Genomic DNA, 112,656 nt, shown 5'->3' on the forward strand with positions numbered 1-112,656 from the left:
ATTTGTATTGAGAAAAACTCGCTGTTTTCTATTCTGAATAAAAGCAAAAGAGAAGACAGAAGACATAGTTATGTATATACATATGTACATACATGTTCTCCGGACATATTTATGTTCTCCGGAGAAGAACTTAATCATTATTTGAATCATGATGTGAAGTAAAAAAAAATAAGCATTAGTGTACATTTACATCTGTACATACATACATACATATGTATGTAGATAAGTATATATTAACATGAGGGTGTTTGTCATATTTGTTGACATAAGTTCGTATAACGCCCGGAACACATAGAGCGCGACAGACTGCAGGCGACATCTGTCAAATATAAAAATACATAGGTTCTTAAGGACACAGTTATTGAGGCAGCTGTACAGCTACATAACTGTGTCCATAAGAACGTGTGTATTTTAATATTTGACACATGTCGCTTGCAGTCTGTCGCCCTCTATGTGTTCAGCACTTGAATGTTCTTTCGATTTTTCTGAATTGTTTTAACTATCCCAGTAAGGAAAATATGCTATAAAAATAACTTAAAGTTCTAATTAATAAAATAAAAAAAATTGAGTTTCATGAATTTCAGGGATCGAACGTAAGCGTTTGGGATCACAATGAATTTAACTTCCGCGTGCTTACGACCTACGCTATATTGAAAACAAAAATTTTATCGTCATCGGTATTGTTTTATTGCTATTTGTCTATTAGATATTATTCACGCAACACACATTAAAGTGTTGATAAATTTGTTTATTAAATGGTTTTTATCAAAATTATTATTTTTTGATTCAAAATAATATTTGTAAATATAAATTTTGTAATTTTAAAATTGTAGACGCAAATCTTGAAGGTGTGCGCATAGATAATTGATGTGAAACCATTCTTTGTGTATATTTATAGCTTTGTTCCGTGTTACGCTCACGCCCGGAACACATAGAGCGCGACAGATTGCAAGCGACATCTGTCAAATATTAAAATACGCAAATTGGTATTATATTCTTTGTTTTTTATGTGTCAAATAGGAAGTATGTATGTATGCAAATATGCATAACATTATGCCGAACATTCTGACAACTATGAATTTCGCTGTCTAGTTAATTCTGACAATACATCGTCGATTCTATTTTGTACTGGCATTCATGTTCGTCACATAATAATAGAAAAATAATTTTAGAAAAGGGTGCATAAGAATAGTAATTAACTAATAAATAATATATTTGTGCATCGCGTTCATAAAATGTATAAGAATTGGAAAATTTTAAATGAAGGAAATGTAGAAAATTGTCGGACTCGTGTCGCTTGCTTTAACGCCATAAGAATATGCCGAAATAGGGATGGTAAACTCGATTCCGATTCTACTCGAGAATCGAGTTTTGTCGTAAAATAATCGATTTTTCGGAACCGATCTTCAGTAGTCGAAGTCGATTAAGAATCGATTCTTGACATTCGACTTTACTATTAATTAAGTGACTAGTTTCAAGTTATACATACTACATACGAGCACAAGAAAACTCGTGATTCTTAATTCTTGACGATAAATTTATTAAAATGGCGACTAGCGCTGTATGGGTTTACTTTAAAAAAATAAACAACGGGTCGAATGTCCAGTGTCACCAATGTGGAAAGCAATTAAAATATAACAACAGTACGTCTAGCTTAATCAAAGATTTTAAATTTATTTAAAAACTTATTTTATTAAACTTTTTTAAACAACTTGAATTATTTAAAAAAAAATTTATATGAAATGTAATGTTCTTGCTACATTATTTATAGACAAAAAAATATAATTGTTTTTAACTATTTTTGTGTTTTATTTAATTGATTTGAATTATTCATTCAATTTATGCCTTGTGGTTTTATAAATAAATTTTTGTCCTTTTAATTTAAAATCGATTAAAATTGAAAGAATCGATTATGGGCACGATTAATCGGTTCTTAGAATCGAAAAATATAAAAAATATTCAGAATCGAGAATCGATTCTGTAAACCATCTTTCCATCCCTATGCCGAAAATGTGCGACAATGGAGGCCTTGTGTGAACGCTGTTTTCGAACATAAGAGGGTACCCTTGTTTGTTCAGACAGTGGAACCTATTGGCGAAACAAAATATAAGTTTTCTAATAATTATTAAATTTAGTTTTCTTTCGAAGTTTGGTCATATGTCACACGCTCATATAAAATCTATAAAAAGAAAATGCATTAGATTAAATGTTTACGCAATTGTAAGTTCAAGGCAATTTTGCAGTGCATTACTTTGATTAGATGTAAATGAAATTGAAATAAATCATTACAGCAACAATTATAATAAATTAAAAATTACAATTGGCTGTGGCAACGCTGTTTATATGCAGCCTTTGCTTCGATATAGAGGTATCGTAATTATCTACAGTTCTTTGCAGATAATTTAAATAAGAAATACAGCAACAAATATTCAAGGTATCCCAGCAAGTTGATTTCGCTTAGTTTGTTCCTGCGGACAATTTGGCTTTTTTTGATAAAAAATAGTTGAGATTGTAAATCGTGATTTAAATATACTAAATGAAAAAGGTTTTACATTAGTCCCTCAATAATACCCATACTAATGAGAAATCTTTTCTTCAAGGGTGCAATTGTAAACCATTCTTAAGTTAAGTAAGTGTGACAGCACGTCTAGGCCGGCGAATTTTGAAGTGAAGCAAGCTCTTGTTATTGACCTTTATTTGACATTTATAAATAAGAGCGGTAGCAGAATATTTTGCAGAAAAGCTAGTTTGTCAGCCGTTTTCGACCGACCATAAATTCGTAGAGGTGCATACGGAAAGTTGGACGCAGTCGACTTCCAACTATCTGCAAGGTAAGATACTATTTTTGGAAATATATTAACCATAATATTAGGAAGTGATATAAAAGAAGAGAATTGTGTACATATATTCCTAATTAGAATAACTCATATAATATAAAAATGTTATAATGTACGGTGTCTTGTGGTTTATACAATTGTACACTAAATACATACATATGTATGTATGTATGTATTTTCTTTTGTACATGTGATATATTTTCTGACTGAAATATTATTTTGTAACAAATGCAAATTTTTGTTCTATATTCCAAGTAAAATGTCAGATATTTTAATGAAAATAAGTATGGAGATTTGCTACCAAAAGTGCATAAGAAAAAATATATATCGTCCAGCCTAATTAAAGATTGTATTCATTTAGTACACCTGCCATGTTAAATTTATTAAAGTAGTTTTAATAAATTTTAAGACAACTGAAATTTTTAGAGCTTTTTTTTACTATATTTTGACCTAATATACAAAATTCTGGAAATATTGAGACTTGTAATCGAATCTAACAATGTAGTCGAAACGAAAAAAAGGATTCAATATTCAGTGCAGGACCAACCATCATAATTTCTTTCCGAATTTTCGAAAAAAAAAATAGTTTTATTATTAACATTTTTGTTTCATAGATTATTATTATTATTTTTTTTTTAATACAAATATCTCCAAAACTAGTTTTTATGTTTCTCCATTTGTATCACAATTTATAATTATATAGATATGTACATATATATTATTACCATATCTTGGCGCGATTAGATTATTTTGGCGCCGCAATCTGAGGGTATGTGGGGATAGAGGAGGTACTAAGGATTAAAAAGTTATACACATATACCCGCCTCAGGCTTATATTTTATTAAATATTTGCATTTAAAGGTCAACAATTGTATAAAAGAAACTCACACTCACCGTTTGTATGTTTACATACATGGCAAATACAAATGTTGCTACATGTTGTGTTGTGAAATAATGATATATAAAGGGACAATGGATCAAAAGTAATTTTGATTCATTCGTATAGATTATATATCATATATTATTTAATAAATAGAGATAAGATATACATATATTATTTTGCGTATAATTCTTTTCTGCCATGAAGGCTTTTAGGCGGCGCTACAAAAAATAACCCTGATTGGTCCAGCATCGGTGTGTTGTTGTGCACTGGCGGCCTTCGGCCGCACCTCAAAAAAGTAACAAAAGAATTAACAAAATTATTTGATTATCATAAATGTAAACACACAAATATTTTCAAAATTGTTTTGAAAGTATATTTATTTTCTTAAAAAACACACAATAAATGTAAAATTTAGATATATTTAAATGTGTAATTGAAAATGTGTGCGATTTCAGTTAAACATAATCAAATATTATTACCTTTACAAAGTTTTTAACTTTAAATACAAATATTATATCTCGAAAGCTATAAGTCAGAGGGGGGTATAAACAGTTTTTAATCCTGAGGTTTTCCTCTCTCCATCCGTACCATCAAATCGCGCTGCCAGAAGAATCATAATTTTGCCATTTAAATAATCAGCCATACCAAAATCATTGGATTAAAACATTTAAAGGGAAAACTTTAGTAGAACGTATATCCAGAATTTCGGGAATAAAATGGGTATAGTCGGATAGAGGATGTCCTCCAGATCAAGAATATATATGTATAGTTAAAGCGACAGGAAACCATTACCTATTTTTTCGATCTAAAATTAATTTTACACTTATATTTTTCATTTTTGTGTTCACTAACACTTCACTAATTCGTTTGTTCACATTTTTTTTTACATTATATAGTATAGAGCCAGACGGCGCCAGTTTAAGAAAACTGAAACAATAAATTGTACACAATTTCTTGAAAAATTAAATCTTGCCCGTTTATCAAATATAATTTGAACGAAATATTACCAATTAAGTGTCCGTTTCCGGTTATTGGAACGCTGTCATGTCCGGTTAAGCGAATGGGAAAATATGAATTAAAGCGTTGTGCTCATGAAATTTGTCCGGTTACGGGAGCTGTCCGGTTATTAGGACTGTTCGTATTGGGGAATTTCGCTGTATATACTATACTTACATATCTCCGGTATAATCTCTAAACTATTGAACCGCTTTATTAAAAGTTTGCACACTATGTTCAATTTGATCAAACTTAAAAGATAATACAGTTTTTATCCAAAAGAAAAAACTAAAAATAATTATAATATTCAGCAAAATACCAAATGAAAAACTCATTATTTTCCCGTTTGACAAATCTGCAAGAATAATTTTCAATTAAATGTCAATTAGAATCCCATGGGTTCTTTTTTGACTTTATTCGTAAATCACATTTCAACTGTATTTAATAGTTCTTTATAATGGTATTTTTTTATATGTAATTGGGTATATTTTTAAAATGCATAAGTGAGGAAAAGTTTTTGCGCGAATCAAATTTATTGATCATTAGTTAATCCACACATGAGCTCTTTTCTTATTAAGTAAGTGAAACATGATGTAGTGAAGCGTGTTATCTATAATTTAAATTTCATCGATAACATAGTGACCTGTGCACCTAGCACAGTATTACAGTGTTATTGTGATTTTTATACCGAAGGAACGTCTTCACTTTTATTCAACTCTTTGAATGCTGCATTTTCCACTATTATATCTTGTATGAGTCTTTCAATTTAATGAATATACAGACATACATGTACCATATATATTTGAACATGCGTATCTGCAATCCAGAAATAAAATCTAAAATACTACAATTGGACGAACAACATTAAGAAGCACACTACGAATTACTTGGTAAAGTATGCACAAAATCTTTTGGTACAAATCAAGAAACAATAGCCAACAAAAGTATATTAATATGACAAATTTGAAAGAAATAGGGTAATATACTTTCAAAATCTAAGATATAAAATGTGTAAATATTGAATGCTAAATTTTCACGAAGAAATGGAGGAATTCCTCAACATTTATTAGGGGTTTAGATGTTTTCGTCAGCGCAATTGTAGTTACTATCTGTATACATGTACATTTGTATATAGGAAAAAGTATTGCATAATTTATGTTGATTACAATTCATTATTTAAAACAAACACATCTTATTGGGAGATAAGAAACTGGTATACGTCGATTGACATTATAATACAAGTAGTTCGCGACGATTTTACATTTAAAGTCCAATCCATTCAGTAGCCAGTAGTATTGTAGATCGGAGCAAAATGTTGCGAAGACAACTTTCCTTTCGAATGGAGGACCAGGAAAGTTTAGAGAGTTCTCAAAATATTTATATTACATTAAATCATTTGGAATTCATTACAGATGAATCGGCGATTTTCTCGAGTAGAGTCCGGTGGTGACTTAAAAGATTTCTTTGATCGCGGGGACATTGCTTCTCGAGAAAATCGATGGAATTTTGAAATAGCATGGGAGGTGGCTAACAAGGTTGGAGGCATCTACACAGTCATTCGTTCTAAAGCATATGTTTCAACAGAAGAGATGGGTGAGCAGCTGTGTCTCATGGGCCCTTATAAAGAGCATTGTGCACGCACAGAAATGGAGGAGATAGAATTTCCACGCGGTAATCCACTTCTAGAGGCGGTGAATACAATGAGAACGCGCGGTTATAAAATACATACAGGACGTTGGTTAGTCGATGGTAACCCTCAACTCATACTGTTTGATATCGGCTCAGGTGCATGGAAATTGGATCAATTCAAATCAGAGTTATGGGAAAAATGCCATGTTGGTAAGTATAGGAGTTAATATATACATAGTATGTATGTACATTTGTCGTTATTATAACTTGTATAATAAATTTTAGGTGTGCCACATTTAGATGTTGAAACAAACGATGCGATTATATTAGGCTTTATGATTGCTGAATTTCTTGAGGAGGTTTGTATATCCATAATTATTTGTTACCTTAGTATTACGAGAACCTCACATATGTGTATATTAACGCTTCAAGTAGTTGAAAATACGTATATCTTCCTATAATGATTTTTGTCTAAACCATTTACTTAATTAATTGAGTTATAAGCTGAACCAGATTAATGTGGTTTCCAAACGAATATGAGATTAGGATATTATTTCTAAGGCAACGGTAAATAAGTATACGTATAAAGTAAATAATCAAGGATTTGATTACTATAATTTTAGTTTCGAAATCGTGCTTTAGATTATTCTAGTAACCATGAACTGCAAACCCCTAGAATAGTCGCTCATTTTCACGAATGGCAAGCTGGTGTAGGCTTGATCGCGCTACGGACACGACATGTAGAAATTGCTACAGTTTTCACAACGCATGCTACACTTTTGGGCCGTTATCTGTGTGCTGGTAACACAGATTTCTATAATAATTTGGACAAGTTTGCTGTAGATGAAGAAGCGGGAAAACGACAAATTTACCACCGATATTGTATTGAAAGAGCTGCCACTCATTTATCTCATGTGTTCACAACAGTATCTGAAATTACCGGATATGAAGCAGAACATTTACTCAAGCGAAAACCTGATATCATAACGCCAAATGGTCTCAATGTGAAAAAATTTTCCGCCATACACGAATTCCAAAACTTGCATGCAGTTGCTAAAGAAAAAATCAACGAATTCGTTCGAGGACATTTTTATGGGTAAGTTCTATAATCAATTGCTTATGTGAAAACAGAAGTTTTAATCATTTCTAAATTTATAGACATATGGATTTTGATTTAGATAAGACGCTTTATTTTTTTATTGCCGGACGATATGAATTTGGAAATAAAGGTGCTGATATATTTATAGAATCGTTAGCTCGACTCAATGCAATGTTAAAACATGAAAAGCCTGATACAACTGTTGTCGCGTTCCTTATATTTCCCACCAAAGTAAATAATTTTAATGTAGACTCCCTACGGGGACACGCAGTTATTAAACAATTGCGCGACACCATTAACAACGTACAAAATTCTATTGGGAAACGTATGTTTGATTCTTGCGTAAAAGGACATATACCAAGCTCAGATGAACTTCTTACAAAAGATGATTTGGTTAAAATTAAGCGATGCATGTTTGCTATGCAGAGAGATTCAATGCCTCCAGTTACTACACATAATATAGTAAGATACATAGATATATCGCAAAGATATCATAATCATAAATGGACTTTATTACTCTTTGTTACTTAGATTGATGACTGGAATGACCCTGTTTTGAGTTCTATTCGTCGGTGCAATTTATTCAACTCGGTGCATGATAGAGTGAAAATGGTGTTCCATCCAGAGTTTTTAACGTCTACAAATCCGCTTTTTGGTATTGATTATGAAGAATTTGTACGTGGCTGCCATTTAGGAGTATTTCCGTCGTACTATGAACCTTGGGGATACACTCCAGCGGAGTGCACAGTTATGGGGATACCAAGCATAACTACAAATTTGTCTGGCTTTGGTTGTTTTATGAATGAGCATATTTGCGACCCAAAGTCTTATGGTATATATATTGTTGACCGTCGATACATTGGTTTAGAAAACAGTGTTCAACAACTTTCCGGATTTATGATGGAGTTTGCAAGATTAAATCGACGACAACGCATAATTCAGAGAAATCGTACGGAACGTCTCAGCGATCTTTTAGATTGGAGAACCTTAGGAATTGTAAGTAATGCGCGTATTTAAGTAAACTGATTCTATAAAACATAATTATTATTTCTTTTTAAGTATTACCGCCAAGCTAGAGTTAAGGCACTACAAGCAGTTTACCCTGATTATGTTGATGATGGATCTCTCTACAGTTCACGGAGTACATTGAACTTTTCTAGGCCCTTCAGTGAACCACCAAGCCCTACATCCTCCAGTAATTCGATTATATAATACCAAAAACAAAATATTTTATTGTTTTTTTTTTTACAGGACACACAACCCCTGCTCCATCAGTGCATGGCTCTGACGATGAAGATTCCGTAGATGATGAAAAAGAATTAAAGGAATTGGGAATTAAGTAAAAACATTTTCAATTGTAGATTCTATTCTACATATGTGGCTAATTCATATTAACAAATTTAAAATTTTTTTAAATGCAGTTGATATTAATTGTTGTGTATAAAATAGAGATTTTAAATTATATTATAGTTTTAAGTTATTTCATTGAAATAATACTTAACAATTCGTGAAACCTCATTAGCCACAAGAGCATATGCCCATGTTTGAAGAGTAATTATGTTCAAACTGTATTTGTTGCCCTGATGTGGCTTTATAAATTCTGACAACTTAGGGCAAGAAATACAAATATTATCGTTCTTAAATGCATATTTCTTTCAATAGTTGATTTTCAAGAAGTAATAATTTTTTCGCGTTTTTTGAAAGTTTATTTTTTTACATTTATATTTTGGTAGGACGTACAGACAAATCTTAAACTGATTTAAATAACGTTATGTTAAATAGGACGAATACGAATCACGAATATTGGGAAACATATGTCGCTTTTAGTAGGTCTGTTATTAAACAGTTATATATTCTGACAACATCTTGTTTATGTCGAATACGTGATGCATAAAATTGTGTTAAAAAGAGTTTAAAACGGTGTGTTTTTATTGTGTGTCGCGTCTTTCAGCTTGAATCAACGATGACAGCATTACAGTTTCATAATACTGAATTGATAACTCTATTAATTAGTACTTCGATCATTAAAAAATCAAAAGAATACACAAATAGCCACATGGTCATGTGCGTTTTCGAGCTACGTGCATGATCTGCATTGATTAGTAAAAAGAATTTTATCCCTGAGTGGCTATTAGCAGTAGCAGTAAAATGAGTTGAAGAAGAAGTACGAAAGCGATACGATACGGCATCAAGATATTTTGATATAGTTGTGGATCCCAATTTGGCTTGCACGCCACAAAGTCTGTCAGTTGATTAAGTTTAAGTTTTCTATATACTCGAACATGATTGTACCTGTTTAACCGGGCGCACTGGCCTAATGGAGAGAGTTTTGGTGCGTTCGAGATGACAATCATGACAGCAGTATCGCAAATTGGTCAAAGCATCACGTTCAACCGTCACATTTTTGCAAAAAATCGGCTACACCAAATCTTTTCTGAAAATCATCAGATTATCAGTAAATATGTATGTAATATAATTGCACTGCTGTTCTGAGTTTCCATTCTTCACCCAATTAAAGTTGTTAAGGCAATTTTTATCCATTCTCTTCCGACGTTGGATTATCTACCTTCGCCGATCCCCCATTATGTGTAAACTACTAGCTACTCCATTAATATATGTATGTATGTATTTATCACATATGTACGTACTATATATCAGTTGAGCATTTTGTGAATACCCTATTATAGGTGTTGGGAAAACTTTACCTTAAAAACGTTGGGGAAGAATTCAACATTACGATAGATAACAATTAAATTTGGCATATTAATAAATTACTATAGGTTATACTCACATATATATATTCTATATATCTCATAATTTTTAAGAAAACTTGTCTAAATGGTTTCATTAAAATATCACACATTTTGAGCAACTTGTAGTCAGATGGAAAGTCAGAAATCATAAGTGCCTTTATCAGGGGCATTAATTTGGATATTGCTCAGGTATACTTGAGAACATATTTTTATAAAAGTATTTGTGAACAACATTCCTCTTAAGGCTTGTTAGAAAAATGAAATTCATTATATCGGGTGATTTTTTAAGAGCTTGATAACTTTTTTTTAAAAAAAACGCATACAATTTGCAAAATCTCATCGGTTCTTTATTTGAAACGTTAGATTGGTTCATGACATTTACTTTTTGAAGATAATTTCATTTAAATGTTGACCGCGGCTGCGTCTTAGGTGGTCCATTCGGAAAGTCCAATTTTGGGCAACTTTTTCGAGCATTTCGGCCGGAATAGCCCGAATTTCTTCGGAAATGTTGTCTTCCAAAGCTGGAATAGTTGCTGGCTTATTTCTGTAGACTTTAGACTTGACGTAGCCCCACAAAAAATAGTCTAAAGGCGTTAAATCGCATGATCTTGGTGGCCAACTTACGGGTCCATTTCTTGAGATGAATTGTTCTCCGAAGTTTTCCCTCAAAATGGCCATAGAATCGCGAGCTGTGTGGCATGTAGCGCCATCTTGTTGAAACCACATGTCAACCAAGTTCAGTTCTTCCATTTTTGGCAACAAAAAGTTTGTTAGCATCGAACGATAGCGATCGCCATTCACCGTAACGTTGCGTCCAACAGCATCTTTGAAAAAATACGGTCCAATGATTCCACCAGCGTACAAACCACACCAAACAGTGCATTTTTCGGGATGCATGGGCAGTTGGCCACCAAGATCATGCGATTTAACGCCTTTAGACTATTTTTTGTGGGGCTACGTCAAGTCTAAAGTCTACAGAAATAAGCCAGCAACTATTCCAGCTTTGGAAGACAACATTTCCGAAGAAATTCGGGCTATTCCGGCCGAAATGCTCGAAAAAGTTGCCCAAAATTGGACTTTCCGAATGGACCACCTAAGACGCAGCCGCGGTCAACATTTAAATGAAATTATCTTCAAAAAGTAAATGTCATGAACCAATCTAACGTTTCAAATAAAGAACCGATGAGATTTTGCAAATTTTATGCGTTTTTTTAAAAAAAGTTATCAAGCTCTTAAAAAATCACCCGATATATAGTATTTGGGAGTTGTATTGAACCGGTTTTATTAATTTTTAGCAACATCACATACTATTAACATGTCACATACATTTGTATATGTACATAAGTATGTATTTGCTCCCTGAGTTTAATTAACGTACGTCACTTGTAATGCCGACAATCAAAATCTTGAAATTTAGAAATCCGACAGTCAAAATACCGATAAATCAAAACACCGACAAATCAATAAATGGTGGCGTGGCCTCTGGCCACGAACACGCCCAGGATCATAACCCCTAGTCAGTAGAATTCTCTTTCTGTCCTTCGATAGAAATAAGGGCGGACAAGGTAAAATATAAAACTGCGAAGATCCGTGGATCCGCCCCTGGTTATTAGTAAAACACGATCTCTCGTTTTCAGTGAGCTAACTCATGTACTAGCCACTGTAAGCGGTAAAAAGTAAACTGGAAGTTCGAAAACTTTTGTAATAGGTATATACTAGGTTCTAAGGTAAGTATTGATCCGATTTAATGTATTAACAAGCAGGCTTACTGGTATTTTTTGATTTTGACATTTTTTAGTCAAACTTAAAGCGGGTAAAGTTTTATACCGATACATTTATTGATTTAAGTACTGGAAAGTGAAAGAATCAGATGGAGTTTTAAATTGTATTATACGTGAAGTAGGAGTGGATGTAGTCCAATTTCGCTCACTGAAACATAAAAATGTTAAGATAATATTACATACCAAATTAGGTCGATATCGAGCCCCTTGCTATTGCAATCCCCTGTATCAAATTATAGTTTTATACCTTAATTTAGCGCTTAGTTATGGCACTTTATATGTTTTCATTTTATGGGGTTTTTTGATAAAAACAACCGTTAGGTGAACAAAACTATTTAGACTGTGTAGCAACAAGTTGCAAGAGTAGAAAGTGGTATTATTAGAACTAAGACCCAGAACCTTGTTATTACAAAAACTCGTATTATGCAAATTCCATATTTCTTTATTTTAATAAACAGTTTTGCAAAGAACGAAATATATAGTAGTAGCAGAAACGTATATTTATATATATATGTATATACATATATGTACATATATAATATACGTCCTCTGGTAGTTGGTTGATTGGTTGTAGGTCTAGTTTTCCTTCGTTAGAGAAGATCACAACCTTAAAACCACGAACATACTTGAAAGCTTAAATTTAGAGCTTTATTATATAACAAAAGACATTAATGAATAAAAAAGCTTTTGCGATGTACATACATATGTATATTAATATATAGGAACTCATTCATTCTTTGGAGCATGTCCACAAAACCAAACACGGCGCTGAATACTTGCAAGCGTGTTGGAACCATAAACAGTTTATACGCGAGAGTGATTTCGTGCGGACATGAATCTCGACAGTCAGCGGATAATTTAGAAGAACTTAAGTAAATACACAATTTTACAAAAAATAAAAATAAAATATTTTCATTTGGGTGTGGGTCTGTGCATGCGTATGAGTTTTTGAATTCGTTTGTACAGTACATACGATGTGTCCACTAAATATGGAATCTTGAGGCGCCTTTGCCTCCCTCAATTCATCGAAGACAAAATATCGGTTTAAAATTGCAAAAAAAAGCATATTTCATATCATACATGAGAAGTATGTATGTATAAATGACCACAACTTACAAAAATGTCTATGTAACCATGTCAGTTGAGGTAACCTTTAAATGAACTGTGCAAGTGGAAATAAACGAGAAAATCATTATTAATTGTTTACTCTCAATATTTGTGTATGAAGTTTGATTAAATATCATTGAAATGAAAAAAGTGCGACAACGACTAAACTTACATACATACTTACACAGATATGTGTGTATGTGATTTGGCAGCGTGGGACGTCAGCCTCGTCTTATTGATGCCGTATTTAGTTTACTGATGTTGTTTTAAGATGCAATATTGTATACGATAATAATATAAAAGTTTGGTGCTGCTGATTACAAACTGTTGTGATATAAATATTACTGATAAATTTCCATATGAAAGGCGGAAAACGCCCAAGTTATTTACATGTACATACACATGTATATATGTATGTGTGTACATACAATTGTGTATAGTGGTTGACAACAATTAATGGAACAGTATACCCTCCTACAATGTTTATTTAGATTAATGTACTGCATATTGGTTATGATTGAACTTGAATATGAATGAAACCGTTCATATGTATCCACTTTGTTGTTATTTTTGTAGCGGGAAAAATACTATGAACATCGTATACCCGAAAATAAGGTTTTATGTGGTCAGAATTTAATCGTAAAGTGTTACTACAATGAAGGCAGTAAAACATAAATAACGTAAAGAAGTACATTTTTTGAAAGCTAAATTATTATTAGTTGTTTATAATCTATCCGCATTATAATATTCAATAGTAATTAAATTCGTCATGACTACGTATAACCAATTATTAGATACAAATTGATGTGTTTTAAGAACTATAAATTCTATATATATATTTTAAATTGTGTTTCCAAATACATACATATGTACATATATTTTATATACAACAGCACATATTTAAAAAATGCTCAAGTTATTTTTTCTTTTTTTCCTTTTACCCACTCTCTTTATATCGGATTTTGTCCGTGGGTGTGAATTGCTCGACATTGTTTATATATACATACATTTGTATACATATATACTACATATGTATGTATATACATATATGTTTTTATAAATGTACGCCTAAGCTGCATACTTAGTACATATGCGTGAACTAGATTATGCTTTTCATCGCATATTCATATACTTACAAATGTTTTGTATTTACGAATTAAAGTAAAACGGATACAAACCAAGAGTAATACAAAAATCATCAACCAAGAATAATTAAATTAAAGAATGTGGTATTGCCTGCAAAACTGCCATAACTTTTCAATGTGGTTTGTATATGTATGTATATGCATACATTCAAATGCAAAATTATTAAGATTTTACCCGTATATGCGTCATGTATGTATGTGTATTTATACAAAATTGATTGCTATATGTACATGGTTTGAAAAGTCCTTGGTTTGGACCGTGCCACAAACAAAAAATTTACCTTAGAGTACTAATATTGATGGTTGGTTCTCCAATTATAGGTTTCAAAAATAAGCTATCTTAGTAAAGTAAGCAGATGGTTTCATATATGTAGTAAACGTTTGCAGGTTTGAGTTCATGTAAAATTAATATTTGTTGTACATTGTTTTCGAGACAATTTTTAAATATTGCTTGAAAATTTTATACAATATCCTATGAATGTGGTGCTTTAACAAACAATTCGTTTTAAAAGAGAGATTTTCACTGGGTGTTTTTGCACGAACCAATTTTATTTAGTGTGAAAGCTGGCCCACCCAGGGATTTTGGGAATTTTTAACATTAACAATTGTTTATACGAGTATTTACATATTGTGCAAGTGCCCTTTGCATTTCAAGCAAACTACGAGTTTGGACAACAAAAGTATTTGTGTGTGAACCATCACTAAGACACATATACTCAGGTATTTTATACTTAGTTATCTAAACAAAGTATGTATGTATTAGATGTGGAAAATACTGCAGCTATTCTAACAAATGGTGTAATTGAGAAAGCTTGTGTTAGGTCTCATATTATATGTATTTTGAGCGAATATTTATTTGGGTAGACTCTCAATATGGTGGGCAGATTAGTAGTTTTTTCCAATTGGTTGTTTCTAACACCATTGATAAAAATAGTGTTATTGTACCTATGAGATGGGGTATCAACTTGCTTTGCAACAGCTCATTCTGAAGAGCATAAATGAGCTAGTTTGACATAACCACCTCTACTACTCTGACTACCATAAAATTATGATGATGAGAATTAAAAAGTAAAATATTATTCAAATTATTTAGATAGAAAAAAATTATTCAACATAATTTCCCATCTACTATATGTTCAATTTTTCTCATGAAGAATTCTATTATTAGTTTTTTAGCATACTATTTTATTGAGAAATAACTCAATTTACGCAAAGATATTTTTTAATAAATTTTCCTTACCGATTATTTAATATTCAGATCAAAAGTCATACCTACCTAGTTACCTAGGAAATTTTCGACTAGCAACACAAAACTTTTATAAAATTCGCTTTCCAAAACCATCATAACTAAGTATGTTAATATCTGTATCTTTCATTAATTACTGTATTTATTTAAGAACCATTAAATATTCAACCTTTCTACTTTTCCTACGAAGTTTCGCCAATTTTCTACAAATGTAATTGGTGATATTGAACTTACACGTCCACTGCTTTGACAAATCCCATTCACTTGCACTGATATAGTGTACCAATTTCTGGGAATTGCTGACATCTTTGTTTCTGAGAGCATGCGAATTACATTTTAAACTTTTAAAAAGGTATCGTATAGTCTATAGACTTTAAAGGATCGTCTCAGTGTGACCCTCCGAAAAGTCGCTGAATTTCGCGATTTTTTTTATAGGGTTGAAATTAACTAATCGATCGGACTTTTTTTTAATAAATAAATCCATTCATGACGAATACAAAATTATTTTTTTTATGTTTATTTATTGGGTGTATAATAGTTAAATAAATTTTTGAAATGACACGTAAAAAAGGTCCTGTACGATGTTCACTAATGCGGCCGTAATTTTGGTCTAAAACAAAGATTTCAAAAAGATTATTAATCTGTAGTAAAGCCGTTATCGCGCTAAGCAATAAAGTTGAAATTTGACTAAATGACGGCGGTTTGGATAAAAATGATCGAATTTGACTAGGTTTTTTGACAGTTTTTCGTAGAAAAAATGGGAAGAATGACGTTAAAAATGTTCTCTCCAAATTAGACCAAATCCTTTGTAGGCGCGAAAAAGTTTCGCAGAACCCAAACCATGGCCGGAAAAATAAATTTTATTACCAGCAAGCCGATAATTGAGCAAATTGTATATCAAATAATCTTCATAAAAACAGTAGCGCATTCAATACTTTCATGAATAAATTCGTTATCTGGTAATTTGAAAACCTCAAATTTCGCTAATACCGGACCACGAAAAAAAATTTCAGAGCTGTGTAATTGTTTTGAAAGCATTTTGATTTCAAAACGACTATGGTATATTCCATTTTAGGTTTTTAAGTACATTACTTCAATGCTATCAACTTTTTATAACTCTGGCGGTAAACTAAAATTCCAAAATTGAAAACTGTAGTTATGGCTATGGTAATGCTATTATGGTATAGTACTACATATTAACAAAAAACTGTGTTGCCCAAGATTGGTTGGACCGACATAGCATGATTATTACTATGACAACATTCATTGAATTTTTAAGTGCAAACTTTTTCAAACAGTGAAATTTGTACCAAAAACTCAAATTTGACAAACTAATCATCTAAACCCGCTATTTATTGGGGATTCGATAATTTTATGGCTAACAGGCCGATCTGCACCTAAAGTATATTTATCACTAAAAATTTTTAATAATCTGACGCTTCTTATCAGCTCAAATCATGTAAGACCAATCATGGTTCGTACAGAATTTTTTTCCCACACTGGAGTTTAGTTTTTTTTATTATAATTAAAGGACCTTATTTAGTTAGAATAATCCCAATAAAAAATCATTGAAAATACATGAGTTTAGTGAACTGAGCGGCTATACTTTAAAAAGGTTGCAGCTCAAGAACAGTTTGAAATATTGCTTTAAAAATATAATATGCTAATTTTAAATATAGAAGGTGTGTTAAAAAATTACGGTCATTTAAAAATAAAATTTCGAGGGGTTTGAGAGTCCCATTGAATTCAAATGTTGAACTCACAGATTGACCAATATGTTCGCTAAAAAATTTTCCATATGCACTGGTGTTCACATATTTTGTGCCTGGTTCCTTGAAATGTTAAAGTCCGATTTCTACAATTTATAGTCATAAGATTAAACAACTTGATGACAGTATTTGCGCAAAGTTTTAATTTGATAGCATATTTTGTGCCTGGTTTCTTGAAATGTTAAAGTCCGATTTCTACAATTTATAGTCATAAGATTAAACAACTTGATGACAGTATTTGCGCAAAGTTTTAATTTGATAGCTTCATTTATGTTTGATTTGTATACCGTTGAGTGAAAAATTAAGACAATATTTAAAAGTTCGTTATAAGGAAAGTAGGTGTGGTTGTCATTCGATTTCGCCCATTTTAACAGTCTGCGATGGGTAACTTCATGCACCAAATTCGGTTGAAATTGGTCAAGTTGTTCCTGAGATATGGGATTTTACCTAAAAGTAGGCGGAGCCACGCCCATTGTCCGATTCTTATACCGCTATAAAACCTTTTACTACCATCTTGGTTTTGAAATTTAAAGCTGGAAGCGGATTTATTAAGTGAGTTACCGCACTTTTAGTAGTGTTCAGCAAAACCTTTATATGGGGAGTTGAAATGGTTATATTATAATTTTACCCATTTTCAAAGCGGTGCTAAAAATTTCCTTTCAACAAGTTTGGTTTGAAAGATATTAACATGTAACTATTTAGAGGCGGGGAAAAGATAGCCGGTATGTCTTTCTATTAATATTTGACAGTTTAGAGGTTAGGATGTCAGAAATATTCCACTTAGCAAATATGATTACCAAGTCTGAACACGTTGCGTCTGTATGCGCATGACACTCCAAAAATAACATCTACTCGCCCCAAAAATATTATGTATACATATTTGAACACTTTCTTTTTTTACAACATACATTCATAGTGTAACTAATTACATATATTACAAATATGCGCACTTGAGTAACTTAACTCCTTACATTTAACTTGTAATTTTAGAACAGATCTAAACATATAAAATAAAAAATTTTATGAGGATGAAAAGTATATTTATTAGTAAACAATATATTATTGCATTCAACAAAGGAACATAATTCAAAAAGGAGTAAGGAAAAGCTAACTTTGGGCGTAACCGAACCATTTATACTCTTGTAACTTGCCTGGAAAAATGCCGGGGAAATACCGTCTTTTGTTGGGTATATGGCAAGTTTTAGTTTTAATTTCTAGTCCCAACATCGAGATTAAAAAATTAAAATATAATTTTACAAAATATCTTTAGTCGAAAGCTTAAAAAGTGTTATAACTGAATGCCAATGACGTTATCGAAATAAAACTTTGCGCGTAAAATGTATTTAAGGTTATATTATATATGTATAGTTCATAGACTCACTTAGTTTTATTACTTTTCCTTCAATTGCGATCTCTTTTACTCAATTTTAGTTTTGTAAATTGATGTAGAGCTTGATTATAGCACTATATATTTTTTTATTAACGGCATATGGGTTTGACGATGATCCGATTCTGGCCATCTACAACAACGGCCACTTATGGTACCAATAAACACGAGTACAAAATTTCGCTAATACTATATATCTAAATTTTTACTCATACAAACACCTGGAGTACAACTCGTCTCATCATCCTGATCATTTCTTTGGTGACTGCGATGGCCAATCTAAATTAACAATATGCTCTGCAATATGCAATCTGTTTCTACTTGTATGTTTCGGATCATTGTCTTTTTGTAGTATCCAATCATAGCTATTTTTGCCGTAAAGCATTTCAGTTCACATCAGTAAACCCTTTTTATAACATTTTATTATTATAATGGAGTTTAGGTTCTCTACGAACTACCTCAAAACCCTAAATTAATGAGCACAGAAGCATCCATAAACATGAACCTTTTAAGCGGTGACTCCTTTGATTAATGTTTATCTCTTTCTTAGTCTAACACGTCCCAAGGGGTTGAGGAATACAAAAGTTGACTCATCTCTAAATATTATATTGCTCCAATCACGGTTGATATTTTTGTGCACCCAATGCAAACTTTCTTCTTTTTGAAAGTAAGGGTTTGATTATAGTATTTGTTGCATTTGATGCCAGATTTCTGAAGTCTGTCCTGTATTTCTTTTAGGATGCTTCTTTAGAAAGGCTGCTTCAAAGGGTTTCGCAGCGGAGAAAAAACGTTATCTTTAGAAATGCACTATGAGTATTACAAACAACTGTTAAGTGCACAAAACTATTATACTCGGTATCAGCATGATGCGAGAATATAAAAATATGTTATAAGATTTGCTGATTGTATGAATTTGTCTGATTTTGTCTCTCAAATAAACTAACAAGCTTGTAACAATAAAATACGAATATCTGGCTGCAAGAATTTGCCAGCCCCCTAATAATACATATAATGTGAATCGCTTCTGTAAATGTTTATTCGAACTAATTACTAGAAAATAGTCAATAAATTGACCTTAAACCCTTTATAATGTTTTGTTATTAATTCTTATTACCACTGTATTGTAAGTTGTATTCAGTGTGCAGTATTTCTTTTAGAGAATTAAGGCCAACTGGTCAAGTATATTTGTAGATACTTATTTTGATGGTAAATTGAAGTTTTCATTCCATTACACTTTCAGTTTGCATTTACAAACTTACTCACTTGGTGTGTATACATGCAAGCAATCATACTACATTAAAAAAGCAGTGATCATATTTATAAATGTATGTATGTATATTTAGCAAAATGTTAGTCGTTAACACTTAACGCGGTCAATTCGAGTTATTCAGGCGTTTTGTTCCATGTCAAAAATCACCTTAATATTTAAGTTTATTGACTTCATTGGTAGTTTCTTGAAAACTTCAAGCTATTCTGTAGGTATATCATTAATTAAAGTACTTACTCAATACATATTTAGCTGAGTTATATTTACATTGAAGTACCCCAACAGCGTTAATTTATGTCGGACATTCAGCTTATTTATAAATGTTGTATAATTTTCATATAAAACAGTTACTTTTCAAACCTAGTATAAATAGTAGATTATGTTTTTTTATCATTCAATCTGTAACAAGTAAGGAAGGACTTAGTTCGGGTGTAACCGAACATTTTATACTCTTGCAACTTGCAGGGATCAAAGCCTCAAATACTTTGAGGTGTTGGCAAAATTAAAAAGTGTAGCGAAAGGGTTCAACTTCATTGTTTTACGAAATCAGTATCATATTAACATATTTTGAAGGTCATAGACTCCGTTATTTTATTTTCCTTTTTAATACTATATATTACTTCCCGTTAGCGGAAAATATACAAAAATCATTGATCAGTTAATTACATAAATTTTTGACATTGCCCATATACATATACTTGAGAACTTATTTTCAAGCAATTTCTTGATTATATAATATACATACATATAATCATATGAATATACATATGTATATGTGGAGTAAAGACGGCGGGTCGTTTCAAAATCCAGAATATCAGTTATATGGGGGCTAAGGCAAGTTATTTTTGCTCGATTTTATACTCTTTACTGTTATGAGTAAAACGAGCTCTCACAATTTCACATTAGTCAATATATGGTATAAAGTCAACAAGTTGTTCAAATTTCCCTATGTTAGGTATATGGGGGCTAAGGGAATATCTAAACTTTCGCTCAAGTTACATCTTGCGAACAGACAGTTACTCGGAATTCAACTATTATATTCTGTAGCAACATTTTGTAAGAGTGTAAAAGTATAAGCGTCAAATGAAGTATATGTGAACCAACGAACTGAGCCTACATTATTCTGCTTCCTAAAAATTATGCTTATTAACTATTTTATAAACAAAAAATAAAAATTATACTTAATTATCTGTAAGGTATTTACGTTTTTTAGAATCTCAACCCATTATATTGCAAATAAAGAAGAATTCGGAATATCTTTGGCAATTATTGGAATCAAGTACCTTTAGAATACATACGCATGTATTTTACATGTTAAATTACTACTTCCCGATAGCTACGAATGCTCTTCGATGATGTTACTGCCTTCGGGGCGATCAAACAGTGATAGAACAACATCTCCTCAATTGGCAGTCAAAAGCACAAATAAATTGGAAAATGTACAAACAGCGGCTTCAATAATATCAAAAAATAATGGACCTGTGTCCACAGTGGGCACTAATTCTCTATCACCTGGTAATCAGAGTGAAAACGGAATCTGTTGTATCGCTCATTCCTTCCTTACCTCAAAATTTCCAGCTTTGATTGGCACTACGACAGAAGACTATGCTGTATTGAGTAATAAAGAAAGTTGGAAAGAAATTGGTCAACAGTTACAAGCGCTACAGGAAACTCTGAAGGATGAGTGGACTGTTCATATGGGTAAAGAGGGCCGGCTATATTATTGCAAGTAAGTAAGGATGTGTGGTGTGCAGCTTAATAATCTACATATATATGTATATAAAAGAAAGTTGTTGTTAGTTACACCATTTATAACTGAAGAACGGCTAAACCGATTTGGCTGAAAATTGGTGGAGAGGTAGCTTAGAACCAGGGTAAGGACATAGGATACCTTTTATCTTTTTATGTCAAAGTTTAATACAATTCATAAATAAAAAAAATATATTTTAAATTATTTAAAATCATAAGCATTTGTTCAAAATTAATGTTTGTAGGAATCATTTGAATATACGCGTACCATTTTTAACAGATTCTTCCTCAAAAATAATACAATTGCTAAATATTTGGAATAGAAGAAAAGAACTAAAACCAAATACGCAGTGAAATAGATTATAACTGGCTCAGTATTCAGTCGTTGAGTATGTATTATACCACGTGCATCCCAAAAGACTGATGTCATAACCTTTCCAGCCGCCTTTTTCGTTTTTCCACGCCTGAGAACCGGTTCATCATGCGCAGTCCACTAGAATGACTGTCGATTGGACTCCAGTGGGAAGTGATGGAGCTATATTTCTATCACTGAAGAAAAATTTCGGCTTTATTCCGATTAGAGAGCCCTTAAACACTTCTCAGAATCAGTTATTCGTTGTTTTTGTTGGATTATGAACTTGCGAGGCACCTATTTTGCTCATTTCGCCCGTTTCCAGCTTATCAATTATCTTTTCAACGGTGGATTTCCGAGTCCAAATTCAACAGTATTTTCCCCAAAAAAGCAATGCTTATTAACACACGAAATGCTTTGTTATCCATTTTTTTGTCAACTAACACAAGCTGCTTCACAAGAATGCTATATCTCATTAACTAATAGTTATAATCCAACTAATAGAAATCATATAGATGGTAGTAGTAGTATTATCTATGTATCAGCCACAGTGAAGTGTGGACGAGTCCTCTAGTATTATATATTATATAAATGAATTATGATAGTTAGCATAATATTAAATATACAAACATATGCACTCGTTTTTAGAAGTAATGCATTAAATGATAGTGGACATATTATGAAAAGCAATTCACGAGAACATATCAGATGCAAGTTACCAAGATGCAGATGCAAGAATTTTAAGGCTAATAGTTTTAAAATATACGACTTACTACATCCAGACTGCATTCATTTCATCAACAGACACGTATTTTTCATAAATATACCTAAGGACCATATCTGGTTGTAGGAGGTAAAAAGGGAAGTTATCCTAAACTTGTTCATTAATTTGCAATTAATCATAGATGTTGTACCACTGCCACTAATAGTATATGCAAATTATTATTAGTTATGCTAATATGCATTAACTAATTTTATAAATGGGTGCACACGGATGAACTCATTTGGAGCAAAATGGATTGCTGCAGATATGATCATGATATCCAGTTGTTCACTTCATTAGCCTCGTATTTTTTTACAAACCATTTACAATTGTTCACATCGTAGGAAAAAATTTATTAAATCATATCTTTTTCTTGTCAGCCATGTTGCTAAAACATCGAGTTGGTTGCCATCTAGCGAAGACTGGTGTAAATATGAAGAATTGCCTTATGGTTGGGAAAGGGCAATAGATTCAAAAGCAAGATCATATTACATAAAGTAAGATTCGATATATAAATTACACATTATTATTGTCAATATACATATATATTTTTTCCTATTTTATGCAGTCACATAAATAAAACCACAACATATGAGGCACCTGAAAATATACAATGTGATGGCAATTCACCCGAACCAAGAATGGTAACTCTTGAGCGCAGCCCTACCCTAGGCTTCGGTTTCGTTGCTGGCAGTGAAAGACCAGTTATAGTACGTTTCGTTACAGATGGTGGACCCAGTATGAATAAAGTAACGCATATTATGTTATTTTTAAGAGACATGAATTAAACTATATCTATTTAATTAAGCTTCAACCTGGTGACCAGATTCTCGCAGTAAACGGAGAAGATGTAAAAGAGGCTCCTCGTGATCATGTTATTCAATTGGTACGAGCTTGTGAAAACGAAGTAACAATAATGGTGTGTCAACCAACGCATATCTTTGCACCCGGTCGTAAATCTACACTCCTCTCAGCGGGTAAACGAGCAAAATTACGGACGCGACCTAGTAGGGTTCGCTTTGCTGAAAGTGTTTGCGTAAATGGATCACCGTTATTTCCGGTAAGAAAGCAATAATACTAATGTGTTATTATGTATAGATAAGATTTTCCCTACATTTTTTTCAAAATTTGTTTGCATTTTTTCTATTATTAAGCAAGTTCTTTCATGCTTGCAATGAGATTATTATTTTTTTTAGAAATTTATAAAACGTTTCTTTTGGATTATTTAACAGGCATCAGCATTTTCATTGGGAGACATTTGTGTGCCGCCGATGGCAAATGTGCTCAAAGTATTCCTTGAAAATGGGCAAACAAAGTCATTCAAATACGATTCCTCTACCAGTGTGCAGGTAATATTTATTGTGATATAACTATAGTAATGTTATACAGAATAATGATAGCATTTGTGAGAAAATTAATCGAAATCGTTTATTGAAAGGATGTGGTACGTTCACTTCTAGACAAGTTGTGTCTTTCTACAGGGGAAATTTTTAGCCTTGTATTGGAGCATGTGAAAAGTTTAAAACGGAATAAGCTCACATTACTGGATCCTGAGGAATCTTTGGCGAGAGTAATTTTTTTTCTTTCTCATTAATTCCCTTGTAAAGTAATTTAATTATCTTATATAACATTGCAGATCGCTGCGCGGCCAGGTGCTCATAAACTGCGTTGCTTATTTCGTGTGACTTTCGTACCGAAATCCGCTGGCGATTTGGCTCAGAAAGATTTGAATGCTTTAGATTATTTATATATGCAATGCTGCAATGATGTGACACAAGAACGTTTTGCACCCGAACTCCAGCCAGAGGTAGCATTAAGACTAGCAGCATTACATATGCATCAACATGCATTGGCCAATAACATTTCACCAACAAAATTAACAGTTAAAGCAGTTGAGTAAGTTATAAATGGGAATATTTGTATATGTTTTTAAAATAGGAACGAATTTAAATATTGTACTTAATTATAGGCGAGAATTTGGTTTAGAAAGATTTGTACCGATATCTTTATTTGAGGGAATGAAACGAAAGGAACTTAGACGATTGATATCACACTTTCTTAAACTAAATGCAGAAATGACTGGTTCATCCGCTAAAGTTTTGACACAGTTACAGGTGAAAAATAATTTTACAACCATCCTTCTATCAATTTTTAATATACATACATAAATTAAATTTAAAATTACATTAAATAAATTATCTATATAGTGCATAACATTTATATTAATATACATTTATAAAATATATATTTTTAGGCAAAATTGCACTATTTGGATATTATCTCAACTTTACCCAGCTATGGCGCTAAATGTTTTAGTACAAACCAAAGGGAAGGTGTTGAACGCGTTTTACTTATTAGCCCACGCTATGGCTTGAGTCAAATACCAAGTGTAAGAAATTCGGTGGTAGGTATTTGAGGATCATTTGTTTACTTTAAATTTGCTTCAATATCTTTGGTACTCAAAGTTGTCTATTGCTAAGTCAGTTAAGTCATTCAATAGTCGATACAGTAAAAGGAGGTGCGGTTGGTGGCAATTTTAATTATTTTAATATATATTTATATTTTATTATTAATATTTATTAGTATACAAAAATACTTAACATGACGTTTCATTATTCTAGTTTTGGTTTAAATGCTATATTCCTGATTTCATATTTTAATTCCATTGGCAATGTATTATACAATCTAAAACCTATATAAACCATTGTGGCTTAGCACAATACATTTAACGTGAGCGTTTTGGGGATATTGATACAGGAATTAGTCGAAAAAAAAATTGTTATATATTGCCACTCTAAACCTTCTTGTATAATTGAAAACGGGCTTGTCAAACCATTAAAATGAATTTATTGCTAGCAATAACTATAGGCAATAAACATGATTTAACAATTTCTATTTTATCTTTTAATTCTTCATTGGCCAAAATATCATATTTTCTAAATACCATTTATTATATGTTTGTATACTTTTGCTATGGTATGAATTTTTGTATTTAGTACATACATACATATATTATAAAACGAACTTTAGCAATTATCAGATTAATATTGTATTTTACACAGCCTCAACCTATATCAGCTATTGAAGACTTTAGTCATGTCGCCGTCAAACGGGAAGATGACGTGTCTTGCAGTGTAACCATTTATATGCAGGGAGGCAAATCAGTAAAATTTTCAATGGAGGATCGTGATGCATGTGAATTCTCACTAGTTTTATCCGGTTATCATTGCTTATTAACAGGTATGATTTTCTTAAATACCAGTTTATTTTATAAAATATATTATAAAATTAGGAAAAATACTTGCTGTGGAACGGGAACGAGATCAACATCATGATGACAATGCACCATCTTATTTAACCCAACACACCGTCATACCAGCTGTTTGGAGTTATTTATTGCCTTTTCACGATCGAACTCACAGCATAACATTCCTATTATTGCCCCCCTATCATTCAGAGAAAAACAAAACTATATCAATTGAAAGCAAAAATGAAAAAAATTATATTTTAAGTGGATCCGAAAAGAATTATATGGATTTGAATTCTTCAAATAAGGCACATAGTAACCACAACCCTAAGATTATACCACTTGTTAACGACGGTTCTACAGGTCTAGATATTCACAGTGTTATGGCTACGGAATTATTGGAGGAAGCAAAGGATTCCGGTATAAGCGACAGTAGCGGTGGTGATCGATCAATCACTATGGAAACAAATGCTTTCATAGAGGCTAAAAATGTTGAAGTACTACGACGTGTTCACGAAATGCAAAAAATGGTAGAAAGCTCCGAACAGTATTTAAATGAGCAGGGTGAGATGGTTCCTGAGTCTGATGAGCTTTCGTATGATACTAATATCCAATTTAATAGTACTTTGAATATATGGCCGAATGAATCCATAAATAAGGAACAAAATCTAAATAAAACAGGCAATTCGCTGGAGTTCGATAGTGACTGCGATAGTATGAATAGCAGTAAAATATCTTCAACGGAGGATACCCCTCAACTAGGGGCTCTTAAGCATAGTGATTCCTTAGTTCTTTTGGCAGAATCTATAAATCAAGATTTAAATGGTATAACACAGAGTTTGAATTCAATTGGAAGGAAACCGTCAGAACTGTCGATTGCCATTTCAAATATTAGTACGACGTGTAGTCCGCGGCCAGATAGGAAATTTAACAACATCGGACAAATACTGACCAATCTTCAAACGAGCGCAGATTTTTCTCAAAGTGAAAGCGATTCTGAATCAGTTAATTCTCCAACGGGCTCCCCTGTAGCTCGCCGACCACTAATTCTATGTTCTAATGACAAAAGAAATAGCCATAAACAGAATTTGGCTTACCGAAGCAGCTTTGGTCTGCATAGTCCCGATGGCAATAACTTTGCTTCAGATAATAAGGACTATAATTTAAAAGAATACTTGAAACAACTTAAAGAAATAAGCAATGTTCATGATGGAAGTCAGGATACCGATGTAGCTGCAAAAAAACTTTCTGAAATTTATGGTTTTGAAATTCATGGTGACACATTTATTGCCACTGATACTGATTTAATTGATTTGCGCTCTATACCACCTCCACGCACTCCTGACGAATTGGACGCAATATCCTTACTGAATGCTGCTCCACAAGGTTTCGGTGATGGGTCGAAAAATATTTTAAATACTAACGCTGAAAGTGATCTGGACACATTCCTAGCAAACATAATTGTGGCACCGCCAACACAAAGAACTACTCCAGCAAAAGAACTAACGCCAGAGGAAATAATGTCATTTATAATTCCTCCACCACCTGATCCAGAAGATAATAAAAATAATTCGAAGGAACAAACAGAAAATCTATACAGCAATTCGATTTCAGAAAAATTGCTTCCAAACCGAAATCAATTAAACAAGTTAAGTAGATGTGAAGAGGAGCATGTGATCGAGTACTCCACAGTCGAACGCAAGGGAAAGTTCTCTTGCTGTCCAAAATCTTTAAAAGGTAATGCTGAAAATATTTCTGAATCAGACAAAATCGGTCTTGAGGTGCCACCACGTTTACAATCCATAGACAAACCAACACCTCCAGAGCGACCGCCTAAAAGTCTAGAGTTGATTCAACGTTATTATCCAAAGAGACCACCAGGCACAGCTGCTGGCTTTCAAAACTACAATGAAAAGGCTAAAAAACAAGAACAAAAAGCCCACGAAGAGCGACCACCATTATTACCACCAAGAATTAAAAATTTCAAAAGCTGTGAGGAAAATTCTTCCACTCCATCGGTGAGTGAAGCCCCACAGAAACCACCTTTGCCGCCAATAACCAACCGTTCCACTCAACGAAATATATCAGTAAATGTGAACGATTTAAGCAGTGAAAATTTTTCACATGTTCCACCATTGATGCCTTCATGCGTTTTCCCGGTATCTCATCCTAACCCCATCTCTAATTACTCCTGCAACATACAACATGAAAAACACCCTATTACTGCTACATCGAATGAGAATCATCTATTAAAAAATTATTACCCCCAGACTTATATTAAGAACTCAACAATCGATAAATTTCTTCCTATCTCTTCATTCAGTTCTCCCCAAATGTCACAAAAAATTGAAAGTCCTGGTTCAGTGTCCAAACCTCTAAAATCTGTTATTTCACAAAAATTTGGGGAAAGGTATATTATAAAGAATGGGCATGTTATTGACAGCGAAGCACTGTTGACCAAAACCGACATAGCAATGGCAGGACTCTTGGTGAAACTTGATCAGGTAGCCGCCAAGTGTTCAGCAGCGCAACTCGCAGGCGGGGGTTCTAATATTGACGAGGATAAATTTCAGCGTGCTCGGAATGAACTGACTGAACAAACATTGATGCTAGTGACTGCGTCTAAATTTTTAGTAGTAGCAATGTCGGATATGACTTTATCGACTCTGCCAGAGCATCTCACTTCCTGTCTCACAGCGATTCGGCGTATTACTGAACTCACACAAGATATGACTCTCCATACATCGTCACCATTACAAACTCGAAATATTGTGCTTAAAGTTCATGATGTGGGATCCAGTTTCAGGGAATTAGTAGGGGTGCAAATCGGTCCATTAGGGGCTGGACAACTTGCGCTACAAGCTGAATGTTTAGCCAATGTCTTAGCAACTTTACTTCGAAGTTTACGGGTATTCTCGCCATGAACATAGGCATACATATTTCGAGAATGTTTTTGTAATGTAAATATGCTACTTTTTTGTGAAATAATTTATGCATACATATGTATATGAAATATTTAGACTCAATGTAACCAAATATTATATCGCAGTTCATGATAATATACATATTGCTAAATACAATTAATTTACTAAGAGAGTCAAATTCCTTTTCACAAGCAATGTCTTTCAGAAATAAGTAATACATTGTGATCTAATGAACTAATTTTCATATACATACATACATATATAATAATACATACGGTATAAGCATGTATCAATTTACAAAAGTTGCAAGTATTAAAAAAATTCGTATAACTTATACATATCTATAATATTTATATTACCGGATTTACTAAATTCAAAGGATATCTGCATACATGTCCACTATATTTAAATTTATTAAATAATGTATGGTATATACATACATATGCATATACAATTATGTATATTTTAGTTTTTTTTTTCAAAATACTCATAATTTTAAATTACATTATGCGTCTACAGTACGTCATAATTTTTGGAATTACATAATTGATATTCTCGTATCATCTGATAAGGATTAAAGCAGTTACGCTCAAAATTTTAAGCAAACGACTTCTATTAAGGAATACGTACACACTCTCTAGCAAAGTTTCCCGATAAATGCATGTTATTTTAAATAATAACTTTACATATTAATATCGTTAAATTCCTTTATTAATGGAAAATATATACTGTCTTAGGCTTTTGAGATATTTTTATATGTAGTTCCTTGGTTTTCGAGTACTAAATTGTTTTAAATTAATTTAAATAAAATATTTGCGAGAATCATAGAATTTTAGAGATGTCTTCCATAAAGTTAATATGAACTAATACAATATCTAAAAGTTGATTTGTGTGTGACTTCCAAATATTATTGCTACCAATATTCGTCATCAGTATACTTGTAGATCTATGGTACATATGTTTGTATGTACTATGATATATCAATACAGTGAAATTTCGCATAACCGTTCACCCACCGTCTCACTGTTTTGTCCGGTTAAGGGAGCTGTCCATATATGGAAGCAAAAACGAGTGGTTAAATAATATTGTTAGAGGCAGAAGGTGCAACTCTTTATACTATTTCTATTGAACTAATAAATGAGAAACAATGTCAGCCAGGAGTCAATGAAGTACAGTTACCCCATTATTTATTTTTACGTATTGTTCTTAAAAAACTGTATCAAAACACCAAACATTCATAAGAATTTAAAAGAGCGGGAACTATAAACACAATTTTCTTGAAACATTTTATGAAATCTTTCCCGTTTATCAGATATAATTTAAACGAAATACTATCAGAATAGTGACCGTGTCCGGTCATTGGAAAGTTCTCATGTCGGGTTGTAGGAATTGGTTTTGTTTGAAAATATTAATGAGAGGAGAATTTCACTGTATACCATTTTGAATTTTGCGAATATACATTTTTATTCTCCAAAACTTAAAAGATGTGTTTACTCAATTCTTATTATACCAAAGAATTTTATGAACTATTTTTAATGCTTCGGTCAAACAGTAGTACAAACTTTAATGGGTTTATATCTTAAGCGCACATTCCACCAAAATTAAAAGGCAAATGCTTCAGAATTCATATGTGGGTGTATTTGTTTGTATTGTAAATATATACATACGTATCTACATCCATGTGCTTTATCTGTAATTCTACATTTATGTGTATAAAAACATTATACCATAAGCAATTATATGAATATTTCAATCGCATTAAGGTTTAATACAGTAGATTCTAGCTAAAATATTCATGACCAAACAATAATCAAAAAAAAAACTTGTGATATCTAATTTTTGTGAATTTATTAGAATTTGTGATCTAAATTCATAATAATTAAGAGTTTAAACAGTTGAGCGTACGTTGGATTTAATCAGACCATATTATGTACATGCATACCTACAAACGTATTTACATATATATGTATGTGACATACTAATACATATATTATATATATATGTAAACGAAAACATATAAAATAAGATAGATTTTTTTAATATAAGTTTGTTGATTCGTTTTAGATAATACCTAAAAAGATTAGTTTTTAATGAGAAATTATAACTGCAGAATTAAACTATTAAAAATATTACACATACATACATATGGATTGTTAATTAAACTATTATTGTACTCCCTATTATGATTAAATTATTTCGTGCGAGCTTATTAACGATATTGTGGGAATGAGTTGGCGTTAAACGCAATTCACATAAATAATTTTACACACCAACATATAATATGGTGTTGTATTTACTATATATAATAATAAACTAAACAACTGTATTTAAAATGCATACATATTTATTGTCATATGAATGTACAGATATAAAGCAGGAGATCTAAAACACATAAACTCATAAGATATTGCAGAACGTACATACATATGTACATCAATTCACATGTGGTAAGAAGACTTTAAATACAATAAAAATTTATACACATTGCAACTATCGGAAATCAAGAAATTTATATTGACGGGTGAGTACAAAAAATTAATTTGCAAGTGATGGTGAAATATACATACATATGTATATAATTTTATTTTTTAATACTCATTCATAATATGAGCACCCATTAACTTTTTGAAATTGTTGTTTCCAAATTATTTTATAGGCCTAAAATATGTCATATAATAACAAGTAGGCGTGGTTTTAGTCCGATTTTGCCCATTTCCACACTGTAACATAGGAATGTTAGAATAATGTTACCTGCAGAATTTGGTGTTTTTATCTAAAGCTAGGTTGTTAATAACTCAATAAGGTTTCTTCAAAATCTTAAGGGAAGTTAAAGACCTTTCATTGAGTGAGAAATTTTTCATTCTGATATTATTATTGATTTGCTTGTCTTTGTATACAATTATTAAATCTAATGTATCTAATTAAAAGTATGTGCATATGTATATGTTTGTATGTAAGTTGTCTCACGAGATGGCGAAGTTTTTAATTTGTAATGTTTGTAATGGAACTTATTGTTATTCTTATGCGAATCAATTTCATTTACAATATTTTAGTGTTATTTTTAAGTATATAGAAATATAATATAAGAAGTTGGGTTGATTTAGCTTAAGTGGTTTTGGAGATACATACATATGTATGTACATACGGGGCTCCGTGTAATTTCTCAATATTTTCAAACCATAAATGCCACTCACCCTCTTCACCCATTTATAATTTCCTATCTTAATTTAGAGCCTAGTTACAGTACTTTAAAGGTTTTCGATTAATGGCGTTTTGTGGACGTGACAATGGTCCGATTTCGCCCATCCGTGCTCCATGGAGTGCCAATGAAAATATGTACCTAACTTCATCGAGATATCTCAATTTTAGTTCAAGTTGTCGCTTGTGTGGACAGGCAGACAGACAAACAGTCTTACAGATTTCAACTCGTCTCGGCATCCAGATCATTTAAGTATATTTACTCTAGATACAAACATATACATATATATATATATATATGTATGTATGTATGTATATATAACCCTAAATCTCGTATAATGTTTGGTGATACAAACAACCATTGCTGGACAAAACTTTGGGTTGTGGTCGTAAAACTCCATAGGAAACTTGAAAAATTATTTTAGACTTATTTAAATTAACAATTCGTGCAATTTGCCGAATTATTAACAAATCGTCATCAAGTGTGCAGACTCATTGTAATCGTGCTCCACAATTAATATCTCTGGTTAAACGAGAAGAGGCTTGCATTTGCGAGACAATACGTTGCTGAACCTGACTCGTTTTGGGATAACGTGGTATAGAGTGATGAGTTAATTTTTTTTTATCCTACAGTGGACAAAAACCTTTATTTAACATTTTGAAAAAAAAAACCTCGTACGGAGCGCAGAGGATTAGAGTGAAAAAACTTTCTATTTCGACAGAAGAACGATTCTACGCACACCTCATATATCGTTATGAAGCGGTTCTTATACAATACTACCTAATTTCCGGATATAAACCCCAAGACCCATATAACATCCAAGGCGACACTTAAGCAAGCTATAATGGCTGAATGGGAAAAAATTGCCAAAAAAGACGCAGAAGTGTTAGTCCGAAGCATGTGTCGACGTCTTCAAGCAATTATTGTTGCAATAGGAAGACCAACGCAATACCAATTAAAAAGAAATTCAAAAATGTATGTAAACTTTTTTATGTTAAAAGTTAAAGTTCCTTATGTTTTTTGTTTTTCCCCATCTCTTTCTAATCACTTTATAAAATGTGAAGAGTTATGGTTGTGAATAAATATACATACATACATATGTATGTATGTATAATCAAATTATAATTAATTTGCGATTTTTATATGCACGAAATGATAGATTTGAACGAGATTCTGCATGTGCATATGTATGTCATTAACTTTTGTCAGCAGTAGTCCAAAAGAAAGATCTATTTTTTAATAGCGACACAATCTTGTATCACCGTTCTTACTTACATATATGAATGAATTATATATTTAATTCAATGCTGATATGATAAATATACATAAATAAACCCATATAAGTGCATACAATGGTATCAAAAATAGCAATATAATGTAATATGCACACATTTTATATAAAATCAGGTGTTCTGAAGCTGCCATCTGCCTTTAATTTATATAGATATTTTAATTGTATACTTGGCCTATATAAATAACGATATATTTCCACCTCTTTCGGTATATACATACGCTATTCTCAAAACCATTAAGGTAATCGTTCAAAAAGTTCAACTAAAAGTGATAATAGTATAAGTAGATCTGTTTCAGTATACTCTGAAGCATATATATAATATTCTGAAATGTTGCTAAACTTCCAATATGGCAAGGCAACGTAATCTTCGAAAAAGTCATCGTAGTACCTAATGCTGCCATATTATATGAAATATGAATTATACTAAACTATTGAAACGGCAGCCCAGTCCGGAAGCAAAAATAGTTAGTTTTGGTGTACGACGAGTTCGAAAGTGTTCTTTAGTATTGCTGCTGTTGAGTTAAAAAAAAGCAGAAAAAATATATCTCGAACTATTTTTTGGCTTATAAACGAGTACAACAACAATAATAAATATTCTATTTTATATTGTACCCAATTTCATCGAGTTTTCTTGGCCACGAGTTATTTATTAATTACTATAAATTTTGGTATCCAGTAAGGTTGTGTGTTGTTGATGTTGTGCCTAGTTCACCCGTGGAATTTTTTTGCGAATTTCGCTTTGGTATTCATTCGTTAAAGCATGCTGAAGAGAACCAACCAAATGTATCAACCGAATTTTTAGTGTCACTTATTCTATTTCTGGCTAAGTTTTTCTTTCGAGAACAAAGAAGTAAATTTTAACGCGTAAAGTGCAGAAAAAATATAACAAGAAAGAAAGAAGTAAAAATCGGTGAATAAGGCAAACACAAAAAGTGCTAAAGAAAGAACTGTCTTCCTGTTTGTGTGGCCTACGGGTTGTTTTTCTGTTTGGCTGTGAGCGAAATAAAAACTTCAGCGTTTCATCAAATCCGACGACAGAAAAATCTGCACATATTCGCAAGCTTTGGAAGAATCAAGAAGGATAAATATAATTGCAGAGCAAGCTTAATTTTTAAAATTGCTTTGAAAGTTTAATATATCTTTCAAACATAAAGCCTACCAACATCAAAGAAAAAAACATAAAGATACTAAAAAAAATTGTGATATTGGTTTGCAAGACAAAAGAATTTTATGTCGAAATTCTGCCTTGGCTATGGATTGTAAATTTGTTGTATATAATGCGGCTCGAGACAACAACTTATCGCAGTTGAAGGTAAGTCAATGCGAGCTATTAATTTTATATTATTTATAAATAACTCATCAAACCTTTTGTCACAAACTGGGGACTAAAAACATCCCTTTCATGTTTCTCTTTTTTAACATATATAGTTCCTAACCAATATTTTAAAATAACAATGGTAAACTGCTGTCAGCATGATTATGTCTAGTTGATAATCTCAGTCTGTTCCATCGTCGATAAGAATACAGTTAAATTCTTCTCCTAGCTCCGAATAATGTAATGGGCACAGTCCTTGGCCGGATAAAAATCGGGATATGTCGTGGTAACTCACAGAATGTATTGAACTATATTTGAGTCTAAAGTCTGGGCGACGAAAAACAATCCTTACGATTTCTATCTCTAAATTACCAGAATTGACACGCATTTTATCTCGATAAATGTTTTTCTTCCGGCCATTTAACAATGATTGATAAGGTTTCAGCTTTCTTATATTTCTCGGTTGCTTTTGTTATGTGACTTTTTTACTTTTTACATTTAGAAGAAGAGATTCTAGAAGAGACTGTTACGAAGAAAAACAAGAAAAGTTCATTCTGTCTCAATTTCACTCCAGAGTCCAATCTATGGTTATTACTTATTTATTTATTTTTTTTAGCATTTAATGTACCAACAATTTATTTTGAATAAATTCAGATCTTTATTATAAAACACAGCTCTTTGCTTTCTTCTTGTTTGCACTACCACATTTTTAAACAAAGCTGAACAAGTGTACAAATATTTTTAATATGAAACTAACTTCGATTTAAATATTATAGTTTGTTTATTGGTGAAACCAGTTTTTAGAAGGACAAGGAAACTGTTGATTATTGGAACATACATAAACAAACAGAAACAAAATAGTTAATCTGATCGTTTAGTTTTTGTTGTCAAATAATCGATATGTAATACGATACATAAATATCTGATAGTATGTAATACATCTTTATTAATAAGTAAAAATGTTTTTAAATCTTCGTTAGTTTTTCCGTAACTGATTTTTTAAGAGATGCTGTGTGTGTTTCCATTCGCAAAAGGTCAGCGTGTGTTTTCGTATCTAGTTTACTTTGACTCAATTCTTCATGAATATAGATGCATACATGAATAGATGTGTGTTTTTGTGAAGTACGTGAATGAGGAAGGACAAATAATTGTTCAAAAACCAACAACTACCATCAACTTGAATATTGAACGAATCTACCATTGAAAGCAATGAACTCATGGTCAATAACTTTAGATGTTAAAATTTTGTGTTTCGTTTCACTTCTTTCATTTCGTCATCGTTTTATTTTATTTTAATATTCAACGGTCGGAGTTTATATTATGACCCTCAAAATGTAAGTAAAAATATATTTCGTTTTTAAGCATTCTTTTCGCAGTAAAGAATTTAACTTTTCACCAAGTTACCACTCTTAATTTTTTACTATAGCGCACCATTTAATAATACATACTACTTTTGCTCCTTCACTCCTCATACGACCGCGTTAACAAGAAAAATACAGAGCCGCAACAAAATCTTCAATCTCTGGCCGGCAGCACATGTGGAAAAGACAAAGAAATGTTGTTTGAAAAATACAGGAATATCGGCAGCATGGGGCCGAACGCCGCACCAATATGTAACGGACTCTAATGGTATGTCTCTTGATGTCTCCGATCGAACACCAATGAACTCCTCTCCAATCAGTTTCTGCTTGAGTATTTTCATAGAAACCTTGCTGCAGTCGTCTGCTTGAAACGGACCACCCACCTCCTTCTTCAACTACGTTGACGGCGTAAGAAAATACGCCGACCAGACTTCGGGCGCAACAAACTTCAGACATGCACTGACTGCAATTCACAGTTAAACTTCCACCCATTGATACATTCAATAGAATTCCAGTGCCGTTAATGGAATTAAAATTTAGTCAAATTCTAATATCCGGACAAAGTGTCTGCGAAAAGTGACATGACTGAAGCTTCTTCATCTGCGTTTCACAGGATCCAGGCGATAATTTCAGGTCGTCGTAGCTTTGGGCGGGCTGCCCGATTTCTTTGAATATTGCAATGTTATGGTCTAGTCTGTACTCCTTCGTCCAGTTCGTGAATATGATAGCTGTATATTTAGTAGGGGAAAGTGTTAGGTTCCTTTCAGAGAATATGAAGGAAAAGTCGGAGAGATAGCTGTTTACATTTGAGCACATGTCATCGATTCCATTGTCCGTCGTCAATATCGTGCGATCATCGTCATACGAGGTGATAGAAATTCCTTCTGGTGATTGAGGGAGTTTCGAAATTTAGAAATTAACGTTGCAGGACTCACTGTCTAATTCTTCTCAATTTGGAGTTTTACCTCGAAAAAGTACGAATATTTGCCGACAGCTCAGGTAGTTAATAGTCCACCTCAATGTCCTTAAGTAACGTTGTGTGGTTGACTGTGTCAAAGGCTTTTGGCAAGTCGAACACTACTAGGAACGTCCTCTCACAGGGTGGCTTTGGTTTAGGCAACGAACTATCTGGACGTTTATGAATCTAAGTGCTGTGGTGGTGCTGTGCACATTGAGGAAGCCATGTTTGTGGCCTGCTAGACTCAGGTGGTGAGTGAATGTCGGGAGTAGCAATTCAATGTGGTCGTCATGTCTCTTCGGACCAGACAAGCCCTTGACAGTAATTAAAAAGCTTACTTATACCGGTAGAGAAGTTACAAGAATTCAGATGTTCTATCGAGTTTGTCCGCTTATGCTGGTTTACCATTTGCCGAATCCCCAAATTGACATCATTTATTCAGGGATCACGGTGATCGGCATGGCGTAAGGTGTCGCGCTCTTCAGCTAAAACAGCTTCTTTGGCTGGGAAATGGGGGTTCCGTAATCTTGCGGAATTGACGATTACGTCCGTAAGAATGGGTAGTGCGATGAAGGTACTCTCGGTAAATTCTGAAAACTGACCAATTTAGCTTTGTTAAAGTTAACGGAGGTGCGGTTGTCTACAGAAATGAAGTCGGGTAGTTTCTCGGTCGAGACAATTATGGGCAGATCGTCTGATGCGAGGGCTAGCATAGGTCGCCAGGTTGTATTATTTATCAGACCACCTTTAGCGTTGGTTATGGCAGGCGAGCTATTAAAGATGCCCATATTGCTGGTGGGGGCTTCGTCGTTCATTGTGCAAAATGTCGCACGGTGCATCTATGTTCGGTGTTTTTTGATGTACTATATATTATATATTTCGAGCTCAAAATCGCCTGTCCGGATAGCTATACTCTGACATTCAAGGGTAGTATCCCCGCGATCGACGTCACCATCGATAAGACGATAAGACACTATCTCGCACGCGATCCTTACGTATAACGTTGAAACCTGCACAATTCAGAAAATCTGAGCGGCTGATTGATCGAATTGATTTCTTGGACCGCAGCAGTGCTCCCGGCTCGTGAATGTTTCTAGGAGGAGCTCTAATAATGACAAACTTAACCTAAACTCACCGATTTAAACCGGAGTAGATCGCCGGAATAACAGCCTTTGGCCGGATAAATTCCGGTAACGTAGAACCGGCTGAAGTTGGAACGAATGAATGCGGGGTCTCATTGTATCAGTAGTCTAAAATCGCTTTTATTCAACGAGAATGAATTATTTTACGAAGTTTGTTATAATCGTCAGAGACCCTATAATATATCGGGTGATTTTTTAAGAGCTTGATAACTTTTTTTAAAAAAAAACGCATAAAATTTGCAAAATCTCATCGGTTCTTTATTTGAAACGTTAGATTGGTTCATGACATTTACTTTTTGAAGATAATTTCATTTAAATGTTGACTCATGTGGTTTCAACAAGATGGCGCTACATGCCACACAGCTCGCGATTCTATGGCCATTTTGAGGGAAAACTTCGGAGAACAATTCATCTCAAGAAATGGACCCGTAAGTTGGCCACCAAGATCATGCGATTTAACGCCTTTAGACTATTTTTTGTGGGGCTACGTCAAGTCTAAAGTCTACAGAAATAAGCCAGCAACTATTCCAGCTTTGGAAGACAAAATTTCCGAAGAAATTCGGGCTATTCCGGCCGAAATGCTCGAAAAAGTTGCCCAAAATTGGACTTTCCGAATGGACCACCTAAGACGCAGCCGCGGTCAACATTTAAATGAAATTATCTTCAAAAAGTAAATGTCATGAACCAATCTAACGTTTCAAATAAAGAACCGATGAGATTTTGCAAATTTTATGCGTTTTTTTTTAAAAAAAGTTATCAAGCTCTTAAAAAATCACCCGATACTTGTAGTACACGAATCGTACCGCTTGCCTTCAAATCAGCGACAGAGAACAAATTGCAATCGGTAGCGATCAGCTTATAGGTTACATGATTTGCTTGTAAATCATACTCATATTTGTATAATTTAAATGTTCCACAGTGTTTGAGTTGTACTAAATAATATTATGTTATATTAAATACACTGATTTACTCGATTGCCGAAGAATAGCTTGGTCGTGTTGCATGAAATCAGTTGATACTAGTCGGTATCAGACGCGATCAACACTGCTGATGAGCTGATTGTGTTTTCGGCATGAGTGTTTGATCTGATTCTCTACCAACCACGTATTACTTTTAACAAATCGTTATATAACAAATAAATCCATTTTCACTCCTCAGTGTAAACTTAGAAAATGAGAAAGTCTTGTTGTACCGTTGTACCTATTTTTAGATGAGATGATGTAAAACTATTCCACTATCTTCATTGGAGCTTGATTTTCTGTATGTAAATTGTGACAAAAATTGTAATTTAAATTTCCCGGGTAAATTATATTTAAAATAAAAATGAATTTTTCTAAGTTAGTAGGACTGTCAAATAGTTTTTGTAAATATGTAAATTTATATATAAAAAATAAGTCGGGTTTTTGTCTATTCGCTATAGCTGACTAAATAGTTGGATGAAATGAAAAATGGCCGGAACCAATGGTTGGTAAAAAAAAATTGAAAAAGTTAATTTTTAGCCGACTTACTAGCTTAAAGTTCCAAAAAGTGACTTTTCCATACAATTTTTGTTTGTTTTGTTTTCCAATTGATTTGTTTGTAAATTATTTGAATAGTTCCTTTTCGGTCGTTTGCTTTTTTTATTTTGGCTATTCAAAAGGTAAATTATTGAAAATTATTCAGTAAAAACTTGATGTGTGTTTCATACAAAGTGATCAATTACAGATTGAAATTTGTTACGATGCCGCGAAAAGGTCGCGCTAATATCGGTCGACGTTCGTTTTGCCATCAACATATTATACATTGGCAGCCCAAAGCACATGCACGAGTACTCGCAGGATTCGATGACATACGAGCGGAATTGTGGAGCGGTGGATTTGTTTGTTACATTCACTTGCAATGCAAAATGGCCATAGATTACGGAATTATTGCACAGATTCTTCTTTGGATGGTGGATAAAATTACACTAAATCAAATTGATGAAATCATTTCTGTGGAAATTCCTGATCCAGAGATAGATCCAGAATTATACGAAGTGGTGAAAACCAAAATGGTTCATGGTCTTTGCGGACACCACAATCCCACTTCGGTTTGTATTTATGTCTGACAATAAATGCACGTATGGATCGTACCATATTCGCAACTATTGTCTAATTCACATTCAAAACTCATATCAATGTTGAGTATTGCAGTTTTGTGAAATCGATAAAATACGTTTGCAAGTACATCACAAAAGAAAGCAACATGAGATGAGATCAGCAAGTATCAAATGGGTCGATACGTGAACTGCAATGAAGCGTTTTGTAATATATTTATTTTTGCAATGCATGAACGTTTTCCGATTGTTGTGCATATCGCAGTTCATTTGGAGAAGGTCAAAGACTGTATTTCAACGCAGAGAATACAGTACAGCCAGCGGAAACACCGTCAACAACAAAATTCACATTGACGAGTTTTTTCTCAACTTGCGTCAGTGATCCGAGAACATTGCTCTGTTCGGAAATGCCTTGATATTATACATGGAATGCATCGTCGAAGAAACGCAGAAAGCAAGGTCAAGCAGTAGATAGACATCCAGGTGTGTTCTCAACTAATACATTAGGACTAATTTATACAATCCACCCGAAAAACGACGATTGTTTATACCTTCGGTTGCTATTGATTAATGTACGCGGTTCAACTTCATTTGAGTCATTGCGTATTGTGAATGGTACGGTGGGTTTAACTTTTTGAGAAGCATGCCAGCAATTACAATTTCTGGAACATGATAATCACTGGACGATGCTATAGCTATTTCGCATGCCACTGAAGTTCGCACACTTTTCGCCATGATCATTTCGATATATAAGCCTTCAAATCCGCGTCAATTATGGGATATGAACAAAAATGACATTGCCGAAAATATTTTACATCGTATTCTCTAAGAATTGGAAATGGGCAAATTTCGGTTGATACTTCCAGGCGTTTGTTATCAACTCTACCTGCCTTTTGTCAATTCACTTCAACGAAAGATGAACATTGGGCAAATTATCGTAACTACAATTGTTTGAGAGCAACCGCAATTTTGGCTGCCAAAAATACCGATGTTAATGACTTAAAATGGAAGATTCAAAGACAAATTCCGGGAGGTTTCCGCTCGCACAAATCCAGTGGAATTTCTAAATTCTTTGGAGAGGCTTGGTATGCCGGCGCATCATTTGCGTCTCAAAGTTGGATCTGTCATTACTATTTTCGCAATCTTCATGCGCCGAAAGCGTGTAATGGTACACGACTGATTGTGACGCAGCTATCGAATACAAGGGGGCAGAATGCTTGATTCTACGAATTCCTTTTAGTTCCAACGATTTGCCATTTCAGTTAAAACATATTCAGTTTCCAAGGAAAATTGCATTTGCGATGACAATCAACATGAAATAAGGATAGTCGCTAGAAGTGTGGCCAGATATACGTGGCGCGTTCACGGGTTGGAAAGCCATCTTCTTTGTATATTTACACACCGGAACAGAAACTAAAAAAAGGTTTTTATCCAAGCTGCGTTACAAAAAATGTAGAAGACATACACATAATTTCTGGCAGGACAAAGGCTGCGAGGTCAGCTAGTAATGCTATAAAATAAAAAATTAAGAAAAAACGTTAAGTTCGATTAAACCGAAGCTATAATACTCTGCTCAAATACAAAATATTCGTTACAAGAACCTCATTTTGATGGGTTAGTTTGTATGACAGCTGCATATGTATGTATGTATGTATGTGCTCTAATGTGAAAAATTTCTACGGAGTTTTCACCGAATTTCAAATTTGCTGAATGCATCTTGATAAATGAAAATTTTTTCCATACGAGGACTTGATTCCGATCCGTTGAGTTTGTATGGCAACTACATATGTACATACATATATACTGATCCGATCCGAACAATTTCTTCGGGGATTGCATTATTGCCTTGGACAACTTTTTTTTCCTTTTTTTTTTTAGTTTTTTTTTCTGAACCATCAACATCTCAAGAATATTGTGTTAAAGTTTTAGGTCATTCGGAGAAAAACTAACGAAGTTACAGCAGGTTGAATAACGGTACCTCTAACTTAGGTTTGCGCGCCTTCCAGCTACCTGCGCTGAGCGGTAAAAACTTTGAATCGATTTTCCCAAATATGTCATTTTTAAAGTCGGTGACCAGCCTAGAGAAAAAACTACTGCATCGATCGTTTTGAAATTTTGTACAAATATTCTACATATACATATGTACATATATAGCTCTCGAATGACGTTGAGCTTTTCCAAAAATTTATTAAATTAATTTTAATTACTAACAATTTTACAATAACAAATAGGTCGATTTTTTCGTCTAAAATCGTCATTTTGGCTTGAAATGGTACCAAAAATTGAAAAATTAAAAACAAACCCGACGTCAATTGAAAGATATACTAATAAACTACAGAAAGCATTTTGATTTTTTGGTTTCAGATGATCCAGTGATGCTGTAGGCTGGTCACCGCACAAAAACTTCTTTTCGAGGTGCCTGCAGAGATCGACGATAAATCCGTTATTCCTCGCTATTTTTCGATAAAACTTTTTTTTAAGTATCCTTCAAATATTGTACTCTCATACAAAAATAAGTAAAATTAGCCTACAGCAATAATTTTTTCTAAAAAAATTCATGAAAAAAGGTATTTTTTCGACGAAACAAACCTTACCCCCCCTTAAATGAAAGAGTTATCTTTAACAGCACTGTATTCCGATCGTTTAGGTTATATGTCAGCAATATGCTATTGTGTTATGGTATCGGCTATTCCGACAAATGAGAAATGGAGAAAAAGGACGGGTGCGAAATTTCAAATCGATATCTCAAAACCTGAGGAACTAGAACAGAAGTTGTACATTTAATAAATGTTGTATTTAAAAAAGACAAATACAATTATATGGGGTATTCCATACCAAATCGACCACTTTTGAACCCGACCCCTTTAGATTTTGCTGAAACTTATCCATCCTTTTCTACCCTTTGAAAAACATTTTTGAGAATTTTTTCAAAATTTTTTGTCCAACTTCAAAAAAAGTTATGAAGTTTTCAAAAAAAGGCTTTTTTATTTTCAAATAGCCATAACTTTTGTAGAAATTGACTTTTGGGGACATTTCTTTTAAAATTTTTGTTTTTGAATGAACTTTTCGAAAAAATACACGAAAAAAATTTAACACGATCAATTATATAAAACAATCGGTGTTTTTTAAGTAAAATCGTCAATTTTTGGAAGTTCGCCATTTTTTTAAAGTTCGCCATTTTTGGTTTTTTTTCCTCAAAAAAAAACTTCAATTAATTTGACAACTATCCCTGCTAATCCCGGAGTGAGCCGATTTCTTTTATATTTTTTTTATTTATTTAAAAAAAATGTCAAATTTTCAAAAATATAACGAATTTTCAAAAAAAAAATGATGTATGTATATTTCTATATATGGATGTGAGTGTCTATTAAGTTGAATAAACATCTGCGAAACGATTTACCAAAATGAAATAGTTTAACTCTTTTCAACAGAGGTGACCAAAAATATAGACCCGTTGTCACACAGCAACAACATCAATGAAAATTGACAAAACTTCAACAATTAGTAAAAATTATAAAAGACAGGAATTATACGTGCAAATTGTACACAAATATGCCTTTGTAATACCATTTAAAAATTTGTTCTATGTTTTAATTTCTATTTTTATTCTCATTTATTATGAAGAAAATAAATTACTTCATGGAAAAATCTTGCTTTCCCTTGCCCCGCATACACGCATACCCGCATACCAAATATAAATATGTATAATGATTTTACAAATTATTTAAGACATAAAATGGTTTGGTGATAAGAATTGATGAAATCGGTCCAAATTTTCTCCTACCCCGTAAACATAATATGTACATTCTATTGTGATAAATATTTCTACTCATGTTCTAACTTGCAACTGATTCTATTTACATTTTCTAGATTAGAAAAATGCTATGATCGAGCAAAACAAATATTACGCAACAGTACAATATGTTTTGGCTATCCCAAAGGTATTAGATATCAAATAACTCAGTTTTGTAATTTTACAAAAAAAAATATGAAAAATGTATCGTATGCAAAGTATGATGTTAAATACATCACATCGCTAACGGTACTAAAATTTCTTATATATAAAATGTCTAATGGTGTACCTTAATCTACCATCACTTCCGTGTACATACATATGTATGTAGGTAATGTGGGAACTTTCTTTGGTTCCACGAGTAAGCTATTTTTGTTTTGACATTGAATTCGCAATGTCAATGCATTACGAGTTCGATATCCACACAACATATAATGTGCATATGTGTAAGTGCACTTAGTGCGCTAAACGAATTCGTCACTAATAAATAGTTTTTATGTATAAATTGCTGATTCGAACAACGTTCATATAATAATACATATGTATGTATACAAGGTTACGACAACTTTGAAATCATATGTTTGATGACGATGTTGGTTCAAATTGGTTGGTTGTCTTATAGTGGAATTCTGTGGGCAGTCTCTAGTCACTATTTGAGACATTTTGAGGTAAAGTCTCAATTTGTGACTAGTTACTATTCATTAAACAGTCTCTAGCGTTAGTCTCAAAATATTGACTAAAATTTGAGACCTGATAGTTAGTAGGTCACAAAACTAAAAAGAACTCTTATTTGCCATTTTGAATATACTAAATAGAGATCATCATAGATATTAATCGATTGTTGTTTTTTATATGTTGTAAGCAACTCAAACACGAAAAGGTTAAAAATAAATCAATTTTACATAAATTGGGTAAATATTATTGGTAATTATGTTTTTTGACTATTGGGGTACTCACAACGTGTCATAAAGCATCGTGAAATCATAAATTTGTATACTAGTTAAAAAAATTTGTTGTTGGATTGCATACTAAAATAAGTTTACGTAAATACAATTCTGAACGCTACGTTTTCTTAGATTTAAAATCTCAAATTTAGAGACTTGAGACTGTATCACAGTACATCGCACATTGATTGTATTTATGGTTTAATAAAGCTGAATTTTAATGTATAAACCTTCTGTAAAAATCTTTTTTCTTCTTTATTGGTACCATTTTGCATGCTCACATGTCACCTACAAAGAAATAAAAGAATTTGATATTTTGTTTGAAAAACTTTCTATATTAAGTCTGGTATTTTGTTTTTGCTGCATTGTTCGCCCTTTTTATACTCTCGCAACAATGTTGCTAAGGAGAGTATTATAGTTTTGTTCACATAACGGTTGTTTGTAAGTCCTAAAACTAAAAGAGTCAGATATAGGGTTATATATACCAAAGTGATCAGGGTGACGAGTAGAGTCGAAATCCGTCTGTCCGTCCGTCTGTCCGTCCGTCCGTGCAAGCTGTAACTTGAGTAAAAATTGAGATATCATGATGAAACTTGGTACACGTATTTCTTGGCTCCATAAGAAGGTTAAGTTCGAAGATGGGCAAAATCGGCCCACTGCCACGCCCACAAAATGGCGGAAACCGAAAACCTATAAAGTGTCATAACTAAGCCATAAATAAAGATATTAAAGTGAAATTTGGCACAAGGGATCGCATTAGGGAGGGGCATATTTGGACGTAATTTTTTTGGAAAAGTGGGCGTGGCCCCGCCCCCTACTAAGTTTTTTGTACATATCTCGGAAACTACTATAGCTATGTTAACCAAACTCTACACAGTCGTTTTCTTCAGGCATTTCCATATACAGTTCAAAAATGGAAGATATCGGATATTAACCACGCCCACCTCCCATACAAAGGTTATGTTGAAAATCACTAAAAGTGCGTTAACCGACTAACAAAAAACGTCAGAAACACTAAATTTTACGGAACAAATGGCAGAAGGAAGCTGCACCCAGGCCTTTTTGAAAACTTGAAAGTGGGCGTGGCCTCGCCCACTTATGGACCAAAAACCATATCTCAGGAACTACCCTCTCGATTTCAATGAAATTCGGTATATAATATTTTCTTAACACCCTGATGACATGTACGGAATATAGGTGAAATCGGTTCACAACCACGCCTTCTTCCAATATAACGCTATTTTGAATTCCTTCTGATGCCTTCTCTGTATAATATATAGTACATTAGAAACCAATGATGATAGCGGAATAAAACTTTACAAAAATACGGTATTTGAAAAATATGTAAATGACGGAAAATGAAATCTCGATTATCACTTTATCATGCGAGAGTATAAAATGTTCGGTGACACCCGAACTTAGCCCTTCCTTACTTGTTACAAACTAGTGGGTTACATTGATCCGGGGTTCATTGCTTCAACATGTCAATGGAGTGAAGCACCCGTGGGTTTAATTCTTTTAATGGTGGTCTTCTGACATTGGGTCTATCATCATTCCTAGGCATTACTCTGGGATCCATCTTTCTAAATCACTAGATCCAGGAAGTTTAAGTATTTCTGTTGATGATGCTCCGCAAACGCTAGCCTTCTTCTTATGTTGTATTTGTTGATGTTTTTACGTTCAAATCTTTAAATATGTTATGTTTCCTAAAATATTGCAAAGCATTTTTAACCTTTCCCCTGAAATTTGCGTTATTCCGTTATTTTAAATAATTTTGTACTTTTGATAACATTTCCTTATGATTTTTCTCTTCAGATGGATTTGAGCTTTTATTTTTCTCCATTCTTTATAAAACCTTCAAAAATAGCTACATACTGAAATATATTAATTTAGATCGTATCATAGAGTAAAGTGTATATGATCTCTTCACTTTTCATGTATGTACTATATGTATACATAAAATAAAAATTGTCAATAATTGAAATAATTTATTTACAGCATACCCTCTCCAACAGATCAGAGTCAGAAACAAAAATGCTTATATCTGCGAGAGTTAACGGAGCAACACCATTAGTAATTGCCTGTCGAAATGGTCACTATAACATTGTAGAGTATTTGCTAAAACGACACGCCAATGTTGAGCAAGTAGGTTCCGTGAGTTTTGATGGTGAGCCCATTGAGGATGCGCCACCGCTATGGTGCGCCGCAGCAGCTGGTCATTATGGTATTGTAAAGCTCCTTGTTCATCATGGGGCAAATGTAAATAGTACCACCCGCACTAACTCTACACCACTCCGCGCTGCTTGTTTTGATGGACATTTTGATATTGTCAAGTTTCTGGTGACCAATGGTGCAGGTGTGCTATATATCAATGCTTAATGAAAAAAATATTATTTTAAGTGGTTCCATTTTTTAGATTTTGAAGTGGCAAATCGACATGGACATACATGCTTAATGATCGCATGCTACAAAGGTCATTATAAGATCGCTCAGTATCTATTAACTTTAAATGCAGATGTGAATCGGTGTAGTATAAAAGGAAATACCGCTTTGCATGACTGCGCAGAATCTGGTTCACTCGAGATTTTGCAATTGTTGTTAAAACATGGCGCAACAATGGATGTCGACTATTATGGTATGACGCCGCTTTTGGCTGCGAGTGTGACAGGGCATTTGCCAATTGTGGAACATCTTATTACTTTGGCCTGCGTTAGTAGAAAAAGTCGCATCGATGCTTTAGAACTCTTGGGTGCAACATACGTAGACAAAAAACGTGACATGATTAGTGCTTTGTCCTTGTGGCGAAGGGCAATGGAGGATCGAAATCAAGAACCTAAAATACCAAAAACTATCAGCGAACCAATTGCAGCTTATGAATATGTATCGGAAGTGAAAACAATAGAAGGACTCGAAGAGTTAGTGCTAGATCCCGATGAAATGAGAATGCAAGCTTTAGTTATACGACAGCGAATTTTAGGTCCTACACATCCTGATACAAGCTATTACATACGTTTCAGGTAATTACAAATGATCATTTAAAATCAGATTATTCAGACATTTTTTTTAGAGGAGCGCATTATGCAGATGCTGGACGTTTTGATCGTTGTATTGAGCTATGGACGTATGCTTTGACGATGCAGCAGAAAATTTTACAACCTCTCAGCCCAATGACCCAATCATCTTTGTTATCATTTGCGGAACTGTTTAGTTTTATGCTTGTTGAAGCCGGTCGTTTATTGCCTCGCGGTCGCATTGTTCCTCCAATTGAAGCCAGAGATATGTTGCTGATATTTAATAAGGCTGTTCTAGAAGTGGAGCGAGGTAATAAAAACAAGTTTAATACATTCGTCTTGTTTTGGGTGAAACAGTTAGTTTTGCCTTTGTAGGCCTTAAATGGACTATAGAACAGGAAAAAAATCCGGCCATAGTACCATCAATACATGATTGTAATCACGATCCAAACGCGCTGAGCCGCGCCTTAGTAAGCGCTTTACATATTGGTTGTTTATTGGCTTCCCTCGAAGAAGATGAAAGTTTCTGCCCAAATATGCGCAAACAAATTTTATATTCTTTGTACAAGTTGAATCGGCTTAAAGTGTCTGTTCGATCGGGACGAACAGCTCTACACTACGCTTGTTACCGAGAGGGAACCCTTGTCGGTCGTTATCCAGCTTGTCAGTTTCCTTCCCCAGCACTAGCTAAAGCTCTACTCGAAGTTGGAGCTGACCCAAATGCTAGGGATGATGCAGGAAACTCTCCTTTGCATTTGGCTGCAACAGCGCAACAATGTCCTCGAACGCTTTCAAAAGTTCTTTTAAAACATGGCGCGCATCTGGTAAGTGTAAACTATTTATTTTTGAAGTGTGCTAATAATATTCTTTAATATAGGATGCCAAAAATGATGCCGGTGAAACTTTCGAATCATTGTTGAAACCCAGGAAAATCCATGAAGTCGTCAATCCATTGAAATATACCACTCTAGCTTGTTTGGCTGCACGAACCATACAAAAACATCGAATTAAATATATGAACATTGTGCCTCCATCGCTTTATACTTTTATTGAAATTCATTAATTGCTGTAGAGCGTCAATACCGCGATGAGTAATGGTATATTGTACGCTTATAGTGTGGATGACCATTAACCATGTGGCAAATGTTCGAGGTTATAAATAATTTGTGATCGTTTTTCAAATTTGATTCAATCTTATTTTACATGTATATTGCTTATCGAGTGACATATAAGAAAACATTTAAGTTAATTATACTAACGTTCATGTTTATTTTATTTTTCTTTAATATTTGCACTGATAAATATAATGTAACAAAATACAGTAGACTTTAGAGGGTTCAATGTTAATTTGATTTTAAATCATTGATTCGGAAAGGAACAAACCATTATAGGATCATTTTATGACAAACAGAAAACTCTGTGCAAGTCACAAATTAGGGGTATTGATAAACAGATTAAGTTTTATATGAAAGTGTTTGAGCAAAAATGATGTCGAAAAGGCAAAATTGTAAAACTCTTATGGAATACTTAACGATTTGTGTGTCTAGGATTAAGTATATAATACATTCATATAAATACATTCATAGAAAGAAGAGAAATCAAACGACTAGGCAAATAAGTATAACAAAATAAACTTCATAATTTGAAAAGATCTGTTTTCAATGTATAGTTGCATCGTCCAGTTATAAGTGTTCATCTCTTGACTTATTCGAATACATTAATTTGTATCAAAGGAAACGATCAAAGTATAATCACGTATAAACGAAAAAAAAATACAAACACAAATAGTGTTCAGCAAGGTCTTTTGCATAATTTTTAACCACTTAATGTGATTGCAAATGGTGTCGTCTTGTACAAAACTGCAGGTAACGTAGTGATCTATCTTTGGCCATTAGCATATTAAATAGGCTTTGCGATATGTAAATGAATTGTACATATTGCACGCATTTGTTGACGATCCAGGTACTATATAAAAGAAAATCCAAATGTAAAGTGTGTTCAGTACTGTATCCAATTCACTATCATGAATCGAAATAGTTTCTATTTTTTTGTTAGCTGGCTTATTTTGTTACTAGTTGTACAATTAACTTCTGCAAAACCAAACACTTCAGGAAAAGTCAACATTGAAGATTTTGAAAATTACTTAAATGAAATCCATGTTGATGACGAAGCGGCCGAAGATAAGACCCGTAACGCGGTGAATTCGCCGTTGCAACGCTGGCCAAGCAATTTGCTACACTACACAATCTCCACAGATTACAGCAAGGAGGAAGTTGATAATGTCCACGCAGCTTTACTGGTATTTAATGAAAGTACATGTCTAAGATTTAGAGAGTATGATGTTCATAAAAATGGAAATTTAAAGTACATTAATTATAAAAAATCTTCGGACTTGTGTGGTACAAGAGTTGGTTTTAACCCTCTAACTCCAATGGGACCTCACGACGTGATCTTAAATCCCTACTGTTTAAGTGAACGTGGTGTTATACAACATGAAACTTTGCATGCTCTTGGACTCTACCACGAACAGAGCCGTCCAGATCGCAATAAATACGTAAAAATTGAATATTCCAATATTCCTCAAAAGTATTGGTCACAGTTTATCGCCTACCCCGAAATATACACTAATACTTACAATGTATTGTACGACTACGAAAGTCTGATGCATTACTCGGAATTTGCTTTTTCAAAGGACCGTACAAAACCATCAATGCGCGCAAGAAGTGGCAATACGGTAATAGATCGTAAAATGGGGCAAATAGTGGGTCCCTCAGAAGGGGATTTGAAAAAAATTAATATCATGTACAAATGTAAACCATTAAAGTAAGAAAATGGCTCATTTGTAAAATGACGAATTCAAAAGTAAATATTTTTGTTTTTGTTTTGGAAAAGCTGTAAGTATTAATTAAAGTCATTAATTGAGTTGGCTTTTTATTTTTGGTGTTAAAATCCTGCAAGTGTTTAATATATAAATATGTATATACATATATTGCTACATACATGAATACATAATAAAAAATTAAACTGTTCAGTTATGTATCTTGCATTCAAAACGCAATATACATACATATGTGGAAACGCAAATAATATGTTTGTCCTAAGAATCTGGTAAATTAAATTTAAAGGTTATATTAATTATACATATATTTGTTTTTAACTTCTTTTTTTATTATTGGTTGTTTGAAGAAAAAGTTATATAGAGAGAGGGAAATCATTATAGTAAGAGTAAAGTCGCAGTTTAGACTAGAATATTCCCTTAAAAACATTTGCAATGACAATGAACCGAGTACCAAAATTTATCAAGTGGTCTTAATTGTTACTTTTGTTTGCGCTTGCACAAATGCATGGGTGAAAGGACAGACAGTCACCTCGGTATTCAACTCGTCTGGTCACTCTGATATTTTTGATGTACATACATACATATATATAAACTATGGGACATACATATATTGGACAATTCATGGACCATTATATTAAATTTATGATGGTAGGGTCATTAGGGTCGTATTTGATAAATTTTAGCACCACACCGATATACCGAGTAAACTAATAAACTACTGAATTCGGTTCTTTAGTTAGATGCATATATTTTTAATCCAACCAGCCCCTCACCTTAATTTTTATTGGAGATCAGCATTTAACTTCTTGTGCGTCACCAAATGCAATTTATGAGAAAGAAACATATGGTAATTAAAGTTAGGCACATATTCAAATCAACCATCGTAATTTGCAAGAGCAAATTTTTCAGGTGTTGAAAAAATCTTTTTTGCCGTAGACTTGTTAAAGATACATAAGTTATTTTCATTTATATAAAATGTTGGAACATTTCTATAAACGTCTGTAAGGAACGGCCGTATCCTCTATGTTGAAATTATGCGCAACCTACGATATACTATGTATATCATCCAACCGTTTTAAATATTACCTTCTATATTTGTACGCTTGACTGAAGAAGTATAAAATGCTTCTAAAACTTATTCATTTTTTAAAAAGTGCATTCCCAGGAATATGATGTCGTTAACACATCCTTAATTTTTATTCTTCTTCTTTACTGTCGTAGACAATGCTTACGCGATTATAGCCGAGTTAACAACAGCGCGCCAGTCGTTTCTTCTTTTCGCTACGTGGGGCCAATTGGATATTCCAAGCGAAGCCAGGTCCTTCTCCACTTGGTCCTTCCAACGGAGTGGAGGTCTTCCTCTTCCTCTGCTTCCCCCGGCGGGTACTGCGTCGAATACTTTCAGAGCTGGAGTGTTTTCGTCCATTCGGACAACATGACTTAGCCAGCGTAGCCGCTGCTTTTTAATTCGCTGAACTATGTCAATGTCGTCGTATATCTCGTACAGCTCATCGTTCCATTGAATGCGATATTCGCCGTGGCCAATGCGCAAATAACCATAAATCTTTCGCAGAACCTTTCTTTCGCAACGTCGACTCATCAGTTGTTGTCATCGTCCAAGCCTCTGCAGCATATAGCAGGACGGGAATAATGAGTGACTTATAGAGTTTGGCTTTTGTTCGTCGAGAGAGGACTTTACTTCTCAATTGCCTACTCAGTCCGAAGTAGCCAGGCTGACATCGTTGGTGGTGTTTTACTGGTTCCTAATAGACGAAATTATGTACAACTTCAAAGTTATGACTGCCAACAGTGACGTGAGAGCCAAGTCGCGAGTGTGACGACTGTTTGTTTGATGATAGGAGATATTTCGTCTTGCCCTCGTTCACTGCCAGAACCATTTGCTTTCCTTCCTTGTCCAGTCTGGAGAAAGCAGATAGGGAGTCACCTAATTTGAAACCTCGTTTGGTATCGAACGGCTCGGACAGGTCCTTCCCGATCCTGACGGAGCTTTTGGTGTTGCTCAACGTCAGTTTACACAGTAGTATTCGTTTTGCGGGGATATCAAATTCAGACATCGCGGCATAAAGGCAGCTCCTTTTGGTGCTGTCGAAAGCAGTTTTGAAATCGACGAAGAGGTGGTGTGTGTCGATTCTCCTTTCACGGGTCTTTTCCAAAATTTGGCGCATGGTGAATATCTGGTCGGTTGTTGATTTGCCAGGTCTAAAGCCACACTGATAAGGTTCAATCAGTTTGTTGACGGTGGGCTTTAATCTTCCACACAACACGCTCGATAGAACCTTATACGCGGTGTTGAGGAGGCTTATCCCACGGTAGTTGGCGCAGATTGTGGGGTCTCCCTTTTTGTGGATTGGGCAGAGCACACTTAAATTCCAATCGTTGGGCATGCTTTCGTCCGACCGTATTTTACAAAGAAGCTAATGCATGCTCCTTATCAGTTCTTCGTCGCCGTGTTTGAAAAGCTCAGCCGGCAATCCATCGGCCACCGCCGCCTCTCATCCGAGGCTGGTTGCCAGTTTTCATTGAGGGTGTTTTTTTACGTGGCGGGTCCCAAACCCAGCAGCCCTATGTAGGGGATGTTTCGCCTTCTCACTTTTGCTCGCCTTCAAACGGATGTTCTTAGGCTACCCAGAGGATACTTGGCCAAAGACCGGAAGTCGTGAGCTTCTTGAGCCATATGTAAAAGAAACGTTTCTGGCCACTCCCAAGTGAATGGCGATCAGAGAACTTTCCTCACTTGCGTGAACTTCACCACATGACTCTATCCTCGAATTTTAATTCTACTTCTTAGAAATTATGTATTGCCTTGTTCAGGTTCGACATTTTTCTCTACGAGTTTAACAAGTTTTTCATTTCGTGTTATTTCTATGTGTTTGTACAAAATAACAGAGTAACAAGTAAGGAAGGGCTAAGTTCAGGTGTCACCGAACATTTTATACCCCGCATGATAAAGTGATAATCGAGATTTCATTATCAGTCAATTACATATTTTTCAAATACCGTATTTGTGTAAAGTTTTATTCCGCTATCATCATTGGTTCCTAATGTGTATATTATACAGAGAAGGCATCGGATGGAATTCAAAATAGCGTTATATTGGAAAAAGGCGTGGTTGTGAACCGATTTCACCCATATTTCGTACATGTCATCAGGGTGTTAAGAAAATATTATATTCTTATGGAACCAAGGAATACGTGTACCAGGTTTCATAATGATATCTCAATTTTTACTCAAGTTACAGCTTGCACGGACGGACGGACGGACGGACGGATAGACAGACATCCGGATTTCAACTCTACTCGTCACCCTGATCACTTTGGTGTATATAACCCTATATCTGACTCTTTTAGTTTTAGGACTTACAAACAACCGTTATGTGAACAAAACTATAATACTCTCCTCAGCAACTTTGTTGCGAGAGTATAAAAACAGTTCAAAATAATTTTATAATATTTAATCGCTTCAACGTGTCGACCTGAGTAGATTTAGCCGTGCCCGTCAGTCTGTATATACACGAACTAGTCACTCAGTTTTTATACTCTTGCAACCAGTTGCTACAGAGTATTATATGTAGTTTTGTTCACCTAACGATTGTACGTATCACATAAAACTAAACGAGACAGATATAGGGTTATATACATACATATATATATATATATATATATATATATATAAATGATCAGGCTGACGAGAAAAGCTGAAATCCGGTTGACTGTCTGTCTGTCCGTCCGTCTGTGCAAGCTGTAACTTAAGTAAAAATTGAGATAAGTATCTTGATGAAACTTGGTATGCAGGTTTCTTAGTACAAAAAAAGGTTCTTGTTCGTAGATGGGCGTAATCGAACCACAGCCATGCCCACAAATCGTCATTAACCGAAAACCTATAAAGTGCCATAATTAAGCACCTAATTAAGATATAAAACTCATATTTAGCACAGGGGATCGCAGTAGGAAGGCGCACCTGTGGGAAAAAATTTTGGAAATGTGTTTAAGTTTAATGTGTATGTGCATATCTCCTAAACCGCTTAAGCCACATCAACCAAATTTGCTGAGTACAAATCTTATAAGAATTTCTACCGACAGTAAGAAAATGGATGAAATGGGAGGATAACCTCGCTCACTCCCCATATAACGGTACTGTTAAAAACCACTAAAAGCGCGATAAATCAATAACTAAATGCGCCAGATACGTAAAAATTTTCTGTTGTGATGGTATGAGAAAGCTTTATGCGAACCGGTGTGAAAATTGGACGATGGGCGTGACACCGCCCATTTTTTGGTGAAATCCCATATCTCGGGACCCGACTTATCGATTTCGACAAAATTTGGTATTTGGTAATTTTTTTCATATTCTTATGTCACTTTGTAAAATAAGCGAAATCGGACAATAACCATGTGTACTTCCCATATAGCACAATTTTAAATTTCATTTGATTCGTTCAGTTTCCAGTATGCAAATCAAAAAGCAATCAATGTAACGGGATTAAACTTTGCACGAATAAAGCCCATAGCGTGTGCCACCTTATGACCAAAAATCGTTCAAATCCAACAAAAACTGTTCACGCCCCTAGGTACCGAATATTTATACCCCGGTACCTATAGTTGGCTTTTGTTAGAAAATATCGGTCAATGTCCTTAGTCCCCATATATCTAATATAAAGAAAATCGAACTTCCGGGTGACTTTGTACTTTGCCGACTTATTTTTTTTTCTAACAAACCTTATGTGTCTGTCAGTATATGAGTTATATGTATATAGTATGTACTATATACAGTATATAAAATTGCTTGGATTTCGATCCTCAGGTTGACGTTTTACATCTTAAGGTATTTCCCTTGCTTTGTTTCCTAAAAGTTGCAAGAGTATAAAATGTTCGGTTGCATCCGAACTTAGCGCTTCCTTACTTGTTCAAATATCGGTTTTAAATTTCTATGTATATATCATATATGTATATATAATGTAGCTCCCTCTGAACCGGGTATATTAAGTCACGATGTTTGTAACACCTAAAAGGAAACGTCTGAGACCCTATAAAATAGATGTCTAAATGATTAGCGTGATGAGCTGAGTCGATTTAGCCACGTCCGTCTGTCTATCTACGCGAACTAGAACTTAAGAGTTGTAGATAACAAGATTTCAGCTATTTTATGCACAATTATGTTTTAAAGTATTAAAGTGTATATAAAAGAGTGATCCATTTCGTAGTACCCTACTTTCTTAAAGAAAAAACACATAAACTGAAAATTTAATGTTTATTATCATTTGAAATAACCTTCTTTGGCATTTATTTTTTGAAGATTATCTTCGATGGCATTATGACCGCTAACTGGCGAATGACACGCATGATGTTTTGCTACAAGACCCGAATCAAAGCGAGATTGTCCGCATAGCCTTTAGACTTTACATACCCCCACAGGAAAAAGTCTAATGATGTGATATCACACGATCTTGGTTCTCAATAAATCCATTGATTGATGTGATGTGTGAGAAGTGACAATAACGTCGGATCTTCTTGGAACTTTTTATGGTACCAAGCGACGTCGCTTGGGAAGGTCGAGTGGCTTCATTTCTTCCACAAACTGTATTTTGAACGTTTTCAATTTAAGACCTAGACGTGAAATGCCCAAGTCGTTCCATACGTCAGTCCAAGTTGCTGCGAACTGTTCCGAATCTACTCTTCACGGTCTTCGTATACACTCTCAGTTACGGCTGCTATATTTTCTTCACTGCGTGTTGGACGTGGTCTATTCGATCGAATATTATCCAATAATGAATGCTGGGTCTCAAGATGGGTGATAGTGGTGCGCATAGCACGTTCAGTAGGCTGATTATGTTGACCATAACTTGAGCGGAGCGGGCGAAAAACATACTTTACGTAATAAGGTTGAACGATTTGTAAAAGTTGTTCAGACGTAAGTCTTTCCATGATAAAATGCCAAACAATTCTGAACAAAAAATAGCATGATAGTTTGGCACAACTCACGCGTGATCTGTCAGAAAAGACAGAGACAGAAAAAAGTACTTCCACTTGGTTCACCCGTTATATGTGTATAATGAAAAAATATTAAAATTTTCTTATAAGTATAAATGCAAGAGCTTTGATTTATGGGAACCCGATTTTTGGAATACCTTTGAAAATAATTTAAAGATAGTGTTCGTAAAGTCACAATTGGTGAAAGCTGCATATTACAATAGGACAATGACCCCAAACGCACGGCTCATATTGTAATAGTTACTGCTCTAAAATGCACCGCGGAATTAAACACTCCACTGCAAAGTCAGAATTTGAATATTATTGAGCACACCTGAGAGCTTTTAGAGCGTGAGGACAGATGAGGTATTTAGCGCGACAACCCTTAATAAAGCTTCCAGCAGTTTATTATTTTTCATTATATTTCGGTCTTTCCAAAATTAAAAGAAAGTTGTAGCAACCTGAATAATTAGTTTTTTGTGAGTCGTGTTTAAAGTTTTGTCGGCCACCGTTTATACCCTAAGTTTCGCACATACCAACTGTATTAATATAATACATATAGCACATTTACATGTAGCAAATGTCGAATTTATTTGTAATATTTCAAAAAAATTTTAGTTTACTTCATAAAAGCTTTGTGTATACAACAACTGCACATCCTATATGACGTTATTCTAAGTACCATGGTACAGAGAAAGTGGGCTGATGTTTCTTAAATGTAAAACTAGTATCATTCAGTGAAAAATACGTCAGAAGTATTAAGTGCAAACGTAAGTGATAGCGAATAGGTGAATAGGTATCTGCGACTATTACGAAGTGTGAAAGCTTTTTTAAGCTCTCATTGCAGCATATATTTGCAGTTCTACTAAGGAAATCTCTCAAGGATTACAAGAACCACGTAATCTCTGTTGGAATTTCTTAGTTTTAACTGGAATGTACATATTTAGGGGGGTTAAGCTCTCTCAGTTCTCAATTTTCTACAACACGAAACTGTTCGATGCATCGGCTTTGGCAAATTCGCTTCTGTGAGCCCCAAAGTCGGCACTTTTTTCATCCCTTTCGGCAGTGCTCTCTGTGCAATCGAGTTGTAAAGACGTTCAACCGAGGAAAACGACCAAAACGGCGGTTTCGGAATTAATATTTGTGGAGTAATATTATAATTACTGCCATAATGTTTAGTGTAAGTGTTTGTGACTGTGGTGTTTGCTTTATTCACTCTATTTTTCATTAAATGAAAATTACCATCCGTACTATAAGTATCTCCACTAAAATATATCTGTGCATTACAAACGCTAAATGCGCTTATACATACATATATTTGAAAATAAGGGGAAAGATTCTGTGATCGGTTTCGAATAATAATGAATTACTTTTGAAAGGTTGGATGTACAGCTAAATATTTTGAATATTTGTAAGAAAATAAATAAGTGCGACTAATCCAAAAACTGTATAAGTAAGAAAGTTAATAAATAATTCAGCATGCATATGTGAAATTGTGCTTTATGCCTCCATTTTCAGTTGGTACTAGTTAAAGCTTCCGCCACACCCCGTATCCAGTCCTCTCCTCCACATGCGAAGGAGAATAAAATTGTGAAGTGGTTGTGCTAAGTGCCGAGATATTTACATGAGTCAAGGACGGTTCATTCGTTTTCGTATTTCTGTCTCTCCGTCCTCGGTGATTCAGCGAGTACAGAAGAAAATTTTACTTATTCGTACATACATAAAATAAAAAAAAAAAACTTAGGATACCAAAATAAAAATACGCATCAGAAATATTTAACAATTACCGTGGGTGAAAGATTTTTGTTGAATTAAATTCAAATTCATATAATGGTGTCTAAAATAGTTTTCATTCTACCTGAAAGAGGATAAAAAGTAAAACAGAGAAATTAGTTGCGCCATAATTTTTTAAGTGTATTAAATGCAAAATCTACGCATATTTGTTGAAATTTTGAAGTGAATGAAAAAAAAATATAATTTATGTTAGTCATTAATTTATAACTTAGTACACATATTAAGGTAAAAAATGTGTTTATTGTGATCTCTTTAATCCATTAGTAACTTATGGATATGTAGTACTATGTAAATGTATAACGTCACCTAAAATGTAAAAAAAACCTAACTTCACATAATTTTTCACATGTTTACTGGGGAAATAAAAAATGAACAAACAAAAACCGTGCAATTGAAGATTCGTTTTTTTATTGAATTATAACCATTTTGGTTTCATTAGATAAGTTTAAAACTTTTTACATACATATGTATGTAATATGATATAGTGAATCGTAATCAATAAAAACTAAATTTCGAAACTAAACTACATGGATACTTAAGTTTTAATTTGAACCAAACTCCAAAACTTATAAGTCTTTATTTATAAAAACTTTTTTAAGGTACGTCATACATATGTATATGTATATGTGCACAGCGCTCCTAAACTATACGTACGTGCACACAAACATATGTATGTATATTTATAGCTAGGAAGCTTAGCCAGGTTTAATTTTTATACCCTGAACAGGGTATATTAAGTTTGTCACGAAGTTTGTAACACCCAGAAGGAAGCGTCGGAGACCCTATGAAGTAAATATATACTATAAATGATCAATATGTTGAGCTGAGTCGATTTAGCCATGTCCGTTTGTCTGTCTGTATTTATACGAACTAGTCCCTCAGTTTTTAAGATATGTTTTTAACACCCCGAAGGAAGCGTCGGAGACCCTATAAAGTATATACATATATAAATGATCAATATATTGAGCTGTCTGTCTGTCCGTCTGTCTGTATATATACGAACTAGTGCCTAAGTTTTTAAGATATCGTTTTGAAATTTTGCTAACGTCATTTTCTCTTCAAGAAGCTGCTCATTTGTCGGAACTGCCGATATCGGACCACTGTAACATATAGCTGCCATACAAACTGAACGATCGGAATCAAGTTCTTGTATGGAAAACATCTTCATTTGACGATATATCTTCACGAAAGTATGAGTTCTTGTTCATAGAAATAATGTAATATCGGAAGAAATTGTTCAGATCGGCTCACTATAGCATATAGCTGCCATACACACCGAACGATCGGAATAAATAGCTTATATGGAAAACTTTCGCATTTGACGTGGTATCTTCACAAAATTTGCCATGGATTACTGCTTAAGGTAATAATATAATCTCCGAAGAAATTGTTCACATCGGAGTACTAAAGCATATAGCTTCCATACAAACTGAACACATAGTTACTAAAAGAAATGCACCTGTGAAGGGTATATTAGCTTCGGTGCAGCCGAAGTTAACGTTTTTTCTTGTTTTTACTTAAATCCCTGCGCTTTATATGTAGTATGTACATATGCAGTGAAATTCCCCTTTATGGACAATCTTCATAGTCGGACATCTCTCAAATTTCAATGAACACAACGTTTTCAGTATTATTTTCATGCAAAATCAATTTCTATAGCCGGACATGAGTACGTTCCAATGATCGGACACCGGTAATATTCGTATAAATTATCTCTGGTAAACGGACAAGATTTCATAAATTTCTCTAGAAAGTTGTGTACTATTTATAGTTTCTGTTTTTTTTTTAATTCTTGTAAGTTTTTATTGTCTTGAGACAGTAAAAGATCTTCTTCTTCTTAATTGGCTTAGAAACCGCTTAAGCGATTATAGCCGAGTTAACAACAGCGCGCCAGTCGTTTCTTCTTTTCGCTACGTGGCGCCAATTGGATATTCCAAGGGAAGCCAGGTCCTTCTCCATTTGGTCCTTCCAACGGAGTGGAGGTCTTCCTCTTCCTCTGCTTCCCCCGGCGGGTACTGCGTCGAATACTTTCAGAGCTGGAGTGTTTTCGTCCATCCGGGCAACATGACCTAGCCAGCGTAGCCGCTGTCTTTTAATTCGCTGAACTATGTCGATGTCGTCGTATATCTCGTACAGCTCATCGTTCCATCGAATGCGGTATTCGCCGTGGCTAACGCGCAAAGGACCATAAATCTTTCGCAGAACTTTTCTCTCGAAAACTCGCAACGTCGACTCGTCCGTTGTTGACATCGTCCAAGACTCTGCACCATACAGCAGGACGGGAATTATGAGTGACTTATAGAGTTTGGTTTTTGTTTGTCGAGAGAGGACTTTGCTTCTCAATTGCCTACTCAGTCCAAAGTAGCACCTGTTGGCAAGAGTTATCCTGCGTTGGATTTCTAGGCTGACATTGTTGGTGGTGTTTACGCTGGTTCCAAGATAGACGAAATTATCTACGACTTCAAAGTTATGACTGTCAACAGTGACGTGAGTGCCAAGTCGCGAATGCGACGACTGTTTGTTTGATGACAGGAGATATTTCGTCTTGCCCTCGTTCACTGCCAGACCCATTTTCTGTGCTTCCTTGTCCAGCCTGGAGAAAGCAGAACTAACGGCGCGGGTGTTGAGGCCGATGATATCAATATCATCGGCATACGCCAGTAGCTGTACACTCTTATAGAAGATGGTACCTTCTCTATTTAGTTCTGCGGCTCGAACTCTTTTCTCCAAAAGCAGGTTGAAAAAGTCGCACGATAGGGAATCGCCTTGTCTGAAACCTCGTTTGGTATCGAACGGCTCGGAGAGGTCCTTCCCGATCCTGACGGAGCTTTTGGTGTTACTCAACGTCAGTTTACACAGCCGTATTAGTTTTGCGGGGATACCAAATTCAGACATCGCGGCATAAAGGCAGCTCCTTTTCGTGCTGTCGAAAGCAGCTTTGAAATCGACGAAGAGGTGGTGTGTGTCGATTCTCCTTTCACGGGTCTTTTCCAAGATTTGGCGCATGGTGAATATCTGGTCGGTTGTTGATTTGCCAGGTCTAAAGCCACACTGATAAAGTCCAATCAGTTTGTTGACGGTGGGCTTTAATCTTTCACACAATACGCTCGATAGAACCTTATATGCGATGTTGAGGAGGCTAATCCCACGGTAGTTGGCGCAGATTGTGGGGTCTCCTTTTTTATGGATTGGGCATAGCACACTTAAATTCCAATCGTTGGGCATGCTTTCGTCCGACCATATTTTACAAAGGAGCTGATGCATGCACTTTATCAGTTCTTCGCCGCCGTGTTTGAATAGCTCGGCCGGCAATCCGTCGGCCCCTGCCGCTTTGTTGTTCTTCAGGCGGGCAATTGCTATTCGAACTTCTTCATGGTCGGGTAATGGAACGTCTGCTCCATCGTCATCGATTGGAGAATCGGGTTCTCCTGGTGTTGTGCGTTCACTGCCATTCAGCAGGCTGGAGAAGTGTTCCCTCCATAATTTAAGTATGCTCTGGGCATCAGTGACTAGATCACCTTTGGGGGTTCTACAAGAGTACGCTCCGGTCTTGAAACCTTCCGTAAGTCGCCGCATTTTTTCGTAGAATTTTCGAGCATTACCCCTGTCGGCCAGCTTATCAAGCTCTTCGTACTCACGCATTTCAGCCTCTTTCTTCTTCTGTCTACAAATGCGTCTCGCTTCCCTCTTCAACTCTCGGTATCTATCCCATCCCGCACGTGTAGTGGTCGATCGTAACGTTGCGAGGTAGGCAGCCTGTTTTCTCTCCACTGCGACACGGCACTCCTCGTCGTACCAGCTGTTCTTTTGCACTTTCCGAAAACCAATGGTTTCGGTTGCAGCTGCACGTAAGGAGTTTGAAATTCCGTCCCACCGTTCCCTTATACCGAGTTGTTGACGAGTGCTCTCAGAGAGCAGGAGTGCAAGCCGAGTAGAAAATCGTTCGGCTATCTGTTGTGATTGCAGCTTCTCGACGTCGAACCTTCCTTGTGTTTGGTGGCGCGCGTTTTTTGCTGCACAGAGGCGGGTGCGAATCTTAGCTGCAACAAGATAGTGGTCCGAGTCGATGTTAGGACCTCGGAGCGCACGCACATCTAAAACACTGGAGACGTGTCTTCCGTCTATCACAACATGATCGATCTGGTTGGTAGTTTTTCGATCCGGAGACAGCCAGGTAGCTTGATGAATCTTCTTATGCTGGAATCTAGTACTACAGATAACCATATTTCGGGCCCCGGCGAAGTCAATCAGCCTCAACCCATTAGGGGATGTTTCGTCGTGGAGGCCGAATTTACCGACCGTAGTGCCAAAGACACCTTCTTTACCCACCCTGGCGTTAAAGTCACCAAGCACGATTTTGACATCGTGGCGGGGGCAGCCTTCATAAGTGCGCTCCAAGCACTCATAAAAGGCATCTTTGGTCACATCGTCCTTCTCTTCCGTCGGGGCGTGGGCGCAGATCAGCGATATGTTGAAGAACCTCGCTTTGATGCGGATTGTGGCTAGACGTTCATTCACCGCAGTGAATGATAGTACTCGGCGACGGAGTCTCTCTCCCACCACGAATCCTACACCAAACTTGCGCTCCTTTATATGGCCACTGTAGTAAATGTCACAAGGACCTACTCGTCTCTGTCCTTGTCCCGTCCATCGCATTTCTTGGACGGCGGTGATGTCAGCCTTTGTTTTTAGGAGGACATCAACCAGCTGGGCAGCGGCACCTTCCCAATTAAGGGACCGGACATTCCAGGTGCATGCGCTCAATTCGTAGTCCTTATTTCGTTTGCCATGGTCGTCATCAAAAGGGGGGTCTCTCATCCGAGGCTGGTTATAGCTCTTCACTGGGGGTGTTTTTTTTACGTGGCGGGTCCCAAACCCAGCGCACAACCCTTGTAGGGAATGTTTCGCCTTCTCACTTTAGCTCGCCTTCGAACGGATGTTCTTAGGCTACCCAGAGGATACTTGGTCAAAGACCGGAAGTAGTGAGCTGCTTGAGCCATGTGTAAAAGAATCGTTTCTGGCCATTCCCAAGTGAATGGCGGTCAGAGAACTTTCCTCACTTGCGTGAACTTCTACACATGACTCCATCCTCCTCTACACATGACTCCATCCTCCAGTAAAAGATCACAGCAAACAAATTGACTTGCGCTGGTTCGCGGTTGCTCAACGGAAACTAATGGGATAATTGTCACTTATTCCCTCCTGGCGAATATTGCCTCGCATTTATTAGTTTAATAGAAGTACTATACAGTTATGATTTGCAGCTTCTGATCCTAGAATTCATTTTAAATATTCATCTCGCCCCCATATATGGACAGCTCTCTTAGCCGGTCAAACACATTGTGACGGTGGGTGTCCAATTATTACATATGTACATATGTATTGATATGTATTGATATATATTGATTTATCGTTAATTTATGGAGCTAAGGTATGGTGGGCGTGGTTTTTCTTAATTTGAAAATTTATCGGCGGATCTCACATACAAGTTTTGCTACGCTTTGCGTCAGTCATTTGTTTTGACAGAAATGTTCAACGTACGCTTCTGTATGAGTACGTTCATTCAAGAAAATGATGGACAACTCTCATCCTTTTACGCTTCACCTACATACAAAATTGAGTACACGCAATTTCAATTCTCAACGCTATGTTTTGGTTCGTTATAACTTATAACTGTATGAGACTATATGAAACCCCTAACTACAAGTATGTTTAGTAGATTTGAATAGATTTGTATGTTAAGTTAGGTCATGCATGGGGTTGATCCTAATCGATGTATCTCACTTGGACAACTGTGAACGTTGGCGATTTGAGTTTTCCAAAAACTAATAAAAGGAAAAAACGGTTATTCATATTAGTTTTATGGCTTCTTTTCTCATGACAAAGCAGATGAAGACACTGCATATATTATTACTAAATGCTTATGTATATGTGTATCATGAATTTAATTATATTTAAATCTTTGATAATGGAAAATTCTCATAGGCGCCCTGTCACATGTTGAATATTGTGATATTTGAATCGAAATCTATATTCATGATTGATAGATCGCGAGTGAATATTACACGTTCAATAATTATCACGTTAGTATTTATTCGAAATAAATCGAGTTTTTGAAACAAATATTTACGTTACAGTTTTCTGTATTATTTGTTTAGTTTTAAATGCCAAAAGAAACAACTCAAAGAAAGTATCGGAACAAAAAAATCGTAGTTATGCTTTAATATTTGTTTAGTTTCTAATGCCGAAACAAAATTTAAAAAGATTCTAAGGTTTTAAAGAAAAAAATTAAAAAAAATAATAGGAGCAAAATATACTAGCAACCATTGTGAAAATTTCATTGTTACTTAGCTGGAAAATCACCGTTAGATCTATTTTTGTGCTAATCGCGCCGTTGGCCACGCTTGTGCAGTATTGGCTAAATAGTACTATTTCTGCTTGTGTAGCTATTGCTAAAATAAATCGTAAATTTTCTGCTGTACTCTGCGAAGTTGTGTCTCTTGTGGATTATTTGAAACACTATAAGACTTCTAATGAAATAATTACGATTATCACCCTGTTATTCGATGTTCTAACCCAAAAATGTTTCTTAATTTCTGTGTTAAAGTAGAAAATCTTTAAAGAAAGTATTCTGCATTGTGGACAACGAATTAATATTTTTTACAAGAACTGCTCCTCCCGAATATTTGTCATTTTATGAGTTAAGACCCTTTTGTAGTTAGTTGCGATATGTACATACATACATATGTATGTATATGGAACGTGTAGCAAATCCCATGGAGTTGAACAAGTTTACTCTTAAACATTTTTCAAGGTGAGTTAGGACTATTTTTCAAAAGCAATCAGTAATAAGATTGCCTTCTTATGGTACATATTTTCAATATATGTATGCACCTTCTTTTTAAATAAAAAAAAACGGTTTGCGATATCAATGAAATTATTTATTACTGTGAACCTACATTTGACACAATTATGTATGGAACTCGATTTTTTTTGCATTGCCGTTCACTAAATTTGGTTTTCAATAAATTGATTGTGATATTCGCTATGTGGCTTGTGGCGCCGTCCTATTGGAACCACATATTGTCCAAGTCCATATCATCCAACTCGGGCCAACAATACTTGGTTATTATTGAGCGGTAGCGATTCCCATTCACAGTAACGTGCCGGTAGGCAACTAAAGAGAAACAAAAACTACTTCTCCAGTCAAATCGTTAGGGTGGATATTTTGTTGAATATTTTCTTCTTTCATTGTAGTTTATCATCTGCGCTTTATGGCCAATTCACACTGAACTTTTGGATCGCTTTGCGTGTTGACATTTGACGCGAAGCCAAGCATTTTTTTTGGCAGCTCTCACCTTTTTACACTTTGACAAGCACTAGTCGCCATTTTTATTACAGAGAAACACTGAAAGCAAAACGTTCATTGCGGCATACTCTTTGTTTTCTCCGCTTCATTGTTTCAGTATGAACTGTCACGCAAAGCGAGGATTGTATGGTGGTTGTATGTGCATGGGCCTTTATAATTATGGAGTAATGGTACTTCCAGTTCAAGATTATAATCAAATTCATAGCAAATTTATTAAAATAGCCCTATGGGAATAAATAAATTTTATTGAAAAATATATATATGAAATAACGTGATTTAATTATTATTCTAAATCATACACAATTTTTTTTTACCTCAGTTTCAGATATAAATGACAATCAAGCTTTTACTACAAATAATAATGATACAAGATGGTAGAATACCAAATATCACAAGCCCTTGCAGATTATTTCATGGCCAATAATCCTACTTTACTGTGAGCAAAGCAAACACATTTAGAGGTCAAATAGAAAGGGGTTGCGAATTTCCACTTTGCAATAGACCCTAACAAACGGACATTTTAAGAGATCCAGAAAATCAAAAGATTTTACTTTCGTATGCTTACCTGTTCCACTCAAAATAGATATGCACTTTATAATGTTAAGAAGCTGTTTTAACAGCAATTCGACTCAAAAGAGCCACACTGGTCACTCCCCCCCTAAAGTACTCACTACGATTAAATAAGCTTAAAACGTAAATACATATATCTGTATTCAAACCTAACTCCCTGGAGAACATACCATATACATATAAACAAACCATGAGCTCTACAAATTCTCCAACTGTCCCAAAGGTACATCGGTCTCAACATATTCAACAATTTCAACGGCGAGTATTCGGTAAATTGTTAAATGATAAAGGGTTTAGCAGACAAAATCGAATGCAGTTGACCTTAAATGAAAGATTGGGGACATGTACTATTTACAAATATTGCCGGAGGCTACAAAAGTGGAATTGTGTTACCAGGAAACCGGGAAATATGACTGTTAGCACTCTTGGTAAAGCGAAGGAGCTAACGCCGAAACATAGACTGACTTTCTGGAGATTGGGCGTTAATTACAGCATAATGACAGATTCAATACATACGATAATGTTATTGTTTGCTGTTATAATGACTGTTTTGATATCGGAAAGCACTGGTGAGTCACAATATCCGTTTTCAAATGTAATGATGTTCTGATTTTAATTTAATATTTAAAATATACAAGTATTTATTTGAGAAAGATCTTTAAATTTGGGATTATATTTTTGGTAGTTATGTTATTTTTAACAAAATTTTTGATTTAAAAAAAGAAGTCCCAAACGGAATACCTAAGTTAATATTTGGGCAGACATTAATATACATTTTAAAGAAAAAATTTCGAAACATATATTATATTATTTTATAATAAATTAATCTGTAGTTCTAGCATCGCAACGGGACTCAGTTAAACAAAAAAATTCCAACAACCTGAGTAGTAATATACCTACGGGAAGCGGGGTTGATATCAATGGTAACTTTGATAGCATTAGCGATGCCAACACCATTAGGTCTAGAAACAATGCAAGCAACGGAAACCCTGATATCAATGTTTCATTAGCAGCGGCTGATGATATACGTAATAAGGCCAATTATGTCACACTGTCACCGATCGTCACCTCAAGTACCGCTTTCGTAACTGTGGGAGTATTTAGTACAGTGAGCAATTCGGTATATTATGGAGGTGTGCAGAAGAACAGTACCGCACATTATTCGGGGACATCCATCGTCAATCGTAATGTGATTGAAGTAACAGAAGATAATCGTAATGGTCCATACTTTGACAAAGCTGCATCGAAAAATATAACAGCACTTCTCGGAAAAACGGCATATTTAAATTGTCGTGTGAAAAATCTAGGAAATAAAACGGTGAGTTTCATTGTTGTGATCAATGCCTGCATCAAAATATTTATTCAGTCTAACGCCTACTCTTTACCAGAAATGGAAAATGAAAGTTCATGATGATGAATTATCGAGACAACTTTTGAATAATTTACACTTGTTTACCGTAAAAACAGTTGAACTTCCATAACTCGATCTTCCTTAACTCGAAGTTCTCCATAACTCGAACTCTTGAATCGATTTTAAATTCATATTTAAATACGAATATTAATACCACTGACGACCACCACAAAGCACTATACAGATTACAATCTCTTTTCACCGAAACAAACAAGCAAAAAATACTATTTGTATGTGTTCAGGCAAGTTTCTATAACTCGAAGTCCCACTTACTAAAAGTTTTTTTTATGGATTACGGTGATTCGATTTTAGCAAGTTCAACTGTAGTTATGTAAGTTTTTTGTTTATAGAACAGCATATCCATTGCAGAAATTTATATTTTTATTACCAGAACAGATGATGTAAGAGTTTCCTTAAGATAATTTACATATTGACGACGTTAAGTGCTAAATGGTATGAAATCTACTTGAACTTTGAAATATTTTTATTAAGTATATGGGGGCTATGGAAAGCATTGACCCGATTTTAAACCTTTTTAGCACCCGGACACATTATTACCAGGAAAATACGTATAACTCTATATCTAATTTTAAGTGATACAAATAACCATAAGGTGAATAGAACTATTATACTTTGTAGCAACATGTTGCGAGAGTATAACAAGAAAGTAAAAAAAGATAAAGTGCTGCAGAAAAACTAAAAACATTTCCGACAATAAATGGTTTTTTCAAGATTAAATAAAAAGTGTAAAAATAGATAAATCATACACGTGCATACTCAAATAATTGCGTTTTACACCTCTGCTGAGCCTTTTGGGCGAACTCTTCCACTCCCATTATTTAATTCTTTTTGCGAATTGTATGGTTATCGATTAAACCGATTGCCAAAATTTTAACCAAAATGCATTCCAGTTATAAATTAAAAAATAAAAAATTAATTTGATAAGTAATTAGGTGATAATTTTTTTAGTTAACGTTACTGCGACTTCAAACAAAAATGTTATTCCAGATGCTCTTGCAAGTTTCTTGGGTGCGGCATCGAGACATCCACTTGTTAACTGTTGGACGGTATACATATACATCTGATCAGCGTTTTCGTGCTATACATCAGCCACAAACCGAAGACTGGATTTTGCAAATTAAGTATCCTCAACATCGAGATTCTGGTATATATGAGTGCCAAGTTTCAACCACGCCACATATGAGCCATTATATTCACTTGAATGTTGTCGGTGAGTAAAAGACTAATACAGATGTAAATATAATATAATCGTACATATCGCCATGCATAAAAATATTTGTAAAAGTATTGTAAGTACGGAAACATTTTAAAATCGATATATGATCTATAAGCTAAGTACAAGTTTTATATTACGTTTCACTTTTTATAAGAAATGCTCTTACAAATTATCATTTTAGAACCTTCTACGGAAATCATTGGCGCGCCGGATCTTTATATAGAGAGCGGTTCAACAATAAATTTAACTTGTGTAATATTAAATTCTCCCGAACCTCCTGCGTACATATTTTGGAATCATAATAACGCTGTAAGTAATTGTATACTATATGCGTATAAAATGCATGAGAAGAATATTTTTGTTAACCTTAAGATTGTATAAATTTTTGAATGAATAGATAAGCTGATTTTCCTCATGTATGTTTCTCCCTCTTCCATTCGTATATATGTATGTACATAAGTGGAGTAAAATTTGAAATATTTCAATCACCAATATATGTACTTATATGTACATAGATATGTATATAGCTGGGACCTTGTATATATATATATATTATACCTATTTAGCCAAACTTATAATTTCTTTCATCTAATTCAGGTTTTCTGTAGTTGGGCTAAGTTAGTAAAAAGAACGTGTTCGCAGAAAAAGCGAAATAGTAAATTTTCTGAACTCCCATTAACCCATCGGAGTATCGTACAGTTCAGATATTTTTCTCACTAAGTGTAAGCTAAGTATATATAAGTACATATTAATAATTCGATAAGCATAATCTTACCCTTTCACTACTAAACCAGTATCTGTGCATCAGGTTGATTATGCAATTCAATGAAGTTGTATCAATAATTGCTTTGGCTATATTAGTTAATAGTAAAATATTAGATGTTCACACCATTATTTTTGAAACAGGATTTGTGCGTCTTCCTCCTTGAGTATTTCAAAAGTTTTATTTACAGAAAAATAAAAAACACTGGTTGTGACACTTCGCTCCGTTCCCTTTTTTTATGCAATCCACAAGAGGATTGCTGAAAAACTTGAATACCCGGTCTTTAATTGCAATTTTAAACACTGAAATATATTATGTAATTTAATATACATATTACAATTATTGATTCTAGATTATCAACTACGACTCTCCTCGTGGTGGTGTCTCGGTAGTAACAAATAAAGGGGAAACTACTACTTCTTTTCTGCTTATAAAATCTGCTCGGCCTTCAGATTCCGGACACTATCAGTGCAACCCATCAAATGCAAAACCTAAAAGTGTAACGGTTCATGTACTGAATGGTAAGTATAAATATTGATGTGCATAAATTGCAACTTACTACGTAATAGTAATTAATTGAAAATTAAGAAATCACAAATATACTTGTAAGAGCGAACCATGCATATATTCACAATAAGTCATAAAATATTACATAAAATTTTACCCTTTTCTATGAGCATACATGATGGTTGTAAGTTACCAAGCACTCCAAAAGTTATTTATTTTAGCAAGTGTTGTTTAGTGGAATGTGGCTTTATACTTTAGGACATCGTTGCGTATGCGTTGAACATACTACTTACATATAAGTATTAGTTTGCAAATTGTATAACAGCACATTATACAGGAGTGTAGTGTTCTAATTCCTTCAATATTTTGAATGACTATTACAGCGATTCGATTATTTATTTATAGATAATAGTATTGTTACCTCATTTTGAGAGCTTATCATATATGTATGTATATATTTATTTGCTTGTAATTACTTAAATTCTGTAATGGTGTTAAAGGACAGAAAAAAGTTGTAAATTAAATAGGTGTTTCTCATTCCGTTTCCAGGGGAGTTCCCAGCAGCAATGCAGCGCGCGGGCCCAGTATATCTTCGAATGTCCCAAAGTCGATATCTCCTAGTGTACCTGTCAATGTACTTATGCACCTTAGCATATGTAAAGTGGTATATGCAAACATTGGCAGCAGTTGGGATCAAGATAGCAGGAATTTGAAGCATCTTGTTGCGTGGGTTTTAAACATACTCGTGTTGCTGGCAACCGATATGCTTGGAAAGCAAGTTAAACGAAGAAAGTTTGGAATGATTAATACCTGCGGCTGCTACTTCAATGATATACAACTTAAACAAAATTTACTCCTCCAAAAGTCGAAATCAAATAACAATAGTCATAACGGAGAGGGCAACTTACGAAATTTATTTTATAATACTACTATTTTTAAGTCGATGAAACACTTTAACGATGTACATACTTGTAAACTGTTTAACAGACCTATATTTGAACCAGATATCAGGTGAGTGCGTTTCGATTTAATGCCTTTTACTGGTCCTAGCCATGTTACCGAGAAAGCGGGCAAAGTAAGCTCAAACAATCCGAACTAAACTTGACTAAAGTGAGTTTTATAATGATAATAATATCCATCGCATTTTTTTGTATTATGTGTATTGTATATTTTGGGTATTTTATTCCCTTGGGTTTCCAACTAAAAGGGAAACCGAACTTTTTTGTAATCGAATAAAAGTATTAGGTAAATTTGGGTATTTGTAAAGTTACTTATAAGATATATTGTAAATAAAAATAATATAATACACTAAATAATAATGAACCAAAAAGAGAAAAAAAACAAAAAAAAAGCGAAAAGATATTGTTTCAAGATAGATTATGAAAGAATAAAATTCTAAATTGCTAAAAACTATGAACTAATAAAGTTAGAGAAAATTATTAACTAAAAAATAACGACAATTGTATGCTAAATAAGCATATATAACTATCCTTAAGAGAGAACTCCAATTTGCTTGGTACACCAAATATATATTTGGGTAAATATTACATATTAATTTGTTTTAATATGTTTTTTTTTTAATTTTTACATATTATTAACAATTAATAAATTCATTTGTCCGATTTTATAATCGGTAAATGCTTAGTTTTTCTATTATACAATTCATAAATCTTTGGAATAGGTAAAATTACACATATGTATGCTCTCTATTTGTTTAAGCATGTTAAATAGTTATATAATAGCTTAGAAGTGCATGAGATGTAACATATTTTACTAAGACAGTAAATTAAATTGTTATACGGAATAAAACCGGTTGCTTTACCGAAGTTTTTTCGATACGGCAACAGATCATATAATATAGTACGTATTCTCATTCCAAATGTACCTAACTCGCAACGCAATTATCAATATGTACAGTATTTTTATTTTCTTAAATTATAAATTTGACATTATTCATCATTAATTTTAATTTTACTGGTATATGATACATATAATAGTTAAATCCAATGTGGTTTATTTTCATCCTTCAGAAATCTTCGCGCGACAAGTTAATTTAAAAAATACCATCAAGATATTTTATGTATGTGTTCCAAATTTGAGATATAGAATGCACCTATTTTCCATGCAGTTAGCGCCAATAAAGAATATGATGCGATGCTTTTCCCCGACAGTTGAATAACAGGTGTGTGTTATTACTTTGTAATTAGTATAAACCACAAACTACAAAAATTACACGAGTATCCTTTTGTCATTAGAAAATCGTTATATAATTAAGTTATATATAAATCTGATGTTTTTATGACTGTTTACAGATGTATTAAATTATTAATATTTGAACATTCAACAACTATGTATTTGTGATATATCGATTTCGTATATTTAGTGGTTCTTCCCTATTTTTTGCATTATATTTCGCACAAATCATGGACTTATATTTAACATTCATATATGACTATCTCGGTGTTATTATAAAATTTCTGGGATTCACAATAAATTATTGTCTTTTAATTTTTGATTACATATTTGCTGAGTAGTTTGAGGTTTCAGTGCAATTACTATATTGAAGTCAAGGCGAGATCATACATCCATCTGGATTAGTGCTTGTATTTTCATTATTTCTTTTATCTGCAGATTACTGGTTTCCAGTTTTCAAAAGCTCAATTCTCACGAAGAGAGCTTTAAAGAAAATGAAATTGAAAAAAAATATAACTGACTGCCAGAAACTATAAAAAGTTTATCAAAACTTAAGCAGTTAAAGATTTATAATACATATCGAGCTAGAACCGACAAACTAATTTAGACAAAAAATTTCAAATTTTCAGGAAATATCTCGCTTAACGAAATTGAATGAAATATGTTAGACGTATACCCCCCTCCCCCCTTTTACGGTTTAAAACTTCACTCAATTGAATTGAAATTAGATCAGTTTATCTATTAGGAACTTCAACTGTTTTTATTAAAATGGAAATTAGTTTCGATTTATATTACGTTGACCAAAATGCTCGTGATTCCTCAAATCCATTTGGACTTCCTAACAGCAGGATAACCAAAGTTTTATGGACAAATGAATTGCTTCTAAATAATGTTAAGTTATTTTTGTTTAAATCAAATTGAAGCTTGCCTCATCCAGTTCCGAGATTTCACTACATGAACTCAACGGATTTTTCACCTTTCTATGTACATGTACAAAATAACTGATTAAAATAATTTTAAATTATAAATAAAATACTCATATTCAATTTTTTATTGATATTTTTCTTAAATAAATGCAGTGATGTTTAACTTCAACTGTTTTGACGATCGATAGCAATAATACTGAATTTCCAAACGTAAACCAAGGTGCAGTTAGGTTGAAAATCGTGAAAGGAACCTTGTATTAAGTTTCAAAAATATTCAGATATTTATTTTGCGACATTTGTGTCAAGTTTTCTGTCCCACATTCAGCAACTACTTCACTAGCTTCATTGTATGATGACATTCATTTGGATTTCAATGCAATTCACTCAGAATTATTCATTTGTCGCTTGTCATTAATTACATATGTATTATATTTTCGAATAAGTAAGTATATTTATGATTTTATGAAAATTGAGTAAGGGGTTTCCATGAGTCTCAAAAAACATATGTAGTTAAAATATAGTATGTAATATTAATATATTATATAAAAAGTCATAAAATATCTTATAATTAAAATTCGCTCTAAGTTTTTAACTATCTGCACATATTTATAGTTAGCTTTCAGTTATATGCAAATACATATGTGTACATTATAAGTTCAGTCCATGTTAAGTTTGTTTGTGTTTACCATAAATTTCGAAAATGAATTGAAAAGCCTTAAAATTTAAGTTAATTGGGTGTAATAAATTACATTATGATGAAATATATACACACAAAAAGTCTGTAAATACAAGGTGTATCCAAAAGTAACCCAACTTTATATTTAAATCATAAAACATGCAGCGATACGTATATCCGTTGAAAATTTGAAGCATTAAAAAATACATCCAGCCATCAAACACACCTAACTTCATATAAATCGGATGACAAATGTTAAATTTACCGTAATTTCAATAAAAGAAGAAAGGTACAATTGTTCCATTTTTACAAAGAGCAAATACATTATTTTGTGTTAATCGCCCTCACATACGAATTGATGAAAAAGTTCTTGGTTATGATCATATGAGTAGTACTCAAGTACTCACGAATTCAAAATGGTCATGAGGATTTAAATGACGGTCAAGGATGGCATAGCAATCATGCTAAACTAGCGGAGACAGCCCGTAAAGTAACTTTACAAAACTATTTGAATAATTTTATCTGAAGATTTGGGTAAAAGAAAGATCTGTGTGCGTTTTCCTCTATATTAATAAAATGAAGAAAAGAGAACGATTTTTGATAAAAAAAAACGGATTTCTCTATCAACCACGATTCTTATTTGCCTGATCTATCACAATGAGACTTTTTTCTCTTTCCAAAACTGAAAATAAACATGAAGGAAAATGAAAAGAGCATTTTTTGATCATATCCCTGAGAAAAAGTTCGGTTATTTTCAGGATACACTATATACGGATAGTGGAAAAAAACAAATGCATGAAAAACAGTTCCGAGAGGGGTTTATTGCGTTCATGCATTGAAGACAAGGTGCATAACGTTATATTATTTTAACTATGGATTATTATATACATATGTACATATGTATGTACATATAGACAATGTATAAGTACATACATATAGTAGATAAATAAAGCACTGATTTAAGCTCTTTGGACATTTGGAAAAAGATACCTTAAAAAATATATGTAGGTACATATGTATATGTAAATAAATATGTATTAAATAATGTTACTGTCATTAAAATACCAGTCATTCACACGCCATTAGTTAAATACGAGTATAATACAACAAGTTAGATTAAAGGGAAATGTTCTCAAGGTACATTTGGGAGTGTAGCTACCGAGAAAATGAGTAGGCTTAAGTTAATTTATCTGCACATGCTGTTATACATATACATACTATATATGTATATATATGTATGAAGTCGTTTGTTAAAATTTGTCGCGTGGACTGCATTACAAAGAGAAAGAAATAAAAATAAAGCAAAGACACATAACATAAATAATCACTGTTATTCCTTTATTTTTTGAAATTTAAGCATTTGCTCATCAGAAAGATACACCATAGGTAACATAATAAATAAATCTACAAGTACTATACTGAATGAGCTGAAAATAAAATGAAAACGAAGAGTTACAAAAAACAAAGTTGAATGTTAAAATTAAAAAAGATATTAATAAAAACTAAAGTTATATTAACAAATCACATAAAATCCTCGAAACAAATAAAAAACTACCATTAGTTAAAGTGAGATAAAACCGAAACTCGTAGTCATGTATGGTAAATAATGGGAAGGCAAATGGACGCTATGATTAAAACTCATCAGTTTCATAAGAAAATACAGTAAAAAGCTGCAAATGTATAATTAAATAAATTGTACCAATTCTCGTAATTTATATTTTCGCAAAACTATCTTAGTTAAAAGAAACATTAATAGGAATCTTTAATATATAATATTTTGTGATATATATTATATGGAAACAGTATTTTCCCGATATCTTTTGTGCCTCTTGTATTAACTGGTCTTTTATTTTTTATTTCGAAATTGAAATTTAGCACAGTATTTTATATTGAATGTCCAGCAAATTTAATAAAAACATTAAAATATGCATATGAGTGTGAATTTATGTATTAATTTAATTGAAATTAATACATAATTATTATGTACTAATTTAAAAATGTTAAATAAAAGCTAAACTATTTAATTATTATCTAAAAAAAAACAAGTTACTGCTTATATGTTTTGGTTTTAATACATATGCAAAATGAAATGAGGTAATGAGGATCTCAGTTCTTATTGTATTTATCTGAAATATCTCGCGCATCTCGAAGGCAACATTGTACATATGTATGTATATGCTTTTAAGCCTCGCTTTTTCAGTCTTTTGGCGCGCTGATTTTTGCATTATGTAGTCTCGTTTATTTAGTAAGCTACTTTTTTCTATTGTAAGCCGTTGTAAGCTGTGGGGTATCTTTCATTCAGTAGATATTCTCCGAATTGTGAAATTGTCAATATCATTTCGCGAAAACAGTGTCGTCAAAAAAGTGTTCTAAAACATTAAAGTAAGCGCTTCATTGTAGATACAATTGAACAATATGAATGAAAAAAAAGTATAAGAATAAATAGAAAATAAAAAAAATGGAAACGGTGAATAGTGGTTTATAATAATTTTGTACTTTGAAATTATTATGAATTCATACTTGCATCACGACTATCACAAATCTGTCCTTAAATATTTTTAACTGCTCCGATTTTAAATCGGGTATGAGAGGGTTAAGATTGTGGAATCAACTAATGAAAAAATGATGAAATTTAAGATGTTTAAAAAAAAAATAATTGACTTGCTACAACTTTGAGTTTGGAAACACACTGAGTAAGAATTTAAGAATATAATAATACATTAATAGCATATCCTATCTTAGCAGAGAGAGAGAGTAATATAAAGTAGTCAGTAACAGCAAACTAATGAAATCAGCCTGGGCATTGCTTCTGTTTGGTGTCATGGGTGTAGCAAATGTAACTTGTAGAACTCTATTAAGGTCATAAATCTGTCCAAGTATTTAATCATTTCTAGCCTTGCGTTATCTAATTTCTCAATCATCATTTCTATTTATCTTTTTCGCTATAGCTAAGTTTACGTGGTACATTCAAAAACTTTTATGCTTTTGAGAACTTTGATTTTAATCATACATACATACATTTGTATGTTATCGTTACACACATTTGTCTTATACATAAACGGCAGGAAAGACAGACACTACTCTTTCCTCACCTATAGTCAAACTGGTTGGACAAAGGCAAACTTTATTAATAAAAATATAATTGACTGCTAAAGCTGTTGAAGATGGAACTGAAACTTTGTTCAAGTACATTGGTCAAAACTTTACTAATTACTACAAATAATTGTATAGTTTTAGGTTCAGATCATGATAGAAATATTGAGCTACGAAGAGAATTGGATTATTTCTATAAACTATTAGGAAATTTAAGAAATTTAAATACAATTCTTAGACATTATGACTGTAATGTGTTAATGATTACCGGCTGTGTGAATAATCTTCGTATGTATTTCGAGCTTACCCTGTGGTACTCGGTACACTAGTTCGAAGCTGTGGAAATAAGCGCTTACCAGGAGACCACATCTACAACTCCTAATCTGATTTTCATTTCCATTTTTGTTTAAAATGTCCCCAAATAGGACCGCTACCAGGGTGGGGTCGGTAAAAAGAGTTTCCATGCTAAGGGTGATTATGTACGAGAAATTACTAATTATAATTTTAAAATAATAACAATTAAAACCCTTAATTTCAATTTTTCTTTATTTTAAACTTTTTCTTGCTGAGAAGAACTCAACTTATTCTAAAACCTTATTTCTTTCTGAGTATATTTTACTTTTGTTGTAGCTGGAGTTTTTAGAGTTTCGCTTCTTCCACGGACTGAATTTATAGCGTTTAGGAATAAGAAAGGTTAGAAAAGTGCTGTCAGTTTGAAATGAATGATGTTTGTTGTAATTAAAATAAGTTCATTTAAATTGCAATTAAATCGAAGACAATTTCAATTGATAAATCTATTAAAAAACAATTTATAGAAGCCGAACCAGTTGTAATGAAATTGATAATACTAATAATTCATAACAGTGAAAAAATATATTTAATGCCTTTGCCCTTTTGCCCTATAATTATTTTAAAGGTTTTTAAAATTCCGGTATTGCTGATTAGATTGTTTATTACTTCCATTTGTGAACACAGTGAATAAGAATTTTAATGAAACGAACATTTTTGACTGTATTCATGCATATATGGAGCATTTATTTCAATGTTTAAAACTTTCAGATCGCTCACGGTCTGAAAGCGAAAAATGCAGGCCACCTTCTGCATTTGTTCCTGCTGCTTCGTTATCCTTTTCATTGTTGCTGTTTGCTCTGGAGAAGCTTCTACAAGAACTTAACTTTAGCCCGCGTAAATGTTGGTAGCTAAATAGAAACATATACGCACATACGTATATGTATATATATATATATATATATATTACATATTAGAATACATCTATCACTATCATTAAAACAACTTAAACCCTTTAAAGTCTGAATTTTAAATGATTCCACCACCGGCTCACAAACTACACCAAACCGTTGTTCTTTTCTGGATGAAATCTCCTGAACCTTTTCAGGTTGCTCTTAATCCCAAATGCGGTAATTTTGCTTGTTTACAAACCCATTGTCCCAGGAATGGGCGTTATTGCTGAACAAAATTTGGCTCGAAAACGTCGGATCTGCATGAAACTTTTCAAGAGCCCATAGAGCGAGGCGATGTTACTTGGGAAGGTCCAGCGGCTTCAGTTAGCTATATTTTGTACGCTTTTAATTTAAGATATCGACGTAAAATGCTTGTAAGTCATTCTATTCGTTAGTCCAAGTTGCTGCGAACGGCGCCAAATGGACTCTCTATAGTCTTTTGTGTACACTCTCAACTACGGGTGCTACAAGGAACATTCCAAAGTAAATAGGACTTTTTGAATCTAGCGCCCCCTGGTGGCGCCATCTATATGTCGACTGGTGCGTTAGAATCTGCTATCTTTATCAATTGTCCAGTGAGTTTCATGACATTTGATAGATTGGAAGTGAAGTTATTGCGTTTTAAGTGTCAGTAGTATGTTTGTGTGTGCCAACATTAAATTTTGTTTTAAAATTTGTAAAACTTTTACCGAAACGTTTCAATTGATGAAACCAATTCATGGAAATGGAATTGAATATCTTCAAAACATCGATTTATTGCATTTTTGACCGAACATTTGGGCTTACGAAAGGTGTGTGTACGGTTTGTTCCGCACAAACTGACAACCAAAAATTGCTCAGAATCCAACATTCAAAGGACGATTATTTGACCAAAAATCACTTTTTAACCATTAACCACTCCCCGTATTCTCCTGATATGGCACCGTGCGACTTCTTCCTTTTCGGAAAAATGTATTTACCCATGAAAGGATAGCGTTATGCCGACGTGGAGGCCATTCAAAAGGCTTGCCCCGGCATATTGGCGGCCATACCGGCCAACGAGCTAAAACACTCGTTTGACATGCTTTTGGACCGTGCAAAAAGCTGTATTGAAGCAGAATGAGACCATTTCGAATAAAATAAATTGATTTTGCCCTCCATAATTTAAGTGTGCTCTGGGCATTTTTCACTAGATAACCTTTGGGGGTTCTACAAGAGTATGCTCTGGACTTGAAACCTTCAGTTAGCCGCCGCATCTTTTCGTAGAATTTTCGAGCATTACCCCTGTCGGCCAGCTTATCAAGTTCTTCATACTCACGCATTTCGGCCCCTTTCTTTTTCTGTCTGCAAATGCGTCTCGCTTCCCTCTTCAACTCTCGGTATCTATCCCATCTCGCACGTGTGGATCGTAACGTTGCGAGGTAGGCAGCATGTTTTCTCTCCGCTGCAACACGGCACTCCTCGTCGTACCAGCTGTTCTTTTGCACTTTCCGAAAACCAATGGTTTCGGTTGCAGCTGCACGTAAGGAGTTTGAAATTCCGTCCCACCGTTCCCTTATACCGAGTTGTTGACGAGTGCTCTCAGAGAGCAGGAGTGCAAGCCGAGTAGAAAATCGATCGGCTATCTGTTGTGATTGCACGTCGAACCTTCCTTGTGTTTGTTGGCGTGCCTTTTTTGCTGCACAGAGGCGGGTGCGAGTCTTGGCTGCAACAAGATAGTGGTCCGAGTCAATGTTAGGACCTCGGAGTGCACGCACATCTAAAACACTGGAGACATTTCTTCCGTCTATCACAACATGGTCGATCTGGTTGGTGGTTTTTCGATCCGGAGACAGCCAGGTGTCTTGATGAATGATGGGGTCATGTGTAGAAGTTCACGCAAGTGAGGAAAGTTTTCTGATCGCCATTAACTTGGGAGTGGCCAGAAATGAATCTTTTACATGCGGCTCAAGCAGCTCACGACTTCCGGTCTTTGACCAAGTATCCTCTGGGTAGCCTAAGAACATCCGTTTGAACGCGAGCTAAAGTGAGAAGGCGAAACATCCCCTACATAGGGTTGTGCGCTTGGTTTGGGACCCGCCAGCCAAAAAAACCTCAATAAAAGGAAAAATGCTGATACCTCAAGTTAATTTACGTAAAATAAAAATATATATTATTTATATATGGAGTACTCACAACACGTCGTAAAGCATCGTAAAATCGTAAAATTATAAACTTTTACACTTGTTTAAAAAAATTCCAACAGATTTCATACAAAAATGAGTTTACACATTTACAATTCTCAATGCTATGTTTTCGAATCGTTATAACTTATAACTTTATAAGACTTGTGAAAACCCTAATTAACTTTAAAATTTTTTAAATAAAATCTATTATGTGACAGGAGGGGTCAGGTCTTTGCCTACGATCGCTCAACTGCTTCGTTCTATTTGTGGAAAGCAAAAGTGTAGATTTTGAAATATTGTTTGCGCGCTGCAAAGGAGAAGGAAGCGTCAGCGTACGAGTATTTAAAAATCTAAGTAGGTATGCGCATCGCTAATTCATTTAAGAACATTAAACAAAAAGCAAACTTTACAGGAACACATTCTGGACCATCCTGAAGATCCTTTTAAAATTTCATTGAAATCGGTCCTGCTGTTTCGGAGTCTATGAGGAACATATGTACATATTATGTATCTAATATACATATGTATATAAAAATGAAACCCGTTTTCCGTTGTTGCACCGAAGCTAAATACCCTTCACAGGTGCATTTCTGTTAGTAACTACATATGTGTTCAGTTTGTGTGGAAGCTATACGCTATAGTTAACCGATCTGATCAATTTCTTCGGATATTACAATGTTGCTCTTGAAAATAACATATACCAAATTTCGTGAATATATCTTGTCAAATGTGAAAGTTTTCCATACAAGCATTTGATTCCGATCGTTCAGTTTGTATGGCAGCTATATGTTATAGTGGTCCGATATCGGCCGTTCCGACAAATGAGGAGCTTCTTAAAGAGAGAATGACGTTTGCAAAATTTCAAAACGATATCTTAAAAACTGAGGGACTAGTTCGTATATATACAGACAGACAGACGGACATCGCTAAATCGACTCAGCTCGACATGCTGATCATTTATATATGTATATACTTTATAGGGTGTCCGACGATTCCTTCTGGGTGTTACAAACTTCGTGACAAACTTAATATACCGTGTTCAGGGTATAATTACGAAAGTTGCCGGAAAACGCCTAAAAACAGTCCTTTTCTTTTTTCCATACAAACGTTTTATTTTGTACATACATATGTACATATATACATATGTATGTATGTAAGTAAAAATGAATGTTTGTTTGTTAGTAACGCTAAGGCTCGAGAACGGCGAAGCCAATCTTCATGAAATTTTCAGAAGTTGTTCGCTGTGGATCTGGAAAGGTTCAGAAATAAAAAAAAACTTTTCATGAGAAAAAGTCGAAAAATTGGAAATTTCCAAAAATTGACTTTTTTCAATTCTTTTTTCTTTTGTTTTTCAATATTTTGATTTGTAAATTATTTGAATCGTTCAATTTCGGTCGCTTGCTCTTTTATTCCGGCTATTTAAAAAAAAAATTTTTTGAAAATTATTCAGTGAAAACTTTATGTGTGTTTCAAACGAAGTGATCAATTACAGATTGAAATTTGTTACGAAGCCACGAAGAGGTCCCGCTAATATCGGTCGGTGTTCTTTTTGCCATCAACGCCAAGGCACATGAACGAGTACTCCCAGGATGCGATGACATATGTACGTGTGGAATTATGGATCGGGGTCAATCAGCAAGCGATCGTCACGTTGTCACAGCACGACTTTTCAAACAACAGTTACGATGTTCTTCTTTGGATGGTGGATAGTGGTTCCACCAGATCAAATTGATGAAATCATTTCTGCGGAAATTCCTGATGCAGAGAAAGATCCAGTATTAAACGAAGTGATGAAAACCAATACAATCCCACTTCGGTTTGTATGTCTAACAATAAATGCACGAAACACTCCACTTGCTTTTCTTTCGGAATCGCAAACTGGAAATGACGGATATCCACTCTATCGTCATAGCTCATCAGACGACCATACAACTTAGAGTAGTGAATATCGAAATTGACAACATACGGATCGTACTATATTCGTCTAATTCACATTCAAATCTCATGCCAATGTTTGATATTATAGTTTGGTGAAATCGATCAAACATGTTTGCAAGTAAGTCACCAAAAGATGCAACATGGCGGTTATTGGTCTTGAACGATACGGTCGAACTGCAATAAAGCGCTTTGTAGGATATTTACTTTTGCAATTCATGGACGTTTTCCGACTGTTGTGCGTCTCGCACTTAATTTGGAGAATGGCCAAATAGTGTACTTCAACTCAAAGAATATAGTGCAGCTAATGGAAACACTGCCAGCAACAAAATTTCGCAGAAAGGAAGGCCAACCAGTAGATTGACATCCAGGTGTGTTCTCAAATAATGCATTTCGATGAATTTACACAATCCACCGGAAAAACGACCTTCGGTTCCTATTGGATAATGTACGCATTTCAACTTCATTTGAGTCATTGCGTACTGTAAATGGTACGGTGTGTACAATTTTTTTAGAAGCAAGCCAGCAAAATATGTACGATGCGGCGCAAATGAAGTTCGCACACTTTTCGGGAAGATCATTTCGACATATCAACCTTCAAATCCGCTTCAATTATGGTATACGAACAAAAATTACATTGTCGAAGACATTTTACATCGTATTCGCTAAGAATTGGAAATGTGACAATTCTGGTTGATACTTCCGGTGGTTTAATATCAATTCCATCTGCCGTTTATCAATTCATGAAAGATGAACTCATAAAGAATATTCGGACATTGGCCAAATTATCGTAACTACGATTTCTTGAGTGCACGCAAAATTTTAGCTGCCAAAAATACCGATGTTGTTGAATTAAACTGGAAGATTTAAAGTAAAATTCCGGGAGACTTGCGCTCATACAAATCGATCGATCGTCTTGACAATGAGACGAAGCCGCGAATTATCAAGTGGAATTTCTAAGTGCTTTGGAGAGGCTTGGTATGACACCGCATTATTTGCGTCTCAAAGTTAGATCTGTCGTTATTATGTTTCGCAATCTTCAAGCACCGAAACTGTGTAATGCAACCTGACTGATTGTAACGTAGCTATCTTATAGAATGGGGCAGAATGCTTGATTCTACGAATTCCTCTGAGCTCCAACGATTTGCCATTTCAGTTCAAACCTTTTCAGTTTTCAAAGAGTTCTACAATTTTCCATATCAGTTCCAAGGTATTCCGTTTCCAGTGAAAATTGCATTTGAGATGAGAATCAATAGGACACAAGGATAGTCGCTAGAAGTGTGTGGCATAAATTTGGAAATGCTATGGTTTTCACACGGCCGGATATACGTGGCGTGCTCACGAGTTGGAAAACCATCTTCTCTGTAATAAATGATTTTCAACACAATATAAATTCAACTTGCTTTTCATTTCAAAACACATAATTTCAGGCAGGATCTCTCTTATATTCTCTTTAATACATATATGTACATTGTACGTACATACAGTGGGTAGAAAAAGTAAGTTATCAAAGTGAAATATAAATCAGCGAAGTGAATAAAATTTTATAGTTTACATTTTTTCAAACAAAATATAATTTTTTATTGAGACCATATTTCAAAGTATCTAATGAATGTCATTTAAAACAAAAAAGAAGTTTATTGCTTTTATAAAAGGAAAACATAAGCCCATACAGTTAATTGCATGTAGAAAAAATAAGTTATCAAATTGTTTACTATCCACAATGTCTACAATTTCGTGTAGCTAGAGAACCTAATCGTTGTTGAAAGAAGTTGACAAGACTCAAACACTAATTTTGAGGAAAATTATTCCATATTTTATAGATACAGTCCTTCAAATCAGCCAGGTTTTGGGGTTTCTCTTCAGTTATACGCATCTTAAGGATTGCCCAAGCATTTTCAATTGGTGACAAGTCAGGGCCTTGAGGAAGCCATTTCAGTACACTCAAATTTTAATTTTTTAGATGTTCTCTGATGACTTTTGCAGTATGAATGGGCTCGTTGTCCTGTTGAAGAACGAAATTCGGTCCAATTAGTCGGTGACCCTCGGGGGACCGAGGTACATGCGAGCTTCACCCTACCTTACTCGCGTGTTTATCCTTCACCACAATTGGTCACATAATTGTGAATATCGTATGATTTAGGGTCGTTTGAAGCTATTAGTCAATTGGCACTTCTAAAATGGCGTTTTCATTTAAGTGGTCCAAGAATTGTAAATGACCTACGCACACGCTACTCTACGCTTTGCCGTACAGGCTAAACAAACAAATGTCGGGATACTACATATATGCTGTCAAACTTTAGTTATAAACATAAGCGCTGTAATTATGATAGTTTTAGAATGGGACGTAGTTGGAAATAGTCGATTGTCAAATCATTGGTTGCTGATTTACGGACACATAAATGAAAATTTTAACAACTCAAATATATTGTTTTCGGTTGGAACAAATCTATTAATATTCCCAAATATACGTGAACACAAATTATATAAATACATATAGCTCGTCATTGTTTTTTTAGCTATTTGCATGCTCATTTTTAAATTTCTATAATCCTCTAGGCATAACCGCAACAGAGACAGCTGGAAGATAAGTTATATTAATATTAGGTAGTTGCTTTTAAAACTATGATTATAAAAATGAGCAGGTTTATTAATATTTTATACAAACTTCTGTTCAAAAAATTATACCATTACTTTTCTTATACTACGAATAAGCCTCCTAAAAATATATGCTCTTCTTAAAACTAATACAAATACATAAGTATGTGCATATTTCCCCAATTGAACATTTGTTTAATTAAGTTAATTATATGAAAGAGATGTAGCGATTTATGGTTCCTAAAGGAAAATCCAAAAGACTTACTAGTTATTTCATTGTTTTTTTTTTTTTTTGTTTTTAACCAAACACATGTTGATACACAATCATCATTCTAGGTTTTAATGAAATTACTGTGAAGGGGAGCCCTACAGGAAAAGCAGATATTAAGCTGAATACAAACAGAACACCATATAGTCTAACTGATAGCTGAACAAGGGTTAGTATATGTACAGTACTGCGCTTCATTATTTACATAAGCCGTGTCATCGATTTCTCTCAAGAATGATGTAGATATGTAGCCGTGAAAAGCTTTAGTACCCCTTGTTTGAATTATCAAACGCATGTACATATGTATATACATACATAGATACACTTCTGTTATAGCTTAAATTATTATAATTTGCTCCAACTGAACGTGTTTATATCGGGTGATTTTTTAAGAGCTTGATAACTTTTTTAAAAAAAAAAAACGCGTAAAATTTGCAAAATCTCATCGGTTCTTTATTTGAAACGTTAGATTGGTTCATGACATTTACTTTTTGAAGATAATTTCATTTAAATGTTGACCGCGGCTGCGTCTTAGGTGGTCCATTCGGAAAGTCCAATTTTGGGCAACTTTTTCGAGCATTTCGGCCGGAATAGCCCGAATTTCTTCGGAAATGTTGTCTTCCAAAGCTGGAATAGTTGCTGGCTTATTTCTGTAGACTTTAGACTTGACGTAGCCCCACAAAAAATAGTCTAAAGGCGTTAAATCGCATGATCTTGGTGGCCAACTTACGGGTCCATTTCTTGAGATGAATTGTTCTCCGAAGTTTTCCCTCAAAATGGCCATAGAATCGCGAGCTGTGTGGCATGTAGCGCCATCTTGTTGAAACCACATGAGTCAACATTTAAATGAAATTATCTTCAAAAAGTAAATGTCATGAACCAATCTAACGTTTCAAATAAAGAACCGATGAGATTTTGCAAATTTTATGCGTTTTTTAAAAAAGTTATCAAGCTCTTAAAAAATCACCCGATATTAAGGTTTAAATGTAAATTTTTTGTGAGATTCTTAAAATATAGCAAGCTCTGACCTTGTTGACATAGTAGGCTGTGCTGTGTGTGGTCCAAGTGCTATAAATGGCGAAGCATGGTGTATTTGGTACATCCCTATTTGTACTGGTGAAATTGAATGACCATAATTGCAATTTGACCACTTCAGCTTCCTACAATTGTCTGTACTTTAATTTGGGAAGATTTATATTTATATTTATATTTATAAGGTTAGTACGCGTTCTCAAACTGGCATAGCATCTATTCAAGTTAGAGGCATTATTAGTTTGTTTGTTACCAGCTTCACAACTCTATCATTATAGCGGTATGTTAGTTATTCGTATATGAAATCACACGAATATAGTACATATGAATGCGTGTATATTGTATGTACATACATGTGTATGTATGTATGTTCGTACGGGTCCGTGGTTCTTTAGGCTTTGGTTTGTTTGATGTAGTGGAATTCAGTATCACTGCTCGTCATGAATTTGTGGTATAATGGATGGGCCGTGTGTAATAACAAACATATCTTACATTAAATCACATCAGAATGCTTCTCATGTATGTAAGTATGTATGTGTACATCTAGTACGTTTCCCTTAATTGTGTCAAGTGCAACTGCGAGTTGAATTAAGTAAAAAAAAAGTGAAAACTCGCGAAAGACACATGTACTTATGTATATAGTACCTACATAATTAAAACGTTCTTTCCACATTTTGCTGTTATAAATACCTACCTACATACATATGTACATATGTATATATGTTTGTATGTATGCATGGGTAGATGCGGGAAGGCATGTACATATACATATGTATGTATGTTTGTAGTTGAACAGACTGAATATGTAAGTATGTTTGTATAAGTATACGTATACATATACATATAAGCAGTTTAATGTGCTGTTGGAAGCCTGAATAACTCGAGGACTTGAATGTTAACCATTAAAGTATTTGGTGTGCATTCCTAAAAATTATTGCTTATAGTTAGTTAGTTAGTTTATCATATTAATTGAGTTTCTAAAGCTGCGAGTGTCGTTTGTTCATTGTTCCTTTGAGGTTAACAGTAAGCTGGAATCGTTTATTGGATAAAGTGGTTAGTTGGATTTATAACTCAAACTCAAATATGGTTGGTTATCTTTTAAGTAGCTTCCTAATAGGAAGTTATTCTTACTTAAATTTATGGTATAATTTAAAGTAGCTTCGGCAAGTTCAGATGAAAGTGACGATATTTGAATTTAATGCAGCATGAATGTAATCGATGTTTCAACTTAAGTGATAATTTTTATAGGACGCATGCCGATAAAATTTAATCTTATTATACCCTGAACAGGGCATATTAAGTTTGCCACGAAGTTTGTAACACCCAGAAGCTGCTCATTTGTCGGAACTGTCGATATCGGACCACTATAACTTATAGCTGCCATAAAAAACTGAACGATCGGAATCAAGTTCTTGTATGAAAAACTTCCACATTTGACGTGGTATCTTCACGAAATTTGACATGGATTACTGCTTAAGGTAATAATATAATCTCCGAAAAAATTTTTCAGATCGGATTACTATAGCATATAGCTTCCATACAAACTGGACACATAGTTACTAAAAGAAATGCACCTGTGAAGGGTCTATTAGCTTCGGTGCAGTCGAAGTTAACGTTTTTTCTTGTTTTTAAATAAATGTAGCAAAACAAATATTTGCAAAATTAGTGATATATATACATATATATTGTATATTAATTTTTATCGTGGCTACTTCATGTGTAATAGCTTTAGATAAATTCGAAGTAGGATGAGAATCATTGTCAAAATGGTACAGCAACTTCTGCTAAATATTGTCTATTTTAGATATGCCCACATAATACCGTCGCGTATTAAATCACAAATGATATTCATTCGTCAATTGTCGGAATCGATCAGCTCGGACAAATATATCATATATCTTCCATACAACCGATTATTCAGATTTTATTGTAATTAACTTGGAAATGTTTATTCCCAATTTCTTTCCCAATGCAAAATTTGTAAGTTGAGTAAAATATGTACAAATCTTGGGAACGTTGAAACGGTACCTAATTTTTTTTGTATCGTTTTTGGAGTACGGCTTATAATAAGAACTACAATAATATAGAACTACTTTTAAAATGCACAAATGGTCACAAATATGTTAGTAATAAAATGTTACATGGGTTTCTACGCACACGTTGACATTTTACGTTACGTGTTACATTAAGTGTAAATATGATGTCATAGTTTGAAGCCCTTATGAATGAGTATAATAAGAGTGATACCCGGAGTACATAAGTGGTACTTCCAACACATGAGTATAATATTCAGAAAGTGGAAACAAGTCTCTGTATACGGAAAGCGACGTCACCAGTAGACAAGAGTTCCTTAATTGGTGTTTCATACAGAGTGGGGCGGTTTACTGATGTGCTACTGCTATGTGCCCATACTGTAAGAATAAACAGTGGCGAAAGCAAAATGAGGTGTGGAGCATTGTTCATGCATCTGATATTGCTGGTGAGTGAACCACAACAACTAATGTAGGAGGACGAAGAGAGACTAATACTACAGAAAATACCCGATATAATTATGGCCTACTGCACGTTTCGGTAATAGCGACATCAAGCCGTGAGTTTGGTTTCTAAGAGCGGAATAAATACGCATAGTGCTAGCAACATACTTGTACATTGAAAATAATGTTGCAACTCAACCAACTATGTTGACATGTTATTCGTAAGAGAGCTTAAATTAGCAAAAACCTTGTGCTTGTGTAAACATGCTTAAATTGTATAAAGTTTATATACCATATATTCACTATATAAATAATGTATGTGAATGCAACACATACATTCATGTACTTATTAAGTCAGATACGAAAATAGTTTAAATGATGTACTTTATAACTTATCTTGAGTTAAACAACTGTTTCCGTGGTGGACTACATCTTCGTAGTAGGTATTTCCCAGCAGCTCACTTCAGAAATGTTCTTACTTTTTATCGTTTACAGCGTTGTGGTTTTGATTATTTTTAATTCTAACAACAATTTTGTTCAATTTAATATTTGCAATTTATTTACTAAATTTTTACTCCTGCGATTCCAGCTAACATTTTTATACTCTAAACAGGGTATATTACATAAGCTTGTCGCGAAGTTTGTAACACCCAGAAAGAAGCGTCGGAGACCCTATAAAGTATATACATAGTATATAAATGATTAGTATGTTGAGCTGAGCCGATTTAGCCATGTCCGTCTGTCTGTCCGTCTGTCTGTATATATACGAACTAGTCCCTCTGATTTTAAGATATCGTTTTGAAATTTTGCCAACGTAATTTTCTCTTCAAGAAGCTGCTCATTTGTCGGAATTGCCGATATCGGACCACTATAACATATAGCTGCCATACAAACTGAAAGATCGGAATCAAATTCTTGTATGGAAAACTTTTGCATTTGACAATGTATCTTCACAAAAGTTGGCACAGATTATTTTCTAGGGCAACAATGTAATTTCCGAAGAAATTATTCAGATCGGTTAACTATAGCATATAGCTGTCATACAAACTGAACGATCGGAAAAAAGTTCTTATATGGAAAACTTTTGCATTTGACAAGATATATCCACGAAATTTGGTATAGATTACTATGAATTACTATAGCATATAGCTGCCATATAAACTGAACACATAGTTACTAAAATATATGTAAATGTGAAGGGTATATTAACTTCGGTGTTAGTTTGTTTCGGAGGATGGAGTCATGTGTAGAAGTTCACGCAAGTGAGGAAAGTTCTCTGATCGCCATTCACTTGGGAGTGGCCAGAAACGATTCTTTTACACATGGCTCAAGCAGCTCACTACTTCCGGTCTTTGACCAAGTATCCTCTGGGTAGCCTAAGAACATCCGTTCGAAGGCGAGCTAAAGTGAGAAGGCGAAACATTCCCTACAAGGGTTGTGCGCTGGGTTTGGGACCCGCCACGTAAAAAACACACCGGTGGGAGAGAGACTCCGTCGCCGAGTACTATCATTCACTGCGGTGAATGAACGTCTAGCCACAATCCGCATCAAAGCGAGGTTCTTCAACATATCGCTGATTTGCGCCCACGCCCCGACGGAAGAGAAGGACGATGTGACCAAAGATGCCTTCTATGAGCGCTTGGAGCGCGCTTATGAGAGCTGCCCCCGCCACGATGTCAAAATCGTGCTTGGCGACTTTAACGCCAGGGTGGGCAAAGAAGGTATATTTGGCACTACGGTCGGTAAATTCAGCCTCCACGACGAAACATCCCCAAATGGGTTGAGGCTGATTGACTTCGCCGGGGCCCGAAATATGGTTATCTGTAGTACTAGATTCCAGCATAAGAAGATTCATCAAGCTACCTGGCTGTCTCCGGATCGAAAAACTACCAACCAGATCGATCATGTTGTGATAGACGGAAGACACGTCTCCAGTGTTTTAGATGTGCGTGCGCTCCGAGGTCCTAACATCGACTCGGACCACTATCTTGTTGCAGCTAAGATTCGCACCCGCCTCTGTGCAGCAAAAAACGCGCGCCACCAAACACAAGGAAGGTTCGACGTCGAGAAGCTGCAATCACAACAGACAGCCGAACGATTTTCTACTCGGCTTGCACTCCTGCTCTCTGAGAGCACTCGTCAACAACTCGGTATAAGGGAACTGTGGGACGGCATTTCAAACTCCTTACGTACAGCTGCAACCGAAACCATTGGTTTTCGGAAAGTGCAAAAGAACAGCTGGTACGACGAGGAGTGCCGTGTCGCAGTGGAGAGAAAACAGGCTGCCTACCTCGCAACGTTACGATCGACCACTACACGTGCGGGATGGGATAGATACCGAGAGTTGAAGAGGGAAGCGAGACGCATTTGTAGACAGAAGAAGAAAGAGGCTGAAATGCGTGAGTACGAAGAGCTTGATAAGCTGGCCGACAGGGGTAATGCTCGAAAATTCTACGAAAAAATGCGGCGGCTTACGGAAGGTTTCAAGACCGGAGCGTATTCCTGTAGAACCCCCAAAGGTGATCTAGTCACTGATGCCCAGAGCATACTTAAATTATGGAGGGAACACTTCTCCAGCCTGCTGAATGGCAGTGAACGCACAACACCAGGAGAAGGAGAACCCGATTCCCCAATCGATGACGATGGAGCAGACGTTCCATTACCCGACCATGAAGAAGTTCGAATAGCAATTGCCCGCCTGAAGAACAACAAATCGGCAGGGGCCGACGGATTGCCGGCCGAGCTATTCAAACACGGCGGCGAAGAACTGATAAGGAGCATGCATCAGCTTCTTTGTAAAATATGGTCGGACGAAAGCATGCCCCACGATTGGAATTTAAGTGTGCTATGCCCAATCCATAAAAAAGGAGACCCCACAATCTGCGCCAACTACCGTGGGATTAGCCTCCTCAACATCGCATATAAGGTTCTATCGAGCGTATTGTGTGAAAGATTAAAGCCCACCGTCAACAAACTGATTGGACCTTATCAGTGTGGCTTTAGACCTGGCAAATCAACAACCGACCAGATATTCATCATGCGCCAAATCTTGGAAAAGACCCGTGAAAGAAGAATCGACACACACCACCTCTTCGTCGATTTCAAAGCTGCTTTCGACAGCACGAAAAGGAGCTGCCTTTATGCCGCGATGTCTGAATTTGGTATCCCCGCAAAACTAATACGGCTGTGTAAACTGACGTTGAGTAACACCAAAAGCTCCGTCAGGATCGGGAAGGACCTCTCCGAGCCGTTCGATACCAAACGAGGTTTCAGACAAGACGATTCCCTATCGTGCGACTTTTTCAACCTGCTTTTGGAGAAAATAGTTCGAGCCGCAGAACTAAATAGAGAAGGTACCATCTTCTATAAGAGTGTACAGCTGTTGGCGTATGCCGATGATATTGATATCATCGGCCTCAACACCCGCGCCGTTAGTTCTGCTTTCTCCAGGCTGGACAAGGAAGCACAGAAAATGGGTCTGGCAGTGAACGAGGGCAAGACGAAATATCTCCTGTCATCAAACAAACAGTCGTCGCATTCGCGACTTGGCTCTCACGTCACTGTTGACAGTCATAACTTTGAAGTCGTAGATAATTTCGTCTATCTTGGAACCAGCGTAAACACCACCAACAATGTCAGCCTAGAAATCCAACGCAGGATAACTCTTGCCAACAGGTGCTACTTCGGACTGAGTAGGCAATTGAGAAGCAAAGTCCTCTCTCGACAAACAAAAACCAAACTCTATAAGTCACTCATAATTCCCGTCCTGCTGTATGGTGCAGAGTCTTGGACGATGTCAACAACGGATGAGTCGACGTTGCGAGTTTTCGAGAGAAAAGTTCTGCGAAAGATTTATGCGCGCCAGTCCTTTGCGCGTTAGCCACGCGAATACCGCATTCGATGGAACGATGAGCTGTACGAGATATACGACGACATCGACATAACATGTTCAGCGTCTTTTAATTAAACTATGACATATATCGGCTACGCTGGCTTCCATCGGATCATGTTGTCCGGATGGACGAAAACACTCCAGCTCTGAAAATATTCGACGTCAGTACCCGCCCATATAGCAGGACGGGAATTATGAGCGACTTATAGAGTTTTGCTTTTGTTCGTCGAGAGAGGAACTTTTCACCTCCACCGAAGTCCGTTGGAAGGACCAAGTGGAGAAGTGTTTGTTTGATGACAGGAGATATTTCGTCTTGCCCTCGTTCACTACCAGACCCATTTTCTGTGCTTCCTTGTCCAGCCTGGAGAAAGCAGAACTAACGGCGCGGGTGTTGAGGCCGATGATATCAATATCATCGGCATACGCCAACAGCTGTACACTCTTATAGCGCGCTGTTCTTAACTCGGCTATAATCGCTTAAGCGGTTTCTACGCCAATTAAGAAGAAGAAGAAGTTAGTTTGTTTCTTCAATAAAGAAGCTTTTGTTGTTAAATTATTAAACGCTTTCTATTTGAGAAAATATCTTGACGAAGTCTGGCACATAACATTACATTATTATTGTCCAAGTTAATGTAGAAATCTCCGAACAAATTGTTCAGACTGCGGACTACTCGTATACATATATATTTACATACATATGTAGGTAAATATGCAGCTACTTTTCAAACGAACGATCAAAATCAAGACAGAGAACTTTATAAAAAATATTAAAAATATACCTATGTAGTTGCTATAAAAATGTACCTTGAGGCTCGATCATTATTGGAACATAGTACATACATACATACGTATACGAATGGTTGTATGCATATGCAAATACTTATTTATCAAGATATTGTTGAATCTTCTCTACAATTTAATTGCAGTCTGTGAACGCATAACGTCAGTGAATTTACATTTATGTATGTATGTATTTAATATTCTTGTGCATAGTATGTTGGCAATTGTCAGAGTGTACCTATTGAATCTTGCCGTCGGGCTACAAGTGAATTGCAAGTACCGTTCCTATATATAAAAAAAAACAAAGCGGTAATTAAAACTCTGTAACATGGGTGTTTTGTATGCATGGGCAAACATGTTTATAATGAGGGCGACTTATGTATGACAAAAAGTGACGGTTAACGGAACACCCAAAGGCAAGGTAATAATTTGTTTCTGATACTTTCACACCTGTGTTTACTCGTTTAGATTATAATATCTAAAGCCCCGTTGCGTATTGTTATGTTTTTGTGTGTTATAATTTAAAACAGAAGGGTTAAGTTCAAATGTGTAAACATAAATAATATTAGAAAACGCTTTTTCCTCATCTAAGAAAATATTCGCAGTAGCATATCTTCGCCCTTCGAAATTAAGGCAAATTCTTTCGAAAACATGTATGTATGTACATATGTATCTATGTAAGTATGTATATTCAACAAATTATACAGAAAGTACAAATATACAAATAAGAAAGACGGAGTAATTTTTTTAGGTGTTGGCAAAATTCTATATAAAAAATGTTGGCAATAAATTCATTAATCGTTATTCGATGAAATCAAGAATATATAACATGACTGTATGTTTGACACGTTATTAACTCATATAATCATGTGTTTCATTACCTCTCTCTACGGTAATATATTAAAAAATGGGATCAGTTTTAAAATTATATGATGCATAGGAATAAAAATAGGATTTATAGCTGGATCAGCGAACAACGTAAACTCGTGGACCGTGTCAGCTGATACGACCTATCTTATGGGAGCGCAATGTAAATGTTCAGCCAACACGGCTTCTACCTTCCGCTTTACCGTAGGATGCTGTAGATTTCTACGGCATTTGGATTTTTGCCGTAGAAACGTGTCAGCTGATTGCTCTCTCACAACGCAGGGTTGCCAGTCTTGATATACTGTAGTAATTATAAAAATTGTTTTGAATATATTTGAAATTTTCTTAAACTACAACATTGTTCAAATGAAAACAAAGAAAGATGGCTGATTTCAACGGGCTCAACCTTTGACACATTTTGCTCGCTAAGGAAAGCATCTGAGGAAGAGAGTAGCGTTTTTTGCTGATCCAGCTTTTAGTTCAATTGTAATGGGTGATCGGAGTAGAGGTACTTTTTTCAATAGCCTTTTTCGTCGGATCTCGCGTCAATCGTGAGAAGCTGTCTTGTTATTTTTGTTCAGTATTGCCTGGCATTTCATTATGAAGAGACTTACGTCTGAACAACGTTTACAATCGGTCAACTTTATTATGAAAATCCACGTTCTGTAAAGTATGTATGTATTTAACGCGCTCCGCTCAACTTATACTCAAATTTGGCAACCGTAGCTAAGAGTGTATACGAAGACCTTGGAGAGTCGAGTCGGCACCGTCCGCAGTTTGTACAAGAACTGAAGCCGCTCGACCTTCCCAAACAACATCGCTTCGCTCCGTGGGCTCTTGAAGAGTTCCAAGAAGATCCGACGTTTTCGAGCCAAATTTTGTTCAGCGATAAGACCCATTTCTGGTTCAATGGGTATGTAAACAAGCAAAATTGCCCCATTTGAGACGAAGAGCAACCTGAAGATATTCAAAAGCTGCCTTTTCGTCCAGAAAAAAACACGGATTGGTGTAGTTTGTGGGCCGGTGAAATCATCGGTTCATATTTCTTCAAAAATGATGCCGGTGAGAACGGAACCGTCAATGACAACCGTTATTACGCCATGATAACCGACTGTTTGACGCCTGAAATTGAAGCTCGTGATCTCGACGACATTTTGGTTCAATAAGACGGCGCAAATTCCTACAGTGAGCTGATAATTTCACGTTTTGGGTCGATCGAAATGTTCGAACGAGTCATCGAAAATGGGACTAAACGGGTGGACCATTTGAAACTTAGCCGCGGCCAACATTTGAAAGAGATAATCTTCAAAAAATAAATGCCAAAGAATGTTCTTTCGAATGATAATAAACATTTCCCATTAAATTTGAAGTTTCTGTGTTTTTTCTTAAAAAAAGTTGGGAACCTCAAAATGAATCCACCTTTATAAGCATCATTAATGATAAAAACTAGAGTTTAGTAACGTGGTTCAAAAATCAGTTGGACAAAAATTGGCTCAAATTGCCTTTTTACCTATTTTTAATTACTGTTAAAGAGCTGTTACTATACCCTTTCCAAAATATCTTCATATAAGGGCTCTTTCCATTATTTAGGGTTCAATGGATGGTATTAATTTTTCATTTAATACTTATTTTCTCGTCTAAATTTTTATCTTTTGATCTAGCAATGCTTTTGTTCCTTACTTACTCCACTTAGCTTACTGTTTTTACAACACTTTTAGTTTGGTTCCGTTTAATGGGATTTCCTCCTGAAACGACAATAAGAATTATTAATATTTATTTGCTGTGAAATTTTTCGTAAATTCTGCTTTATCTTTATGGTAAATATATGAAAAATTTACAGTAGAAAAGCTGCTGAAATATGGACAAAAAGTTGGAAATTAATACATTGCGATCCTTTTGTAATGCCCGGAACATATTATTACTCACTTGTCATATCACGCAAACCGCATTTCGTAATACAGAATAATTTATTATTAGTCTAATAACTTTTAATTAACTCTAGGCTGTAGGCTGTGCTGTGCTGTACAAGCAAGGCGTTATAGTTATGCAGAATGAATTCCTCTAATTAAAACTCAAAAATAGTTAAGAGACTTAGCAAATACACTTCAAGATGTTGACAAATTTGCTCTGGGCGAATAATTTTTCTTTGTTTTTCTCAACTGTGTGTTTGCATATCAGATTCCAACTCACCGCGTAATACCGTGGTGTGCACAAATGAATTTATACATGTATGCACATTGTGCAGTTCTGAGTTTATGTAATAAGAAATAACAAAGCGGATTGAAAACTTTTTTGCGTTTTAATTCAAGTTCAATTATCAATATAGAGGTTTAAAAACGAAAACGAATGTAATATATCAAATTTTGTACTTTTCAAAAACTTTTTTATTAAATAAAAATGGTCTGCAAATATATTTCTCAACATTTTAATTTTAATTACTATTCCGTACTTGCTATATTATTCATCAAGTTAATCAATTTCAACCAATTCCAAACAATGGTGTTTCCTATATTATTATAATCCCGTGGCTATGGATAATGGAACTATTCTGAATACTGAAAGGTCGGAAATCATGGCCCCAAGGCTAACTTTAAAATAATAAAGCAAAGATTTTAAGGAGAAGATGCAAAAGCAAAACCGAAATGGATCAGGCCAGGTACCGCAGTGAATATCTGTATTTCTTAATCTAATTAACTAATTTGAAAGAATTTTTAAAATGCTTATTAGGACGGTTTGAAAAGGGAAATATTTGAAACGTAAGAATTGCTATGCCATTCTTTATTTTCCATGCTTTGCATTATTATAATGTTGGCAGCGGGAAAAATTAAGTAAAAATACCTTCGAAAATAGTTGCGGGCGTTACTTTATGTTCCCTGTATTCTCTCAAAATCAAATAGTAAATAAGATAAAATTGAAATAATTCATGGTTTTTTCAGAATCATTTACTTCAAATACGAGTATACCTAAATATTTACATACATATATTTATAAACAAACTTATTTTAGTAATTTAATACACATTTTGTTGGTTTCCGTTTCTTCAAAAAGTCTCAACATATGTACATATGTACATACATACATATATGTAAATGTATGGCATGTATGCCTATATACCAAAAGTATTTATGTAAATTTGCAAGTATACAGTATTGGCACTAATAACGCTGGTTTGCTAATGGCGAAAGTTTTTATCTGGATCAGTGGCAATTATGATGACCACCATATTCTCATAAGATCCAATCCACATATAATAACGCTTTCGTGAATTTGAGTTAACTAATATAAATATACAGCATATATGTACATATGCTAATGAATTTATAAAATTAACACGTTTTTTTAGGTTACTTGTTTTTCAGGAAAGAACGAATTTGAAAGTCTTTCTCAACACTGTGGCATAATTACACTATTAAACGAACATTTATCTCATCGACGAAAGTAGAGCGAGGAATGACCGGCAAGCTCTGTCGGAAATCACCAGATGGTTTGTTCACGCGACGCATTTGTTTTTCCAATAGTCTGTCGTCTGTGTTTTCCTTTGATAATTTCTTCTATGATATGTGCGTTGTACACCTCTGTTCCGTTGATTGTTGAGGTTTGTACATTTTTTTCGGCATTTTACTCAAGATAATAATAATTATTATTTCGTTTTAGTTCGTTAAACCATTACCTTATTGGAATGAGCTATTAGGGATAGAATCGACCTGCCGCCCTTTTTAAAGTTTGAAAAGTGAACTTTCTGAATATGTGAGGCTTGTGTGGCTTGAGGGAGGATTTTTTGTTTGTCAATCACTAACATTTGAGGGGGTAAGAGTTGAAAAAACATTCAAACATTTTTTTTAAAGCACCCTAATGTACATATATTCAGTTTTACATTTTTAGATGATATGTAATACCTTTAAACTACCAAATAAGTATACATACATATGTATGTATAAAGGAAATTTACCTCAAAATCAATATTTGCTAGTATATGCCATACGTTTACATGTTGTATGAACTAATGTCGCAAGAAAATTTAGGTAAGTTGCTTCAATGTCTAGATTTAGTTTCGGTAATTTCGGTAATTTCATGAAACTGTTTTATACATTCTAGATTTATGATTTGACATTTGAGATCAACTAAATTAAGATCGTAAAAGGCGAGACCCGTAATATTTGCAGAAATGACAAATAAGTTATACAATTTGGTTGGTTTTAACTGTCTTAATGTGTGCACACGTATGCGTAATATGTTTGTATTTCGGTTGCCATTTGTACTCTCCTACGTTTGAGAGTTTGAAACCGCGGACCATTAATGACTGATACCATTGCCATAATACCCTATGAGTATACTCCAAGGTCAATACGTTTAAGTAGCGTGTATGAAAAAGCAATTATTGTTTTAAGGCAAAATATTGCCAATCATGTTTACATATAGTATGTGTGTATATGCGCAAACAAAATTTTATGATAAATTATGTAACGACGTGAAATTAGGTTTGAACATAATAATAACAAAACTTGCTCAAATAATATCCCTAATATGAATGTAACATCCAACATACATAGTTATCACCCTAATGAAGCAAATGTAATGGTTACTTTTTGCGTATTGCAATTGTGATTCAAAATTGGGTAAAATCCGTATAACGACGTTTAACTCCCAAATGAGGAATCTTTTTAAATACATACATATACATATGTATCTATGTGTGTACATGTCCGTTTTCAAGAATTATTTGAAATATTGTTTAGAGATACGGAAATAGTTTGCAACACAACAGACTAAAAGAACGATTTAGCACTTTCGATAATCCGAGTATTGCATGCATACATAGCTAGACGCCACTAACATATTATATAATACTCATGGCGATTGAGTGATACAATTTGTTAGTAAATTAAAACTTAATAGTACTTTATTTTATGTGTAGATAGGTTTCAGATTGTTAAAATTAAAACTTATAATTAAAAATATATTTACTGTAAACTTTGAAAATTATTTATATATTTGTTTCTCAATTAGAAATTATTTTTAGTTTGGTTAAGAAGAACGTTAATGAGCTGCTTGCAGACAGTCCAATGAGTTCGAACATTGCCTTGTAATTGATTCTCAAAATTTGAAATAGTATGTTTAAAGAATGCAAGCTTAGATGGTCTCTGCTTGAGGAAACGGAGAGCTTGAGCTTTCAAACAAGACCTACCGATTCGTAATAAAAGAATGTGAGTTATGTATCACATATTCCAATGTTGGAATAATTGTCATACGGAGAGACATCTCTTGTGCAGTGCACAATATGACTTGTTTATTTTACTCTCGTGTGTCCTATATGCAGAGTTTACTTACAAATGTAGATATTGAAAGATTACAATGGCGTTACAATCTGCGCAGTCGTAAAAACAATTTAATTCTCTCAAACGCTCTCGTTATTTCTCTACGAAAATACATCCGCCACATGGTGAGGTCGATTGACCTAAAAGTTTGCCGTTTATAAGAATAATATAGAAAGTTAAAAGTCAGTGAAGTTGTTTTCTTTGATATAGAGTTGGCATCATCCACCAATTAAATGGTAGTAGATTCACAAATTCCACAAACAAAAGAAAAGTGCTAGTAACATCATAATAATAGATGTTTTTAAATAAGATAGATAAGATAACTGTTTCTAGTTATGTCAAGCTTAAGAACTCTGTTTGCAACGAACATCCGAGCTTTCTTCAGCACAATCACTAATATGTTTAGTGATTTGACTGTACAAACTTCGAATTCACATGTTACGATGTCAAAAGTATCAAATGATTTTTGTTTTTGATGTATTTTTCGAATCGGTAAATTTTTTTTCCGTAAGTTGCTAGTACTGCTAGTGACATTTTTGCTAAATTTCACGTCAAAATATTCATTAGTATTTGAAATACGCGTCGAAGTGAATTCTTAGATTTTTACTATGTCTGAATTTATTGAACAAAGAAGTGCGATAATGCACCATCTTATACTGCATTGGTTATTCGTAATCATTTCGCCACATTTTCAACTAATACCGTTTTGATTCAATTGAGGATATAAAAGCTGCATCGAAGAAGGCTCTGATGGCCATCATGACGGAGGATTTTTCCTATCACGACTGGAAAATTCGTTGGCATAAGTGTATGGCAGCGGGAGGGGATTACTTTGAAGGAGATGAAATGGACAAATTCATCTTACAATTTGATCACAGTTAGCATTTTATTAACTTATGTGGATCATAATCTTACCTTAATTACTATATTTTGATATATAACTCAAATGAGATATGTGTGATGTCAACCAATTGATTTTATTCATATACGGCGCTTAACCACATTATAGTTTTGAAAACATATTCACTAAATTTTATTAAAATAACAAACATACCAAATATTCTATACCTGGGCTTTAAAATTTTCGGTCCGATTTCGACAAGTTTTAGACATTTAACACACTATTTGTGGAATTTGAACTTATGTTATAAGGAAGTGGACGTGGTTGTAGCTCGATTTCACACTGAAACACAAGAATGTCGAGTTAATGTCATGCACCAGATTTGGTTGAAATTGGTCGAGAAGTTAATTATCACCATAATAATCAGTGCCAAATTTTGTGAAGATACCTTGTCAGGTAAAAAACCTTTCCAAACAAGAACTTGATTCCGATCGTTCATTTTAAAAAGTATCATATGATGCACTAATATCATATGATACAAAGTAATATAATATGACACCACTAAATCGCTGAGAGTGCGACACGTGTAGTGGCAACCTGTGGGAAGCGCTGCGTCAGCGAAGTGCCAACCTGTGGGAAGCGCAGCGTCAGCAAACTCCGTACCCGTTGCAGCGGCAAACATAGGTCTAGAGTTAAGTATAATTAATTGTTAATTTTAGTTCTTAAGTGGAATTCAATAAAGGAGCATAGCTCCCAGAAAACATTTTTTTTAATAAAAATAACAAAACGTTTTTTAACTGGCGCCCGAGCAGGGACCAGCGCGCGAAATAGTAACAGCCTGAAAACAAAAAGTAAGGCTTCGCGAGTGGCGAACGGTAGTGATTGTGAATAAAAAAGAAAAGCCTGAAAATAAAAAAGTAAGGCTCCGTGAGTTAAAAAAAAAAAAAAAGTGTGTAACAACGGAAAATACAATAAATACTGTGCTAACGAGCGGCTACAACGCACAACGTGGGATTTTTAAACGCCGAGGGACCTCAGTACTGTTAAAGAAAAGGGACAACCCCGGAGCGCATCACAACATCCTATGGAAAGCTGGAAACACCTAATGTAAGATTTATAAAATATTATATTTTAAGACTATTATAAAGAATATCATAAAGAATACGGAATTTGAATTGAAAGAAAATAATTATTAGAAACAAAAAAAAAAAAAAAGAAATTATAAAGAATATTATTATTATAAAGAATACGGAATTTGAATTGAAAGAAAATAATTATTCGACACAAAAAGAAAAAAAATGAAATTATAAAGAATTTTATTATTATAAAGAATACGAAACTTGAATTGAAAGAAATTAATTATCCGACACAAAAAAGAAAAAAAAAGCCTTAAATTAACGTAAGCTTTGCAAAAAGATTCTAATATTGTCAAAGAAAGTACTATTACAAAGAAAATTTTTTTTTTAAAACTAATTAACGTAAAAGAAAAGATTATCATAATGCCGGATACAGCTGAAGAGCTAATTGAACAATTAAATCAAATGAGGATAGACTATGGGCAAACCACACATCCTACAAATCCTTCCAACCATCCTTTAAACCCTCCCACCCCTAACCCAACTTCCATAACGACAATAGTTCGAGAAGTACTCGAACGAATGAGTACTCAGAATATTACTGACTTTACCGAACCCGACCACAGTGTGACACTGAACGCGAATAACATAAACGAACTAGATAAAATTCCGGACATGGTTAAATGCCTTAGGGAATTTTCAGGACGACCAGGTGAATTTAACTCCTGGAGGAAGAGCGTAGACAGAATTTTTAAAGCTTATGAGGGAGTCAAGAATACTCCTAAATACTTTGCGATACTCCATACGATAAGGCACAAAATAATTGGCGATGCCGACACCGCATTAGAATCATACAATACTCCACTCGATTGGAGTCAAATTCGAAAATGCCTTATGATGCATTATTCGGATAAAAGGGACATAGGTACCCTCGAATACCAGATGACCACTCTGGTTCAACGCTACGACGACATAGCAACCTTCTACCAAAAAGTTTACCAACACCTTTCACTTATATTAGACAAAATTTCATGTCTCGAGCTAAGTGACGAATCCATACGGACTATGACAAACTCATATAGGGATAAAGCCCTTGACACATTTATTAGAGGACTTAATGGTGACTTACCTCGTCTTCTCAGCATGAGAGAACCGACGACCTTGCCCCAAGCACTACATTTATGTCAAAAACTTGACAATATGACATATAGAATAAATCATGCGAACAATACACACAAACCCAATATCCAACCACCACCACGACCTCCCCGAAATAACAATTTTAATAATTTCAATAACAACTTTAATAATTTCAATAACAACAGAGCTTTTTACCCCGAATTAACGTATTCCCATTCCCCCAGACGAAATTTTGACCAACAGGCATTCGGTCGCCAAACAAACCGATATCCCCAACATTTTCCCAACTATATGCAAAATAACCAAGGATTCATGCCGAGGTTCAGCAATTACCCGAACAACCCCCATATTACTAGAGAAAATACCTCCTTTAATAACAGACCGAACCTACCACCTAAACCACCGACCCCAATGGAAGTAGACCAGTCCATACGGTCAAGACAAATTAATTATCAAAATAGGCCCAATATATTCCAGGACAATCGACCACCGAAACGTCCTATTTCTGCACAACTGACTCACCCTCCAAGCAAAATACAAAGAAATTTTTTTACTAACGCAGTCGAATTAGACCCGAACGGGATATATGATGACAATTCCTATAGCAATTATGATAATGCAGGTAAAAATGAGCCTGATACTATTAATTTTTTAGATTAGCGCCGTCTTCGCTGCCTTATTACGAATTTAGAACAAGGCGCGGAGACACAATAGATTTTCTTATTGATACCGGATCCAATAAGAATTACATTCAATCCACTAGAATTAGGAATCCAATTCTGAACGAAAAGCCCTTTACAGTAAAATCAGTTGCCGGGACAATCGAAATTACCCACCACACCTTTGTCGACATTTTTGGACCAACAGTAGGGAAAATAAAATTTTTCATATTGCCAACTTTAAGGTCGTTTCACGGCATAGTAGGCAACGATACACTTAAAGAATTAAAAGCAATTATTCATACCGATAAAAATTTAATGACGATTTGTCAAAGTATAAATATAAGGTTAAAGCAAAGAATATCACACGAAGTGAATAATGTGGCAATCAATATTCCACACCTCTCTTTACAACAACAAAACAAAGTTAATAATATTATTGATAAATGCCCAAACCTTTTTTCTGATCCTGATGAAAAACTCACCTACACCACTCTCGTAAAAGGTGAAATCCGGACAACAACCGAAACCCCCGTCTACTCCAAGCCATACCCGTATCCGATGGCATTAAAATACGAAATCGAACGCCAAATCGAAGAACTCCTAGATAATGGAATAATAAGGAGATCGAAATCTCCATACAACTCCCCAATATGGATAGTTAACAAAAAGTCAGATGCCTCTGGTGAAAAAAAGTATAGAATGGTCGTTGATTATCGTAAACTTAATTCGGTTACGATCCCCGATAAATATCCCATACCAGAAATTAATGAAGTCCTTGCAAATCTGGGAAACAATAAACTATTTACTGTTATTGACTTAAAAAGTGGGTTCCATCAGATTCCACTTCGCGAGTCAGACATTGAAAAAACCGCATTTTCCGTAAACAACGGAAAATATGAATTCCTCCGCTTACCCTTCGGTCTAAAAAATGCTCCGGCCACATTCCAAAGAGCACTAGACGACATCCTACGACAACATATAGGAGTAAGATGCTACGTTTACATTGACGATGTAATTATATTTGGAAAAAATGAAGAAGAGCATTTTAAAAATATAGAGTTAGTATTCCAAACATTAGAAAAGGCAAATATGAAAATCCAGTTAGACAAATGCACATTCGCTAAAGAGGAAGTAGAATTTTTAGGATATGTAATCAGTTCAAATGGAATAAAAACAAACCCCGAAAAAGTAGAAGCGGTAGCTAAATTTCCAGTTCCACAAACTCTCAAAGAATTAAGATCCTTCCTAGGTATGTCAGGTTATTACCGACGATTTATCCAGGATTACGCAAAAGTAGCTAAACCATTAACAGCACTATTAAGAGGAGAAGCCGGTCATGTCTCCAAACGGAACTCGAAGAAAATAGAAGTAGAATTAGACAACGAGGCCTTAGAAGCATTTAATAAAATAAAAAATACTTTAGTATCCAAGGATATAGTTTTAGCGCACCCAAATTTCGATAAAGATTTTGAACTAACGACCGACGCCTCAGATTTCGCATTAGGTGCCGTGCTATCGCAAGACGGTAGACCAATTACTTTCATATCGAGAACTTTAAGTAAAGCCGAAGAGCATTATGCTACCAATGAGAAAGAAATGCTTGGTATAATATGGTCACTTAATTCACTTAGAAATTACCTCTACGGTTCAAAAAAAGTTAAAATTATCACCGATCATCAACCTCTTACCTATGCCTTAAGCCATAAGAATACTAATAGTAAAATGAAGCGATGGAAAGCCATTTTAGAAGAATATAACTATGAACTAACTTACAAACCTGGTAAAACAAATGTAGTTGCAGACGCCCTTTCAAGGATACCAATTCAAATAAATTCACTCACTCCTACGATTCATAGCGATGAAAGCTCAAGTCACAATTTAATCCCTTGTACAGAAGTTCCAATTAATGTTTTCAAAAACCAAATTTTTTTCAAGATCGATGAAATATCTTCATATCAATTTAAAATAATTTTTCCAACAGTTCATAGACATATAATTACAGAACCAGAGTACAACGAACAGCTATTGATTTCTTACATGAAACGATACCTTAACCCATCTGTTATAAATGGAATTCATACAGAAGAAAGGATAATGGGTATGATGCAAAATATCTATCCTTTTCATTTTAGTAACATTAAAAGCCGATATACCCAAAAATTAGTTGAAGATATTAGTAACGAACAAGAACAGGAGAACGTCATATTAAAAGAACATTTAAGAGCGCATAGGAATGCCACTGAAAACAAAACACAAATTCTCGAAACAAAATATTTTCCAGGTATGTTAAATAAAATAAAACGAATAATAGCCAACTGCACCGTTTGTAAAGAAAATAAGTACGAGAGACATCCCAATCAACCGAAAATTGCAGAAACTCCATTACCAACATATCCAGGACACACAGTCCATATCGATATATTTTTAACAGAGGGAAAAATAGTTATGACAGCTTTAGATAAATTTACAAAATACGCAATAACAAAAAGCCTAAATAGCAGAGCAATAGAAGACGTCAGAAAACCTTTAAGAGATATTATATTTTTCTTCGGAGTACCAAAATTAATAGTTATCGACAATGAGCCATCTTTAAACTCAGCTTCTTTAAAATTTATGATGAAAGACGAATTAGGAATAGAAGTTTACACTACTCCTCCATACAAAAGCCAAGCTAACGGACAAGTGGAAAGGTTCCACTCTACATTAATCGAAATAATGCGTTGCATAAAAGAAAACGGTGGACACAGAAATTTTGAAGAACTTTTAGAAAGAGCAGTATCTGAGTATAATCATTCAGTTCATTCCACAACATTTAAAAGACCAGTAGACCTATTTTTTCATAGAAATGTTACATTTACCCCCGAGGACATAGAAAGAACTAGACAAAGCAATTTAGAAAAATTAGCCGAGAAACAAAGAAAGGATATCGAATACCATAATAAGAATAAGAAGGAAATAAAATCATATCTACCAGGACAAATAATATTCGTTAAGAAAAATAGAAGATTAGGAACTAAGTTAAGTAAACCCTACAGTAAGGAAATAGTTAAGGAAGATAGAAATAGTACCGTGTTAACTGAAAAAGGACAAATAATTCACAAAGGTAGAATACGTAACTAAATATGTACGATATTTTTTTCAGAATACTACTACCGCTATGCCTGGCGGAAGTACAGATCCTCGACTACTCAAACTCCCAATTAATAACAATAGAAAAGGGAACAGCTAGACTGCAAACAGGAACATTTAGGATAATACATGAAATTGACATAGAAAAATATACGGACACACTTGACCACATAGAAGCGACTATCAAAACTGAAACTATCCGCAAAAACCCTAATTATCCCTTCATATCCCACTTGATAACACAGATAAGAGCCCAACTTAACAATCTCAAAGTAGAACAAAAAATAAAAAGATCGTTAAATTTCCTGGGTAGCGCATGGAAATGGATCGCAGGAAGTCCTGACCATGAAGACTACGAAATAATTTCAAATAAAATAAATAATGTCTTACAAAATAACAATAATCAGGTATTAATTAACAAACTTACAATTGGCAAAATTAGCGAGATAACCAATATTACAAATAATATAATTAAAACCATGCAAAATGAAAAAAGTTTAGAAATTGAAGCATTTTTACAGCTAAAATATAAATTAGAAATAATTAAAGAAGAAATTTTAAATATTGCATACGCAATACATTGGGCAAAAGCCAACATAATAAACTCTTTTATTTTATCAAATGAAGAAATAAATATTGTGAAAGAAGTAATAGACAATGACAATATTCCATATGTAAATTTAGACGAAGCACTCGAATTTTCCGAAATAAAAATTGCAACTAATGGCAAAATTATAATTTATATTGTTAGCCTCCCAACCGTAGATAACCAAAATTGTAAAACATTAGATATTAGGGCAGTAAAAAATAACGGGAGGATCAATAAGATAAATTTTAATACAATTTTAAACTGCGAAAAGGGAATTTATGGAATAGAAAATTATTGTAAGAAATACAATTCCCTACAAATATGTTTAAGTAATAATGTAGTAGATTTAAGTAATGATACTTGTATAATTAATCTTTTAAAAAGTCGTTTGCCAAACTGCACGGAGGTCAACAACCAGCATATCCCAACTATAGAGGAAATGGGACCTGGAATTTTACTTTTAAATAAATACAACGGAGAAATTTTAATAAACAACGAATCTACATTTCTAAACGGGACTTTCATCATTTTGTATACCAACGTAACCATTGCTATCAACGGGAAAAAGTTCTATAGCGAAGAAAGAACAGCAAGTAAACCACTACCAGCCATCCTACAACCGTCATCCGCACCACTCAAGATAGAAGAATTCCTCTCGCTGGAAATGCTGAAACAGCTTAACTTCAACAATACAAAGGAAGTAAGTCTGTTAGAAGCAGCAAACAGAGTTAAATTCGGAACCAGCATCACTCTAATCGTAATTTTAATAATCATCGCCTTAATTTTCGGGAAGAATCTTCTGATGAAACAAAAAGAAGAGGAACCCAATAAACTGTCACAAACCGCAATAGAAGGACTCAACCAAATTTTTAATACACCTAAAGGTTCAAACGAGGACGTTTGAATTTCATGGGGGACTAGTTAGCACCCCATACATTCAAAAAGTATCATATGATGCACTAATATCATATGATACAAAGTAATATAATATGACACCACTAAATCGCTGAGAGTGCGACACGTGTAGTGGCAACCTGTGGGAAGCGCTGCGTCAGCGAAGTGCCAACCTGTGGGTACCCGTTGCAGCCGCAAACATAGGTCTAGAGTTAAGTATAATTAATTGTTAATTTTAGTTCTTAAGTGGAATTCAATAAAGGAGCATAGCTCCCAGAAAACATTTTTTTAAAAAAATAACCTATGCTGAAACGGTGGCCGGCGTTGTGCTTGTTATACTGATAATCCCACATGCAATAGCGGGACCTACAGAGTTTTCTTCATTTTGATAGGCCAGGGCATCGGACATTGATTGCAGTGAACTAGAAAACACTTCAGCATTGAGTGCAATATTTACATCGATTGGTTTTTCATGAATAACAATTGAACGCCCTACAATTCCATTGAAGCCAAACAAATTAAGATACGAACTCCGAAAGGCTGATGAGATACTTCCATCTTCTTTGGTGTCTACGTTGCCTATCTGTTTAAATAAAATTTAATATTAAAATGTTGTTTGATAATATTTACAAATGATTGATTTTACAAAGTTAACTCTTAGGAGGTGTCTGAGGAGATAAATACTCACGAAATTGTTAGGGAATTGCCCACCAGTTGATTTGCAACCGTCTCGTAAATCTCCGTATGTGTGTATATGAATAGCGTGTTTTCCTGTTGGCAGTCCAGTTATATTAATGGTCACTCTAATGTCACCGTTGTAAGGCAATTGCTGAAAGGTAACGATTCCGTTTATGGCAGACTCTCCTTCTCCTACAATACTCGCAAATGCTTGCCAACGAGGGACTGCCTGCAAGAAAATTAAAATTACTTTTACATATATTTTATTTTATGAAAAGTATGCTTGCACCGACGTAATTATAACCAAAATACATCGGATATTGCGTGAATTGTCCACTCAAAGGAACCGTCATTCGCTCCAAACGTTTTACGTTGGTACCAGACACAACTTTTATAACATCGGAAGGCTGCTTTTTGGATGGCGGATCATTTGCTTTGGTAAGTGGCCGGTCGTCTATTGTTTGGCTGCACCAGACCACATTGGTTCTAATAAAAGCTGGATACAATAAAAATGCTTGCAAAAGTAGGAAAATTGTAAATTTCATAACGCAGATTTTATTGTGAACCCAAAATGTAATTTTTCAATTTTCAATTTTCAATGTATCAACAACCAGAGTATCAAACTGCCGTCAAATAACTGATTCAACACAAATATCTAGTGGCGTTCAATGATCATGGTGGCATCGACACAATTTTCATGCTGTTTGGCTTAGTTAATTACAGCATAGTGTAATTCGATTTCGGTACGCTATTAGAATTCTATGCACTTTTGAATGTACACCTAGCGAAACAAAAAAAGCCCCACACAAAATATTTTGTAATTTTGATATGAGTGAAAAATGTCCGCTGTTAATGAAATGTGTAATGCAAAATATCTCAAAAGTTTCCCTGCATAGAGTTATGCCAAGCACTTGCTGCGGCTTTTTTTGTTTTGCCGGGTGTCTGGTAAATAAGCTCTTCGTTTGACACGCAACATAGCCGATCAGAGAAATGTGTAACTAGGCATAGATACATACATTGCTGTACAACTAGAAACCAAAACTACTAATTCCAATATAAAAGTGTTCGCCGCAATTAAAAAATGTATTACATTATCTGCGAAATTTTGTCCGATCTATTCAAAAATATCGATTGACTAAAGCGACAATTTCGTTATAGAAATTAGCTGTGTAATTTTCTACTTATCTTCTATTTTATTGAGGTAAATACCGATTATATAGGGAATATGTCAAGTTTTTGCCCAATTTTATCTACTTTTGACAAAAAGATAAACTGTTATGAGTAAAACACACACTCTCATTTTTGTTGAGATAAGTCACATAACGGCCGATATATGGGGTACAAAGTCACCCAGAAATTCGAAAATCTTTATATTAGGTATATTGGGCTAGGGAAGTATTGGTCCGATCCAACCCATTTTTGAGATACAGACCAACCATTATAAGAGAAGGATAATCCCTTAATTTCAATAATATATCTAAAACATTGATCGACATTTTCGATCAAAAGTCAACTATAGGTACCGGGGTCCAAATATTCGGTATATGGGGCTTGACCACTTTTTGTTGGATTTACACAATTTTTGGTCAAAAGGTGGCACAAACTAAAGACATTATTCATGAAAAGTTTTATCCCGTTATATTAATTGCTTCTTGATTTGTGTATTGGAAACTGAATAAATCAAGTGGAATATAAAATTGTGCTATATGGGAAGTTGGTGTGGTTGTTGTCCGATGTCGTCCATTTTTACACTGTGAATGTAAGAAGAATGCCACGTATTAAATTTTATCGAAATCAGTTGGTCGGGTCCTGGTCAAATTTTCACTCCGAATTCTATAAAGCTCTTTCATATCATCTAGGTGGTAAAATTTAATATGTCTGGCGTATTTAGTTATTGATTTATCGCGCTTTTAGTAATTTTTAACAGTACCGTTATATGGGGAGTGAGCAGGGTTATCCTCCGATTTCATCCATTTTCAGACTGTCGATAGACATTTTTTTTAATTTGCACTCAGTAAATTTTGTTGGTGTAGCTTAATTAGTTTAGGAGATATGTACATTAAACTTGTTAAAGGGTGGGGCCACGTCCACTCTTATAAAAATGTTTACCTACCAAGGGGTGCCCCTTGCTACTGTGATCCTGTGTAGCAAATTAGAGTTTTAGGTATAGTATATCTCAATTGAGGGCTTAGTTATGGCACTTTATATGTTTTCGGTTAATGGCGATTATATCACGCTTAGTTTTAGGTGACACGTACAACCGTTAGGTGAACAGAACTACAATACTTTGTAGCAACAGATTGCCAGAGTATAAAAATATATAAATTAAAAATGCAAAAACCAAAAAAATATACAGCCTGAACAGGTGTATTAAGTTAACCAAAATATATAGGTATATACATACTTGTACATACATACGTATGTATGTATATAAATGATCAGCGGGACGAGCTGAATTGATTAATCCATGCCCGACTGTTTGTATATACGCGAACTAGTCCCCTGTTTTGGAGATATGGAAGACTTTTTGATTTGACAAGATATCTTCACAAAATTCGGCAGAGATTATTCTTCAAGCCAACAATACAATCTCTGAAGAAATTGTTCCGATCGCACCACTATAGCATATACAAGCTCTTGTAAGAAAACTGGTATATATGTATATGTCTTCGGTTCAGCCGAGGTTAACATATTTTTATGTTTTCCATGTATTCCAATGCAGTTGCAGCTAGGAGTAAGGTGGAAGCGTAAACTCTAAATATTTGTCTCCCATACATACATACATACATCATACATAAAAAGCTTCATATATGTACGTCCTGAAGGTAACAGTGAGAAAGCTTGTTCAGATTACGTATGACAGAGAGAGGTAAAGCACAACTTTCATTAACATTCTCTGCTTACAGATTTTTCTTTGCTACAAAAGTTAAGTTATATGTACTGTAGATGTAAACCCACAATTTTATTTATATGCATTAACATACTTTTGGATTCTAATTTCTCAGAAAAGAGCTTTTTTGTCTATGTTTGAGGGCTTGTTTTTATACCCTGAACAGGGTATATTATGTTTGCCACGATGTTTGTAACACCCAGAAGGAAGCGTCGGAGACCCTATAAAGTACATATATATATAAATGCTCAGTATGTACTTATCTCAGTTTTTAAGACATCGTTTTGAAATTTTGCAAACGTCATTTTCTCTTCAAGAAGCTGTTTTTTTGTCGGAACTGCCGATATCGGACCACTATAACATACATGGTGCATTCCAAAGTAGACAGGACTTAAAAAAAACAGAACAAATGGTTTTTTTCGGCAAAATCAATTTATTTTATTCAAAATAGTCTCCTTCTGCTTCAATACAGCTTTTTTGCACGGTTCAAAAGCATGTCAAACGAGTGTTTTAGCTCGTTGGCAGGTATGACCGCCAGTATGCCGGTGCAAGCCTTTTGAATGGCCTCTACGTCTGCATACCGCTTTCCTTTCATGGGCAAATACATTTTACCGAAAAGGAAGAAGTCGCACGGTGCCATATCAGGTGAATACGGGGAGTGGTAAATGGTTAAAATGTGATTTTTGGTCAAATAATCGGTCACAAGCGTCGATCGATGAGAGTAATTTTTGGTTGTCAGTCAATTTGTGCGCAACAAACCGTGCACACACCTTTCGTAAGCCCAAATGCTCGGTTAAAATGCGATGAATCGATGTTTTGAA

General features: G+C 34.5%; 6 protein-coding genes across 18 annotated transcripts; 5 read left to right on the forward strand and 1 right to left on the reverse strand.

Moving 5' to 3' along the window:
• Window positions 1-2,406: 2,406 nt before the first annotated feature.
• Window positions 2,407-9,362, forward strand: LOC126767570 (glycogen [starch] synthase). The gene is made up of 9 exons (XM_050485042.1): window positions 2,407-2,545; window positions 2,601-2,831; window positions 6,129-6,555; window positions 6,631-6,704; window positions 6,969-7,441; window positions 7,504-7,906; window positions 7,976-8,440; window positions 8,504-8,639; window positions 8,696-9,362. The coding sequence occupies exons 3-9, from the start codon at window positions 6,129-6,131 to the stop codon at window positions 8,785-8,787; spliced, it is 2,070 nt and encodes a 689-aa protein (XP_050340999.1). The 5' UTR covers window positions 2,407-2,545; window positions 2,601-2,831; the 3' UTR covers window positions 8,788-9,362.
• Window positions 9,363-12,774: 3,412 nt separating this feature from the next.
• Window positions 12,775-31,424, forward strand: LOC126751725 (uncharacterized). 7 transcript variants are annotated; one of them, XM_050462209.1, is made up of 13 exons: window positions 12,775-12,850; window positions 21,096-21,178; window positions 21,236-21,628; window positions 23,144-23,260; window positions 23,332-23,512; window positions 23,572-23,823; window positions 23,996-24,112; window positions 24,202-24,333; window positions 24,400-24,659; window positions 24,733-24,877; window positions 25,018-25,167; window positions 25,826-26,003; window positions 26,056-31,424. In XM_050462209.1, exons 3-13 carry the CDS (start codon window positions 21,252-21,254, stop codon window positions 28,932-28,934), a joined length of 4,788 nt encoding a protein of 1,595 aa, XP_050318166.1. In that variant the 5' UTR covers window positions 12,775-12,850; window positions 21,096-21,178; window positions 21,236-21,251; the 3' UTR covers window positions 28,935-31,424. The 7 variants fall into 7 exon arrangements, with proteins under 7 accessions (XP_050318166.1, XP_050318170.1, XP_050318168.1 ...); XM_050462213.1 differs by having other exon boundaries at window positions 12,783-12,850; window positions 21,113-21,628; window positions 26,056-27,747; window positions 27,817-31,424; XM_050462211.1 differs by having other exon boundaries at window positions 12,783-12,850; window positions 21,113-21,414; window positions 21,478-21,628.
• A 2,460-nt stretch (window positions 31,425-33,884) lies between these two features.
• Window positions 33,885-49,674, forward strand: LOC126754270 (protein fem-1 homolog CG6966). 3 transcript variants are annotated; one of them, XM_050466303.1, is made up of 6 exons: window positions 33,885-34,739; window positions 47,013-47,370; window positions 47,431-48,031; window positions 48,082-48,335; window positions 48,401-48,849; window positions 48,903-49,674. In XM_050466303.1, the coding sequence occupies exons 1-6, from the start codon at window positions 34,680-34,682 to the stop codon at window positions 49,086-49,088; spliced, it is 1,908 nt and encodes a 635-aa protein (XP_050322260.1). In that variant the 5' UTR covers window positions 33,885-34,679; the 3' UTR covers window positions 49,089-49,674. The 3 variants fall into 3 exon arrangements, with proteins under 3 accessions (XP_050322260.1, XP_050322269.1, XP_050322272.1); XM_050466312.1 differs by lacking the exon at window positions 33,885-34,739 and adding an exon at window positions 44,147-44,218; XM_050466315.1 differs by lacking the exon at window positions 33,885-34,739 and adding an exon at window positions 46,830-46,951.
• Window positions 49,675-49,773: 99 nt separating this feature from the next.
• LOC126754295 (zinc metalloproteinase nas-13) lies at window positions 49,774-50,853 on the forward strand. Its single transcript, XM_050466316.1, has one exon. The coding sequence runs from the start codon at window positions 50,049-50,051 to the stop codon at window positions 50,850-50,852; it is 804 nt and encodes a 267-aa protein (XP_050322273.1). The 5' UTR covers window positions 49,774-50,048; the 3' UTR covers window position 50,853.
• A 6,477-nt stretch (window positions 50,854-57,330) lies between these two features.
• Window positions 57,331-76,355, forward strand: LOC126751695 (uncharacterized). Of its 5 annotated transcripts, none has more exons than XM_050462155.1 (7): window positions 57,331-57,621; window positions 66,334-67,153; window positions 67,418-67,902; window positions 69,004-69,226; window positions 69,414-69,541; window positions 70,348-70,516; window positions 71,030-76,355. In XM_050462155.1, the coding sequence occupies exons 2-7, from the start codon at window positions 66,775-66,777 to the stop codon at window positions 71,515-71,517; spliced, it is 1,872 nt and encodes a 623-aa protein (XP_050318112.1). In that variant the 5' UTR covers window positions 57,331-57,621; window positions 66,334-66,774; the 3' UTR covers window positions 71,518-76,355. The 5 variants fall into 5 exon arrangements, with proteins under 5 accessions (XP_050318112.1, XP_050318110.1, XP_050318113.1 ...); XM_050462153.1 differs by lacking the exon at window positions 57,331-57,621 and adding an exon at window positions 57,908-58,031; XM_050462156.1 differs by lacking the exon at window positions 57,331-57,621 and adding an exon at window positions 57,908-58,031 and having other exon boundaries at window positions 66,808-67,153.
• Window positions 76,356-108,568: 32,213 nt separating this feature from the next.
• On the reverse strand, window positions 108,569-109,590 carry LOC126751395 (superoxide dismutase [Cu-Zn]). Its single transcript, XM_050461629.1, has 3 exons — window positions 109,239-109,590; window positions 108,956-109,174; window positions 108,569-108,850 (listed from the first exon to the last, which is right to left on the reverse strand). The coding sequence occupies exons 1-3, from the start codon at window positions 109,488-109,490 to the stop codon at window positions 108,569-108,571; spliced, it is 753 nt and encodes a 250-aa protein (XP_050317586.1). The 5' UTR covers window positions 109,491-109,590.
• Window positions 109,591-112,656: the final 3,066 nt, after the last annotated feature.

Source organism: Bactrocera neohumeralis, chromosome 2, assembly GCF_024586455.1.
Source record: "Bactrocera neohumeralis isolate Rockhampton chromosome 2, APGP_CSIRO_Bneo_wtdbg2-racon-allhic-juicebox.fasta_v2, whole genome shotgun sequence".
Taxonomy (NCBI): domain Eukaryota; kingdom Metazoa; phylum Arthropoda; class Insecta; order Diptera; family Tephritidae; genus Bactrocera; species Bactrocera neohumeralis.

Coding starts and splice junctions, on each gene's coding strand:
- LOC126767570 (XM_050485042.1), top strand. CDS start 6,129: ATGAATCGGCGATTTTCTCGAGTAGAGTCCGGTGGTGACTTAAAAGAT. Junction 8,441..8,503: donor ATTGGAGAACCTTAGGAATT/GTAAGTAATGCG, acceptor TTTCTTTTTAAG/TATTACCGCCAAGCTAGAGT. Junction 8,640..8,695: donor ACCAAGCCCTACATCCTCCA/GTAATTCGATTA, acceptor TTTTTTTTACAG/GACACACAACCCCTGCTCCA.
- LOC126751725 (XM_050462209.1), top strand. CDS start 21,252: ATGATGTTACTGCCTTCGGGGCGATCAAACAGTGATAGAACAACATCT. Junction 24,660..24,732: donor TTAACAGTTAAAGCAGTTGA/GTAAGTTATAAA, acceptor ACTTAATTATAG/GCGAGAATTTGGTTTAGAAA. Junction 26,004..26,055: donor TTATCATTGCTTATTAACAG/GTATGATTTTCT, acceptor TTATAAAATTAG/GAAAAATACTTGCTGTGGAA.
- LOC126754270 (XM_050466303.1), top strand. CDS start 34,680: ATGGATTGTAAATTTGTTGTATATAATGCGGCTCGAGACAACAACTTA. Junction 48,336..48,400: donor TGTTCTAGAAGTGGAGCGAG/GTAATAAAAACA, acceptor TTGCCTTTGTAG/GCCTTAAATGGACTATAGAA. Junction 48,850..48,902: donor TAAAACATGGCGCGCATCTG/GTAAGTGTAAAC, acceptor TCTTTAATATAG/GATGCCAAAAATGATGCCGG.
- LOC126754295 (XM_050466316.1), top strand. CDS start 50,049: ATGAATCGAAATAGTTTCTATTTTTTTGTTAGCTGGCTTATTTTGTTA.
- LOC126751695 (XM_050462155.1), top strand. CDS start 66,775: ATGAGCTCTACAAATTCTCCAACTGTCCCAAAGGTACATCGGTCTCAA. Junction 67,903..69,003: donor AAAATCTAGGAAATAAAACG/GTGAGTTTCATT, acceptor ATGTTATTCCAG/ATGCTCTTGCAAGTTTCTTG. Junction 69,227..69,413: donor TATTCACTTGAATGTTGTCG/GTGAGTAAAAGA, acceptor TTATCATTTTAG/AACCTTCTACGGAAATCATT.
- LOC126751395 (XM_050461629.1), bottom strand. CDS start 109,490: ATGAAATTTACAATTTTCCTACTTTTGCAAGCATTTTTATTGTATCCA. Junction 109,175..109,238: donor TGTATTTTGGTTATAATTAC/GTCGGTGCAAGC, acceptor ATTTTCTTGCAG/GCAGTCCCTCGTTGGCAAGC. Junction 108,851..108,955: donor GGCAATTCCCTAACAATTTC/GTGAGTATTTAT, acceptor TTATTTAAACAG/ATAGGCAACGTAGACACCAA.